The sequence below is a fragment of the Denticeps clupeoides genome, chromosome 2 (genome assembly GCF_900700375.1).
Source record: "Denticeps clupeoides chromosome 2, fDenClu1.1, whole genome shotgun sequence".
Taxonomy (NCBI): Eukaryota; Metazoa; Chordata; class Actinopteri; order Clupeiformes; family Denticipitidae; genus Denticeps; species Denticeps clupeoides.
In genome coordinates, this window is record NC_041708.1 from 28070819 (window position 1) to 28179741 (window position 108923).

At 42.8% G+C, this 108923-nt stretch overlaps 4 protein-coding genes and 1 long non-coding RNA gene across 7 annotated transcripts; 2 read left to right on the forward strand and 3 right to left on the reverse strand.

Moving 5' to 3' along the window:
• The first annotated feature begins 24005 nt into the window (after positions 1–24005).
• Positions 24006–34926, forward strand: LOC114784953 (uncharacterized). Of its 2 annotated transcripts, XR_003748971.1 has the most exons (5): positions 24006–24398; positions 29579–29834; positions 31149–31282; positions 34335–34526; positions 34667–34926. It is a non-coding gene; the product is annotated as an uncharacterized LOC114784953 (long non-coding RNA). The 2 variants fall into 2 exon arrangements; XR_003748970.1 differs by lacking the exon at positions 24006–24398 and having other exon boundaries at positions 25778–29834.
• On the reverse strand, positions 34880–39285 carry cavin4b (caveolae associated protein 4b). The gene is made up of 2 exons (XM_028970859.1): positions 38691–39285; positions 34880–36607 (listed from the first exon to the last, which is right to left on the reverse strand). The coding sequence occupies exons 1-2, from the start codon at positions 39048–39050 to the stop codon at positions 36032–36034; spliced, it is 936 nt and encodes a 311-aa protein (XP_028826692.1). The 5' UTR covers positions 39051–39285; the 3' UTR covers positions 34880–36031.
• Positions 39286–39438: 153 nt separating this feature from the next.
• LOC114784950 (V-type proton ATPase 116 kDa subunit a) lies at positions 39439–71260 on the forward strand. Of its 2 annotated transcripts, XM_028970857.1 has the most exons (22): positions 39439–39600; positions 44635–44703; positions 60236–60332; positions 60793–60871; positions 60977–61074; positions 61343–61471; positions 61565–61686; positions 64042–64168; positions 64629–64711; positions 64855–64948; positions 65380–65592; positions 65720–65870; positions 65956–66089; positions 66190–66350; positions 66851–66944; positions 67887–68005; positions 68092–68299; positions 68565–68663; positions 69107–69184; positions 70542–70659; positions 70750–70921; positions 71053–71260. In XM_028970857.1, exons 3-22 carry the CDS (start codon positions 60243–60245, stop codon positions 71138–71140), a joined length of 2457 nt encoding a protein of 818 aa, XP_028826690.1. In that variant the 5' UTR covers positions 39439–39600; positions 44635–44703; positions 60236–60242; the 3' UTR covers positions 71141–71260. The 2 variants fall into 2 exon arrangements, with proteins under 2 accessions (XP_028826690.1, XP_028826689.1); XM_028970856.1 differs by lacking the exons at positions 39439–39600; positions 44635–44703 and having other exon boundaries at positions 60138–60332.
• tmeff1b (transmembrane protein with EGF-like and two follistatin-like domains 1b) lies at positions 41573–57975 on the reverse strand. Its single transcript, XM_028970858.1, has 10 exons — positions 57349–57975; positions 49892–50001; positions 48127–48256; positions 47986–48012; positions 46655–46751; positions 45958–46106; positions 44723–44767; positions 44508–44640; positions 43394–43552; positions 41573–43302 (listed from the first exon to the last, which is right to left on the reverse strand). Exons 1-10 carry the CDS (start codon positions 57491–57493, stop codon positions 43218–43220), a joined length of 1080 nt encoding a protein of 359 aa, XP_028826691.1. The 5' UTR covers positions 57494–57975; the 3' UTR covers positions 41573–43217.
• A 492-nt stretch (positions 71261–71752) lies between the features above and the next one.
• On the reverse strand, positions 71753–104561 carry slco5a1 (solute carrier organic anion transporter family member 5A1). Its single transcript, XM_028970631.1, has 10 exons — positions 104517–104561; positions 102597–104094; positions 83145–83277; positions 82746–82957; positions 81575–81739; positions 79238–79436; positions 77309–77468; positions 75493–75734; positions 75325–75389; positions 71753–74610 (listed from the first exon to the last, which is right to left on the reverse strand). Exons 2-10 carry the CDS (start codon positions 103549–103551, stop codon positions 74162–74164), a joined length of 2580 nt encoding a protein of 859 aa, XP_028826464.1. The 5' UTR covers positions 103552–104094; positions 104517–104561; the 3' UTR covers positions 71753–74161.
• Between the last annotated feature and the right edge of the window lie 4362 nt (positions 104562–108923).

Consider the following 108923-nt stretch of genomic DNA (forward strand, 5'->3'; position numbering starts at 1 on the left):
CTTTGTAAACACTACTGATCTTAAAAGTTCCTTCTTATTGGTAGCATACTCTTGTTTACTCGAGGCTCTATTTGCATAATCCACTACTCTTTCCAAACGCTCTACCTCTTGTGACAAGACAGCACTGATGTCTACATCACTCGCATTGGTATCCAGAATGAATATTTTCTGTGGGTCCGGATATGCCAAGATGGGAACGGAGATAAGGCAAATTTTTAGGCCTTCTGACAGTTCTCATCCCACTGAAACTGTCTGCTTATGAAGCAGCTTGGCCCAGTCTGCAAAACCTTTCACAAAACCTCGATAAAATGATGCCAACCCACAAAATTCTGCATCACCCCTGTTGCAGAAATCTCATGTCTCACATAATGAACTTATGTGGAAAAATTGCACTTGGAGGGTTTAACTTTAAGGTCATGTTTAATGTGTTCTGCCACCTCTTCTTGCAAATGAAGAGGTATTCCACAAAGGGCCATTGTAATGGGCTTCGCATGTCCTATAACTATCAGATGGTGGATTAGGTGTGTCCAACCCAGATCAGCTCTTGAATAGATTGTAATTGCACTGTTGTGAGTCCTCTAGCCTCCAATCCCAATTGTGTCAACAACAACCTAGAGGTCCATGGCTGCCCTACAACTGTGTCCTCCCGAACGTCAGGGTCCTGCCACTACATCCGTGTACAAGGTACCTACAGTCATTTCCTTCCGCAGTGTCAATGCCTCCCAAGTTACACTAAAAACTCTCAAATGCAAAACCCCTAGGTTCACTTCACACAAAGCTCTTGCTATAAGGATTTCTGTATCTATGTAACACTCCAACTAAACTTGCTTTTACTATAGCAAGAATTTAGAGAACCCACCACCAGATTCACCTATGTATTACACAAGGGAGGAGTTTAAGTGGAAGTTATAAAGCATATTTAATTTGTCTAGGGTTATGATCTCGCACACTGTGTCGAAGAGGCTCAGGTTAGCCTGTTGGAATGGCTATAGCTGTATGCAATTCACCTCCCTCAATTCACTAATGTATAATTCAATTCTCATGTAACATTATATCTTAGGTCCCAGCCCCTATATCATAATATAGAAGTGAAATTCACAGTACGATTCACATAAAACAACAACACATGAAATCACAGGCACAATGGAACTATATTTCACCACTGAACGTTTATTTCCATCCCCAACAATTATACTGGGGGAAGACACACACCACATAAACATTAAAACAATAACACAAATAAAATAAAATACCCAAGTTTTAATGGTTCACACAGTCTAGGTACCTTTTCCAGAAAGTCGGAATGCATGAAAATATTTTAACTCTCGAATTAGTAAAACATATATACATGTGCATGAACTTGTTCTTTTAACTCAAAACGTGTAACTGAACTCCAGCTTCGCTAAATAAATCACGGGTAAACTAAGAAAAATGCCGCCGCCACACTGTCTCCTGTCTTTTCTCTCCGACTCCTTTTCCAACTCTCCCTGTCACATGCTCCGTATCCAGCTCTATGATAGGAAAGAGCAAAATAAATTCTGCGTACTATTGTAAGGTTTAAACAAAAAGGAATAGCATATTATAATGAAAATGATGAAACGAAAATACACTTATCTGCTGTACAAATAATAACAAAAATAATACAGACATATCAGTGCACATCTAAACCTAGAAAAGGCTCCAGCATTCCTTCAACAGATTTTACACTGCCAGAAATGTAATCATGCCAGATAATTAGCACCAGTTTTTCAATGCAGTGTCTGTAGCCTTACCTTCTACAGCTTGCAGCATGAAAGCTTGTGCTAGCAAGTAGAATAGCCTATACAGCGCATCTGGAAAGTATTCACATTATTCACATTTTTTGTTGTGGCATTATTCAAAAATGGATTAAACTTTTTCCTCAATTCAACACATAACATAACACCCCCCATAATGACAATGTGAAAAAGGTTACTTGAGATTTTGGCCAATTTCTTAAATATAAAAAAAACTACATAAAACCACATCTACATAAGTATTCACAGCCTTTGCTCAATACTTTGTCGATGCACCCTTGGCAGCAATTACACCTTCAAGTCTTTTTTTTTTAGATTAGATTCAACTTTATTGTCATTACACATGTACAAGTACAGGGCAACGAAATGTAGTTTAGGTCTAACCAGAAGTGCAATAAGCAGCAAGTGCAGGATACAGTTCAAATAAGTTAAGTTATATATATATACATAAAGTGATATGTGCTATACATAAAGTGATATGTGCAGTACAAAGTGATATGTGCAGTACAAAGTGATATGTGCAGTGCAGTGATTATCAAGAGTGTATGGGGGGGGCAGAGGAGTTCAGCAAGGAAACAGCTCTGGGAAAAAAGCTGTTCCTAAGTCTGCTGGTTCTTGTCCGTGGTAGCCTGAACCGTCTGCCTGAAGGCAGGAGAGAGAACAGTTCGTGGGCCGGGTGGGAGGAGTCCTTAAGAATACTGCGAGCTCGACGCAGACAGTGCTTCCTCTGGATTTCCTCAATGGATGGAAGTGGAGTCCCTGTGATGCGCTGGGCAGTTTTCACCACCCGCTGCATCGCCTTACGCTCAGCAACAGTGCAGCTTCCATACCACACTGTGAGACAGCTGGTAAGGATGCTCTCTATTGTAGAGCGGTAAAAGTTCAACAGGATGGTAGTGGGTAGCTGGTTCTTTTTTAATGTTCTCAAGAAGAAGAGGCGCTGGTGAGCCTTCTTGACCAGGCTGGAGGTGTTAATGCTCCAGGACAGGTCCTCTGAGATGTGGGTCCCCAGGAACTTGAAGGATGTAACAGGCTGCACAGTCATCCCATTGATGTGGATGGGATCATGCGAGCCTCTTCTCTCCCTCCTGAAGTCCACAATGAGCTCCTTGGTCTTGGTGGTGTTTAAAAGAAGGTTATTTTCTGTGCACCAAGTGGCCAGATGCTGGACCTCCTCCCTGTAGGCAGTCTCATCGTTGTTGTCGATGAGACCTATCACCGTGGTGTCATCTGCAAACTTAATAACGGAGTTTGATCCATACATAGGTCGGCAGTCATGGGTGAAGAGGGAGTAGAGGAAGGGGCTCAGCACACAGCCCTGTGGTACACCAGTGTTGAGCGTGACAGTAGTGGAGCGGATGTGGCCTGACCTTACATGCTGTGGTCTGCTGGTCAGAAAGTCCATAATCCAGTTGCAAAGTGAGGTGTTGATGTCCAGGGCTCTAAGTTTAGAGATTAGCTTAGAGGGGATGACAGTGTTAAATGCTGAGCTGAAATCAACAAACAGCATCCGTGCATATGTGTTTTGCTTGTCCAGGTGTGTGAGTACAGAGTGCAGCGCTATGGAGACTGCATCCTCTGTGCTCCTATTGCTACGGTACGCAAACTGGTGTGGGTCCAGAGTTGGTGGGAGGAAGTCCCTCAGATGTGCCAGGACTAACCGCTCGAAGCACTTCATGATTATGGGTGTGAGTGCTACAGGGCGGTAGTCCTTCAGGCATGTTGGGCTAGAATGTTTCGGCACTGGTACAATGGAGGTGGATTTGAGGCATGTTGGAACAGCTGCTTGGGCGAGAGACATGTTAAAAATGTCCGTGAATACGCCAGCGAGCTGCTCTGCACATGCTCTAAGAACGCGCCCCGGGATGCCGTCTGGTCCAGCAGCCCTGCGCGCGTTTATCCGACTCAGTGCAGTGCAAACATCTGAGGAGGTGAGTATGATGGGCGAGTGGTCGGTAGATGAGGGGATCTTGACAGCAGGTTGCTTGTTGTCTCTTTCAAAGCGAGCATAAAAGTCGTTGAGCTCATTCAGAAAGAGGACATTTGTGGTTGTGGGGGCTGAGTTGCTGGGTTTGTAGTCTGTAATGGCCTGAATGCCCTGCCACAAGCGTCGAGGATCAGCATTGGAGAAGTATTCCTCTAGCTTTAGTTTGTAGCAGTGCTTGGCCTTTTTGATGCCCCTCTTCAGGTTCGCCCTGGAAATGCCGTAGGCCTGTGCATCACCCGATCTGAAGGCATTGTTGCGTGCCTTCAGCAGGAGACGCACCTCCTTGTTCATCCAAGGCTTCTGATTAGGGTATGTGGTGATCTGTTTCTGAGTAGTAACCGTGTCTATGGTGGTGTTAATGTAGTTCAGAACAGAGGAGGTGTAGATGTCGATGTCCGTGTGAGAGCCACAGGTGGCCTGTGAAGCAAACATACTCCAGTCTGTGTGTTGGAACCTGTCCTGGAGTGTGATGTCAGCCCCCGCTGGCCACACTTTGATGGTCCTCACTGATGGCTTCACACGGTTGATGAGGGGGGAGTACTTGGGGGTGAGAAACAAAGAAAGGTGATCTGATTGTCCGAAGTGGGGGAGGGGGGTCACAGCATAGGCTTCAGCCATGTTTGTATAAACTTGATCCAGAGTTTTGTTTCCTCTGGTGTGACAGAGAATGTTTTTATGAAATTTAGGAAATACCGTCTTCAAATTGGAATGATTAAAATCGCCCGCCACAATGTATGCAGCCTCTGGGTGATCAGTCTGTTGTTTACTGATGGCCGCATGAAGTTCGTTCATAGCAAGCTTGGCATCAGCATCAGGAGGAATGTAAGTGGCAGTTATAATGGTGGATGTGAACTCCCGCGGCAGATAGAACGGTCTGCACTTAACCATGAGAAACTCTAGGTTAGCTGAGCAGTGTCTCCCAATGATAGTAGAGTTCGTGCACCAGGCTTTGTTAACATAGATGCACAATCCCCCACCTCTGGTCTTACCGGAGTCATCCGCCGTTCTGTCTGCCCGGAGAATGTGGTGCTCAGCTAGAGCAATAGCATTTTTGAATATGATGCCATAAGCTTGGCACACCTTGGCCAGTTTCACCCATTCCTCTTTGCAGCACCTTTTAAGCTCCATCTGGCTGGATGGGAAACATTGTTGCAGAGCCATTTTAAGATCTCTCCAGAGAGGTTCAATTGGATTCCAGCCCTGGCTCTAGCCGGCCCACTCAAGGACATTCACAGAGTTGTCCTGAAGCCACTTCTTTGATATCTTGACATTATGTTTAGGGTCATTGTCCAGCTGAAATATGAACCGTTGCCCCAGTTCAAGAGCACTCTGGAGCAGGTATTCGTCCAGGATATCTCGGAACATCCTGACTAGTCTCCCAGTTCCTGAAGATGCCACCACCATGCTTCACTGTAGGGATGGTATTGGCCTGGTTTCCGCCAATTTTGATGCCTGGCACTCACACCAAAGAGTTAAATTTTTGTCTCATCAAACCAGTAAAGTTTGTTTCTCATGGTCTGAGAATCCTTCAGGTGCCTTTTGGAAAACTCCAGGTGGGCTGCCTTGTGCATTTTACTAAGGAGTGGCTGCCATCTTGCCAGTCTACCATATATCCATGATTGGTGCATTGCTGCAGAAATGGTTGGAAGGTTCTGTCCACAGAGGACCTCTGGAGCTCTGACAGAGTGACCATCAGTTTAGGTCTCTGACCAGGCTCTCGGAAGAGTCCTGGTGGATTTGAACTGTGCTCCTTAGGATCTTTAATTGTATTTGCGTTTTGGGGCAGTGGTGGCCTAGCGGTTAAGGTAGCGGCCCCGTAATCAGAAGGTTGATGGTTTGAATCCCGATCCGCCAAGGTGCCACTGAGCAAAGCACCGTCCCCACACACTGCTCCCCAGACGCCTGTCAAGGCTGCTCACAAAGGGTGATGGGTTAAATGCAGAGGACAAATTTCACTGTGCATCGTGTGCTGTGCTGCTGTGTATCACAAGTGACAATCACTTCACTTCACATCTTCCACAGATTTGTGCCTAGAGACAATCCTGTCTCAGAGCTCTACAGACAATTGCTTCGCCTTCATGCTTGGTTTGTGCTCTGACATGAACTGTCAACCATAGGACCTTATATAGACAGGTGTGTGCCTTTCCAAATCCAAATTCCAGGCAGTGGTGGCCAAGTGAGTAAGACCTGTAATTGGAAGGTTGCCGGTTCGAATCCCAAACAGTCAAGGCGCCAGAGAACAACACTGCTCCCCACATGCTGCTCTCCAGGTGCCTGTCATGGCTGCCCACTGCTCACTAAAGTGATAGGTTAAATGCAGTTCTGTGCATTGTGTACTTTGATTGCTGTGAATACTACAGGGAGTGCAGAATTATTTGGCAAGTTGTATTTTTGAGGAATAATTTTATTATTTTTACCAGTGAAACCCATAAAACATCTCCACATTCACAAATATACATTTCTGACATTCAAAAACAAAACAAAAACAAATCAGCGACCAATATAGCCACCTTTCTTTGCAAGGACACTCAAAAGCCTGCCATCCATGGAATCTGTCAGTGTTTTGATCTGTTCACCATCAACATTGCGTGCAGCGCAACCACAGCCTCCCAGACACTGTTCAGAGAGGTGTACTGTTTTCCCTCCTTGTAAATCTCACATTTGATGATGGACCACAGGTTCTCAATGGGGTTCAGATCAGGTGAACAAGGAGGCCATGTCATTAGTTTTTCTTCTTTTATACACTTTCTTGTACTTGGACGTGTGTGATGGAGCATTGTCCTGCATGAAAATCATGTTTTTCTTGAAGGATGCAGACTTCTTCCTGTACCACTGCTTGAAGAAGGTGTCTTCCAGAAACTGGCAGTAGGACTGGGAGTTGAGCTTGACTCCATGCTCAACCCGAAAAGGCCCCACAACCTCATCTTTGATGATACCAGCCCAAACCAGTACTCCACCTCCACCTTGCTGGCGTCTGAGTCAGACTGGAGCTCTCTGCCCTTTACCAATCCAGCCACGGGCCGATCCATCTGGCCCATCAAGACTCACTCTCATTTCATCAGTCCATAAAACCTTCGAAAAATCAGTCTTGAGATATTTCTTGGCCCAGTCTTGACGTTTCAGCTTGTGTGTCTTGTTCAGTGGCCATGTCTCTGAGTATTGCACACCTTGTGCTTTTGGGCACTCCAGTGATGTTGCAGCTCTGAAATATGGCCAAACTGGTGGCAAGTGGCATCTTGGCAGCTGCACGCTTGACTTTTCTCAGTTCATGGGCAGTTATTTTGCACCTTGGTTTTTCCACACGCTTCTTGCGACCCTGTTGACTATTTTGAATGAAACGCTTGATTGTTCGATGATCACACTTCAGAAGCGTTTGCAATTTTAAGAGTGCTGCATCCCTCTGCAAGATATCTCACTATTTTTTACTTTTCTGAGCCTGTCAAGTTCTTCTTTTGACCCATTTTGCCAAAGGAAAGGAAGTTGCCTAATAATTATGCACACCTGATATAAGTGTGTTGATGTCATTAGACCACACCCCTTCTCATTACAGAGATGCACATCACCTAATATGCTTAATTGGTAGTAGGCTTTTGAGCCTATACAGCTTGGAGTAAGACAACATGCATGAAGAGGATGATGTGGACAAAATACTCATTTGCCTAATAATTCTGCGCTCCCTGTATGTACCTTTTCAGAATTTGGTACTTTTGTGGCCAACTGTGCTTAAAAATGTTTTATGGGTTGGTCTGTGTTCAGAACTGAACAAATTGATCAGTTCAAAACTGAACAGAACTTCATTTCTTCAGAGAAAGTGGTACCAACTTTTTTTCATTTTGTTTTGCTGGCTTATGATTGTTATCATTGACTTTATTGTATTGTATATAATTCCTACCTTTCACCTTTAAACCATTGTTATTCTTGCTGAATCTGTCTCAATCCATTTTATTCTGTCCTCGTAACACACCAGCAACTGGTCCATATTCTTGTCCATATATTACATATTTTACTAGTTTGAAACATATATGTTAAACTAGTAAAAATATAAATACACTACTTATACTAGTATATATAATTGGAATGTATTAACACTTAAGGCCTTATTTCCTGAGCGACTTCCATGTTACCTGTCATGGTACCAGCGTGGGATCAGAATGTGAGTGCATGTTTGAAAAAAACATTGGACGATTGGACACAAGGAGGCAGGTAAGTTTCCTCTGGTTTAATATGTGACCTAGAGCTGGCGGAAACATGTGACATTACCATCAATGAAGTGATCAATTCTGGTTCACTAAATTTACATTTACAGCATTTATCAGACGCCCTTATCCAGAGCAACTTACAATCAGTAGTTACAGGGACAGTCCCCCCCTGGAGCAACTTAGGGTTAACAACAACAACATTTATTTCTTATATAGCCCAAAATCACATTCAGAATGTCTCAATGGGCTTTGACAGGCCCTACAATTGACACCCCCCACACTTGACCCTTCTGCACACAAGGAAAAACTCCACACAAAAAAACTCTAGGAGAGAAAAAAAAAGAAAGGAAGAAACCTTGGGAAGGAGTGATACAGAGAGGGACCCCCTTCCAGGGTAGAGTGAGCCTGCAAATGGTGTCAGTGCAGGGTTGGGGATGATATAATAATAAGTCCTACCGTTGTAGGGTTGGAGAAGTCCAGAATGTAGTCCAGTGTCATGGTCTAGATTACGTGTCCATAATGATGTTACTGGTCCACTGAAGCTGTAGTTGTAACGGTGGTGGTGGCTGTGGTGACCCTCTGGTTCGTTTCATGGTATGTCCTTGTTTAGCAGTTGTCAGGAACCAGGATTTATTTGCTGGTCTCTTCACTGGGGTCTGCCAGTAGTCTGGGTGCTTGATTCCGTGTCTCGGAGAAAAACATACAGAAGCAGTGGCAGACGGTTGCACTGTACGACCAATACTGAAATATGTGGTTATAGTGGTATATTGGTGCTACAGTGGCCCGGTACCCTAACTAGGACAGCCTCACTAGGGTGAATTTAACTTTGACTGTGACTGTGTCTAACAGGGGGACTCTGTGATAAACTGGACTTTATAATTGACACTGCATCAAAGTGAAGTGAAATGAGTGTCTAGGGTTTTAACAAAAAGCCAGAGAAAACAGATAGGTTTTCAGATTGGATTTAAACACTGACACTGTGTCTGAATCCCGGACACTGACAGGCAAGCCGTTCCACAACTGAGGAGCTCTATAGGAGAAGGATCTGCTCCCAGCTGTGACCTTCTGTACTTTTGATACTTGTAGTGACCCCGCACCCATTGATCAAAGGGGGCGTGGCGGTTCGTAAAAGAACCAAAAGTTCACTCAGGTATTGCGGGACGAGACCATTTAGAGCTTTATAGGTCAAAAGTAGGATTTTGTAATCAATCCTAAATTTGATGGGTAACCAGTGCAGTGATTGTAAGACTGGGGTGATGTGGGCAAATTTCCTAGTTCTAGTTAGAACTCTGGCTGCAGCATTCTATACTAGCTGGAGTTTACTCATGCACTTACTAGAGCATCCAGACAGTAATGCATTGCAGTAATCTAACCTTGATGTAATAAATGCAACCACCTTTTCTGCATCATGCATTGAAATGATATTTCTTATTTTCGCAATATTTCTAAGGTGAAAGAATGCTATCCTAGTGACATTATCTACGTGCGAATTAAATGAGAGGCCTGCATCAATGATGACACCTAGATCCTTTACTTCAATACTCGGTGAGATAGAAAGGCTATCCAGGGTTATTGTGTAGTCAGCCAGCTTATGCCTGGATGCTTGAGGCCCAAGTACAAGCGCTTCTGTCTTGTCAGGGTTTAACAGGAGAAAGTTGGTGAGCATCCACTGTCTAATGTCCTTCAGACAATTCTCTATTTTGTTCAGCTGCTGCCTCTGATCTGGCATTGCTGACAGATACAGCTGTGTGTCGTCAGCGTAGCAATGAAAGTTAATACCATGTTTGCGGATGACGTCGCCTAAAGGTAACATGTATAGGGAAAAACGGACCTAGGTCAGAACCTTGTGGAACACCAAACTCTACTTTACTATGTGAACACCATTGATGTCCACAAACTGATATCGGTTGGTCAAATATGTTCTGAACCATTCAAGGGCTGTTCCCTTAATCCCAATAACATTCTCTAACCTGGCAAGGAGAATAGCGTGATCGATAGTGTCAAACGCTGCACTCAGATCAAGCAGGACAAGCAGCGAGATGTGTCCCTGATCAGAGGCCAACAGCAAGTCATTAACCACTTTAACCAGGGCTGTCTCAGTGCTATGATGAGATCTAAATCGCGATTGATATACTTCATGGATATTGTTACAGTCTAGGCATGCGCTCAGCTGCTGGGCTACGACTTTTTCTAAGATTTTTTATATAAACGGAAGGTTGGATATCAGTCTATAATTTGAAAGCTGACTGCGATCAAGATCAGGCTTTTTAATCAGAGGTCTAATGACTGCTACCTTGGTACGTGGCCGGTACTAAGCGGCGAGTTAACAATTTTGAGGATAGAATTTAGAATATCGGGTGCTATTTGCTTAAGGAACCTTGTTGGAATCGGATCCAAAGCGCAAGTACATTGATTTGACGACGATATTAATTTGATTAATTCATGCTCTTTAATAAGGTTGAATTATTTTTGTTTTTGTCTATTAACAAGGACAGATACGTTGATCGAGCCGCGCTAAGAGCCTTCTTATAGTTAAGTAGGCTCACCTTCCAAGCTGTTCGGAATACGTTTAATTTACTTTGACGCCATTTGCGTTCTAATTTCCGGACGGTCTTCTTAAGCGAGCGCATGTGATCATTATACCAAGGAATTAATTTTTTTATCTCTTACTATCTTCCTTTTGAGAAGAGCGACTATATCTAATGTACTACGCAGTGTTAATTCTAGACATTTGGTCGCTTGGTCGAGTTCAGCGGGGTCTGACGGTGAGTTTATTAGCGTTGATAAATCTGGTAAGGTATTAATAAACCTCTGTGCCGTACTTGATGTAATTGTCCGTTTGTCTCTATAACGAGGGGGGTTGAGTTTGTTGTGTCTGAGACATATTTTAAAAGCAATGAGGAAATGATCTGTGATCATTTCAGATTGCGGAAGAGTAACTATATCTTCTATATTTAAACCGAAGGTCAGAACAAGATCGAGTGTGTGACCACCTTCATGAGTAGGTCCTGTTATGTGTTGGTTAACTCCAACTGAGTCTAATAAAGACAGGAATGCTGTTCTTAGTGAGTCTTCTAATTTATCACAGTGGATGTTAAAGTCGCCGACAATTAGGGCTTTATCCACAGACACAACTAAGTTGGAGACAAAATCTGTAAATTCACTAAGAAACTCAGAATAAGGTCCAGGGGGTCTATAAATAATAATCAATGGAATGAATTTAGGATTTTTATTTTGTGAGACTACATGAGTTATATTGGTATGTAGAATCTCAAAAGAGTTAAATCCTTGACCGGGTTTATGAGTAATATTGAGGTTATCCTTATAAATTACTGCAATGCCACATCCTCTTCCAGTAAAGCGAGGTTGGTGTACATAGCTGTATCCAGGAGGACTAGACTCGTTCAGTGCTACAAATGTGTTTTGTTTTAACCAAGTTTCAGTCCGGCACAGTACATCGAACCCCTGATCTGTAATAATTTAATTGACAATGAACATTTTAGGTGTAAGGGATCTAACATTTAATAATCGTATTCTTATATCGGGGGTGCTGGTGGTACGTTCAGAGGGAATGATAGTAACGGGTAGTAAGTTGCTGAAACAGACACCCCATCCAGCCCGTGGAACAGACACAGTGTCAGCATATTTATGAGTTTTATTATTAATGTTTCTTTTATAATCTCTTGTTTTAATAGAGCGAGGTAAAGAAAAGCAGTTTTATTCGCTGGTGCCGGTATCCTCACGTTTCTAACTATAGAGTCGCCACTGACTAGAGCTGACTGTAGGACCCAGCGGATGCCTCGCTGAGGGGGGAGAAGCGGTTCTGAATGCAAACCGGTGTGTGGTGTCCAGGTAGTGGGGGAGCTTGGCAGGTCGCCACGGAAGCTCGCTTGCGTGATTTGCGCTGAGCCGTCACCCAACTGTCCTGCTGTCCGGAGGGCACTACTGGTACCGGCACCGGGGTAGACACACTCACCGGCTGACTGGGCTGGTGCGCGTCCGGGACTAGAAAAGAGTCAATTAAGACTTCTGTTTCCCTAATTAAATATACATTTCGGATGCGCTCCTCTAGCTTGGCTATTTTCTCCGTCATTTCAACTAGTCTCCTCAGTTCGTCAAGCTGTACATTTCACACACTGCACATGGGATTAGTGAGGGAGCCATAACTTACGTTTTTGGTGAATTTGTGTGATTAATTCAGAGGTCATTCGGGGAGTCCTTGGATGTAATACCAGCTCGCGCCAAACACACCAAACAGTGCAGCACCGGAAACCAGAACAGAATTAAGGTTAAGTGTCTTGCTCAGGGACACAATGTTAGTAAGTGGGATTTGAACCTGGGTCTTCTGGTTTATAAGCAAGTGTGTTAACCACTAGGCAACTACCACCCATGATTGACTTTGTAGGCCAGCATAAGTATTTTGAATCTGATGCGTGCAGCTACTGGGAGACATTGGAGGCAACGTAGCAGTGGGGTGGTGTGGGAGAATTTGGGAAGGTTGAAGATTAGTTGGGCTGCTGCATTTTGTATTAGTTGTAGAGGTCGGATGGTACATAGAGGTGGACCAGCTAGAAGGGAGTTACAATAATCCAGTCGTGAGATTACTAAGGACTGAACCAGTATCTGGGTGGCCTGTGTTGACAGATAGGGACGGATATATTGTAGAGAAGGAATCTACATGAGTAGGAAAGATTGTTGATGTGAGTCGAGAAGAGAGTTGGTTGTCTATTGTTAATCCAAGGTTGCCGGCTGTTGTAGAAGGAGAGAGCTGTGAGTTGTCAAGGTAAATAGCAAGATCCTGATGTGGTGAATATGTGGTGAATACTGAAATGAATATTAGTTCGGTTTTGGTGGGATTCAGTTTGAGGTGATGGGCTGCAATCCAAGATGAGATGTCAGTTAGACATGCAGAGATTTTGGAAGCAGCATGTAGATCTTAGGGAGGAAAAGAGACGATAAGTTGTGTCGTCGGCATAGCAGTGGTAGGATAATCCATGTGAGGAAATTATCTCACCAAGTAATCTTGTGTAGATGGAGAAATGGAAAGGACCTAGTACTGAGCCTTGAGGGACACCAGTGGAGAGTCTATGTGAGGCAGAGGTGGATCCTTTCCAAGTCACTTGGAAAGATAGCTCAAGGTAGGAAGCAAACCACTGCCATTCTGAGCACCAAATTCCAAGCCTCTTCAGGATATAAAAGAGAGTCTTGAGGTTAACAGTTTCTGAGAAGCTACATGTAGCTTCTCAGAAACAGCCAGAAGGGAAGTCTCAGTAGAATGAGCTGTTCTGAAGCCAGACTGGTTAGGATCCAGGAGGTTGTTCTGTGACAGATGAAGTGATAGCTGATGTAGACACAGCGCTCAAGGATTTTAGAAAGAAATGAGAGAAGAGAAATTGGTCAGTAATTGTTAATATCTGTAGGATAAGCGGTGGGTTTCTTTAGGATTGGAAGAACCCTGTGTTTTAAAGGCAAATGGTACAGGCTAGATGTGATTGAGCTGTTTATGATATAAGAAATGAAAGGGATGAGGTCAGGAGAGATTGTTTTTGTACATTGCGGAAGGGATTGGATCTAGTGGACAGGTGGATTTGCCTTTAGATATGATCAGAATGATTTCATCTGATGTGAGCTTAGAAAACGGATTTAGAGCAATTGTAGAATCTTCCATGTGAAGAAGTTAGCAAAATCATCAGCAGTTATGGTAGTGGTGTGGTAGTGTGGTGTGGCAGGTGTGGTAGTAGCGTAGTGGGTAACACTCTCGCCTATGAACGAGAAGACCCAGGTTCAAATCCCACTTACTATCATTGTGTCCCTGAGCAAGACTATTAACCACAGTTATAATAGTTTTGGATTTTTCATTAGTTTAGTTTTTTTTTTTCAAATTCAGTTAGTTTTAATTAGTTTTTAGAGGCAGATTTACTAGTTTTTATTAGTTTTGATATTTTGAAATTGCTTAGTTTTAGTTTAGTTTTTATTAGTTACAGTGTTAGTTTTAGTTTTTTTTTTTGTAAATTACGATATTTGTCAGGTGCATGAATCAAAATCACCAGAATAGCCTTATCCATCTTAGCCCCGATAAGGTTATTGACTCTTGCAGCTCCGGGTGTTTTTAATTTTGGTTCGAGTGAAGTGGTGAACTTTTTGAAGGTAATCGAGTCACACAGTCGTGTAGACATTCCAGTCTTAATAAACATATTTACCAATGCTTCTTCTCATTTGTGGTGTTCCTGCGTATTTACTAGCCAGCAGCTACTTGGTCGGCGGTGGAAGCAGTCCATTATGGATGCTGTAGTATCACGTTCCTTTCCCATGTTACCTGGCCTGGCTACCGCTTCTCTTTCGGGGGAGGGCGGGCGAGAGGCTAGCTTGTTCAGGTACTCTTGGTTCGCCTTTTTGTGTGAGCTTTTCAAATGGACTTTCAGATTCGTGGGGTTTTTCCCCTTGAGAAGTATTCCACATATTGTATCACCTGCTTCTTCAACAAGGCACTTACTTTTAGTTTTGCCACTCACATAATCAAAGAAATCCCAAATAGGACTTTCTTCCTCTTTCTTCCGACTTTCGGTGCTGACATCACGCTAGCCGGCGGCGTCACGGACAGACTATGGACACGTAACGTCACAGACCACGTGTTACCATAATGGTCAAAAACCTGGCTTAAAACTGGCAGCGTGAGGTAAATAGATTTTAATTCAACCCAAAAGGCTTATTACAAAGACGAAAACGAAGGACGTTTTTGCTATAATATTAGTTCGTTTAAGTTCGTTTTGTATACATACAAAACAGTTTCAGTTAGTTTTCGTATTTTTTTTTAACTCTTTATTTCAGTTAACGAAAATGCTTTTTCAATTCTAGTTTTAGTTTTATCGTTCGTTTTCGTTAACTATAATAACCTTGCTATTAACCCTAAGTTGCTCCAGGGGGGGACTGTCCCTGTAGCTACTGATTGTAAGTCGCTACAGGATGTCTGATAATATGGGGCAGGGGGAGTCAAGAGGGTTGAGCAGAGATAAGAATACGTTGTGGAATTGCTGAGGGTTGTGGGCAGAGGCTTCCAATTTTGCCTTGTAGAAAGCAGTTTTAGCAGCAGTAAGGTTTGAAGAAAATTTACGTAGAAAATTCAAGCTGTGATTTCTCTCCACTGTTCGAAGTACTCTTCGATTACTGCACAATGTATCAGAGAGCCAGGGCGCAGGGGGAGAAGTCCTTTTGGGTTTAGAAGATAGAAAACAGAGGTGATCCATAGAAAGGGAAAGTGAGGTGAGTGGTGAGTTAGTGGCTGTCTCTACTGGTAAGGAGAACAATGAGTTAGAGATTGGGAAATGTGAAAGAATGCAGGAAGATACAGATGAAGGTGAGACAGTATGAAGGATGGGGGAGAGTTGTGGATCCTGTAGGTAGAGAGAGTGTGAAGGTCAGGAAGTGGTGGAGGAATAGATCATTGCTACACACTTTCCAGGCACAACTCTTGCTCATTCTTCCGGGTTTCTGCCAAAATAATACATTTGTGGCTCAGTCAGTTCACCAATCAGGCACATTTTAGGACTGCTGTGTTTTGATGTCCAAATAAAATGCCACAGGTGGCTGTGGTCAGGAGATCATGCTGTCCAGCCAGTCCTCTAAGTCCTCCTCTGTCATGTTCTGCGCCGCAGGAACGTCCCTGGGCATGTATTTCTCCTCCTTTTTCATCTCCACTTCCTTCTGTTCCTTGTGTTGTGCTGTAGGCTCACTCTGATCTCCTGATTGGTCCAGAGACAACCCCTTTACAGGATCCTGCAAACCCAGACCCAAACCCAAAGAGAGAACAGACAGTTTGTAGGCATAATCACCACAGCTGCTGCATTCTGTATTAAAAGAATTTTGCTGCACCTCTTTGACTCTGGTTATTTGCAGACTTTTTAAATTACATTTTTGATAAAGACTTAGGTTCAAGAACTAGGATTGCAAGGAACAAAAATTTTAATAAAGAACTAAATTATAACCTGATTAGCCAATCAGATTATATTTTTCTTTCAATCAGATTTCAAAACATCATGCAAAAAGTATATAGGTAGAATATAAGTTATTAATATTAAATTTTGAGTATTAGCTACAATGTCCAAACATTATTCAATCTACTCAGCCTTCTCCTTCATGAAGGCCCTTGTAGAGAAAGCCTTGGGATGGAACAAATCCCAACCCATAGTGCCAGAAAGTGCATGTGTTCTTTCACCAGTGACCAGTCATGAAGTCACTGCACAACACAAGCATGACATCTTTTACGAAATGGAGAAAGACTTAAAACAGTGCAAGGATATGTTAGAGCAAAGCAAGGAGTACTTCCAACAGTTAGAGCGTGACTTCTACAAAAGGGAGGATGACTTAAAAAAGAGGGAGGACATGCTACAGAAAAGAGAAAAGGCCTACCAACAGTCAGAACGTGACTTCTACAAAAGGGAGGGTGACTTAAAAAAGAGGGAGGACATGCTACAGAAAAGAGAAAAGGCCTACCAACAGTCAGAACGTGACTTCTACAAAAGGGAGGCAGACTTAAAAATCAGGGAGGACATGCTACAGCAAAGAGATGAGGCCTACATACAGTCAGAACATGACTTATACAAAATGCAGGCCGACTTAAAAAAGAGGGAGGAAATACTACAGCAAAAAGAGGATACCTTCCAACAGTCATAAAGTGACTTCTACAAAAAGGAGGCAGACTTAAAAAACAGGGAGGAAATACTACAGCAAAAAGAGGAGGCCTACCAACAGTCAAAATTTGACTCACAAAATCTAACAAAGCAAAAGGTCACGTTGGATAAAACAGATGTGGAGGCCAATGAAAAGGAAGCACAGAAAGAGGAAAGAGAGTTGAAGGCCAACCAATGCGAGGAGGGCGTAAATCATGGGGAATTACCAATTGTACCAGGTTTCGAAAAAGACCCCACTAATGACTATCTTGAATATATAGTTTCAGTTTATAGTGATAACTGATCATTTATAATTTACTGCATTTGTAAAGTTCTTAGAATGTGGTCACTATTGGATTTGCTGCACTGTCCTTGGAAAATGTTCTTTTCTATTTTTTTTCCGAAGGTGCTTAAATTCTTAATTAAATTCAAATAAAAATAGCCATTTAAAAATAAAAGAAAAAGTACAAGAAATAACTTAATTTAACATTTACTTTAAGTAAGAGATACACCTTCTCATTCAATGTGTTCTCACTGAAGGCATCAAAACTATGAATGAACACATGTGGAGTTATATACTTAACAAAAAGTGGAGACCTGGCCTCCACAGTCACCAGACCTGAAACCAATTGAGATGGTTTGGGGTGAGCTGGACCGCAGAGTGAAGGCAAAGGGGCCAACAAGTGCTAAACACCTCTGGGAACTCCTTCAAGACTGTTGGAAAACCATTTTAGGTGACGACCTCTTGAAGCTCATCGAGAGAATGCCAAGAGTGTGCAAAGCAGTAATCAGAGGAAAGGTGGCTATTTTGAAGAAACTAGAATATAAAACATGTTTTCAGTTATTTCACCTTTTTTTGTTAAGTACATAACTCCACATGTGTTCATTCATAGTTTTGATGCCTTCGGTGAGAATCTACCAATATAAATGGTCATGAAAATCAGGAAAACACATTGAATGAGAAGGGTGTGTCCAAACTTTTGTACCAATATGGGAATATTCCCACCTCCATCACAAGGAGTTGCTGGTATTTTCTTCTCGGTTTGTTAATCACAAAAGTTACTACTCTAAAGCATGAAAGTGGACTAATGAAGAAACTTTCTAACCACTAGGTGGAGCAACAGACTGCCAAGGATTTTGGAGGTGATGGTATGGTTCAGATCCCTTGAGAAGCATCTGTCGGAGCACAAGGACATTACCAGCGCCACGATTTAACTCAGCTCTATTGTCTCCTCTCTCAAGGAGGAAGCTTTAGACATCCTTAGTAGACTGGCAGACCAGCTAGAAGGGAGTTGCAATAGTCCATTCTTGAGATTACTAAGGACTGAACCAGTAGTTGAGAGTTGGTTGTCTATTGTTACGCCAAGGTTACGGGCTGTTGTAGAAAAAGAGAACTGTGAGTTGTCCAGGTAAATAGCAAGATCCTGATGTGGCGAAGAATCTGCTGGAATGAATATTAGTTCAATTTTGGTGGGATTGAGTTTGAGGTGATGGGCTGCCATCCAAGAGGAGATGTCGGTTAGACATGCAGAGATTTTGGAAGCAGCATGTAGATCAGAGGGAGGAAAGGAGAAGAGGAGTTGTGTGTTATCAGCATAGCAGTGGTAGGATAATCTAAGTGATCTTGTGTGTCATTGTGATAGTGGGGAAGACTGGGCAATCCAGCCTCAATATAAGTGTAGACTGAGGATCCAGGTTTGTAATTTATATGTAAATGTCTAAGGCTAAAAGGGTCTTTGGAGGTGAAGGGTCATCTGTGATCCTAGGCAGACGCTACAAGTGTGAAGAATTTTCAGGGTACTGTGCAGGACTTCTTTGCCAATTATCACAAGAGGTATTGACTGGCACCCACCATAAATGTCACCCTTTTTTTAAATGCCCACCATAGCTTTAGATGTTATTGTATATACTGTATCCAGAATACTCCAGAATTACTTAACACTTATTATTATTTGATAATAGCAATTATGTTAATAAAGCTTCTTCTATTAAATTTTATTGGTACTAGAGTGGCAGGTCTACTCACTCGTGAAGCAAGTGATAGATTACAGGCTTTCCGGGCCCGGTTTGATGAATTGTGGAGGAGGTACACCACATTCTCAGGAAGAAGAGCTGTTTTGACTCAGAGTAAAAAGGTGACCTCTATTGTAATGTTTTGGTGACCTTGATCCATTGAGGGCTGGTGTGGGCCCAAGTTCCTGAGACAACCTTTCAATCAACCAGTAACAGAATGTCCTCCCATGAATCTAGATATCTTTATTATTGGCTCAGTGAGAGGCCATTCCCAAAATCCACTATGCTTACTATTATTTATGTAGTCGTGTATTTTATAAACAACAATATTTTATAATGAGAACACAACATTTTCTTCAAACATCACATATGCATATGTTGCTGCTGTTTGCTCAAGTCTGTGTTTTTTTTTTACTCTTTTGACAAGAGTGTCTGGACTTTAACGGAATCCAAAGGGAGCTTAGCTTTTTATCCAAGCTCTACAGCCTATATAATGCAGTCATTGACAATGTCACTGGTTACTATGACATTTGTTGCAGTGACCTCAGTATTGAAAATATCAATATTGAGCTGCTGGACTTTCAGAATCAGTGTGGCTTCTTTTCCCTGACACACACAATGTGTGTACTGTGTACAGAATACAGTGAATTGTGTTTTTTTCTAGAAACATATAGTCCTTTCTTGTTCATTGCCAAGAGTTTTTTTTACCATACAGCAACACACAAACTATTTATGCTTCCCTGGACAAATATTTTTTTTTATTTTCATTTCATTTTGTTTTTTTCATTTGTGTATATTTCAGAAGCTTCCTAAGCCTTTGAATGACTGGCAGGCTTTTTAAGACTCCAAGATAATTGATGACTTCAATGAAACTTGCCCACTTCTGTACATGATGGTAAACAAGGTGAGATGCTAGAAGAATGTCTAATGGTTTGTGTCACGTCTGCGCCAGTTTGGCCCCCCACGACACACTCTCCCTCTCCAGAGTACTAGGGTAAGAGGACCTGCATGTCGTGGTACATGTCTCTGCCCATTTTCCTCCGTCCTCCTCAGGTTAACCGGTATTGAGTGTGGTTAATTGAGGCTAATGGTTCCCCTATAAATACCCACCTGATCCGGAACTCTACAGAGTCATCCACCAACACGAATACTGGTGTTTATATCAAGTGCAGCGCAGAGGTTTATTAATACCCTACCAGATTTATCACCGCTGATCAACTCACCATCAGACCCCCGCTGAACTGAATCAACGTTAGATAATGTTGCACCCCTCAAAAGGAAGATAGTGAGAGATAAAAAATTTAATACCTTGGTATAACGTACACACGCACTCCCTTAAGAAGACTGCCCAGGAATTAGAACGTAAATGCTGTTGAAGTAAATTGATCATATTCAGAATAGCATGGAACTAAACTATAGGAAGGCTCTTAGTGTGGCTTGATCGATGTATCTCTCCTCTTTAACAGACAAGAACAAAAATAATCCCAGATTCCTGTTTAATACTGTAGCCAAACTAACCAGGAATAAGACAGACACGGATACTAACACTCAATATCATCATAGTAGCGAGGATTTTATGAACTTCTTTAATACTAAAATTGTTGCGAATAGAGATAAGATTAAAAGCATAACAAACAGCTTCGTCTGTCACAATTGGGTGCAGCTGGCACCAATCTGCATAAAAGCAGGGCAATTATAAAAAACTTCTGAGCAGCCATTCGGGGCTGCAACATTTTTATGTGGTCCATGCAACCCATGTGTAGTGTTTCCCCTTTTGTTTCCCCTGTTTTTGGCCCTCTCGCCGGTTTGGTTTTTGTTTAATAAATCATTGTTTACAGTATGTCCTGCATCTGTGCTTCATTCCCCTGTCAACTTGCGGACGTGACAAGCAGCGCTACGGGAAGAAATTGGAGTCACAACTCAAACAGAGTGACTCTAGGAGACTGTGGCGGGGACTAAGGACAATAACGGACTATAAAGCACCAACATCCGGTACGACAAACGTGGACGTGTCTCTGGCAGATGAGCTAAAGGCGTAAGCGATGCTGCGACTAGTGGCTCCAACAGCTGCAGACAGGAGGACACTGCCAGCACCGAGAACGCGTTCGTCATCACCGAGCATGACGTGAGGAGAACCTTCAAGAGAGTAAACACCAGGAAGGCAGCAGGACCAGACGGCATCTCGGGGAGAATCCTCAGAGCCTGCGCAGACCAGCTAGCACCTGTGTTCCATAGAGATATGCAACCTATCTCTATCTCAGTCGGTGATCCCCACATGCTTCAAGGAGTACATCATTGTTCCAGTCCCCAAGAAAACCCATTCTGCCTCGCTCAATGACTACCGCCCTGTAGCCCTCACCTCAGTAGTGATGAAAATTTTGGAACGACTGGTCAGAGACTTCATCATTTCTGCATTACCATACACTCGACCCACTACAGTTTGCATACCATCCCAACTGATCCACAGACGACACCATCTCATATCTCCTCAAAACAGCACTCACCCACCTGGACACTCGGAAGGGAAATTATGTTAAAATGCTTTTCATTGGTTGAAAGTAGATTTAGCAGAGGTGAGGTTAGTAGAGAAGTTGCATAGGATTTTCTGATAATGCAGAAGGTCCAAGTCAAGCTGTGATTTCTTATGTTTCCTCTCCGATTGCTGCACAATGTCTCAGATAGCCAGGGAGCAGAGGGAGAAGTCCTTTTGGGTTTGGAAGAGAGAGGACAGAGATGATCCATAGAAAGGGAAAGTGAGGAGAGAAGAGTGTTAGTGGCTGTTTCCAGAGGTAAGGAGAAGAATGAGGTTGAAAGATGTGAAAGAGTGCAGGAAGAGACAGATGAAAGTGAGTAAGAGTGAAGGTTATGTCGAATGAGTGATGGTTGTCAGAGATATGAAGTGGAGTGGAAGAAAGGTGGAGAGGGACGACTGAAGACCAGATTCAGGACCTTCACTGGAAGAACTGGATGGAAGAGCTGCTGCTGTTGGCCAAAGAGAAAGAGTGGAGATGGGGAAGAAGGCAAGACAATTCAAGTTTGTCAAGTGGAAGGCGGAAGTCACCTAGGAGAGTTAAAGGGATGTCAGATTGCTGAGCAGAGTGTTCAATTCATCAATAAAGGTTCCAAGTGACCCCGGAGGGCGATATATGATAATGATAAGGATGTTCACCGGAGAAGAAACTGAGACTGCATGGAACTTAAAAGAAGAAATTTCAAGATGCCTGAGGGGCAGTGGTGTGAAGGACCAATTCCGAGTTAGTAAGAGGTCAGTACCACCACCTCTCCCAGTTTTCCTAGGAGTGTGTGACAATAGGCAGAAGAGAGAGTAGCAGGTGTAGCTGTATTCTAAGGGGACATCCAAGTCTTGGTTAATGCCAATAAGTCCAAGAAGTGAAGAGTAGTAAGGGCAGCTTTATTAACAGCAGACTTGCAGTTCCAGAGGCCACCTCTGGAAATAGTTTTTGAGATAGGTTTTATAGATGTTAATAAGCATAAGCATGTCATGGGAACCTGTTTGTTACTGGTGACCTATCCTCGTAGGTTTGGCACCACAAATCTCTCTACGTCTACAGAATTTAGTCTGTAGCTGTTTATCATTAATGACATGTGCATACAGAATTGATCAGGGTGTGGACAGTCAGACATGGCCTGTGCTATGTCTGCAGCTGTCCAAGCCCTGTAGACCCATGTTATCTCGTCTTGATCATGCCCAAGAAATTTAATCATCGGAGCCTGTAATATTTCTGTTTTGTTTATGGAAATCATATGGTTTTCTTATGCTTGGTAAATTTTTTTAGTATTCCCCCTTCCACTGTGGTGTCCGGCAGGTGTGGATACAATAGTGTACATGCTGAGGACAAGCCCTGATAATTGGGCATTTTTTTTTTTTTCATTCGCGGTTCACCCACATTATAAATATATACACATACATATTCACTCTTTCATATGACAAAAGTACAGCGTGTTGTGTTTATATAGGAATGCTAAGCTAATGGTGGCAATGTGGGATGTGTAGTCAGTATAAGTGATGGGCAGTTGGCACCCTTGCAAAAAACAGACATAACATAACACATAATACATTTACAACGTGCACCACATACAGGGAGTGCAGAATTATTAGGCAAATGAGTATTTTGTCCACATCATCCTCTTCATGCATGTTGTCTTACTCCAAGCTGTATAGGCTCGAAAGCCTACTACCAATTAAGCAAATTAGGTGATGTGCATCTCTGTAATGAGAAGGGGTGTGGTTTAATGACATCAACACCCTATATCAGGTGTGCATAATTATTAGGCAACTTCCTTTCCTTTGGCAAAATGGGTCAAAAGAAGGACTTGACAGGCTCAGAAAAGTAAAAAATAGTGAGATATCTTGCAGAGGGATGCAGCACTCTTAAAATTGCAAAGCTTCTGAAGCGTGATCATCGAACAATCAAGCGTTTCATTCAAAATAGTCAACAGGGTCGCAAGAAGTGTGTGGAAAAACCAAGGCGCAAAATAACTGCCAATGAACTGAGAAAAGTCAAGCGTGCAGCTGCCAAGATGCCACTTGCCACCAGTTTGGCCATATTTCAGAGCTGCAACATCACTGGAGTGCCCAAAAGCACAAGGTGTGCAATACTCAGAGTCATGGCCAAGGTAAGAAAGGCTGAAAGACGACCACCACTGAACAAGACACACAAGCTGAAACGTCAAGACTGGGCCAAGAAATATCTCAAGACTGATTTTTCTAAGGTTTTATGGACTGAAGAAATGAGAGTGAGTCTTGATGGGCCAGATGGATGGGCCCGTGGCTGGATTGGTAAAGGGCAGAGAGCTCCAGTCCGACTCAGACGCCAGCAAGGTGGAGGTGGAGTACTGGTTTGGGCTGGTATCATCAAAGATGAGCTTGTGGGGCCTTTTCGGGTTGAGGATGGAGTCAAGCTCAACTCCCAGTCCTACAGGAAGAAGTCTGCATCCTTCAAGAAAAACATGATTTTCATGCAGGTCAATGCTCCATCACACACGTCCAAGTACTCCACAGCGTGGCTGGCAAGAAAGGGTATAAAAGAAGAAAAACTAATGACATGGCCTCCTTGTTCACCTGATCCGAACCCCATTGAGAACCTGTGGTCCATCATCAAATGTGAGATTTACAAGGAGGGAAAAGAGTACACCTCTCTGAACAGTGTCTGGGAGGCTGTGGTTGCTGCTGCACGCAATGTTGATGGTGAACAGATCAAAACACTGACAGAATCCATGGATGGTGGCTATATTGGTCGCTGATTTGTTTTTGTTTTGTTTTTGAATGTCAGAAATGTATATTTGTGAACGTGGAGATGTTATATTGGTTTCACTGGTAAAAATAAATAATTGAAATGGTTATATATTTGTTTTTTGTTAAATTGCCTAATAATTATGCACAGTAACAGTCACATGCACACACAGATAAAAAAAAATCTAGGAGACCTCATGAACTTTGTCAGCACTGCGGTCTATCCCAATTTGCAGGTAAATAACAGGGCCATATTGCTGGTTAAACCACAAACAAAAATACACAGAAAAACAGGATCCTAACCCTGTGTTTTACATTTTGTAGGGTTCCCTGCTAGCAGTTGAGGAGAAGAATGTGGATCGGGGTCATGTTTGACGGCTGTTTGTGTTTGCTCAGATGTGGTCAGTGGTTGCCTGGGCCAAGATGGAAGCTTTTGTCAAAAGCCACTCTGCTCGGCTGGATCTTGCCATGACTAAAGGAGATAAAACCATCATTCAGTGTGTGGTCAGTGATGCTGGCAATTTAAATCACTGATCAACAAATGTACTTCCTCAAATTACTGTGCTGCAATGAAATCGGGGGCATTGGTGGCCTAGTGGTTAAGGAAGTGGCCCCGTAATCAGAAGGTTGCCAGTTCAAAACCCGAGCCTCCAAGGTGCCACTGAGGTGCCACTGATTAAAGCACTGTCCCCACACACTGCTCCCCGGGCGACTGTCATAGCTTCCCGCTTCTCACCGGGGGTGATGGGTTGAAGGCAGAGGACACATTTCATTGTGTGCACCGTGGGGTGCTGCAGTGTATCATAATGACAATCACTTCACTTTGAAATGTGCAATTAATATAATGTTTTAATACATAGACATTGTATTCTGTCCATTGTTTTTTAAGTAGTTACTAAGTTACTATGTTTCATTTCTTTGGTCCTTAGGTTCCTGAGTACAGATATCCCACTGATGTTTTGCCTAATTGTGCCTCCATCCTTGTGCCCAATGTGGACGATGTCAGGTCTTATTTCCTGATGCGGACTCTTTTGTTATGTGTCGATCTGTAATTGACCGTGAAGAGAGGTGTTGAAGAGAATTATCTTTACTTCAGTTTATTTTTAAACCACAACTTATATTGCAAACCCCACTACTATTTCTGGGTCACCTGCAGTTGCATCTCTATCGTTACTCATTGTTGCTATTGTTACTATCGTTGATCATGTCATTACATCTCCCTTTCATTAAAGTATAAAAATCTTACATAACAAAGACATTCATGTCTAGTCAACTTGTTCAAGCAACATAATTTAATCTTCCAGCTTCAGCTGCCAAAATCCAGATGACTCAGCTAGCCTGCTGAAGTACTTTGTATTTGCGAACTGAGACATTATCTCTTCTCTAGAAGGAATTTCGAAATGCTTTTTCTTTATAGATCTATTCAAATGTCTTGGATCCATGCAGACTCTAAGCTTCCCATTTTTCTTATTGACTATGACTAGTGATCTTACCCAGTCAGTTGGTTCACTTATTCGTTTGATCACTTCCAGTCTTTCCATCCTTTCCAACCCTTCTTTCAGTGTTTTTTTTTGAAGAGCGAATGACACTTTCTGACACGGATTGATGACTGGTGGCAGGTTCTCATCCACTCTGATTGTGTGCTGTCCAGGAAGACATCCAAGACCTTGGAAAAGGTCACTGTACTCTCGCAGCAATCTATCATAATACAAATCTTCTACATTTTCCACCACTAGGACTTAACAGGTTCAGTCTCTCACAAGCAGATGAGCCCAATATAGCCTGCACATTTCCAGGTACTACTATGAACGCTAGTTCATTCACTCTGCCTTTGTGTGTCACTTTTGCAATGCATATTCCTTTAACAGGTATTGCTACCTGAGTAGCCACTTACTTTCACTTTTGTTGCTAGTAATTTTGGTCTGGGTTTAATTTAGTTGAACACAGCCTATGATATTCAGTTTGCCTGAGCTCCAGTGTACATTTTTGTTTCAATGTGTGTATCATTCAAAGTCATTATCCAGTCCTTTTCTTCTGACTCTTGATTTAGTACCACATCCACAAAGAATTCTTCAGTCACTCTCATTTATTGTGTGAAGTTTGCTCTGTTAAATCAGATTTTTACACTGCCGTGCATAATGGATCTTTTTGTTACAGTTTTTACAAGCCTTTCCATATGCAATACATTTTCTGGGAGGATGATGCATTCTACATCTACCACAGGTCTTCCCCTGCAGATCTCTGTGCATTGATTTCTTGCATCTTCACTGAAGATACAATGAAGTGAAGCAAAGCATGATGGGAACCATGGGAACCTTCCATTATCTTGTGGCAGAGACCTGCAATTAGTATTTCCAGTGATTTCCACAGCAGACCTTTGTGACCCTGAAATCTTATCTGTCTTCAGGAAGTCTCTGCATTTCAAATCTCTGAATGAATCAGGAGGATTCATCAGACCAATAATCAAATCCTGAACCGCCAACCTGTCACTGAGGTGCCACAGAGCAAAGCACCGTCCCCACACACTGTTACAGGGACAGTCCCCCTCTGGAGCAATTTAGTATTAAGTGCGGGTGTGTTACCCACTAGGCTACTACCACCCGATACCACCTGATGGAATGAATGAATGAATGAATGATGGTATATGGTTAGGGGGTGCATTTGCAGTCAAATGCAATTATATGCAAATGTTTACTAAACTAATTACAATAACAAGAATAAAATGTTAAATATTGGTACACAGTCAGTAAAATGGCAAATATCGACCCAACATCACAAAATCCACATTTCCCTTCATCTGTCCTTTGTGGGGTTTTTTTGTGTGTCAGATTATGAATACTGGTGACCTAGCTACAGTGAGGAAACTGGTGAAACACGTGCACCCAATCACGGCACCAATCATCGTGGATGCCATGTTGCTGCTGTTCTAGTGCAGGGTTGACCCTGTTACCATTGACCCAGAGAGACACTGTGTGCGGCCATCGTGGACCGAGGCTCATAAACGACCACGGTTTCTTACACATGCTTCTCGAATTTAACAAGCTAGCCACTATGAATAGGCACTCTTGCTAGTAATCATTAAGTACGCTGTAAGAAGAACAGCGTATCAGTATTTATTGCTGTGCCAATCTATGTGACAAATCTATCAGTCAAGGAGGCCCTTTATGGAATTTTGTCAAAGTTCTAACTCCTTTAAGCATGCACATGCTCAAGTGAGAGAGACCTTATCTTGAGACATTGAAGTCACTATTTCTGTATTCATCCTTGTGGGCACCTCTCAGTCATAAAAAGGCACCAAGGGTGTTCCAAAAGCCGCCCAACCTTTTGGCAGCCCGGTCTGCTGGAAACCCCCTGCATATCAAACAGGCTGAGATGTAAATCTCCTTTAGTATTCAGTGTTCATCAGTATGCAGTGACAGAACAGGGACTGCAGTTGTCAAAATACGCATTTGCGCACACACACACACACACACACACACACACACGCGCTCAGAATAACACAGATATACACACTCACACTGCGTCAGAGGATTACAGACCTGTCAGGAGTGAAATGTATATTCCTTTTCTGAGTAGTCTCATGTTCCAAAAGCCCATCAGGCTTTTAAATATGACAGACAATATCAACAATGAAATATTCACAAGGAATATTTTGGAATATCTGAACATGTGTATTTGTTTTTCAATACAGTATACGTAAATAATGTGTGCCTCAAATATGTTGTATATCATATGAAAATATATGAAGTTTTTCATGTATTTGCCTGCGCTTTAATAATTCTTCTTTGGACTATTCATTGTAGTCCTTGTATGACACACTTTATGTATTTGGTTTCTCTACATGGAAGATTACAACCTGGAATAAGCTAAGAGAATCTGTGGCAATATTGCAGGCTTGTGCTCCTGGACTGAAGCTATGGTGGATTTCTTTGCCATCAATAACAAAGTCTTACCATTAAACGTAACATCACCTGTTAACTTTTCCATTTTTGGATTGGAAATGTTAATCTTTTTTTGGTGGAGCACCAAGTCATCATGTTTATCACCAAGTTTCATTTTCACATTTCATATGAATGCTAACAAAAATGTAAAATGTATTGTGAAGCTCAGAATAACGACTAAAGTGTCCTCGGAAGAGCACAGCCACAGGCCCTTCAGAACTGAGATTGACACTTGACACAATTGTGCTCATTCCTGGCCCCATCCCGCTGCCAAGGCTGTGGGAGGTTGCAATCATATCAGCAAGTGACATCCAATATAGTGCAATGTCATTCTGGGAAACGGCCCTTCATAAAATGCCATTTACTGATGAAAAGAGGTTCGAGCTGACTGTAGGATCTTCATTTTCTACATTTGTGCTACTGCAGTTCAATGAGAAGTAAAGGTTTTACCTAGTGTACTTGTTAACATGGCTTTAAAGCACCCCTATGATGTGGCACACAATGACTGAAATAGTGTGAATTCTATTAAAATACTTTAGCACAGGTGTATACTATAAAATGCTTCCATGCACAAGTATATGTATTTTTTTAACTTGAAATTTTGATATCCTCCACATGAGTTTAATCTATACGCATATGAGAAGCAAGCATGCTGTTTTTTAGAGTTTAGCAACCAAAAGTAATTAAAACATTACTGAAATGAAAACACAACTGTTCCTACAGATTTTATCCTTGTGCTTGTGCTATATGTCTTAAAACACCAACCACTACACAAAATATCGGTTTGCTGAATTATTCAGAAGACAAAATAATTTGCACAAATTTTATTTCCATATTGTTTAATGTCAGACTCTGCAGGGTGTTTAATCAGATCATTTCTTTTTTATACTTGTCTCTGTTATTGTGTTAAATGTCCAAAAAACATTTAGTATAGCAAGCTTTACGCTTAAGAATGAATTGCAATTAAGTCATTGGGAAATGTGAAATGAATTAGTTACATTTCACAATCAATTGACAGTCTGATATTTATTCATGATATGAATTCATTAGCACTGCAGTACAACAAATGCATTTACTTATTCATGCAGTTGCAGTGCTTTTGTTACTTGAGCAGTGATCTCACAGCTTCTTCCAATCGGCCCCAAGAAACCGGATCATCTAACTGAGTCTGCTGACTCGAGCAGGGTCTATTTTAGCTGCATGATCCCACTGCAGACACCGGTGACACTTCTCCTGGGAAATGCAATGTGGAAATACATGGCCTATAACATCTCCTTTGTCTTTCACAGATTTATCCGTCATTTGTAGACGGAATTGCCATTATTTTAGTTACACTGCACGCGCAGTTTTAAAAAGGCGTGCTCTTTTGTAAAAAAAAAAAAAAACGTGCTCTTGTATTCTCATCTACATTTATGTAAAGATTTATGCTTCGATCTGTCAACATAACCAGTCGCAGTGTAGTTCTAGATGCAGCATTACAATCTCCGCATTTTTTTATCCTCCCCTGCATTCATTGACTTTTCTGGTGGGTGTTTAAGGTCAATGTGTTCATTTTTATTGTTAATCTGATAATGAATGGAACTGTTGAAAATCTAAAAATGCAAAGCTTCCATTAAGTAAAAGCAAAATAAAATCCCTAATCAGTCCCATATGCTTTTTGACACACCACACAATAATAATCCTTAAATATCTGTTTTGTGTCAAACCAATTATGTTTCAATATTTTTCATGTACATTGTTCAGGTGGTGCTTCTCCCGACCTGAACGCTGTGGATCTCGAGCCTCGACACAGGTTCCTGCACATGACATTGCTGAACCTGGTTCAGTGGTCATCTCTGCATCCCTTCACTGGCCTGCTGGCTCAGGTGGGCCACAGTGACTGTGCCTTGAAGGTCTGGTTTGATGATGCAGCCCCAGAGGAGGCCCCACCGCCTGATGGGTATAACAGCCTGCTGGACTCCTCATCCAGCACTGGTGTCCTGACCGCACCATCACTCAGGTTAGCCATCATTAAATATTGAGGTAGAATTGGGGCCATGCTGGGTGTTTCCAGAAACTATGTGTCCTCAGCCCAATTTTTTAGTGGTTCATTATTTTCTACCTCAGGGCAATCAATACACTCAGCATACACAATCACTAGGGAGTGTGTCTGAGTCACTCTCAGATGTCACTGAATCCAATTAAATTTTCAGTAGCTTATAAAGCTTGACAAATATTCAGAAAATATCATACCTATTGTTAGCCATCAGTCAAGCTGACTGTTTAATGTCAGCCACCATTGTGAATAGAGATTAATGTCGTATTCATTATATTTAATCATGTTTATATGAATCTGTTTTAATCAGTGTTGTAAAATGTTGTGCATTTACTTAGAAGGTCTTTGAATCTGTGCCTCATAAGCAAAATCGTGCATCTCCAGATACAATAAATGCACACCCCAGCTCTTTCTCTAATTAATGTCTAATTAGCAGTGCCTGAGGAATAAATGAAAGTGGTTTTGTCTGTGTGATTCAGCAGACTTAATTTAGTTACCACAACAACCAGGGACGATGGTCCACAGGTGGACAGCACCTCTAATTGTTTGTGAATTTGCAGCGGCACAGGCAAGCGTGTCCCTTTTCAGATTTGCCCGGGGCTATAAAAAGGTCCGGCAGAATGAATCCGAACAGCTGTCTGTTCACAGAGCCCAGAGATTACAAACCTAAATCCTGAAGACAAACTATCTTCGTGATCAGTGTCGTACTCACACACTGTTAAATCATGAAAGTTTCGGCTCACTTGAATATATAATGGCTCATATATAATTAATATAATAAGTTATAATAAGCTCTTTTTAATTCATTATATCTTGGAAGAGGGATTATCATCTTGCCATCACCATGTTAATAATTGCTTTTTAATGGCCCTAATAAAGAACATGTCTAGCGTACAGTCATTAGGTGCTCAACTGGGGTGAAATTTGACACCCCAAATCACAGGGTTTCTACAAGGTCACAAAGCAACTCCTTTCTGGACCCACAAGCTGCAAGGATTTCCATGTACTGTGGCTGCAGCTTCTATCAGCACACCTGTCTATTCCCCATCACTCATCACGCTGCATGCCTTGCTATTTTTAGGACTTTGCTCAGTAGTACAGTAGTGTGTGCTCTGTATGTGTATCCTGCATTGCCAGAATGTACCATTGCTACACATTTATTTCAAATGGACGTATAGGCACTGTGTACTGAAAGCGATAAAGACCCCTCTGATCTGATTGCTTTCTATCCAAAACCAAGGTATGATCAGAAACTGAACTGTGTGGTGATGTTTGCAGGTATGAAGGCTGGCCTGAAGCGGACATGCTGCAGCTTGACTCAGCAATGCCTTGAAATCACAGACCTGCTTCAGTGGAGACCACTGATGTATTCTGAGGCTTTCCTTCACATCACAGTGCAATTCATGCTGCAGGTACAAAAAAAACACAAGCATAATTTTATCTGACAAGGTTATTATGACACTACCTGTAGTGCCTTAAAACATTTATGAACTCGTGTTTAGTTACGTTTTCAGGCAGAGGCGCAAGTTTGGTCCATTCTGTATGAATTCAACCAGGCTGATTTTACCCCCAGCATGCATTTTGGACAACATGAAATGATTTGAATGAGGTGTTAACTGGAACTGATTGTGCTACATGCTTGAGGAGGTTCAGCATGGAGGCCGAGTGACTGATGACCTTGACAAACGTCTCCTAAAAACCTTTTGCATAGATCTGGTTTACAGAAAGCATGTTTTGGGGGAAAGTTCTGCTTCTACAAGGGTTTCACCATCCTAACAGTAAAGACAATACATGGGCTTACAACAGGTTTTATTTTATTTACTAAATGTATTTTGCCTTTATCAAAATGCTGACATCACCTACCAATCCAACCTGGCCAACAACACGCTGAGCACATTCATTAGCATCCAGCCAGTGCCAGTGGGGGAGGGGAGACTAGGGAGAGCACAGCGATGAGGCTTGCTAAAGAGATGCTGGACACACTACCTGCAGACTATGTGCCACACCTCGTCACATTTTTAGGAAAGGCTTTATTTATATATATGTGTGTGTGTGTGTGTGTGTGTGTGTGTGTGTGGCCATGGTGGATAATTTTGGGGTGGCATGCATGTTTCACAAAAAATACAGGGATATTTAACCCTTTAGTCTCAAAATCATATTTGAGACTTGCGTTGCTGAGACCCATTGAATTACCATGAGATATAAACCTTGCATAAAACCCTTTTGTATAGAACGACAACAATTTATTTCTTATATAGCCCAAAATCACGTACAGTACAGTCTCAATGGGCTTTGACAGGCCCTACAGTTGACACCCCCCACACTTGACCCTACTCATACTATCTGATGCTTGTCTTGTACCTTTTGCACTACTCTATAACAAATATATCTTTTATGTATATACTAACATATTCTTTATTTTTACAACTCACATTCACTGTTTTATTTTTTGTATTCTAAAACTATTTATTTGCTAATTTGATATTTTACAGTAAACATATTGTCTGTGCTGTTGTTTTTTGCTGATCTTATACTGTCCACTTCCTGCCTTGACAATGTAAATTTCCTACTTGTGGGACTAATAAAGTATCATATTACCTTATCTTATCTTTCCACAAGATTTAGTGGTAAATCCTTCAATGGTCATTTGTCATTTTTTGTCACTTTCCCCTCCAGCTCAGGTGATGAATGGAGGACACAGGTTGAAAAATGAGAATGGTGTATTTATTTTCAACTCAGGAAAAAATGAAACAACAGACAATGTCCTTTCTTGTAGTGCCACGCCTCTCCTCAAGAGGTCTTGTTGCAGGATCCTCAGCGAGGCCCTCAGCATGAGAGCCGAAGATCGCCCTTGTCCTTCACAGGCCTCGAACCGGTGTCTCCGTGAGCTGCGGCATGGCAGAGCAATAGTGAGACTAGAGGGGAGAGTTGAGTTCCTGTCCTACCGTGGGGTTCACAGTCACTGTCATTTAAGGACAGCATGCAGTGCAGCAAGGCACTCTGGTTGTGTGAAGTAGACCGAACGCAGGACTAGAGGGACCGGCTGGTTATAAAGAGGAGTGGACAGACCCATTACCGCTAAACTAACCAATCACTGATCAGAAGTCATTACCCCACTAAGCACCCGTGATTACCACCACTTACCTGTGATGAAGAACAGGTGGGAATAATCAGGGTGCTAGTGAGCCCCGGAAGAACACACACTAATACATGGGAGAGGTCGACCGCTGGGGGCGTGGCAGAGGTGGCACGAATGTTACAATGTTATATACATTTGTCTTCAGTAGTCTACAATACAGTGTTCTGATTAATCATTTACTCAATTTACAGATTTAAATGTATTGATAACAAATAATTAGACTTCATAAATATAATTCTAAATAATTAGAATTCATAAATATTTATAGATGGCTAAAAGGAAGCCCACTTGCTTGATGGCAATTTGAGTGACATAGAGGGCCTTGTAGATAGGAATTGCAGAGCATGATGATGTTTCAAAAAACATTGATACAAAAATACTTATTTTTGTCTTTTTTTTTTCTTTACTAAAGACTTTACTAAAGACTTTACTTTAGTAAGAATATTCTGTCCATTATTTATTGGTTCAGGCTTTAGAAATTCCTAAACCACACACCTCTACAGTATTTGGAATGCTGGTAGTGGTGGAAAAATTAATTAAGTGGTGCTGTTTGAGCGGAATAGCTCGGCCACTGCCACCCAGATCACTTATACATCTCTCACAAAATAAAGTTTTATATATATATCTTGCTAGTGTACGACCTGCATTAAGTGGCGTAAAACGTACTATAATAATAAATAATGAAGAAATAAATATTTTTACCCCATTAACATTTTTTTTGTAAGTCAGACTGACGCAAGCCATATGCCAAAACGTCAGTCTTGACAAGGTCTACGACTCAAATTTATCTTTATGCACCTAACTTCTATGTAAATTAGAATGTATAAATCACTATATTAGTGAATTAATTGAAAACCGTGGAAACCGTTGAGAATCAGATCGTAATAATTTTTCGAATAAAGTAATAAATTGAAACAGCCCTAGTCAGAGGATCTGAGGGATGCTGTGGACAGCATGTATGATGTCCGTGTTCCAAAACTGTGGCAGCAGTTTTCTTGGGAACCTAGGCTTCTGTTTCACCGAGCTTCTGGAGCGAAACCATGGACGTTCACTGGAAGACACCAATTCTGGCTTACTGGATTCTTTAGTCCTCAGGTTGGCAGTTACAGTTTGCTGTAGCTCTGCCTTTCTACTTATTTTGATTATTGCTATGGTTATGGTTCTTATCTTATACACTGTATAAACTCAGCCATGAAAAAAGTTGCCTCATGAGTTGAACTGGGTTTCACTCATTTAAATGGTTTAGCTCCATTCTTTTTTTTAAACATGGAAAGAGGTTCTGTTCTAACATGTCAAATTTTCATGGTGTTCTGGTTTTGTTCCAGGGATTATGTTTATGTTTTAGGAAACCCCATGAATTAACCTTTCCAAAGACTGGGCCCTTCAAATTGAAGTGACACGACCGCTAACCCTCCACCGTCAGACACAGGTGGTGTCTAGATCTATGTTTCTGGATGCAGCTGGGAGGGACAAGAGGAACATTAAACTCACAGAGTTTACCTTTGGAAGAGCCAAAGGTAAAATGTTCTCTACAATTGGCTTTCAGGTTTCTACTTCCCTATGCCTTGACTAAGTTACAGATGCTTTAAAGTGTGCAGTAACATAAACGATTGCTCCTCCAGGTCCTCTTCACTTCATTGCAGCGCTTCTCTTGCAGGTCACAAGATCTCGTCTTTGCTTAATCTTTACCCCGTGTCCCGTGTACAAGAAGCACAGACGCATAGACCTTACATAGTTTCACTCCTGTTGAGAAGAAGTCAGCCTACAGAACACTGGATCCTGAGATGTTTGGCACTGCTCTCTGACTGCAAATTAGTGTGTATGTTCAGTGTGTATGTCTACTTTCATAAGTTAATGTCAAAGTTCACAGTATTTGTTCACAGTTTATTATTGTTACAAGCATATAATATGAGAAAATAAAAACAATAAAAATATCACAATGTCAAATTTCTAATGCTGTTCTAATGCTATTTAAATACCTAATTACTGACCTCTAGCTATTACCCTAATTAGGAGCAACTATTTAAACATATCTCTTTAAATGTCTTGCAGATATAAATGCATCACCTTGTACTGCCTATATGAAAATAGCAAAAACAAGTTAATCTTTAAAGTAACCAACCATAAAATCTGTGACACAGAAAGATATCTCAATACTACTTAAACATAAATACATGATTAAACATAATAAATAATGCAATACAGTGTGCATTTCTTAGAATATTACATTTGGTTTACTATTCATATCAATAAAATAATATGTACATTCCAAAATCAGTCAGAAAAAAACACAACAAAGTCATGCATGAAGTACTCTTTTTGTTTTTGAAAAACTAATTGTGATTATTATTTAGAGTATTACTATTTTTACCTCATGACTCTTAGCATGGCTGAAGATTACAGGTATAATTGCTAAAAGTTTTCAGTTAATTGATTGTACTGAAATGAGCATTCCGGTTTAAGGTACTCCTCAGAAACCAGCTGACTGAGTTAAATTTTTTATTTATTTATGTAAAAATCCAAAAACATTGCTAAAATGTGAATCCTTTAACCATCATGAATGTTTGTACAGTTACGGTATGCATTTGTATTACATTATTGTTCACAAAATCATGAATCCACACATGAAAGACCCATATCATTAGCATTTATCAACTAATTCAACTTATACCATGTACTTTTCTTCAGAAATCCAACCAATTCTCAAAGATCCAACCAACACAGTTCATTTGATTAATTAACATTCATAATTCCTCTATATTCCAGAGTCCTTATAGTGTAAACAAGAAAACCAGCCTTCTCTAATTATGTAAATTCAGTACTTCCTCTATAATCCTGGAACTAAACCCACAGCACATGAGATATGTAAATACAATATCAATGTTGCTGTTATTAGAAAACATTTTACTGGATTTTATGACTGGCCCTCTTCTCACCATTTCTTTTCAAACTGCTACCAATCATCTCTTCATACGGGAACATAACTTCCAAAGAATCCATACATGCATCCTGGCCTCTGCCTTTAGGACAGCTGCTTCATGTCATATATTGGCACCTCTGTTTCCTCTCCCTTGCCCTCTGCTCCTTCCTCTTTGGCCACCTCTGTGTATGTAACATCAGTGGCGGTTTTACGCCCCTTGGGTGGGGGAACGGGCGCAGTGCCCTCCGTGGCCCCCTCAGCCCCCTCCTGACCCTCTGCCACAGTCCTTTCTTTCTTTAGGTTGAGCTTGGCAGGGACATTCTTTGTGATGGTCTCCTTGAGGCGCTCGCCCGACTGCTTAAGCCGTTCGCCCGACTGACGGATCTTCTCACGCCGCTCGGCCGTCACAATGCGCTCGCCGAGTTTGTTGACCTTTGTGCCGAGGCTTTCCCGGGTCTTTGTCATGTTCTCGCGGGAGAAGGTGGCCTTGAGGCTTTCAATACGCTTCAGGCCAGTCTTCTTAAGCCGAGCAGCTGTGGAAGAGTCAGCCTCCTCTACCACCATGTACTCCTCATCAGAGTCCACTTGGGGCTCACAAGTCTCCTCAGGGGCATCACCAGCCTTGGGTACGTTCGATGCAGGCTTTGGGGCTGGCACCGATGGGACCTCGTTATCTCCCTGAGGGAAGGGGAAAGGATTTATATTAGATGTGGAAAACTAAAAACTGATACAATTTTGGCTCCCTTTGTAAAAAAGGTCGGAAAACACGCAAAACTAAAAAATGGTTGAGCTGAAAATTGCCATTGTGAAACTTCAACTTGAATCGATGGGTGAAAACAGAAGGTAAAACCACCTTTCTGAAAACCATTTGAAGGATTGATATGATAGAAAACCATTGGATGTGTCCTTGATTGTCAGGGTGTCCATTAATAAAGATGAAGATTAGAATTTTGCATTGAATTGCTTTTGACATAATAACATTTTTGAAAAAAGGACTACTGAAGAGCAATTGAACCAATGAACCCTCTGACCATGAAACAATGTTGTCACTATTGTTTAAAATGAACAGATAAGGAGTGATCAGAAAAAAGAAAATATTTGGAAAGCTAACATTTTGCCATATTTCAAAATGAGCTATGTAGCCGAATTGGTACATTTCCTCATTGTTCTGCTGCAGTCATAGTCCTATTAAATATATCATTAATCTAAAGTTATTAGTAGAAAATTGTGAGCAGTACATATTTGCTTTATGTTAGATAATGCTAACATTTGTGTAGTTTGTATAGTTAACATCGGCCTTTCAAACTCGTAGCATGAGCAACAAATTTCAGTTCACTTTTCTTAAACTAACTACAGCCAAAGAAAGACAGAGAGGCGACATATTTTACACCAATAAGTCACCAATACATCACCAATCAACAGTACATTTTAATTTCTATTTGGTGTGTTACCAAATTTATAGCACAATGCAGGCACTGGAATTACAAGCAAATTAGCATATTATAGTTCAACACATTTTCTCGAAGAATATATAAACAATATATATTAATAATTGAAAATGATTTCAGAGATCATATGCACTGAGAAGTGTTTCATCAATATTGTGTAACTGTGACATTCTGATGTACTGTACAAATTTAATTAGTATAAGAAAATTGTATGCTAACCCAAAATCCTGTTTTATTTGATATTTTAAATTCTAGTTTTACATGTTTGGTTCATTTTGCAGATGGACCAAGACTGCTTGTACTGACATTCACAAATGTTAGCCTGCAGTAAACCACTCATTACAGACAGCATGACAACACTGCACTAATACTTATTCCTACCTACAACATGGTTCACTATTATTTTGTCATTGTTGTCGATATTATTATTATTTTGCTAAAATCTATATCCAACATTTACTGTGCTTTACATATTTCATGATTTCCCATCAGTCTAGGTGCCTTCTTCACATCTACATCTCGATCAATAAGCACTAATGGTCTTACATTAGTTACTGGAGTGAGGCTTTCTCGGGGGGATTTTGCTCTTTAGACCCCCTGTCCATCACGATAGCACTATATTAGGAAGTATGCATCTTCACAACATATGCTCTCAGAATAACTCTGAACAAATCTGTCAGCTGTTAGCTGCCTATTCTGCCCATGTTATGTGGACTTCATGACTCAAGCGCAGGTCAACCAAACTCAGCTGTCCGTCATGGATCATGATCATGGATCTTAATCTTTATAACACTGAGTCATGATTTAACCCAGTAATTACTGATATGATCAGACTTAATTCAGGTGTAATTCAAGAGGACTGGACATAAAGTAACTGACTTTTAATAATGCAGAATCAAAGGTAATGAAAGAAATAAAACCAATAAAATAAAGCTCCCTAGCTCCAAGTTTGTTGGTAATGAGTTGCTGTTTACTATGTGAGGTTCCTTGTCCCTGCTACTGGATCTAAGACACCTCCAGTCCAAAAGGGGGTTGAAGAAGAGCTGGAAGTCTCTCCCTGCTTGCTAGTCGCTGGCAAGGTTCCACATATTAACTTTCATGCAACCTTTTGGTTGGCAGCCATTTATCTTGTGTACAGCTCTGAAGTAATGTGCTGAACTGATCAGATCTGTAGTGGGCTGGCAAAATCTTATTTTCACATCCAAGAACGAAGAACGAAGAAAAATATATCACAGTTATTGAATGTTTAATTATTGACCTTGAGTAAGTAAGTGTAAACCACTATACAGATCTGTTGAACATGCTGGACCTACCTGGTAGATGACAACCCTGAACTTGTTCTTAGTGAGCAGCTCTCCTTGGGTCTCCTCCACTTTTTTGACGCGGCTGTTCTGCTTCTCCACACGTACCCGCACGTCCTTAATATGGCAGCTGACCTTGCGGGTCTTCTCCAGCAGCTTCTCCACGGTACTGTTGGTGGCGGTGTGGTCCTTGGTCAGCTTTAGCACATCTGTTTGGATGGTCTTCACAGTGTTCTCCAGCTCCAGCTGTCGCTCCTCCATCCGCTGCTGGCACACTTGGACGTTGTCAATGATGCCCGCTACCCGCTCCAGCAGGGACAGAATGTTAAGAGCCCCGGACTCCCCTTCTGAAAATTCAAGTTTTTCTGCCATGACCACTGGTGTTGAGGACTTTCTTCCAAATAATGTCTAAAGGGCTCTGGGTTAGGGAGGTTTGGAAGCTCTCAGGATCTTCTGGCCGGTGTTGTTGGGCGTTGGATCATCAGGCCGTGGGCAGTCCTGAGGAGGTGACACGAGGGCTTGACAGACTCTCCTTCTGATCTGTATCTTTGCTCAGGTCTGCTGCAAGAAGAACATGGAAGCTCCTCCTCACCCACATATAGGGCAACTCAAGGGATCAAAGGGCAAATGGCATCACATGATGCCCTAAAGTGAGACAGGGCTAGAGGGAGAGAAGGGACACCAACTCCACACAAATTTATCACAGTTAAAAATATCCTGGGTAAGGTGACACCTTGACATTTTTAGAAGATGAGTATGGAGCCAGGATAATGGAAAGCCCCTTCAGTTTGCTCTCTGGGACTTATTTTCTTTGCCATTGCGCCCATGCTTTGTTTTTATCCGCTCAGCCATTAGTGACTGACTAGGTGTTGATATCAATGAATTGCCCCGTGGAAGGAAGATGAAGTCTGCAATTGGAGGGGTAAGAGCCAGAGAGTTTAAAGTGACATTTCTGCAAAACGTTAAAGTGACCAACCATGATTAGCATACTGATTTAAATCTCTAGATAGATAAAATGATTTGGAATTCCAGTTTTCATGTCACTTTCAATACCTTTCTAAAGTTTAGGGTCACTTATAAATTATATTTTCATTTCCATGAAAATAACATAAAACAGATCAAAAATCCTGTCCAGACTATGTTCATTTTGTAAATGATCTTTGTAGCTGGAAATGATTGATTGGAATTTTGATTTGGGAATATTGATCTTCATTTGTTTTTGGGTGGATAGCTGCTCAAGTGTTTTTTTTTTTATTTAGTCATCTTACATTTTTATTAATTAATAATAATTTATTAATTATTATTAATTTAGTGATTATTTATTAACAAATAATTTATTAATTCGTTTTAATGCTGACTAGTTGCAGTCACTGTGCATGATCAATACTAAAGTGTCAAACACAAATAGGAGCCCCCCCATGGAGCCCATGTTGCTTTTTTCAAAGCCTCCCAAAAGGCCATGATTTGCAAATGTATGGTCGTCTGTCACTTAGCAACCATATGCTGCCCCAGGGATGAGCTAGCAGCACCTCAGGGGACATCAGAGGAGGGGGCAGTCAGATCCATAAACGATGCTACCAGCTGTTGTCTATAATTAAAGTTGGGACCCTTCTATAATTATCCTCCGACCCCGATTATACTCAGCGTGCAGTAAAATTTCCTCCTTTTCTAAAATGGCCAGACACACATTTGAAATGCTACACAGCAGCCGTGGCATTACTTCTGAAATCAGAGTCCAGTGGTGGTCCTTTGGTGGTCTCCACAACGTGATTGTGCTGAACAGATAAGGCTTGGCCTTTCTTTGTTCACTAACAGGTAATGCCTGTTTAAAACAATAATAATGCGTAAATAAAAAGCATTATGTTTGAGTCATTGTTTTCAAATATAATTGTTGATATAATTGTTTTTTACAAGTATTATCCATTTTAACAGGATATTCCGGTTTGTACGCCGTCCTGAGTATGGGGATGAGAGCAGTGCTCCTTCTGAACACTTGACCTTGCTGAGGTGTAATGTTGCTCTTTTCACTGCTTCGGGCACAATTCATTTGTGTCTCAATAGGAAATTAGCTATCAGGTTGCTTGCACCCATCCCCCCTGCCTTACTTTGTTTCTAATTAAAAATTCAAGCCAGCATGACAGCAAACACCCTAGTCAATTGTAACATTTGGAGCTCAAATTTTTTTTAAATAAATATCCTTGGCTGACCAAGGTTATTTTGAGGAATCTAATATAGGGAACATTTCTAGTATGTTTTATAAATCACAGTCGCTTCCGTTTATCTGCGTTGACTGCATGACTGCGTTGTACTGTAAGTAGCTTCATAAGATGATCATTAACAATGAAAGAAAAGCAACCAAAAAGCATCCGCCACAGCGTGGTAGTAGCCTAGGTGGTAACACACTCGCCTATAACCTAGAAGACCACAAGTCCCAGGTTCAAACCCCACTTACTACCATTGTGTCACTGTGCAAGACACGTAACCCTGAGTGTCTCCAGGGAGACTGTCCCTGTAACTACTGGTTCTAAGTCACTCTGGATAAGGGCGTCTGATAAATGCCATAAATCAAATTAAATTAACTCTTTCAGGACTGTTGGAAAACCATCCTCATTGTCTAACTTAAGTTGGCCAACAAAAGCCAAGTGCATGAAATGCTGTCATCACAGCAGTTCACTGCTTTAAAGAGCCTCTGGGACAAGACATGACCTCACTTCCATAACGTTGACACTTCAGTTTTATTCTAAAATGAATAAATAATCACAAAACAAAAAAAAAACCAAGTGAGTAGCTGTGTTTTGACTTTAGCCTGGCAGTGTGCATGATGTGTGCATGGACTTTAAATAAGTGGCTTTCACCAAAATTACAAGGTACTGAAGAATACTTACACATTAGAGCAATGTTGTTAACCAGTTTAATTCTCCATTCTGCATTCATGGAAATTAGTAAAGACTCAGTCCATTCTCCACAGTTCAGCTGACCAAAAAACATGGTTACTATGAAGCCGGTATATTTCAGCAAGGCATGTCATCTGTGTACGCCGGGAAAAAAAAAAGTACAGCTTTGCCGGCAGAGCGAAGCCATGCATTAAAAGTCCAGTGTGCTTTTGTCAACCTCTAGTGGAGCTTGCATCACTGCTGGGGGGGGAATGTTTACTGGGTGCAGTTGGAGGTAAAACATGAAACAGGAACACCGCATTTCAGATTTCTCATTTCCATGTGCTGGAAGCAGTCATGAACAATATCACTATGAGCCAGGCTAGAACTTTAGCCAAAGGGATTGGTTTAAGGCCTATAGGCCTTTTTTGTAAGGTCTTAACATGTCAAGTGTAAGTCAATGTTTTCTTCATGATGTTCTTCAGTCTTTATCTAAATAAATGTGAGTGAAGAAGAAAATGCTGATTTTAGAAGACAGACGTGGTTCAAAAGTTCAGGTTCAAAAGCGAGGGGAAACCCACAATACACACTCAATGTGTCACTCGAATGTGCCTGAGATAAGACTTGTTTGTCCAACGTTTTTCTTGTAATGCAGCCTTGCATCTTACCGACTTGAGTAAGTTTACTGAATATAAGTGTTTTTAGTGTGTCTGTGTTACTGATTAAAATAATCTTCCATTACACATTCACTTTAACCCAGTAACAGTTAGTTTGTTTACACCATAAATTCCTGAACCTTCCCTGCGGGTCTCATATTCAGCGCAGCAGGCCGAAATACAGACATGTCACTGAGGTCTTAAGCAACTAATACTCAGATGGAAGCAGCAAACTACTCATGAGACAGTTTTAATTCTATCAAATCTACAGCACTGGACACAGTTTCACAGGTCATGCGATATGCAGTGTCTAGAATTAAATTAATGTCAATAATAATGATAATTTCAACATTAACAACATTAACACCAATAACATTAGAACATTAAAATCTACAAACAACTGAACATAAAAAAAATGATTACCTAAGTCAAACACGTGCTCCAATACTGGCATGTGGAACACATGTTCTGCTGCTGGAATTGCTTTATTCCATTTTTTTTTTTTTCATTTTTTTTGTCAGGAGAGAAACTGTAAACGTTTTTTTCACATCATCGGCTCACATTTCATTCGTTTCCAACTGCATTTGGTGTTCAGCTGCTTTTGATTTTTTTCCAAAAAGAAATAAAAGGAGAGAAAAAAAATTGTTCAAGATACGAAAGACATTTCTGAGTGGTCCCGATGAGTTGCACATTCCAAGAGTCAGTTCATGTGGTGGTCAAAATATGTGAGCTACATTAAACAAAACAAGTACCAAAAAAAATGTAAAGAGACACGAAATAACTGGTTTTGCCCAGTTGAAAGTGTTTTGCATGGACGGACAAACAGGAAGTACCGCAGATGTTTAACAAAGCAAAAAAGAAAATTAAGGCCCCTTTAAAAAAAAAAAATCGAAAAGAAAAAAATTATTTCTCATCCAGAGTTAAAAAGCCTGAAAACAAAACTGTAACAATAAAAAAATGTCAATCCACTTTGTATGAAAAAAGTATCAAAAATTAAAACCAAAAACACACTACATCATCCTTGAAGACGTGTCTGAGGAAAAATGTCCCAGGTTCTGCTTTTGCCGTCGTCCCCTGTTGTTTTTGGGGCATTTCCTGTCAAAACAAAAGCCAAAAGGCGTTTGAAATCAAACCGCCGCGACCATCCTGAGAGCCGACAAGGCCCCGGGCTAGAAGCAGCACTCACCTGGTGATGCACATGACAACTGCCACAATAATCGCAATCTGCACAGCTCCGATGATGGCTGCGATCAGGACATAGTGGAGCTTCTGGCCGCTGGGCACCACGTACAGGATGCTGAAGTCTTGAACGTCGCACTGCGGACCCATGTACCCCGAGTCACACCTGCAGTGGCACACAGATCAGACAGAAAGAACAATATGATTCTGTTCCATTACCAAATAATCATGTGGTTGATACTGATAAAGATTTTTTTTTTAGGCTCTCAACTATGTTACAGTATTTTTGAAAACTGTTTGATGGCAGTGGTGGCCTATCGGGTAAGGAAGAGGACCCATAATCTGAATGTTGCCTGTATGAATCCCGAACACTGAGGTGCCACTGAGCAAAGCACCGTCCCCACACGCTGCTCCCCGGGCGCTTGTCATGGCTGCCCACTGCTCACCAAGGGTGATTGGTTAAAAGCAGAGGACACATTTGTGTCAACATGTGCTGTGCTGCAGTGTTTCACAATGACAATCACTTCACTTTCACTTCATGAATGAATTCAGCCATACAAATTTAAGATATTATCTCATGCAAACAATAAATCATTAATAACGTATTCATAGTATAAAGATAAATAGGGATGCAGATTGGGTAGTTGTTTAGCACCAGAGGTTCTTGTGTGCCCCCTTATGACAGGGAAGTGAAATATCGGTTTTAAATACCGGCAATTTTGCTGTTTGGCAAATAACCTTAAATCGGTGCATTCCTAGTTTGTCACATTTAAATGAGAGCACAAAGAATGAGGAAGTGAAATGATAGAAACAGAAAAGAAAAAAAAATATTAATCACACAATAATCGTATTAAAGTTCAAGATATTCAAGATAAGGAATTACGGATTTCTTATACCAGCCCAGGGAAGCCAATAAAATGCCCCAAAACAGACAATTCTGGGTGGGCCGGGCCTGTACAAATAAACCCACACAGATCACCTATAACCTTCCACAATACACTCATCTTATAGCTTCATATACAGAGCCTAAATGACACGTGCTCATTTGTTCCTGTCTGATCAGCAACACATTAGCCTGGAGAACAGAAGTGATTTGTTGACAGCAAATGAGCAGCAGTTACCTGCAGCTGGCCATGCCGTGCTTGATCTCGCACTGGCCGTGCACACACAGGTTGGCGTAATCGTTTGTGCATGCCACGGGCCAGCCGTATCCCCTTCCTTCACCAATCTCATCCGTTTCTTTGACAGCCGTTCCTGAGAGGCACACATCCATCATCATTTAAGGCAGGGATCTTCAGGAACTGCTAACCGCAGCAGGTGTGTAAAGCAAACTCACCAAACACGTCAGTCTTTCCATCATCTTTCTTCGCTTTATCCTTGTCTTCAGGGAGGTATAACAATGAATAGAGCAATTAATACGAAACAAAATAACAACCATATACAGATTCAGTAGCATATTCGATGTATGAATCATGTATAAAATCACACAAACCTACATATCAAGGATGCTAACATGTGTAACGTGCACTGCTCAAACAAATAAAGGGGAATCCTAGATCTGAAAGAATGAAATATTCTTATTAAATGAAAATTCTTAGTTGAATGTATTGACAACAAAACCACACAAAAATTATCGCTGGAAATCAAATTTATCAACCCATGGAGGTCTGGATTTGGAGTCACACTCAAAAATAAGGTGGAAAAAACACTCTACAGGCTAATCCTGTAATGTTCTTAAAACAAGTAAAAATGAGGCTCAGTAGTGTGTGTGGCCTCCACATGCCTGTATGATGTCCCTACAACGCCTGGACAGGCTCCTGATGATCCTTAAGGATCTCCTCCCAGACCTGGACTAAAGCATCCTAGACAGTCTGTGGTGTTGGACAAGATATCCCAGATATCTGGTCAACGGGCGGGCCAGTCCATAGCATCCAGTCTGCCAGTCTGTTACAGGAACTGCTGACACACTCCAGCCACGTTGTCTTGCATTAGGAGGAACCCAGGGCAGACCACACCAGCATATGGTCTCACAAGGGGTCTGAGGATCTCATCTCGGTACCTAATGGCAGTCAGGCTACCTCTGGTGAGCACATAGAGGGCTGTGCGGCCCCCCCAAAGAAATGCCACCTGACACCATTACTGACCTACTGCCAAACCGGTCATGCTGGAGGATGTTCAGGCAGCAGAACGTTCTCCACGGCTTTCATCTGTGAAGAGCTCCACCTACAAAGCACTCCTGTATTGGGCATGTCTTGCTATTTGCCTATTCCATTTGCACAACAGCATGCGAACTTGATTGTCAATCAGCGTTGCTTCCTAAGTGGACAGTTTGATTTCACAGACGTTTGATTGACTTGGAGTTACATTGTGTTGTTTAAGTGTTCCCTTTATTTTTTGAGCAGTGCATAATGACAGCATTAAGTATTTAGGCTATACTCACAACTGTCAAATTCACATATCATACATGACAACATTTTACTGTAAGTATTGACATTTTAAAGGGGTTGGAAGTTTCTGAAGCTCCAAAAGCTCATTTGGGTTTTTAAGCAGTAAGTTTTGTCTGTGACATACCTGGACACCGCCCAAGGTGTTTGACATCTATCTGCTCCTGTTTCATGCATGAGGCCTCCCTCACATGACACGGGTTGTTGTAGGAGTTGCCGTCTGTGCCACATACCGGGTTCTCATTGTGGCCACTGCAGTCAATGTTGCACATGCACCTACAGAGAAAATGAGGAATTGATGCAGTATGGCAGCAGCTCTGAGGAATTTATCATTGAAGGGTCTTCAGGACGAAACCGAACCCAGAACTATGAAATAAGACATGTGAGGTTATGCCACACTTAAAATAATGGTGAACACATCAAAATGTATCATATTTTATGCTCTTTAAAGCAGCAATCGTTTGCTATCATGACAGCATTTCACATTCCCGGCATCTCTTGGCCATTTTAAGATACCAACAGTCCAACACTTGTTGGCTGCTGTTCCTTCAGCCATATAAATGATCATGCTTATGATGATGACAAAGAAAAGAAAAACTGTCTGATACACTTTTTCACTGTGTTTACAGCATGTGTAATATGCTGTATGTAGACAAGATTATAGTTGTTTAGTGAAAACACAAAAATTGTAATTAATTAACAGGCTGCCCGGTCAGCAGATACTCTGGGCAGTACTGAATGCAGAGTGGTGTGTATTCTGCTAAGTATGAGAAAATAGGAAAGATGCAGGGCAGAGATAGGTGACCTGTGAAAATGGAGCTTACCAGACGTCCTCCGAGTCCTCGTCACATTCTGCCCCGTACTTGCAGTTGCCACATTTTGTAACCTTCTTTTCGGTGTCTGTGCCAGACCCCTCATAGTCTGCGAGTCAAAGGCAGTGACACAGAATGAAATGGGCAGATCAATAAAACATTTATAAACACTGTTTATAAGTCCTCGCACACACACGTACGCCCCACCCCCAAACAAACACAGGCCAGCAGATTCTATGAATGATCAAGTAGCCCCTCCCTCAATGTAACATCATGATTGCATTTTTGAGGTGCTGTGAAATGCCATGTAATGATACGATAGCAAAATTGCTTTCAAGGTTTAACAGCATCAGAATTAGCATTTTAATTTAAATGCACTTCTTCAGACCCCCCGTATCTGTGAAGCCCTTTAATAATTGTAGGTCTTGGAAGTGCAGTCCCAGCTTCACCGACTGCACATAATAAATGCATAAAACACCAAGTTGGTTCTTAGGAAACCATACATCATAAAACAGACAATCACCCTCTGTTTTTAATATTCTGCAGTATTGTTTTATATACTGTGTGTTACTGTATATGTATGTATGTCCACTATATATGTGTATATATATAGATATAGAATCTTCAAAGGACAAAAACCACAGCACATCGGTTCTAGGTTCACAGCCCTGTAATTTAGCTAAATGATAGCCTTTGGAAGAAAGCCTCAAAAGTGCTTCATCCCCCAAAACCTCACGGCTTTCAAATTAAACGCTGCATGGTCAGTTTCACGTCCTCCAGTTGGGTGCATTTAACGTCAGACGGCTCTAAAAATATGCTTCACAATCGCTTGGTCCTGCCCTTGCATTTCCAGGACTCGCATGGCTGCTTACAGTCCAGACCAGTTCAGTATGATTCGTCAACAGTAAAACTTTACTACCGTGCTGTTAACACTGCATTACGGAATATTTACATTTACATTTTACAGCATTTACCAGACGCCCTTATCCAGAGCGACTTACAATCAGTATTTACAGGGACAATCCCCCCCTGGAGCAACTTAGGGTTAAGTGTCTTGCTCAGGGACACAATGGTAGTAAGTGGGATTTGAACCTGGGTCTTCTGGTTCATAGGCGAGTTTGTTACCCACTAGGCTACTACCATCCCTTGCATATGACTTATGAAGGAGCCCTGAGCAGGAATTCTATTTTTCCTGTTGGCTTGCATTCCTTCTCTACAGCCAAATTTCTTGAACGAGCTGTTCGGTCGTGTCTATGATGCGTGTTGGCATGTTGCTGTTGGCTGAACAAATGGATACAGCGTGTTAGCAGAGACGGACAAAAAGATCCAACGCTTTTAAATACCTCCATCTCCAGATCCAGAGCTGCTGTCTGCAGGGGGGAAGAGGAACATACAGGATTAATCAAATTAAGCAGCACCATTTGGTGAAGAAAAAAAAACTCCAGTACGATGTTCTCCGTAAAAAAAAAGGAGTTCTGACTCACCGGGGTAACACGGTCCATCAGATGCCACTGATATGGACCTCTGCTGTTTGCAGGCCGCTTGTCTGAGAAAGCACTCATTCTGGTACGTGTCTCCGTTCGAGCCGCACACAGGGATGTAGTTCTTATGACACTGCAAAAAAAAATAAATACACATCTTCACAAGGTACATTCAGGCACAAAGTACCTTCACTAGAGTTTCTACTACACTGGATCTACTATTCCCGGGTCTTGTAGGGTTCCTTGCATGGGGGGTAAAATTTCGTTGCTGATCATAAGGACATAAACAATTCTTAGTTCAGAGCATTAAAATAAAACAGTAATGAAATCTGAGCCATATACGAATGAAGAAAGAGAATCATGCCAATCACCATCTGGAGGGAGGAGGAGATACAGAAAAAAAGAACGGTGTTCTAAAGAAGTGATTCCCAAACTCTTTCCCCGAAGCTCCCCCTGCCCCAGTGGTGGCCTAGCTGTTATTCTCCTTGTTTTAACCTGGGACCTTTCCTATAGTATTAGTGCCATTTGGTTTCCTGTATACATATAGAGTCTATATTAGAGCTGTAATTGTCCCGTAAAATATACCTGACTGAATTGTGACTGAACCCGACCAGAATCCACTGTTATGCTGTGTGGTGCGTAAATGACAGTCACACAGTCACAGGTACTGCAGCATTTCCATGAGCTCTTGCAATGTATAGCTTTTCAAAAGCCCAGCCACGGGTGCTAGACTAAGAGGGAAAGGATGTGCTGGTCTAAACTATAATCGCTTGCATCTGTTTTGCCTTCTCAGCATCTCTATCACGATTATTTAAACTAATCACCTGATGCTGGTGGCGGAGAATTGCAATTCAAATGAACATTTCATTAAAAATGATCAACAAAACAAATTTACAACATGGATAACATACAGGATTATACAGAATTTGCATGTATTATTGGAATTTTATACAGTTAAAACAGTTATACAGTTACCAATAGAATTTTTCCTTCATACATTAAAATTTTAAGTTGACAATTTTTACATGTCTGTATCTCTGCAATGGTAACATATGGTAACTCTGACTTTGTAAGACATGCTTTGTATTCTGGTTGCAATAAAATTATTACTATTCCCCCATGAATCAGGAGCAAAAGGAAAAAAAACACAAAAAAACAGCCAGGTACAGGAAAAGGAGGCAATAAAGATCTTACAGTATCACGTAAGGCCATACCAAAATGCATCATTTTGAGTTAACATTTTTGAAAATAATTTTTAGATTCAGAGTGTTCTTCTTGGGTATAAATGCAGTCACCAATATAGTGATCACTCAGTAACATAGATAATGCTCTATCATGGGATCCTTTGTAAGAGGTTACAAACCGAACCTAGAACTTTTGATGCAATGATAACGACAATATTTTTTAAGTTGGGTACAGGTTACAGAAGACTATAGAATCTAGCACAATGATTCATCATGGGCAATGATGAGATATGAGATATGCCAGAGGAATTCTATACCTGTAATACCGACCAGGGAAGGTGTGATGTGGGGTGGTAGCAGCCTGGTGAGTAACACACTCGACTCTGAACCAGAAGACCCAACTTATTACCATTGTGTCCCTGAGCAAGACACTTAACCCTGAGTGTCACCGGGGGAGCTGTCCCTGTAACTACTGATTGTAAGTCGCTCTGGATAAAGGCATCTGAAAAATGCTGTAAATGTAAATGTTGTGGTGCAAGTGAAAACCTGATCAGTGGGCAGATGAGTCGAGATCATGCGCTCACCTGAAACTGGCACACGCACTTCAAGTCTGCGCCGTCGTCACGGCACACTCCCCCGAAACGGCACGTGGTGGCATCACAGACGCGGAGGTCACTCTTTTTTTCTGACATGTCTGCATGGGGGGAAAAAAAGCTCCTTTAGTGAGAGGGACTCGTCTGTCATGCTGCTTTCACAGCTCCCCTTCCCGGACAAACCGTAACCCGACGCTCTGAACAAAACACTGTGCCACAGGACTAGACTTCTAGTGTCATGTTGGCTGTGTTTTTACAAGTCAAATAAAAGCACACGCTGGACCACAGTCCACAAGGGCAACACGAGAAAACCATGCAGGCTCATTATTCTGAAAATTCAAGTGGTGCGTCTGCCCGTAGAGAGATGGAGGCTGAGCCAAACAAGAACCATGAAACCATTTCAGGCGCCCAGGAGTCTGTAATTTAGAGATTTTCTGTAGACAGTGTATGATTTATTTATGCACGGAGGTGCATTCATGCATCCACGAGGATATTATAAATGGGAACAAGTTTTCTTTTCATGCACGATCATGAAATTCAGGAACAGTAATAAACGCATTTACCTATCATTAAAGAGCTTTTTATTAAAGATCAAGTCAATTATTCATAACTCTACAGATACAGAATGCCAGTTTCCATTTTAACAGAAAAGATTCATAATCTACCCAGAAACAAATTGTAACAACTAATGGATAATTCTGTGCTACTCTTTTAAAACATACCAATCATGTAGGGTCATTTAGAAAAAACATTAAATGAGAAAATATTACAAAAAACATACTAATTGACAAGGTTAGAAATAATGAGCTGAGCTCAAATTTGCATGAGATAATTGCAAAAGGGTTTTCTAATAATCAATAAACCTTTTAAGGTGAGAAGACTTGCATTAGTGAACACATCATCATTCCAAGACTAATTGATGCTGACTAAGTTCCTCTCTACCTGTATGCAGATATTCCATCATCCATCATTTTTCTTTTATCAATTCAGTGAGATTTTAATGGGCACAACTGTTGATTTGTAATAAAACTTACCCAAAACTTCTGAATGGTAGTGTACATTATACAAAAAACATTCACATTTCAACACTGCATTGAATTTCATATAAAAGCCCCCACATGACACATACGCCCCATAGTGTTATAATGTGATTGAAGGTAAAGTTCAGCATATGTATATATCCATTTGCTGTAGGTTGCCAAACTCCCAGCCCCCTCCCCAAAAAGGGTGGTCTGGCCTCCTTCGGATTTACTAGTAAAACAAGGGGATTAAAAGGGGTCTCGCAGAGTCATATTATATGAACAGCAAAACAGCACACGGGCAGCTGTAGGCTGTGGCCTCGGTCTTGTGGGACTTGTTTTCTGATGAAACCCTTGATTCCCTTTAGCTCAACGGGAACAGGCAACAGTTGGGGGGGGGCGCAGCATTTGGAGAACAGCTGCCTGCTGTCGCCTGACCACCTTCCCGCACGCCACGCTTCATCCTCGGCCTGTCGCTATCTAAACAAATTAAGGCTGAGCCTCTTCACCGAGTCGTCTGGAGCGCTGCAGGCACTGGACGCTTTACGGGTATGACAAATGTCATAACTGCACTTCTTTTTTTTAAATATACAGTGGATATTAGAAGAAAAACAGCAATCTGTGGCCTGGAACAACAGTGTAAATCAGCCAGTTCATCCAAGAGCTCCACCGAGTCAATACTTGGACAGGAACCCCCCAAGGGCTGTACAAGTCGATGCCTTGAGTCGAGGAATTATGCATGACCACATGTAGGCCACCTGACAAAGAGCATTTTCACATCTCGACAAAAACTGAAACAGCTACTGAAACAAAAACGGTCATTTTAATCTGGTAGACTCGATATTTTAAATGAACAGCGGCCAAAAGTATCTTTCGATGATGTTCAGTGTGATCTGCAGGTCCCGCGGACCCTCTTATTGAGAGGAAAAAATAACCATAGCAGAGAGGAAAAGACACAGCCAGGACATTAAATATTTAATGACCCGTGGCAGTGATTTGGTTTCCACGGCCACCGGTCTCCTGTTCTCCCTCTTCCCTACGCTAAATCATCATCAGTACAAAACACATTCTACCCGCTGTAAAAAAAAAAAAAAACACACGAAAATGAATAAGAATACCATCGCACCAGGAAGTTACAAGGCTTGTAGTCCTGTCAGCGAGACCCCCGGTCGTGTAGGCAGCATAAGAGAAGAAGCGTAAAAACGCAGCAGCAGCAGCAGGAGGGCCAGGCCGGGTTCAGAGGAGTCGGGACCGGTAATTAAAACAGACGCTGCAGGACGCGCTGTTAATCAGGAGCAGGCAGCGTCTTGGTGCATGGCCGCGCCGTACGTTTGGGACTGGGGGCGCAGATGAAATAAAGTGCCGTTGAATGGAGTGGACTCTCCGGGCGGGTCTCAGAAGTTTTGCGGGTCTCAGAAGTTTTTCTTCTTCTCGAAGGGCATATTTCAGTAAAATGTTCTCGCGGACGACAGAAGCGGTGTCCTGTTTAATGCCGCGGAGTACAAAGCCCTGCGCTGATTGGCCGGTTGAAAATGTCACTTCTCATTCGTCTGTCTGACCCATTTCCTAAGAACCAAATTCCAAAATGGACACCAGGCCCGGCGCGCTGATGAAAGTGGGACAGAGCGGGACCGGATCTCACACTGAGCCGTGATAATCAGAGCAGGGAGACAAATCAATGCTGCTGTGGGGAGGTGGGGGGTGTCAGTGGAGTAAAGGGCCCCCGGTCAGAGACGACTGGCCGCTGAACTTGGCTGCACCAGACATCAATACTTATCTCCAGAGCCGGGCCAGTGGTCCGGAGGACTGATCCGGGGGGAACTCGGGCCGTAACGATTTCTCATGACTACGGGTGTCAACACTGTACAGTAGAGATCTGGCAGAGGCGCTCTGTGGGCTGCGGAGTACATGATTCTCCATTAAATCGATATTATTCTCTCTACCGCACCACTATTTTAAAATCCAGAACCATGTTTAATGTACAGATAAAAAGCTCGATGTGGCATATGCAATATTACCTAATTAGTCCTGTCAATAAGTATATCTGAAGATTAATCACCTCGATTGAAAAACCGAGCAAAAGCAATCCAACAACAGTCAACCCCACAAATGTCCTCAGTCCTCAGCATCTAAAGCGGAAAGGATCCACTCTGGAGTTATGGGGGATGTTGAGATCAACGGGGCACAGGATTAGTTTCCAGGAATGTAGTAAAAGAATATAATATAGAAGTATTATAGAGTTATTACATTACATGTTATATCATTTGCCCTTTGTATTCATATTCCAAATATGCTTTTGGAACCTTCAGCATTTAAACATCTTTCCATTCTTATAAATGCGCAGATTTGTGCCGGTTCTATCAGGCTGCCCCACGGTGGAAGATGATAAAAGTTTTGATGACCTGGGCTGGATGCCAGTCTGGAGCATCCCCCGACCCCCTCTTTTTATTATAAACTTTCACTGTAGCGCTTTAATATGGTAAAATATGAAGCCATTTATAGGATAAGAAAACTGCTACAACTGAGCCCAGAAAAGGTTCCGTAGGGAACAAGTGTGCTTCTTCTCACGTGCTACCACACAAACAAATATTAAAGCAAATGTTGCTCGAATGCCCCCCCATTGGCTCCGATTGGAGGAAAGCCTTCTAATAAGAGCCAAGTGGCCATGAAGGGCCGCGCCTTTAACTGGGACCGGTGCCATGATGGGAGCCAAACAGGAGGGACTGTGGAGGTTTTTTTTTTTTCCACTAAGCTCATGCTGTGGGTGTTCCACGCTGTGGAGAAAAAAAAAATCCGCGTCGAGCCCAAACAACTCCATCTCGGCCTGCACTTCAGGGTGGGTGTACGACTGGGCTTTTTCTAACGGAACAGACGTTTTCTTTTTCAACTCCCACACACTTTCCGGGCATTTGCTTCATGTGGTTGAAAGCCGGTTAGCATCCCACCGCTAACGGCATCATGGCGAATTAGCGAGCAACAAGGTGGGTCTCGGCCGTAAATGTAATTAACGCACCACGGCCTGAGAATGCACAGGCAAATCTGTCATTAGAGCATAAGTGACACTTTGTTGTATCGCCGGCTCAGACGAGGAGTAAAAAAGACTCACTTCTATTAGCGAATGTAATACAACACATTACCTATTCATTTGTCTTTCATTGTGTTACAAAGTAACGGTGTGGCGGCAACAATACGCTGCTTTGCACTACACTGGAGAGCAGGCCCTTTGCTGCGAGGGTCTCTGAAAGGGCGGCCGTGGGGGGAGAAGCTTAATGAATGCCCGATGACGGGCCGCTGAAGGGCTCACTTCAAAGCCTGCTGGGATGGGCCGTCTTCTGGGGTTTCGCATGGGGAAACCGCTGATTGGTCTCCTTTACTTGTGTTAATTTTAGACTCGGAATCACTGCAAGTATTTGCCTTTTATTCTATTCGATAAATTACGTCAGTAAATTACCCTGGAGTAGCATAGGGCTGTAATGGCACAAAATCTCTGAGATGCATTTCCTCAAAGTCCTAAACTGTAGAACGTAGTTTTCACACAGACACACAAAAAAAAACTAGTAAAGCAAAACACCAACATTGTTAAAACCGGTCTTTTTTTTGTTGTTTTTTTACTTTTATACCATCCCCTCCCCCCTTCAAACAAAAATAATGTCTGCATCACCACCCCCCAATGACTTTGAAAAGTCTGAAACCAAAGTGCTAACAAACAGATTCAAATGGCGACTTTGTTGAAGGAAGTGAGGGCTGCCCGGAGTGGAGCGTTGCCAAACCCCATCAATCACGACCAAACACTTGTGCCCATTAATATAATTCACACAGCTGACCTCAAAACGACCAGGCTGTGTGGTACACAACCACTTCCTTCACAAAGGAAGCCAGCAGAACGTACTACGCCCCGCCACGCCACGCCACATACAACCACACAAACGTGAAACGTTCATGTTTGTCCTGGTGTAATTCATGTTTGTCCATCCTTGGGTTGGGGGGGGGGTGGCAAGGAGAATCAAATAAAAAAAAAATGCAACTACTCAATAGCCTAAATGCAGGAGCTACGACGTGTGCTGGGATAAGTACTATATGCAGAAAAAGTAACGTATGTACGTTCTTGCGAGAGAACAACATTTCTTAGGCAAAGTGGTCGTAGCTGCAGTGCCAAGAGGAGCCCCGGGGCCGCCATTGTTTTCTTACCATTTATAAAGCCGGCCTGTCCAAGAGCATCACTGATTAAGCTTCTCTTTCCAGGGCCCAGGGCCTTGTGCTTGTAACCAAACGTGCACAATGGCCACTATTGTCACCGCTTTCCCCCAGTGTCACAAAATGGAGGGGAGTAAAAAAAAAAACCATTGATCTGTCCTGAGGGAGGATGGCATTAGACCTAAACACGGCAACTATTACACATGGGGCTTCACGAAGACCAAGCCTCCAGTTTACACACATTATTTTGGGGATAATCTTTAAACTTACTTAGTATTAAAAAGAATTGTGATCGTCCTTATTGAGTAATCACTGATCCTGGTTGAATATTTGTTTTGTTCTCCGTAACATCAGTAAGGATGATCTGGAGTATAAAGTAATCTGATTTAACCAATAATTATTACAAGAAAAAAACTCCTCATAAAACTACATTCTGGGTCACTTTTACAGATATTTAGAGTCTAGGGTTCTGGTTACATTCGTACAGCTTTTGGGTTTTAATTTAAAACATTGACATGATTCTGTTCTTTTTATTACTATTAATGTACAACTAAATAATTATGGGACTATTAATCCTACTATTACATTATATTAAATACGATTTGATGAGTGTGTTCCTGGTAGGACTTTATCATTAGCCTGTGGTATATGCTTACAATCATCATACTGCTTCATTGTGCAATCATAATAAAAGATAAGATATAATAATTCATGTACAGAAGTATATTTACATGTCCATGTGTAACTTATCTACGCATTAAGCCCATTAAAATGAAAGTTCTCATCATATCAGTTTTGACAGAACATTTAAAATGTCTTCTGAAAGGCCACCTTGCAGCAAAGTTCGAATTTTGATTAAGCCCCACATAAAGAGAGGGAGCTCAGTACAGCACTGTTTGGATTTCTCTTTATTAAACCCTGTACGTGATACAGATATGGACGTATCCATTTTTGAAGTGACATTTAATTTTAAGAGGATAATGTGAAGCTTAAAGGCTAAAGGCTTGTGTTACACTGTTGTTATGATGTTTCAAACGTTGTGTTACTTGCTATTCAATGCAGTGGGGTTTTTTTTTGCGGAGATTTAAGAAACGATGTGTTGTATGTTGTTGATGCATATTTCAAAGCATGAAACCAGCATAAAGAGAAGCCCGGAAACCACTCATCAGATCCAGCTCCAAATGGCATTTTAATATTACACGCCAGCTGTCACTCGCCACACAGTCGGTCTGGACTGCTGCCTTCTGGTTGTCACCTCTCAATGACACCTCTTGTTCAGGAACACAGGAGCTTGAGGCACGAGCAGCCTTCGCCTCCCAGAGGTACGTTTGCCGGAATTTGGCTTTCGCGTCACTAAAAAGACGCTGCTACAAACCCCGACCAACAGCCACTCCGGGCATCTTCTCCCGGCGACAGTTAGTCTGAAAGCGATCGCTTATCTGGGAGTGTAGCAGCTCAGGCCTCCCAGGAAACCAACTGCAGCTCGCGCAACATAATGCTGTCCGGCCGGACGTTCTTGGAGGAAAGGAATGCCCACCATCTTCCCTCGCTCCGGACGAACGCTGCACTGATCACATTTGTTACCGATACTGTACTGCGACGGTTTTGCACAGCAGACTTTGGGGGTGGGGGGCAGGGGGGGGCATGGCAGAGCTCCCAGACATCCGAATAAGCAGAGGCCCGTCCAAGAGCTCCCACCACGTTCCTGACGGCTCCATCCGCCTGCCGAACGGGGGATCGGGGCGGCCGGGCATCGTTCTCCGAGGTGCATTTTAAATTTGAATTATTAAACGCACACTACCCTGCATTCAAACATGCATATAACGCATCTATATCTCTGCAGGAGCCTGTGCTACAGCATCCGAGCAGTGCTGCACGTCAACAGCCGACACACACACACACACACACACACACACAGGCCCCTTTTACAGGGTCCCGGGCGCTGGCATAATGGAAGGGTGGGGTTCAGGACTGCCATTCTTCCATCAGAGGCCACACCTGAGGACACCCCACTCGCACCCACGTAAACACAACAGGCCTCACGCATTTCTGGTTTTATATATATACATATATACATATATATAAACGAACACGAATAGTTCAGATTGTGCAACGCGCACGTGTTATCATGGAGAGTGAACCAGGCTTTGTTCGCGGCCGGTGGCCCGTCACCATGCTCATTATTCGGAGTATTCCGATGATGATGGTGGTGATGATGGTGATGATGAGACTCACCCAGGCACCCTTTGCCCTTGCCGGACGCGCAGTCGGCGCTCTGCGGGTGGGACGCGCGGACCCCCAGCAGCGAGGCCGCGGCCAGCAGCAGGCAGACGGACGCGAGCTGGAGCTGCCCGGGCGCCGCCGGTCCTCCGGCCGGCATGCTGCCTGAGAAGCGCTGACCAGAAGGAGGAGGAGATGAAGAAGAACGCTCCCTTTTCCCCCTCGACGTTCCTACTGCTGTTGTTCCGATGCGGACGCGCCGACTGGGGTCGTTTCCCGGGACGCTGATCGCGGCATCACTCCATGGTCCGCCCGGTAAACCCGACAGACGGACTAAAGGCGCATGGCTTTTCCGGACCTCGTTTCGGGTTTTTTTTGTTTTTTTGTGGTGACTGGCTGCGGAAGGATGAGCCTCGCCTGTGGTCTCATGCGTCCGAACGCGGGGCTCCGGAAAAGGGGGTGCGGGGGCTTCTCAGCGCGCCGAGCCGGGAACGTCCATGCAGCCGCCGAACTCGGGAGCTCCGTTGTGCGGCTCCAACAACAAAGGGTCGGCGGGGATGGTTTGAAGTCACGTGACGCCGGACCACCTCCCCCATTCCGCCTCCGAGCGGAATGCAGTTCGGTTCCCGGTCCGTCCCTGCTGGTCTGGATGCGGGACCGAAATTATGATTATGATGAAAATGTGGATTAAAAAGATCGTAACTGTGGTTCATAATGGGAAGTAAGATTAAACAAAGTGAGATCTGCCCAGGACTACGAGTATTCAAATAAATCTATTCAAACTGGGGACTTTGTGGGCTGGTTTGTGGCTTCTTTGACTTGCATATGGCTTGTACACTGTTTCCCGTCTATTGGCATTGTATATTATTGCTCTGTCCCTTTTAAACTTATTATGTCATTTTTTAGCCTGTACAGCACTTTAAATGTCCTTTACAAAAGAATAAAGGAAACCTGGAGCAAAAAAATAAAGAAAAGATTTTTTTTTTCTCCCCATATTATACCTGTGCAAATCATTATTATAATTGTTTATTTCATTGTTCCAAAAGTCATTTAATAGGCCAATAATAGAAACGCTCAACAACTTAACAAGATTTCGGAACACTGGGAAGGGCTCAGCAGTCAAAACAGGATGAGATTCTCAGCCTTTTCCTTGTTTGGTGAGATTTGGTCGATCTGATCATCGCATCAGCAAATATCAGGCGCCATGGAAACAGAAAGGCTCTGTTATTGTACTTAAGCCGCCTAATGTAAATAAAAAAAAAAGGTTTTTAATGTTAACATTGGAGGCATAAATGTATGGTTGTTAACAAGGACTGAATGACATTTAGGAATTTAGAATTAGTTGTTAATTGGTTTAATTGTCCCCCCTTCAACAAGATCCTGCGATAAGTCTTAAATGTATGTTAAGATGTGTTCTTTCTTCAGTGGCCAGGACATCATTAGCTGCCCCCATCATTTTTTTCTCCCTGCAGCAATGAACTGGTGAGTGAGTTTTAAATATCTGTTTAAACAACGTTCTTTCGCAAATCCCCCGGTGGGCCGAGCGCTTTGTAAAGTTAGCATCTGCTTCGGGGCATGCGCTCTTCGTCTCGAGCGCTCAGGGATTATCCCCGGCCTGAGTTGCTTATGCGATGGAATTATCCGCAAGGAACGTATTCTCCCCTGTTTGCGTGCCGCGCGGCCAACTGGGCCTGCTTTCCAAATTACCTCGCCATCTGTGCCACACGACTCTTTCCCCGCCGATTCCGCACAGCCCCAGCAGTGCGTCCACTTAATCCTCGCCTCGCCCGGCCAATGTAAACGACCCGCTTCCCCGTATCAGCGACAAGGATGAGCAGGCCTGCTGAAAGCCTCGCCCTGAACGTTGCGTGCCGGCCTTTTAGCTCCAAGGTCAATACGTTAACATTTGTTATCTAATGAAACGTATCGTCTTAAAACCGCACGTTGTGCAGATGCTGAAGGAGGACGTCGCTTATTAGTAAGCCGGGTCAGGACAGTCCAACAAAGCGCCTCCATTGCGGCGCCGTGTGTGAATTCAGACGTGAGCGATGACCTGGGGTCACACACTTGACTGAGCAGCGCGGTGCGCACCGAACTGGTGTGCGGGCGAAATCGGGTCAACTTGTCAGGACTGCAGTGGAGGGGGCGGGGCCGGCCAATTATACGGTGTGTTTTATTATTCACAAAATGACTTTATTCGCCATTTCGGGAGGCATCCATGTGTCCCAGTTAAGGGAATCCCAGTGGTTCTGACCCAGCCCTTCAGTCGTCTGCATTTCTGAAGAAGGGAGGTTCTGAGCCAAGATTCCTGCTTTGACGGAGGTGGCACTACAGCGCAAAGCCAACTTTTTACATCATTAACATTTTTTGGACATCTTGAATGTAAACGAGTGCTGTCTGAGTGCCCCCATGTGTCCCCATGCAAATGTTGGCATTTCAAACTTGTCATTAATCATGATTATTCACAAACTGTTATTGTGACCGCAAAAAGGTGAATTAGATGAAAATAATGACCATTTGTGAGATCTTCCCCTTTTTGCATAGTTACTAGACTGTCAGTAATCGTTTTTATGGTTATCTAATTTTTATCGAGTAACATAGCATCAAGCAAAAATCCATGATTCCACTGACCATTGCCATAGATGGCGTTTGTGACTTCAGTGACCTCACTTACACAAAGTTTGGTTCCAGAGGTGGAACTGGCAGGGGCCACAGTTGCGGTGGCCACATTGATCACGTTCGCTCTCAAGCACTCAATTGATTTCCCTGTCTGTCGGACATCTAATAGAGCGGCTGATGAAAAGCGTGGGCGCGCAGTCGGGCTGGGACTCGGGTTTGTGTGCACTGCTGCTTTACTGCTTACTCACGTTGCGCGTGGTGAAATGGGCTCGTTTTTTCGCAGCGAGGAGATGTGTCTGGTGCAGCTCTTTTTCCAGACTGAATCAGCACATCATTGCATCAATGAGCTTGGAAACCTTGGCTTGGTGCAATTCAGAGATGTAAGTACCTCCAACTGATGCCTTCATTCAGTCGCATGTGATGATTTATGAAGAGTTTGTTCATTAAAATGTCAAAAACAGCGTGCTAGTTTTCAATAAAATAGTATGACCATTGCTAATCGTGTAATTATATAAAGTTGTGGGCAATGTATCTTATTTAGATCAAGCTTTGTGTGGTAATGAAAGTTGTATGAACATGTCAAAGTTATGTAATTGTGTAAATATACAACGTCGTGGGTAATTCATCTTATTTAAATGTCATCAAAGTCGCAGGAGTCCACGTATATGGGACCTGTGTCTCTCATTTCGTTTCGTATTGATCCCCATGGCATGCAAACACATACAGGCAATCATGGAGCACAAATGCACAGTATTGACGGAATTTGCTGCGGCGAGAATCCAGAAACAAATTAGCGACTTGCCATCTTTTTTTTTTTTTTTGGGGGGGGGGGGGGTTCAGCTGAACCCTGGCGTCGCAGCTTTTCAGAGGAGATTCGTGAAAGAGGTGGAGAAATTCAAGGAGATGGAGAGGATCCTCAGTGAGTACTGGATCCCAGTGACCATTTTATAATGTAGACCTGTGTCTACCACATTTTTGAAATGTGTTTATGCTCCATGGATAGTTCAACTTGGATCTTTCGCAGGTTTTTTGGATAGTGAGATTGCAAGGAGCGGGGTGGCCACTGCCGAGGGCTCCAACATCAAAGGCATCCCCTGCCAGAGAGACGTGCTGGAGTTAGAGGTAGGCTGTTTGTTTCATGCTCCTTGTTGTGTGAAGTTTTTTTTTAAGAGTAAAAAGAGCGGGTTCGCATGGGGGTATGCAGGCACAGGCAGAATCTCAGCAAACCTCAGGGAGCTCAGACATCCAACTACATCTCCAAGAGAAGATGGTGTTGATAAGGCCTGTGTGCATTCAGGACCTTCATTCCTAACTCTCTTGGAAACCTAGCTGTCAGGCAGGATTACACTAATGACTTCACTAGCATTCACTGCCATGCCTTAAAATCTAGACGAACTTTGAAAAGCTGGAGTGGGAGCTGAAGGAGATCAACTTCAACCGCGAGACCCTGAAGCAGAACTTCACCGAGCTGAAGGAGATGAACTACCTCCTGCACATGACCGAGGACTTCTTTCAGGAGGTACGGCACGCCTGCATGTAAAGCCATTCATCAGCATCCGCAACAAAGCCACCGCCAGGCAGTGTGTTTGTAAAGCCTGTTATTTTGCCCCAGGCCGAGCCTCAGCTGCTGTGCGCAGAGCTTCCCTCTGAGGAATCTGTATCTGCAGCCACCTCATCGTGGATGACGAGCCGCAGGGCCAGCATCACCAGCGCCGGCGGCCCTCAGAAACTGGGGTAAGCCAATAAACAGTCCGCAAAATATTCTGTTTGTTGTGTTCAAGCATGAATGGAGGTGTTGTTGAAATAAAAAAACAACCTGTTAGACAATGCTGGTGTGACGAGGCCTAATGCCGTATTGAGCTTACTGACTGGTGTGGTCTAATGCTGGTATAATCACATGACCAGCTGCCGTAGGTGGCTGTGTACTTACTGTGTAATTACCAGCCTCATGTGGACACACGTCCATAATAAATGGAATTGCCTCATGCAGTCACACATATTCAATATATGGGCAAAAGTATTGGGACGCATGACCATTAAATGCCAGGGACTTTAATGACATTGACTTACATAGACTCACTCACTCACTCCCTATCCATAACCACTTAGTCAGGGTGGTCAGACACTGACGCTTGATGAGGTTGAGGTGAGGTCTCTGTGTGGGCGCGTCTTTCACACCAAACACATCCATCCAGTGGACCCGTAATCGGAAGGTTGCCGCTTTGAATCCCAAGCCACCAAGGTGCCACTGAGGTGCCCCTAAGCACAGTACCGTCCCCACACACTGCTCACTGCACAAAAAGCATTTAAAAACTATTTGTCTTATTTATCTTATCTTATAAGATCAATAAGATCTATAAGATGTTACTGTTAACAATACACTTATGTCATTTGATATGCTGCAAGCCAATAATAAGATCCCAAGAACCCTTTTTTTTAGATATTTACAAGCAGAAAGTTCTATTATGAAGTTTTGTTTTTTTCTTCACAAACTCTTAGATGTACAATCGATGATGTTTTGATGATGCTATGGGAAGAATCTCCGTGATACATAACCTCATACACAACATCTCCGTGATACATAACCTCATACACAACATCAACGTCTCAAAACTTTTTCCAGCATCTGCTGTACAGTACTTCAACCTGATCCTATGGTAGCTGTTGGTGTAATCTCACAAGATAAGACATTTAATGCCTCACAGGCCAGCATGGTGGCCTTTTCTTCTTTGCTGGCTCAGAAAATAATTCTTTTGCACTGGAAATCCCCAGCACTCCCCTACCTTCAAGCTTTGGGTCAGGCCTGTGCTTGCCATTCTGCCCCTTGAGAAACTATGATAAAGTAGGGGCAAACACAGGAGGGACGTTTCAAGATACCTGGTCCGTCTTCATTGGACATGTAAAAAACATATCACTAATTTGACTCACTTGTGACTGTTCCAGCAAGGTCTGCATGGTCATATGATTTTCTATCATACCTGTATATGTGTATATTTTTTCATGTAGTCCGGGGTGGGGTGGAGGGTTGTTCTGTTATTGTTAAAAAATGTCAACATTTTTTTAAATAACCTTGTTTTATCTCATTGCTAGATTGTTGTAATTTAATAGACTCAAGGATAAATACAATACTCTAAATACATTCCAGTGGCCATATCTCCCCGTGTTTTTTGACCACACATTCTCTTTTCTTTTCCACTTCATTGTAAAGACAGTGTGTCCTTCTTCTATTTCTCCCAGCCATCTGCTCACCCACCACAATATGACCCACATCAAGCATTCTGAAATCTAAATAACGGGAATTGAGGAAGTGATCTGCGCAACCGAATGGAAGACACACGAAACAGAAATACTAATACATAATAATAATAATGCAATTAAACAAAAGGGAATATCATCTTGTCTTGTTTTCATCAACAACAATAGACATTTTAGTATCATTTTTATTTTGCAAACCACGTTTATTTTAGTTTTTATTTGTCAACAAAATTACATAACATATTTGGTTATAGTTATCACATGACCAATTTTTACGTCACCATTATCTCACACCATGTTTCCGATTGGGGTGTGCTATACACCACTATCGTCCGAGGATTGGCATTAAACTTGGTGATGGGAGGCTTGTGTGCAGCTGCTCGGCTGTGGAATCCCATTCCATTCCATTCCATTAATGCCTGTGGGACCTCTTCAGCTGTGGGCCTTTGCATTCATTGTGACTTTATGTGAGTTTCAGCTTTGTGACTGAGTTGCTGTTGTTCCTAAAAACTTCCACTTGCCCATGACACAGTAGACCATGGAATATCATCTCACAAACCGTCTTATTGCAAAGGTGGCATCCTATCACAGTGCCATGCTTGAAGCCACTGAGCTCCCATACAACCCATTTTGTTTTACAATTGTTTGTAATTGTAGAATTATTGTTGTTTAAGAATAATTAAGAGTTGTGTCGCAACACTTATGTCCACAATTGTGCTCAATATTTCAAATTAACCGTAATATTTGTAACATAGGTGCCTTGGTGAATGTTCTTGATTATCCCTATATAATTATGGTTAAACAGACTGCTGATTGAAGTTTGTGCACCGGCAGGTTTGTTGCAGGAGTGATTAATCACGAGCGCTTCCAGTCCTTTGAAAAGATCCTGTGGCGTGTCTTCCATGGCAATTTTTTTCTTCGCCACACCGAAATCCAGCCCCTGGAAGATGACAACTTAACCGTGAGACTTGGCTTACCTCCTTTTCAGCATATGTACTGTCTTGATTTATTCAATTTAACTAGAGCAATGCAAAAATACACTCCTGCTGGTCTTTTTTTTCTTGTGACGCATGCAGAGATGTTTCATCAGTGGTCAGTTTCTAAACCAGTCAGTTTCATAGGCCCATCACCACCCATACCAACACAATTCTCCAACATTCCACGTCCATATCAGGGTCACTGCAGTATTTAAAAATGTGCCCCTCAAAATAACAAAACCTGCGGTTTCAAAATAACAGTGGTGGGTCTTTCAGACTGATGAATGGCCTAGTGGCCTTTCACTGTACATCTTTAAACTGTCAAAAACAATGTCTACATAATAAAGCAGCCAGACAGTGCATTTCTTGTGCCATTCTTGTAAACCTGTCTGATGTTTGCAGTAATCGTGCAATTCTAGAGCCACTCTGCAACTGATCTTGCAGGAATGGTCTGTGAAGAAAGACGTGTTTATCATATTTATTCAAGGGGAACAGGTCCGTGGAAAGATCCGGAAGATATGTGAAGGGTATGTTATAGTTTTGATGCCTTCAGTGAGAATCTACCAATGTAAATGGTCATGAAAATAAAGAAAACACATTGAATGAGAAGGTGTGTCCAAACTTTTGGCCTGTACTGTATGTACACACTGACTTTATTCTTCCCATTTAGCTTCCATGCCAGTTTGTACCCATGTCCTGACATAACGCATGCAAGAGAAGAGATGAGGACTAGCATCAACACACGCATTGCAGACCTTCGAGTGGTAGGTCACCTCAAATTTGTCTTGGTATTTAAGCTTCAAGTTTTTGTCTTAGGATTCTTACTTTCCATAATTACAGCTTATAACAAGAATGAGGATGTACTCTTCTGACTGGTTAGCCAGTTAATCATGACAAGGCTACTTAGGTTAATTGGTAGTAGTTCACTGACCCTTGTAATTACGAGCATTAATGTTGCCTGCTTGCTTCTGTGTTTGCATTTACATCACGGTGACACGGTTGGCAGAAAAATGGAAAAACTCAGAACCCATGAGATCTGCAGCAACAGTATTTTAATTTTTTCAGAATCAGATCAGAAGCTTGTTGAAATAAGTTTTGTTGTGAAATAGCTTGCACTTCACATGTTTTCATCTTGTCAGTGAGGTAGAAATTTGGATTAGCACTTTGCACCGCATAAACCACATGGGCCTTACAGATTCTGAAAAAAACGGAGGAGTACCGCATGAATGTCCTGAAATCGGCAGCAGCCAACCTTCAAGAGTGGACCACCAAAGTGAAGAGGATGAAGGCGATATACTTCACTCTCAACCTCTGTAACATAGACATCACTCAGAAGCTCATTGTCGCTGAAGTCTGGTGCCCTGTTGCGGATCTCAGCACCGTACGCCATGCCCTGGTAAAGGGCTCTGTGAGTAAATCATTCCAAACGCTTCGCCTCCACTTGCTCACTCACTCACTTATTGTCTTCAACATTCTTACAAATGTGAGGTTTGAGATGTGGCCGATGCGCATTTGAAATATTGTTGTGTGTTCAGGAGCAAAGTGGTTGCACCCTGAGCCCGGTCCTAAACCGCATCGAAACAAGCAGGACGCCACCAACCTTCAACAGGACCAACGTCTTCACGAGTGGATTTCAGAACATTGTTGACGCCTACGGAATAGGCGAATACCAAGAAATGAATCCAGGTGACACACCAGCCCGCCGTGTTTTATTTTGTTGTTGAATAATGTTACTCTGAGCTCTTACACCTATTTTTTTCTGTCTTCTTAGCTCCATACACCATTGTGACATTCCCGTTCCTATTCGCTGTCATGTTCGGGGACTGTGGCCATGGTCTCATCATGACTGCCTTTGCCGCCTGGCTGATCTTGAAGGAGGAACATTTTCGCAAAATGAAGAGCGAGGTGGATCTATTGACATGCATTAATGAAGGCAAACATTACATGCCATCTCATCTATGCATTTATTTGCTTAACCATTAAAATGAAATGGCTCCCTGCACAGCTGACCAGCATCCTCTTTGGGGGACGTTACATTATCCTCCTCATGGGCATCTTCTCTGTATACACGGGCCTCATTTACAACGACTGCTTTTCCAAGTCCTTCAACCTTTTTGGCTCATCTTGGAGTGTTAGGGCAATGCTGCAGCCCCATGGGCCATGGAGGTAACTAACGAAGAAGCACCCAGCATTAACGCGGATAACAGGCCTGTTATAAAATGACTATTAAAACCATTTCACGCCTTAAAATTTAGCAGGAAGGAGTACGGTGCTCCAATTTAATGCTGTGACTGAAATACAACAATGTGTCAGCCTCTGTGCTTTCAGTTTGTTGCATCATGCAGGGAATTATTTGTTGGTCTTTGGCTTTTTGTCTTGGTTGTTGATGTGGAAAACAGTATACTCCATATACGCCTTCCAGTTAGACAATGTAAAAGAATAATAGATCAGAACTGTCACACTTTGCCAACTCATTCAGGTCCAGGAGGTCAGATCTAATTGCCGGTTTGGTGACCCAGTCCAATTCCCATTTAAATGTTGCACTGAATGTGTTGTATAGATTTTTCTTTTTACAGCGCAAGGTTTTTCAGTGTCATGATACGTTCACTGGGACATTATGAAAAGTGCATTCATTCCTGTTTCATGTTTCTGGTCTTGCCTTTTAGCAACGAGACACTGCAGAGAACACATCAGCTCCAACTGGATCCAGCAATGTTTGAAGTCTTCTCAGGAAGCCCTTACATCTTTGGCATTGATCCGGTCAGTAGGGAAGCCTACGCGTCTGCATGAGGGGCATCCTACACATAAAGCATCAATAGACTGATGTGTGTGGAAACAAATTAAGTGAAAGAAAAGTAAAGAAAATATTTTTTTGTGTCCACTTGGTGGAATGTTCTCACAGGTTCACTTACAAGGGCCAGCTCTAGAGGGGGCTGAATATGGAAAAATAAGGACAATTACAAAAATGTGCATTTCATTCACTTTACATACAGTTTAATGTAATACAAATGCTTCACTGCTTCACAAATTAAAAGGACTATGCATTTTTTTGCTAAAATATTTAAATCACACACCATAAAAACAAAATGCTGCTTCACTACTGTATGTAAATCTGTATGGCAGCACTAGTCATGAAGTGCCTTAAAACCAATAAAAGGACAAGAGCCTGTCATTGATTTTAGTCTGAAAACAGTTGCCCATCTTCACAGTTTTGGCATTGCAATTGTCCAGACATGAAATGTCCAGCATTCACATGTGTCATAAACAAAGGCTAATTTTGTTCACGATTAAACCTTAGGTACAATTACATTTACAGAATTAATTAAGCACCCTTAAGTAGTGACAGGGACAGTCCTCCAGGAGACACTCAGGGTCTTACAGCCCAAAATCACATACAGCATGTTTCATTGGGCTTTGACAGGCCCTACAGTTGACACACTGTGTAGGGCTCTGTTAACAAGTCACTCATGTTATCAGGGACCAGTCTATGTTGAGCTTTGCATGTTAATAAAATAATTTTATAGTCTATGCAAAATTTGACCGGTAGCCGGTAATGGTACTAAGTGGGGTTTGAACCTGTGATTTCTGGTTCATACGCAAGAGTGTTCACAGGCAAGGTACATGTGAATATATACTGTAGAACTGCACAGACCCTTTTTGAGATGAGTGTGAGATTTTTGTTACGTTTTTCCTTATCTCCAGATCTGGAGTGTTGCTTTAAATAAGCTGACGTTCCTGAACTCGTACAAGATGAAGATGTCGGTTATACTGGGTGTGACACACATGGTATTTGGGGTCGTGCTCAGTCTGATGAACTTCATGTATGTACGCATGTTTGGATGTTCAGAGAAATGCATGCTCTCTTCGGAAAGAGCCTGTTCAATCAGCCCATTCTCTTCTGTGGCAGATTCTTCAGAGACTTCAGCAAAATCTTCTTGCAGTTTGTGCCCGAGCTGATCTTCATGCTCTTCATTTTTGGGTACCTCGTCTTCCTCATACTTTTCAAATGGTGCGTGGCTCTCAAGTCTGACAAGGCCCCAAGTATCCTGCTCCTCTTCATCAACATGATGCTGTTTGATTATGGATCTGAGGAGTCGCTGTTGTTCACGTGCCAGGTAGGGGGACACTGGCCTACATTTTAAAAGCAGTTGAATGGCTGCATAGTATTTTTATTCATTTATTTATTTTATTCATTCATTATTTTCAGTAGAATGGGCTTTTTAAAGGCAATGAATAAAATAGTGTTTGGTTTTGTCCATGTACTGGCATTACTAGCAAATAACCAAGTAACTGATGTTCCAATTTATAGGAGCGCCCAGCGTGAATGAATGGGATGAGTTAATACTGGTGCAACTGTTTGTTTGATTGTTTTTTCAACAGAAACCCTTGCAGATATTCTTAGTAGTGGTTGCTTTCCTTATGGTCCCCTGGCTTTTGATGGCCAAGCCTTTACTAATCTACAGACGTCACAAAAAACAGGTGAACCCAAATTATGGATGCTGCACTCATGATGAAGATATATACATACATGCATATTTTCATGTGTAGTCTGCTGAATTTGGCCTGCAGCAAAGCCCATACCCCAGGCCATATGGCATTTTAACTCCTTTCAGTGGTGTAGGGGAGAGAATGACCACTGGGTGTGATGCTGTCTGTTAGCCTGTTAGCCCTTGGGCTATATATATATATATATATGTTGCACTATATATGTTCTAATGCTGTACATATGCGTTTTCTGTTCATATCCTGTTATGGTTACATACTTTATATTTCATAATACCTGCAGGATTCAGTGCCTGCACTGAGGTCCCTGTTCTTTTGCTCTATTCCCATTTGTGTCCTTTTACAGCAACCTTGATCTATATGGGTCTACTGTGTATTGTGTACATGGCCAACTCACCTTTGCACACTGTTAACTGCAGGTTTTTGAAAACTCCAGTGACCAGAATCATCTGCACATGGTCAACGCCGAGTCTTCATCTGACTGTGAAGCGGAAATGGTAACAGCCTGGATGTCCCTGGGGGGGGCATTATCCCTTAAAAATGTGTTTTGATGCCTGGTAGGGTGTGGGTTAATATATAGGATACACGTGCTGGACTTCGTTCTTCCTGACTGATGGCAGGAGATCGTGCTATGGTCCTAACATTAACAAGGACCAATAAATAATAAATTATACAGAGCACCACCAACCTAGACCCTACCATTATTGTAGTACTGACTAATGAACATGTAGAAATATCTATTCATACACATATTCATGTACAACATTAACTTCATGTACAACATACAACGATTATCCTACCACTGCTATGTCAACGACACACAACTCATCTTCTCTTTTCCTCCCTCTGATCTACATGCGGCTTCCAAAATCTCTGCATGTCTAACCGACATCTCATCTTGGAGGGCAGCCCATCACCTCAAACTCAATCCCACCAAAACTGAACTAATATTCATTCCAGCAGATTCTTCACCACATCAGGATCTTGCTATTTATATGGACAACTCGCAGCTCTCTCCTTCTGCAACAGCCCGCAAACTTGGCGTAACAATAGACAACCAACTCTCCTTCTCAACTCACATCAGCAACCTTTCCCGCTCATGTAGATTCCTTCTCTACAATATCAGACGAATCCGCCCTTATCTGTCAACCCAGGCCACCCAACTACTCGTTCAGTCTTTAGTAATCTCACGACTGGATTACTGCAACTCCCTTCTAGCTGGTCTACCTCTATGCACCATCCGACCTCTACAACAAATACAAAATGCAGCAGCACGACTGATCTTCAACCTTCCCAAATTCTCCCACACCACCCCTCTGCTACGCTCCCTCCACTGGCTCCCAGTAGCTGCACGCATCAGGTTCAAAATACTGATGCTGGCCTACAAAGCCAAACATGGAGTAGCACCATCCTACCTCACAGCCCTTATTACACCTCACACTGCACCTCGTATACTCCGAGCCTCCAGTACTGCTCGCCTGGTCCCTCCATCTCTGAAGGTAAAAGGAAGGAAGATCTAGACTCTTCTCCGTCTTGGCCCCTCGGTGGTGGAATGAACTTCCCCTCGAGGTCAGAACAGCTCAATCACTGAGTATTTTCAAACGGCAGCTCTTCCTCTTTAGAGAATATTTAGATTAACTTGTAACCTTCTTATTGTCTGACTTATGTATAGAAACTATAACAGAGTGAATAAAAAGATTGTATTCATAATTGGGATCCCAGTGAACCAGAACTGATCGCTTCATCGATGGTAACTTGAAAGCACGTTGTAAGTCGCTCTGGATAAGGGCGTCTGCCAAATGCCTTAAATGTAAATGTAACTCAGACCCTGTAACTGTATGTACATGCTTGCAGGTCAGCATGGGGGACGTTTTTGTGTATCAGGCCATTCACACGATTGAGTACTGCCTGGGCTGCATCTCCAACACGGCATCTTATCTTCGCCTGTGGGCCCTCAGCCTAGCTCACGCTGGTAAGACTTTCTCTCCTTCTGCCGATTTGCAGAGTGTTAAAGATGGCCATGATAGTCTTGATATGCCGATTCTTTTCCTTGTGCACTCAGAGCTGTCCGAGGTGCTGTGGAAGATGGTCCTGCAGCCGGCACTGAGGGTCACATCAGACATGGGCTTTCTCCTGGTGGTTGTGGCCTTTGCGGCCTTTGCTGTCCTCACTGTCACCGTCCTGCTGCTTATGGAGGGGCTGTCTGCATTTCTGCATGCCCTCCGGCTGCACTGGTGAGCCCCGGCACAAGCCGGGCTGTTGTCAAAGTCTTTCAGAGAGTCATATTACTGATTATCCTTCAGGCCATTACTAAGTAATATTGTTAAATAGCAAGGAAAATTTACATGTTGTTATTTCTTTCTAGGGTGGAGTTTCAGAACAAGTTCTATAAGGGTTCTGGCTACAAATTCACACCTTTAGTGTTTGACAATATATTTAATCTGCAGCAATAAGAGGAACCAAAAGAAGCATCCCAAATCTTCAATTTTGGTAACTGTCTCTAACCAATTATCTAAACTGTGCTTAAAGATAACCAACTAACAATATTGTTTAATAAATATTATTGAAATATATATTTGTTTCGATCTGTTCTTGTGAAAAATCACATGCTCACAAAGAATAATTCTATAAGGCTTTTGTCAGGCTTTAAGTATACACAGTAAATAGTGTAGTTTTAATTTTACACACTGAATAAATTTCATACTTGAGTGGGATGAAAATGTTTTCATCCCACTCAAGTATGAAGTAATGTTTCAAATGAATAGCATGATCAAAGTAAAACTGTAAATGGGTTCTGCATGTTAATAGTATGTCATTCTTTCTCAAGAGAGAAAATGCATTTTTAAACGCTGTAAAGTGTAAATGTGAATGAAAACACAACCATTGCCATGAGTCTTTGTTTACTTCTTTTAATGACAAATATCAAGTATTCAAGGTATTTGCAAACTAACTGTTCACAAACGATGTGTTGGCTTCTGTTCCTGAGGAACACAAAGCAAGCGTTTTAACTTTAGAATTCATTTTTCTTTAAATAAATACATAAAATATTCATTAAAAATGGCAGGGGGGGGGGGTTACACTACCGTCTATCTGAAGTAAATCCACATGAAGGAACCCTGGACAAATGAATCATTGTATATGGGACGGCAGGTTCACGCACAGAGAAGGGGGCTCTTTCGTCACTAAACCGTGCAAAGGCTCAGACACCGACATTTAATCCTGATGTTTTCCCGATGTCGAGGCGTAGTCGGTGTGCCAAACGCTTTTCGGGACAGGTGTGTTTAGCAGAGGGGCAATCAAACGACCCCTTCATACACAGGTCCTGCACTACAAAATAAACCGACACTTGTAATGCAACAACTGAAATTCACCACTTAATACTGTAGGTAACTCAGGCACAGAAACGTAAATATACTGTCTTGTTTGTGTTTTTTTTTCTTTTTAGATTTTAATTATTACTATGGTTACCGTATAAATAGCTATTTAGATAGTATGGTGTCTTAAGACTTTATTTACATCATTGGGTTTGGGAACAAGGGTTTTAACTGAAATATTATTAACATTATTTGAAGGAGTATGCTTGGAGTGCACAGATCAGCCACAACAATAAAACCACCCATCTAATGTGGTTCAAATGTGGGCTTCAAAAGACCTCTGAAGGTGCCATGTGCCATCTGGTACCATTAGGGTAGCAGCCGATCCTTCAAGTTCTGAGGTGGGGCCTTCATGGATTGGAACTTTTTTTTTTTTTTTTTTAATGTTCTTAAAACTATTCCTGACCATTTTTTTTTGCAGAGGTGCAGGGCACACTATGCTCTGGAAAGTACCCTCCACAGACTCCCCCAGAGCACCATGGTCCAGTTCTGAAGCTCACATGCCTATTGCAGGAGCCTCTGGTGGTGGACCGAGGTCAGAAGAAACATCTAAATACAGTCCTCGCAAAAATTGATCAGGTCAATCTAATAAATGTCGCCCTGGACAGTGTTACTACTTTGTTGTGGCTGATCAGTGCATCTGCTCCTCCTTCCTCACCACACATAAAGTTTCCATCTTGGTCTAATTGCAACAGTCCCTTAAAGACAATGTTTTTGGAGGTTCTTCTGAACAATGCCTGAGATAGTCAGGTTCCAGTAGTGCTTTCAGATCAGACCATGAGGAATTTCCCTTCACAAAATGTCAGAGGATCTGTCAGTACTGTCATAGTAATACTGCTGATACTCTTGTTCAGACAAGGACACTGAGCACAGGCGCAGGAGAATCGGTGGGTAACGTTATTTACACGTTTCTTTAGCGGTATCCCGTATTTCTTTGACTGGGCATTGCGATGCGCATGCTTATTGCACCTCATATGCAAGTCCTGTGGACTTTTTGCATTACAGCTTAACAGAGTGCCAAGCCAAATCAACGCCGGATAATATAATTTACCTCATCCCGACAAGAGAGTTGGCCAGTAGTATATACTCTTAAGGCCAAGCATTGATACAGAAACAAGAACCCAGTCAGATTGTTCGGATCTTTAAATGTATTTTGCAGTTGCATGGCTTGCAAGTGTTGCATCTCTTAGGTCACGCTGCGTTATAGAGAGAAGTGGTGGAAAAGCACAGTCGCAGCAGCACATGCACAAGTGACGTCTACCATTTCAACCCCCTGCATCTGCATATGAGCTTGCCTTTCTTGAGGGTCATGGGTGGAGAGGGTGGATGGTTGCTACGCTCGGAGGGACCGGCCAGCACTGCTCTTCGGCTCCCTCTATGGGCAAATGTGAAAAGGGCTGGTTTTGTATGACCTTGGGCTCAATCAGGTCAGATTAATTGCATGAACACAGGCTCGCATGGAGGACGTGGCATCAGTACTAGCCGTCACCGGGGTGAAGCCTCATGATGAACGTGTTGGTGACACTTTCAGCGATCAGCTTGAGGCACAGTTTAGCTGCGGTAGGTGCTGTTGTGAAGATCCTCAGCCACGCTGGCCTCTTAGGAGTCCCCAGTCCTGCAGTCCTTACAGAGGATTTCATGCACTCAGCAACATTCCCCATAAGCAAACACCGTTTGTTTGTTCCGTGAAAGTGTCTCAGAGTCGCACTATGAAGCAATATGCTGAGGGGGCATGGAAAATATGACCGTTTGCATAGTACAGGTTTCCATTTTGTGCTTGTGATGCATCTTTGAGAAGTCACCTTAACATACAGTACACAATATAATGCAGACAAGGGTATCCTCCCCAACTTAGCACCATGGAGTTTAAATACATTTGTACAGTATACATGGTCCTAGAAGCTGTAGGTGCTTGTGATATGCAGTAAAAATAACAATATGGATGCAACCAGCCTAAAAAAGCAATGTATGAGTTGGGGGGACGTATCAGTCTGTCTGTCTGTCTGTCTGTCAGTGTCACTCAGCGGCTGGCGGCTGTGAAAGAGGTGCGCAACAGGAAGGCACATGGCGGATGACAGACCAAAAGAGTGGGTCCAGCCCTTAAACGTGGGCGGAGACCTCCTGCAGCGAACGGGCAGGTGGGGTTATTGCTTTGAGGGCGTTTCCGGGGCAACTGTGGCTGCTGTGCCCGTGGTGGAGCCCGGGGGGGTCATGTAGGTCCGGCCGCGGCGTGAAAGCGGGGCAGGAGTGAGTTCGGGCGTGGCTCTTGTGGCCTCCGGCATGGCAGACGTGCTCGCTGATGGTGCCCAGCGGAGGCAGCCACTGGCGCCAGCGCTCCAGCCGTTCCTCCTTGTACTTGATGGAGTACCAGGTGAGAAAGATGAATATGAAGCCGACAAACTTAAGGCTGGCAGCCAGGCCAAAGTAGACGAAACGGAAGGAGGTGACATCGTATTCCCAGCAGGAGCCATGCACGCCGCAGTCCTGCTGCCACAACATGCAGGTGGTGTCAATAACAGCACCGAAGTAGATGGGTGTAGGAATATAGGCTGAAGGAGAAACAAAAAGGTTTTCAACATTTAATAACAGTTTTCAAGTATCTGTGACTGTGAGTATCTGTGAGTATTGCCACCATTCAATTCTCACAAGCAAGATCTGCAATTCTCTGACACAACCACTAGATGATGCCATTATGTTGAAGTGTGGCTCTAGTTCATAACTATAACACCCCACAGGAGTGGCAAACCAATGTGGAATAGACCCTGACGATACATTCTACCCTCCTGAAATCTGTATTTTTTCCCCACTTCCTGCAGATGTAAAAATGAAAGCACAACTGCCACTGTCATCCAGGGTGAGCTTCAAATATCCTCCCCTGAGATGTAACTCAATAACATAAAGCATACGCAAAAAAGCATAAGAACTCTGCAGGACAAAAAAAGTCTGAGCGTAATCCATTGCTGCTCACAATGACAGGTATGTTCAGACCTGTTTACAGACGACTATGTCTGACACTAATGATGAACTCAGAAGAGTCAGAGCACACTTTCATTCAATATGCATGAAAGCAATTTGCTGTCCTGCATCCAAATCGACCTCCTCAATTCGAACTCCTCAACTGATGAATGAGAATGGATGGTATGTTATCTGATAAATGTTTAAAGATTTGGGGAAAAAAAAAAACATGGGTAAGAGTGCAGTTTGTGACCCAGGCAACCATCAGATTTACATGAGCAAATGAGCAGAAAAAGAAAAGAACATACCCAGAGTTCGCAATAGGACAAACTGCATCCCCAGGGCAAAAGGCCTCTCCTGCTCTTCCACAGACCTACATAAAACCATAAAAGAAACGACGGTGAATGCAAACACCACTAATATCATGTGAAAGTAAAAAATATATAACATAATGAAAACATCACATTCAAACACACCTGAGAGTGACAATGATCGCAGACGGCTGGGCGCAGGCAGTGATGAGGGTGACTATGAAGAGGAAGATAAGGAAAGGGATGAGGGTGTTGCAGGTGCGGTCGCACTTCCCCGACACTGCAAAGCCGTTCTCGTTGAGGTACGTCTTGACGATGACCAGCTGCAGCTGGTTACCCTGACCAGCAGAGTGCGGCGTTATCACCTGCCGGCTCTGGACACACGCGCAGTCTGTGTAGTTCCTGATCTGAGGACAGAGAGAACACACACACAGAGTCATAAACACTCACAGACGTATATGAGGATAGGGACAAATGAAAGGAACGAGTGAAATGAAGGACAGAATTCATACATAGATTCACCAGTCTCTGTTACTCTATGACTCTTCCAAAGGAGTTGAGGAGAAATCTGAGGACTCTAGGTCAACTTTCATAAGATTTATGATGATCTACATTCCAGTGAGTGACACTCGTATCCTACAGAAAATGTCATATTGGAAGAGTCCATTCAGGATAAGACTGTATCACCATAAGGTAAAGATGATCACTCACAATCAATCTGATCTGCAGTGGCTTGAGAAGCCAAGCTGCATTGGGTAAATATCGCTGGCTACAACAGTGACATACTTGGCCAACTCCACATGGCATCTCAAGTGGAAGAGAATGAAAGGGGTGGGCACCAGGAATTCTATCCTTTTGTTTATCTTAACATGCGTACTCTTATCTAGGTTCTGCAAGTGATTGCAAGAATTTCCTCACTTACTTCCACTTTGTCAGAATTTCCTTTCTAATAATGCCAGGGAAGCTATGATTTCCTGTGCCGTAACAGTAACACAGCTCAATGTCTGATTTGGACTCAAAGGTCATAAAGGTCATGTACAGACATAGAGCAAACATATCCAGGAGATTTTCAGAATAATATACACAAAAAAAAAAAAAAAAAAAAGTGTCCCTTTCATGAACATAATAGAAAATATATTGTCTACACAGAACATGGCGGTTTGTTTGAATGATGTCGTATACTGTGAAATTCTGCCATATAAGCCGGTACTTTTTTTCACACTTTCACACTTTTACAATGAAGCAGCCAATTTATGGACTTTTATAGGCTAACTAGCTCCCTGCCTCCAACACATTTAAGAACAGAGAAAATATCAAAATTAGCAAATTCGCCACTGGTGCCTTTTGATCTCCACAGATAAAAGCAGGTTCACACTGAGCACATGTGACAGACGTGACAGTCTGGAGACGCCATGGAGAAAGTTCTGCTGCCTGCAACATCCTCCAGCATGTTTGGCAGTGGGTCAGTAATGGTGTGGAGTAGCAGAGGTACCAAGATGAGATCCTCAGACCCCTTGTGAGACATACACTCCTTAGCTTCATTTTGACTGGTTTTAAGGACATTACATCAAAGTTGCTTCAGTCTTTAGTGTGTTTTTCCACTTTAATTTTGAGTGTGACTCCAATACCAGACCCCCATGGGTGGATAAATTTGATTTCCACCAACAATTCCTATTGTCAGCACATTCAGCTATGTCTTATTAAATAAGAATATTTCATTCATTCAGATCTAGGATTTGTTCCGTTTATTTTTTGAGCAGTGTAGTTGTGGATATTACCCACATTTGTTTAATGAGAATTAAAAAAAACATTTCCTATACCTACATTTACTGTAATCTTGCTCCATTAATATATCTATATTCTGCCCTCTATATTCTGGAATATACAGTAGATGAAAGTTGAATATCTGTAGTTCATTAGTTCCGTTCACCCTTTATTAACACTGTCGTATTAATAAAGGGTGGGACTGCGGGACTCTCACCCCCGTGCTGTCATTGCCCACGGTGCTGCAGCCTGCCAGGCAGGGGTTGAAGTAGGTGATGCCATCTGAGCCGCAGACTGGGGCGTACTCATGGATCTTACAGCCGCAGTTGACGTTACAGCTGCCTGTCAGGTTTCTGTGAGTCATAGTGAGCGTTGGGCTGGTGAAAGAAAGGAAGGGGGGGGGGGGGGGGGGGGGGGGGGGGGAGAGACTGAATCAACAGCGGCTTCTCGATTCGGTGGGAACCGCAGGCAACACCAAACAACCGGCTATTTGGCTTCGGACACAGAGCAATCAGCTGTCCCCTGTTGACTTAGGATCAGCCACAATTATCTTAAGCAGAATAGGCAGATCAGCTTGGACCCAGAGTGGACAGGAAAGCAGATGGGACATCTGTCCCTATATTGCTCAAGTTGGTTTTGATATGATAGAACTCATTTGGTACCAAGCCCTGTGCAAACGGCAGCTGCTCGTGTTCCAGCGACAGCAGCAAAAGCTCAGGGGAAACTTGGATGAAAAAGCATATGTATTCCAATCCAGGAAATTTCAAGGATATCTTTCAAAGTCTTCTCATAAGCATTCAGGTACAGTAACAACAACTAGATAATGGACGGAACTATCTTTTGTGTCTTTAGTGCTGTGAAATTTAATCATAAATTCCTCAACTGTATGCTCTCAAGGCCCTTTCAGGAATGTCTTTTCATAAGTCCCATCTGTTAAGTCTTAATAGATTTTAATAGGTTTTGCATGATATTCAAGTTTTTCAGTATTTAACTGTACTGAACTGTACTTATTGTATCAATGAGTGAACGGTTTATCTTCAAAATAGACTCAACTCTACATAGACCCAAACCAGCTATTCATTTATTCTTAATGCACATACTAATTTAATTCTTATGAAATAGGATGTGGTCTTAAGCTTTAGGTCTTAAACGTAGCACATACTTCATAGCCTTCCACCTAATACTAATACTGAAACAGGGCCCTCAGTCTAACATCGCCTTTGAAAATGCCCCTGAAACAAGTGCTGATTTTAAAATGCCCTCTGTAAAATTTCTTGCTAGAACTAACAACAGCGTATCCAGATGCCCTCTTGTCCTAGAGAAACATTTATCTCGGGGTAAAGCCATCTAAACAGTGACCTATGGCAGTTAGAACCACCTTGAGAAATGGATCTTCAAGCTTCAGCACACAAAGGAGGCCATTATAGACATGAATACCAAGCAGCGTTTCAGAGACCCGGGTCAATGCTGACTTTCCACGAACACGTCCAGTGCAGCTTCCGACAAAGTCCACTCGTGGCTTTGTGTCATGTCCTGGACAAACACTAACATCATGAGGGCGAAGTGAGACTCAATATGTGGTTTCTGTGTGGCATGGCTGTGCAAGATATCCATACCCAGAGAGATGTTTACCCTTGCATACTGTATGCTGATACTGTTCAGATACAATTTCATCTGCCTTTCAGATGCATGCAAACTGGCAGAATTGTTTGTTCCACAATACTGTGCTTCAATTCTTTGGTATGAATGTACAATAAATTGGATTTTTTTTAAATGCAAAATATGACATATTAGCATATTGCTATATATATAAAACCCTTGCAGGGTGAGGTTACACGTGCATCGTATGCTAAAATTTCATTTAGGTGAGGATTGAAACCAATTTTAAACGGATTCAACAGCTGGTTGAATATGAATGCAGATTCTATGTCCTGGTGGGCACTGGAAATGTAGTTTTACTCTCTTGCCCACTGTGGAATATACAGACCAGGGCTTTTTACCTTGAAATAAGCCTAGGGCCTTACACATTGCTGCTGAGTGGCAAGACTTGCCTATAAGAACTTTAAAGATGGATAGTTACTGCCTGCTCACGTGCATTGCTCATCAGACAAAGTGCTGCAGTATTGATTACCGCAGACACACATACCCGGTGGTGTAGGGGATGTTGATGCCGCCCAGGTTGATGCTCTCACAGCCGACTATGAAGAGGGTGGAGAAGCACAGGAGCGAGACGCCGCTGCAGATCATGGCCAGTTTGGCCGACTCACGCGCCCCCAGCTTCAGCTTCTTTATGATGTATCCCCCCAGCACAATGCCCACGCCGGCACTGGGCACGATGATCACGCCTAGGGGGACAAGCAGACATGTCCACACCAGGATAAACACAGCGCTGTGACTGCATGCAAACCACAGAAAAATTGAGATTGTCGTCAGGCAAGCACGGGTGGAGAACAGTCTGCTGAGGGATTAGCAAGACCAGGCACGGCTGAGCGACTATGAGTCTGCTCCATAAGGGCTGCACACGTGCTAGCGGGCCGCCGTGGCTAATTGTCAGGATTTTGAAGTCAAAGCTGACTGCTGGCACCGGCAGGGTGACTCCAAATCCACTGGCCGTGTACGAGAGAGGCGGCCAAACACATGCTAGCCTCTCAGGGATCAGCCTCCCTGCGTGCTCTCAGAAAACACACACTCCCACGTACACACACACACACACACACGCACACAGAAAAAAAAAAAAAAAAAAAAACAAAGGACAGCACACATTCAAGAGTGTGCCCTCCTCAAATACATTTTAATTCCACTTTATTTAGAACTTCACTAATGCAACGGACACAAAGCAGCTTTAGAAGGCAACAAGATTCGGAACCCCAGAGGTGGAAGCCCTGGGTGACGAGTGTCCTGCTTAGAAGAGACCAGAGCCTGACTCAGAGTGGGAACCCATCTGTCTCCGACTGGCCGGGTAAACAGATAGAAAATATGGTGCTCCAAGAAGAAACTGAATGAAATAAAATGCTCAATAATGCATGAGCCGGTAAGTGAGCCCTGTTATACACTAAGAAAATAAAAATAGACCCATATTCATATCAGACTCAGCGGGAAGCATTCGTCCTGTTTATGATTCAGGCAAATCATGCTTTGCAGCAAAAAAATAAGGTTTCAAGGAGCTGTATATGCATAATAGAGGGAAAAACAGCTGAACAACACAATCTTTTCGACAAGACCTTAATGGCCTGGGACAAGAAAAATCTGTACCACATCCCCACACAGTTCTTATTTCATACTGATCTTTCATACTGAATGACTCAACAATTAAAAAAAATGTTGATTTCAGCCTCAACAATATGATAGTTATCATATTTTTAGCATCTATAAAAGTATAAATGTTTTGGTGGTAGAATACATTTGCAAAAATGCCTTCGTCAGCAGTGCAACTGCAAATTTGAGTGTAAACCTGTGGTACCTGGTATGCACTATATAATAATAAAAAGTGTGCAGAGGCTTGTGACATTGATTCATGGGCAGAAATATAATTAGCATCTTTTCAAAATCAATGTGGGCAAAGGAAAAAAAAAAGAGCTAATATACTTGTCCATTCTGATGAGCAGGAAAAAAAAAAGTTATTGCAGACAGGCTTGGTGGTGCGTCGTTCTAACATCAGCTTGTTAAATATTCAAGGTTTAATGCATAGGCGTTGCCAACTGAACAGTCCATTTTAATTAGAATCTAAACAAATCATCTGTGGAATCTGACTCAGGTCAGGTACTGCTAAGAAACGCAGTATCGTTGTTTAAACAAGATGTCAGTAGTCGGGTAGTCATAGTAACCATAGTATAAGGTTACATGTAACCTGGCAACAAGACGTGATGATGCACCAAAACCTGCTGGTGGTCAGTGTTACAGTGTAATCCACAAAGACAAACACACACACACACACACATTTTGTTGTTGCCTGGTATGTGCTTACTCATATTTTTATGAGCTCCTGAAATTGCATGTGTCTTTGGTTTTAACTAAGTGCTTTTTAAAGATTCTGTTATACTGTAGGACCTTAATTCAATATATATTTTTTTTTACCTGCAGAGCTTACTTCTAGGATGATCTGACTGTCTATCAGATGTATATCAAGAGAGAGGTAGAGCTATATTGTTTTTTTTTTTAAATCTATGCACTTTCCCGGTTATTATAGATATATTTTTCAGACAAATAAATAGATGTGACCCAAAGAACCTCAATGATCCCAGTTGCAAAGCCGTATCTCTGTTCCATGTCATAACCGTTTGCCCACATGCCCTGATTCATGGACACCATGATTTCTTTGATTGGCAGTATCCTTGGATCACTTCTAGTGTGAGGATTGGTGATGTTTCTGATAATGAGGCTGTTTGGTTGCATTTGTTGTAAAAAGTGGGCTGTCTGCTAGGGGCAAGAACATTAACCCCAATGTGCTAACCTGTTTTTCTGCTTTCAAGAAAGAAACGCTTACCAGTGTAGATGCTAGCATTGGAGGCAGGAATACCAAACTGAGACTCAATGAACTTGGGGATGAAGGTGATGAAGGCTGTGACGATGGCACTCTCTGCTGTGTAGGACAGGCTCACAAACAGGAATGTCATGTTGCTCAGGATCCTGACAGCTGCCTTAGGGAGATCTGCATAGCAACAGGAAAAAAAGCCATCATGAGCCACTCAGCAAAACAAGGACAGTCACTCCCCCCAGCACCGGATTTAGTAGGGGTCATCAGGATGGCCGTCCATATGATGCAAATATGAAAAGCAAACACAGCACATGCTAAGATACTGAAATACTGAATAGTATCCTTTTGCAAAGCAATGAACACCATAATCCAGACTCTTCATTGTCTTTATTTAAACACTTTTAATGTCTTTCAAAGCAGATCCAAGTCTAGGGATATGTTCAGTACTGTATATAATATACACAGGTATATTTTAGGTGAATTTAACCCAATACTATAAATTCACATTTAATACATGATTCATATTTTTGAGGGCCTAATTTTCAAAATATTTTTTGCATGGAAACCTGTCAGGGCCTTGGTTAAGCATGTTACCAAGGTGTAGATCAAACGCAGCTCTCCACAAAAGTGAATGAGAAGGCTGTGGTGAGTTTGTGCATGGTAATCCCTTGTATTCAGACATCAAGTTTGCTCCTAAACACAAAACTCTTAAGCTTTCGTGCAAGGTGCCTGTTTGGAGGACAAAGTCACAATAACGACAGCAAGTTGTGATCCAGATCCAAGCAGACAAAATTAAACCTGGTACCACCAAACGCTGAAGAATGATAATGTAAAAAGAAACACCCAGTCCTTTAAAGGACGTTTGATTGATAACTGTATTTTTATTTAGGATTATAATAAGATTATAGTCTAATGGATAGCTGAATAGTGGTAATGAAAATAATTGGGAAAATTAAAACACCAAAACAATTATACAAAATAATTTGGGAGAATTTAAGAATTTGATTGGCAAATCACTGACAATCAATACCTTTATGGCAGAGCAAACAGTACACTTTTCTTAATTAAGACAATTACCTAAAAGTCTGAAAAGCTTGTTCTCCTAATATGTCAGCAAGTGTTTGTTTTTGATATTTTTATCTATTTCGGCTATTGGGTCCATAGGTTGTAAAAGCACTACCTTTAATATCCTTGCCAAATCCCATGGAGGAGCTGACCGTTTGACCTTTGCTGCTGGACTTCTCCTTCATGACCTCATCATCACTCGACACATCATCAGCACTCAGCTTTTTCTTCTTCTTTTTGTGCCGTGGTGGGAGCTTCTTGGGGAAGGTGAACATCGGGAAGATAATGAGCAGCATTGCTACTGCACAGAGCAGAAAACCGCTCCACCTGACAAGAGAGAAACAACCAATCAAAAACCTTGCCATAATGCTAATGCTGAAGCAAACAATATAAGTGAGCATTCATCAAATCAAATCAATCTTTATTTATATAGCACATTTAAAATGTGCGTCACAGAATTAATAATCAGTGGGACTGGGGTTGTGACTGAGTCTGTCAAGCAACATGGACTTACCAGTTTCCAACAAAGCGTGGGTCACTCTGGTCGATGTTGACAATGGTTTTGGGATCAACATAGAACCCAATCAACACCCCTCCCAGCAGATAGCCAGCAGCAGGTCCCAGGGCCCCCATCACGTACATGATGGCTGCGGAAAAAAAAAAAAACAACAAAAAAAAAAACAGAGCCCATCAGAGATGCCTCGATTACCACATGCAAAAATTGGAGAAAGTACCTACTTTCAGGCACAAGGTTTCCATTAAAACCTGTTAATGGCAGATCACACAACTGGCCACATGAGGAGAGAAACTCTGGCCTTTGCATCCCCGCCTCAGTCTACATTAAAATCAACAACCAATGGGAAATGTTGTTCCTTCAAAAGAAGGGGAAATGCAACTCTATACACTACCCTATACCCTTACGAGTCCTACATGAGTGTCCTACACAATCAGGGAAACAATAAGTCAAATGAGCAGAGGAGCTCTTTAATATCTGAGTATTTTAAAGTTTCCTAACAGACATGGATTTGGTAGCCACCATAAGTGTACAGCCTAAAAATGTTAGTGAAATTTATGTTTAGGTTATGTAACAAACCCCCTCCTAATATCCACAATGCCACAGAGAAGGTGTGTTTGAACTTTTGACTGTCATTGTATGTTTCCCTTCGATATGATAGATGAAGCATTGGCTGGCTCAGCTGTACTCATGGGGAGGTCACTGTGAGCCCATCTGTTTCAGCCTGTGCTGTGTCTGCCTGTGCCCCCCTCCTAGGCTCCATAAGTTGCCAGATGTAGCCAGTGCCATCTGAACCAGGCCCAAGACCCCCGTGACAGGTGCACCGCATCCAGGCAGAGGTCTAATCTCCAATCTGGCTGCCCAGGGTGGAAGGCCCAGCACTTCCAAGTTACATAACACATGCACACACTCGGACACACACTGTTACCATGCCTGAGGGAGAGATCAGTGTGTTTGTCATGGCTAGTTTTCATCAATAGTACACAAAAAAAAAATTCTCAAGGACAGGCAGCATCAGAGCGTTGGCGGTGAAATGCAGTTTATTTGAACAAAACCCCTATTATACATGACACAAAAATTCCTCTTTTGGTTTAGGAATTACAGAAGAGATACAGTCGTGCGCAGCACGAAAACACTGGAGACATCATCTTTAATGAAGACTAATGAGTCATGGGCTAGTTGAGCCTCTGGTGCTGCTGCTTCAATAAGGCAGCAGCCTGAGTCACATGACCAGGTTTCCCTCAGTGCAATCTGGCCTTAGTAGATGCCACTAGGGGAAAGCTTGAAAACACCCTCTCGTGTTTTCTTTGGGTTTTTTTGGACACCTTTGCAGTAATTTGTGACCAATTTGCTTCAAAGCAAATTTTCTGCATGCAAAATCGCCCAAAACTGTGCATGTTTACGTAAATTCGCATGGACATCTGTTCTTGTGAGATATGGGAAAGGGACACCAGACCAATCTAGCTCTGACTGTTCAAAATATAAAATGCAGGCTGGATCTACTGGCTAATTAAATAACTTGCCTCTCTTCAATGGTCTTCAGGGGGGCTGGGGGATGGGGAGAAGATGTAATTCTCCAAACCACAAAATCCTCTTATCAGCCAATGAGCACCGCAAGAACAAAGACTATTTACAAAGTTCCCATCCAAAACTCCACGCTATTATATTTTGAGCTGCCAGAGCCGCTCAAATTGTATAAAACAAAATTGTATAAAAACAAAATCACTATTAGTGTTGCATTTTTTAATTCAAATATATGAATTTATTAGTGTGATAAAACCAAATATCAAGTATGCACAGGTGGTTCTGCTCATCACAATTCACATTTATGTTGTCATAAAATCCAAAAAAAGCTTTAGTGGCATGCTGGATGCTTCTGGAAAAACATATTTTATTTCCATAATGATAAAAACCATTTAAAAAATGTAACGTTGCATTTTTTTGGTAGTGACCATGTGACCATGGTATAAGCAAGATAATTCATAACAAGGACAGGTGTTAAAATCCTTCCTAGGACACATTGTCATGGATTACCCATGGCAATGAACACCTCAGTTTAAACATTAGCAGCTTTTTACTGCACAAGATGCCCTTTTGTGTAGTGAACATTTGTCGCAAATACCCATTTCTATTCAACTACATTTAAAATAAAACTCAGAATGTTGTGCAAGCATTAAATAGCTTTATTTTTCAATCTGCTGATGATCTTGTGCAAATCACAGCACAAAATTGCGACGGGCAATGGGAATGTGAATGGGAATGCGACTGGGGCTGCAAGGCTATTCTGGCACTTTCATTTACTGAAGTGGCTCATCTAAATTCAAACACTGATGACTGTCCATGCTAATGACACATCTATTCATATGAAGTGAACAGAGACAAAAAAAATATCTAGCTGTAGCTCATACACTTTCAAATTATTAAATCAAAATTTCCCTCAAAAGTTCACAAGAAGGTACATCAGAATGTGCATCTGTGGGTGCCTATGCTGGGCATCGAGCGCATATTTCTTTCAGCCGGCGTTGTTTAACACCACGCCATCCTGACTCATTCATCATATTTACGGTGTGAGTTGGACCAAGGTGGAGAGTCTTCAATGTGTCTTTATGCCTGGCTGGTATCCAGACCCGACCCATCGGTGAAGGGCGGAGGACGCGTTGGGCTGAGGAATATGCTGGCTCTGCAGCGAGGCGCTGTCACAGTCAGGCACACGCGTCACAACAGGACATACTGAGAATCCCAATAAGCACTTCATGCCATAATGGAATCATCTACACATGAAGGACATGCAACGGAAAGTAAAACCGCATCCGGTAGATAATAGCAATAACAACAAAAAAAAAAGCCACAAGGACATTATAACATGGAGGTGACACTCAAAAGCAGCCATGGGCCAAATAAAGGCCAGTCGACGGCAATCTGTAGAGACAACACCGAGGTGAGGACAGAGGCATTGTAGGCTCCTCAGCAGAGCACACTGTTCCCCAAGGTCGCCCTCCCCCTTTCCCCACCCCCTCCAACGGGCCATGTGTCTGACTCAAGAAGGGTAGGGAGGAGGATGGATGTGGGGGTTGGTGTTAATTTGATGGCACCACGCTCTCCCCTGGCTGCTGCATCTCCAGCTGTGTGATGGATCCGGCCGCTGGCCTGTCATAGCAACCAGACCACGGCAAGGACACCGAGGCCGAGATTTATGAAAACCAGGCTTTTCCGCTTTGGTCCGTAGCCTACGAGCCCGAGCTGTTGCCTGAGGGAGCGTTCGGGGGGTTACTCAGCTCCAAGCTGGAGTAACATTGGCACTGATGAGTGTGAGTTCTACGGCTAATGGACCTACTCCCCAGTGATCAAAAAGTAATGGAGATGAATTATTTTATTTAACTGTAGTGATAGAAATCAGGTTCATTGCCATGAAAAGCTGTAAATGATTCATTGCTAGTAAGAGGTATTACTGTCAAAAGAAGTAATTGTGGCCAACAGCTCCTGCACTCTGTAAAATATTTTTCCACCACCCCATTTTACTGTTTCTGTATTCAAATGAGGCTGGAAAGTATTGCTTAAATGTGGTAATAACACATTTGTTTCGGCATGCCCCCGTATTACAATACAATAAAAAGCAATGCAATACAGAATGAAGAATATGAAACTTGCAGCCCAAAGCAGTGCTGCAAAACAACGTGCACCGTGAATACGGTGGTTGTTTCTAAGGTAACAGACCTATGTTTACAGCCAAAGTAGACAGTGATCAACGTGGACAAATACGTAATTCCAATCAAAACAGCAGCCTAAACTACCACCAGGTTCTTTACCTGATGGCCAATGTGGAGTGGCTCCCACACATGATATACTACAGTAAGAAGCGAGGGCAGGATCAATTCAGCCATGTGACCTTGTGGGAGAGCGAGGGGGCAAAAGACAATGAAATGGGGAATGACGGCATTGCCATGGCAACTTGCTGACACAGCAGTGTCTTCTTACAAGTTCTAACATTATATCTTTCCCAGTGCAAACCGAGGACAGAGCCTGACACCGTTGCCCCAAAGCATGGACGGATGTCATATGGATTTTGTCACAGCTAGAAAGTTTACACATCTGCCGACAGGCCAGATGTGAAAATGTGACGATTAAACGTAAATGTATATTAATATATACCAATACACTACATACAAATTAACCACAGTATATGGCAACTTTGTGAAATTTCATTGTACAGTGCAACCTAAATTAAAACAGTTATACATGGGGAAATTTTACTTATTATACGTACTATAGTGTGTTTTTTTAAATTACCTTTAAAACAATACAATTACAAATGACAAAAATATTGTTATTACATTACTAATATATTAGTGTAATATTTTGTATGTTATATACAGTACAAGCCAAAAGTTTGGACACACCTTCTCATTTAATGTGTTCTCTTTATTTTCATGACCATTTACATTGGTAGAAAACTATGAATGAACACTTGTGGAGTTATGTACTTAACAAAAAGTGGAGTCCTGGCCTCCACAGTCACTGGACCTGAACCCATTCAAGATGGTTTGGGGTGAGCCGGACCGCTAATAAAGGCAAAGGGTCCAACAAGTGCTAAACACCTCTGGGAACTCCTTCAAGACTGTTGGAAAACCATTTCAGGTGACGACCTCTTGAAGCTCATCGAGAGAATGCAAAGAGTGTGCAAAGCAGTAATCAGAGCAAAGGGCGGCTATTTTGAAGAAACTAGAATATAAAACATGTTTTCAGTTATTTCACCTTTTTTAAGTACATAACTCCACATGTGTTCATTTATAGTTTTGATGCCATCAGTGAGAATCTACCAATGTAAATGATCATGGAAATAAAGAAAACCCATTGAATGAGGTGTGTCCAAACCTTTGGCCTGTACTGTATGTAGTTAGCAACACATTCTGCATCCAGAAATGATCCCCATCAAAGTTTTCCTTTTTTTAAATTCAAGCCACATGTACAACCAAGTGAGAAATGAGTCAGAGGAAGTGTAAATTGGTGTGAGTCACTACTATGATAATGAATAAATCACATGCTCACATCATAGCACACAAACCAGAGCCAGAGAAAAATATCAGGAAGACCAAATGGAAAAGCAACAAATTAGGTGACATTTGCAATTCAATAGACCTTCAAAGCTTTTTTTCAGAATAAAAAAGGGATGTTCCATGTGGAAACCCACAAACGAAGGACTTGAGGTATCTGCAGTGGAGGACGTCCCCAGGTTAGAATTTAGGGCTGATGAGAAGCAGGGGGGGTACACGGGCCTCTCAGAACACAGAGCAACAGTGATTCATTGAACAACACAGAGTAGCTGACAAAGAGAGGGGAATGATGGATGCACAAAGAGACAAAGACAGATGCAGACAGAGCGCGAGAGAGAGAAATAGTAGGTAACTTCACTACTCAACACTGCTCACTTGGACCTCCCACACAATGGTGTGACTGCCAGAACTTATAAATTGGGTCCATTTTTCCTTCATATCAGAACATGGGTCTGGGCAGTAAGGCCAACAGCTCTCCTTTGATGGTCTTCCTGGCAGTGCGGCACAGTGTACAGCTGGCAGCAGAACTACGAACTACTCTCCTCATCCCGAAAGCGTGAGTGCAGTCGACTTGCACAAGACCACACACACTCACAGTAAGGAGGAGGAGTGGGAGAAAACAGAAGAAGGGTGAGGGCAAAGACTTGACTAAAAGCGAGTGTCCAGGCCCGAGGTCAGAAGGGTTCTGCATGCTTGAGTCAGCAACTTCTCTTTAAGCCCAGCAGCTCTCTCCTCTGCAAGACACGTTTACACAGGAGCAGTTGGCCCCATTTCCTCCCTGCAGCCAAGCAATGATCGATCACACACCAGGTCTAGAGGTGCACTTAACCCAGAATCAGCAGACCTTTACATGCTATTCCGGTTTCAGCGGTCCTTAAAGAACAACTGAAGCAAGTGTGTATTTCCTGCCAAAGAGTGAATATGTGGCTACAGAGGATCACATATGGCTTCAATACCGCACCCAAAGACAACTTTACAGTTAGTCTCGGCACAGCAGATCGCTAGAAACCATACATGCTTCAGGCATAGAGGGGAGGGGGATCTGTGACTTGTGCTGGACAGTGATTATTCCATTTATGCCTTGCAGCCCGTCCTTATCGGTCACTTACATGGCCTGAGAGAGCATTTAGTTAGTTTAGTTTATTTTCGATCCTGTGTTCGAAGAGTGTGGGGTCACTGCAGGTACCCAAAGTACAAAAGGTCACGCTGGGAGCAGATCTTTCACTTATAGAGCTCTGCGGTTGTGGAACGGCCTGCCAGTCAGTGTTTGGGATTCAGATACAGTCTCAGTGTTTAAATCTAAACTGAAGACAAATCTGCCCACTCTGGCGTTCTGTTAAAATCCCAGACACAGAGTCAATAACTGAAGTCCATTTTAATACATAGTCACCTAGTCAAGCAAAGGGTGATAGTAGCCTAGTGGGTAACACACTCGCCTATGAACCAGAAGACCCAGGAACAAACTCCACTTACTACCATTGTGTCCCTGAGCAAGACACTTAACCCTAAATTGCTCGAGGGGGGGACTGTCCCTGTAACTACTGATTGGAAGTCGCTCTGGATAAGGGCATCTGATAAATGCTGTAAATGTAATGAAGCAGAGACACTGTTCAACTCACCTCAGTTAGCCTGTCCTAGTTAGGTAAGACGCCTGCACTAGTATATCACCAGAACCACGTATTTTTGTACCAGTTGTACACGCCTCCGTCTGCCGCTCTTTCAGTTTTTTTTCTCTGTGGCACCGAATCAAGCGGCCAGACCACCTCCAGAGTCCAACCAAGAGAGCACCAGAGCGGCACAAATGTGGACATGGACTACTGGCCGCACCACGACCAAAGATGGACTAATGACTGAGCATCATCGGCATGGGCAATGTTAGAAATAATGGACTTCTTACATTCGTGACTCTTGTTAACTCAGTGTTAACAGACGCCCGCTCCACACACTTTCTACCCTGGAACGGCATCCACTCTGAATGACTCCTTCCCAACTTTTCTTCCATTTTCCCCTCCATGTGAGTTAAGGAAGTTGCTCCTTATATCCAGAGAGATGGTCTTAGCATGAGGGGGTGTCAACTGTAGTGGTTGTTAAGCCCATTGAGACATACTGCTTGTGATTTTGGGCTAAACAAAAATAAATTGATGTGGTGTTGTTGCTGTGACAGGGGTGTTCACAAGTTGACAAGCTACGGGACGATGAAAACACATTTATGTCATGTTTTGTTCAGAGCAGGCTCACATCATCCAACTACATCATTTAAACAACATATCAGATAAACAATCAGACATACAGACTATTAGACTCACCCATGAATAAAAAATATAGAAATTATAATGACCTGTTTCTGACAGCAGACCTGTTTCAGACCAAGCATCCTAGTATGATAGAACTGTGTTGAAGCTGTACTTCTAAGAATGTAGCGTATTAAAGTGGCCAAACAAAATGAAACTGCCTGTCCATGAAGCTGCCTGTCCAGAGAAACTTTGGCAAGCTCTGTGAACAGTAAAAATAGAATGCAATTAAAAACTGTAAAGATGCAAAGAACATGGTTTAATTTGCCATGTAAATTGAATTTTTCTCACTTTTCCAGGCGTGACAACAAAGCCTGCTGAGGGAGGTAATAACAGAAAAACCAGGAAGACCCAACCTGAACTGTGACGGAAATGCCAGTTCCAGACCTCAATCAACCCAGTTTCTTTGGACATGATAAAATGGGTGAAAACGGCAAATAACACTGGATCCCATTTTCACTGTGTCACTTCTCAAAAAAAGAAGGCAGCTGAAATAGTTCCTCCTCCCCTAGCTACAGACAAGTAGTGTCCATATCTTGTTTGTACTTATTTATTTAAAAAAAACCCAGGAGATGTTTTTGAGATGATGATGAACATTAACTAATATGACAAATGGAATTTTGTGTGAGGCTGCAGTGATGTTAAGAGTAATGGTTGTCAGGGTTGTAAATTGCAAGTGGCATAACAAAGTAAAATCAATCTCTTTATATTCCTGACAGATCAGTTTTAATAAAGAGAAAATGTAGAATTTAAGTAAAAAAAACAAGGTCTGCTGAAACTTGTCGGTAACGGTAACTGATAACGCTAACTTTTAACAGACTAAGAAAAAAAATAAATAAAAATTTCTCCATCCACTATCAATGGACCCATTTGGCAACTTCTGCTGAGGACAACGGTGCATGTCAAGGGTTCTGCGACTGAACCGCTGACTCTATTCAGCAATTGTGCTGAGTACAGTGCTAGCTTATGGCACCGGTGCCCACGCTGTCGGCAAACACCGCTACAAATCTAAAAGCTACTGCTGACATCCAAATTCACTTCAGGACCGAGCACTGTTGGCTCAGCCAGCCTCAACAAAAGAGCTACAGCTGGCCCCGCTGACCGCATCTGTGCCTTTCGGACTCTCCATCACAGGTAAACCGGGAAGGGGGTGGTCATTTCTCTGGAGGAAGAGAACGGCTTATTCCAGACCGCAGTTCGACATTAGCTGCTGCCCCCGGGAAAGTTCATTTCTTCTGGGGTCTGCAGCTCAATGTAAAACCCGACGATGATCCGTCCGGGCCTTTTCATCTTACGTGTCAATTTAGCACAGGCTATGTAGGAATCAATAGTTGTTCCCAGGCAATGCTGGCACTCCAATTCATTTCTCGCTGTTATGTATAAATAGGGAAGCTGTTATATTAAGTGAAGAAGCAAAATATGTAGAGGACTAGACAAACATGATCCTGTGATTTGAGCAGATGAAGATGATTTATTTGTAGGAAATTGCTACAAACAGTAAACTGAACTCGGATCACTAAGGCCTCGTCCACACGAGAACGCTTTTCTGAGATTCTACAGCTGCTGCAGCAGCACAGCCACGAACATGTTATCCGCCCTTGTTGTATATATGACGCATTTGGGGTTATAGGTCAGATTGGAGGTTGGGCTAAGACATTTACATTTACAGCATTTACCAGACGCCCTTATCCAGAGCGACTTACAATCAGTAGTTACAGGGACAGTCCCCCCCTAGGGCACCTTAGGGTTAAGTGTCTTGCTCAGGGAAACAATGGTAGTAAGTGGGATTTGAACCTGGGTCTTCTGCTTCATAGGCGAGTGTGTTACCCACTAGGCTAATACGTAAGCGTTTTCACCAAAAAGCCACTTTGCCATCCACACTGATAGGCGGAAAAGAGAAATTCACTCTGGAACCAGTGTCCCCTGAAATGCCGTGTCAGATATATTAGACAGAAAAACGTGTGTGTAGTCTGGGCAAAAGTCACACTTCAGACGTAAATCCTGGGATTTCACACTCTTCTAACGTCTGGATTTCTCCAGAAACCCAGGGACTTACTCTACTTTCCCTCATGAGCTCTGGCCTGACCCAGCTTTGCAGAAACCCCTCTCATTCCTGGTGTGAGGGAATGAAACGGTCACCCCTGTACAGCCCGCCCCCAGTGCACCTTGCATAGAGCTGGAAAACCATTCCGCAAGCGTTAAGAGGGTTTTCCTCCTCAACAATCCCGGGGTGCCTCTAAATCTGCTGACCTGCTTCTCCTGACTTTCTGCTGTTTTTTTTCCACCCTTCTGCTGTGTTTGCTGCCCTTGTGTTTTAAGCACTGCCCAGTGAATTTTAGTGCAAGCGAAGGGGGAAAACCACAAAACCATGAACTTTTGCTTTTTGAAAGGGACGTCTGTCCTCTGCAGTTAATGCATTCCTGGTTATTTCTGAGAAGCGGATTCTGTGGGAGTGGAAATGTATCGTTCATTTCATTTCTGCGAGGAGGGTATTTTTAAAGGTATAGGTAGTCACAGCAAGGACACCAGCAAGATATCACGCAGATAAACCTAAAAGGACATTTTAGGACAACCTCGATCATGTTTTCGTCTTGGCCAATCCTACTGGCAAAAACGGGTCGAAATACATAAGCACAGGAAAAATCAACCCAGATATTTTTCACACACCCTACAGGCATATTATGGCTTTTTCTTGCAGAATGAACCACATATCTTAAGAGGTTATTCTTGCTGGATTGTCTCGAGACTGGTGTAGTCTCCAGGAAGGGCTACAGCCGGATAGTGACATTTGCCACGTCCATGTGACCGCCTGATCAAAAGGCAGCTCTCCACCCACTAACTGGATTAAGGCTGGAATGCCATTAAAAAGCACAGGCCTAAGAAAAATGTGTTAATCCCTGTGTACCTCTGACTGATGGACGACTAGCCTGCCAGGTCAGTGACCTCTCTCCTTAATTCACTAATCCTCTCATTCACCTCTTCAAGTTAACTTACTCACTCTCCCGCTCTCTCTCTCTCTCTTTTTCTGTGTTCAGAATCACCTGACCACACAGCCAAGTACGGCATGTTGAACCCTACGACTGTGACCATGCGACTTTGTCCAATAACTGCGACCTTTCTGCAAAGTTCTACCGCTTGCTGAAAATGTTCTTCCACTAGTTATGCACACGCGCACACATACAACAGAAAGGAAGGGACCGGTTACCCACTCCCATTTTCAGCCTGATGGCTATTTTGATTTAGTATTAAAAATGTCATCTACATTTAGATACATGCTAATGCCCATCGAGCGATGTCTACCACTGTGAGCATGTGCACGTCAAATAAATGCCTCATGCTTATTATCATTCTTATTCAAATTTTTTTTAACTATCCTCATTATACAATTTCACGGCAGCCATGCACTGCAATTGAGAGAGAGGAAGACAAGTCAGCATGACAGAAAAAGGTCAAGGTGTAGATACTAAGGAGAGATGGTGTTTGCAGAGGGTGGTAGTAGCCTAGTGGGTAACACACTCGCCTATGAACCAGAAGACCCGGGTTCGAATCCCACTTACTACCATTGTGTCCCTGAGCAAGACACTTAACCCTAAATTGCTCCAGGGAGACTGTCCCTGTAATACTGATTGTAAGTCGCTCTGGATAAGGGCGTCTGATAAATGCTGTAAATGTAAATGTAAATGCAGTAAAACAGGGAAGCTCTGAGCCATTTTATCTCTGCCGCAGTGATGACCCGAGTGAAGATGGCAAGCCTTGGACAATTTGCTGTCTAAGGACAGGACACACGGTCATGAAAATACTGCAGGGAGAGGAGACATGGCGGTTCACACATTACTGGTTCACCCTGGTAAATGAAGCCAGCATCGTCTCATCAAACCATAATGGATTCACACCCGTAATCAGAAGGTAGCCGGTTCGAATCCCAAACCGCCATGGTGCCACTGAGCACTGTCCCCACACACTGCTCCCCGGGAGCCTGTCATGGCTGCTCACTTCACACCAAAGGTGATTGGTAAATGCAGAGGACACATTTCATTGTGTCACCATGTGCTGTACTGTGTTTCACAATGAGAATCACTTCACTTTCTCTTTAGAATTAATTTACCAGTATAATGAATCATTTGATATCATTATCCCTTCTTTCTGCAGGCAAGACGCTACAAAAAAAATTCAAACAAGAAGAGTACTCTACTTACCCTACTTATTCTACTGTATTTACATCTGGCTCTGCCTAATGACCTGAAAAAGAATCTCACACCAACCCACTTGTAGACAGACTCTACATAAATTAGCATATAAATACTCAAAAAAAGCAGTGCACCCTCTGGCACTGGGTGCAAATGTGCAGTAAAATAACAAGTGCAGTCAAGATCGGGGACTTCAAAAACAGGTCTCAGTTCTGGATCCAGAGACGTGATTTATCTGTCCAGGTTCCTGCGTACTTCCTATTGTGTAAAGAGTGCGTTGAAAGCATGCAACGCTTGACTCCTGCGAACGAGCAACAATGCATCAGAACTGTGCAATAATCTTAATCACAGTGGCCGGAGCGACTTTAGCCACAATCTGTGAGCATCAAACTTTACCTCCATTAAAATACACAGCCTCTGGCTGTCACCCAAGACATTTACCATTAAGGCATTTGGCAGACGCCCTTATCTAGAGCGACTTACAACGTGCTTCGCTTCATCGATGGTAACATGGGTCAGTTCTGGTTCACTAGGACCCCCAATTATGAATACAATCTTTTTATTCACTATGTTGTAGTTTCTATACATAAATCAGACAATAAGAAGGTTACAAGTTAATCTAAATATTCTCTAAAGAGGAAGGTCTTGAGCTGCCATTTGAAAATACTCAGTGACTGTGCTGTTCTGACCTCAAGGGCCTCACCCACCCCAGTTTTCCACTGATCCAGCTCCTACTAAGTAAAAAAAAAAAAATGGTATAGCAGCCTCCTGGCATACAACTCAAGAACAACTTTTTTCCCCCAATCACTCTAACTTTACTGAACTCTGACATATGTTTTTAAGCATTTTTACTAACGCTTTTTAATTTTACTGACGCTTTGTGAACCGCCACTTTACTGATAATACGCTCACTTTTTTATTGCTGTATATAGCATTGACTACATATAGTGCTGCCGTGAGTGACGTTGTACTGACCATGCATGGTATAATGACAATTTACTCAACTGAACTATCTTTAAGCAGTGTTTCACAGGACCATCTCCTCATCGCAGGCTGACCAAGAAAGATGCCTGCTGTGATGATTGTAAAAATTGTAAAAACTGAGTGAGGATATATTTGCAAATGACTTTAGAACTTTGTTCTTTGAACATTTGTGAAACATCAAGCATCTGTCATCTACATAAAGTGAAAGTGACGTGATTGTCATTGTGAAACACTGCAGCCCAGCACACAGTGACAACGAAATGTGTCCTCTGCTTTTAACCATCTCCCTTGGTGAGCAGTGGGCAGCCATGACAGGCGACCGGGGACCAGTGTGTGGGGATGTTGCTTTTGTGCTCAGTGGCACCTTGGCGGATCGGCAATGGCAACTTTCTGATTACGGGGCCGCTTCCTTAACTGCAGTGGTGCCCAAAAGTGTTCTCAATGGAAGTGATAACAGAATGACACATCCACTCATCACATATTTTTTTTCCAGATGGAAATGAAATGGAACTGTTGGCTTATCCTCTCCGTGGTCATTACACAGGCAACCTAAGGCAAAATTCGTTCCATCAGAGCAGAAACTGGTCTGCTCAGTGGAGGGTCACACATAGGTTCCAAATGCCTTCACCATGACCCAGTGAGCCACAGATGAACCCTGGCCCAGGATGAACACCCATCTGGAGGGCACTGCGTATTCATTTCAACTGAGCCGCACGCGGTGAGCAGCTAATGCAGACGGGGACTAAACGAGCTTGCCTGGGGACAGGGGTCACCTCGGTACGGGTTCTGTTACCCATGACAACGAGGGAAGAACTGGGAGCTGACTGGAGAGCTGGTGACAGTCTATGTGACAGCTGGTCTGTGTCCATCAAGGATAAAAACCAAAAACGGGGACTCAGGGGTTAGCCCGGGGCAACAAAACCTATAGATGTTCACACTATCTATATTTATCATAGTGTATATCTAGATTTGTCGCACTGTTCATAATATGAAAGATTATACCTAAATATGATGATTAAATAACAATAATGTGTATGTGAGAGGTATAATGATACACTTTGACAACAAGACTCATGTATTTAGCTAAATGGGGCATAATTGTGTGAATGTATTTGCAAATGCCTTGTCACAATATTATATTTTGGGTATGTTCCCCATTCCACAGAGTCAACAGTAAAACTGCCAAAGGAGCAGCCGAATCACAAGGAAACCCCGGACTACAGTCAAAATACCAAGCTGCACTGCCAGCTCACACACTGCTCCCTCAAAGAGCAAAAGAAAGATCTTCATAGTCTGTGTTGCACGCACACTGCAAGCACAAGCACTCGGCTCAACAGCTGCCTTCAGGTGCAGTGTGTGAGGACCTTGGCGGATCGGGATTCGAAATGGCAACCTTCAGATTACGGGGGCCGCTTCCTTAACCACTAGGCCACCACTTCCTAAAAGTGCCTTCAGCGCACTCTTCAAGAGGGCAGCCCCGTTTGCCGGAAAACCGGACCAGGTATGAGGCGGTTTTGGAATGCTGGAAGCATACAACCCTAGTGTAATGTTTGCACAGACCCACCGGTTTTCCCATATTGTGGACTGAGAGTCATCCTTACGAAGACAATATATCAAAAGGCTGATAAAAGAAGAACGTTATTGGCCAAAGCCCATGAAAGAAACAATGGAACAGAACAATGGACATGGAAACGGTCAAGAACAGGACAAGGCAGTGAAAATGCCAACTGGTCCTCCTCCTTTTTCCTTCTCTACATTTTTTTGGTTGTTCTGCTCCCTTTGGCTCCATATGGTGCCATCCATCCATCTACTGCCGCTTGCAAAGCCCCATATGCCAGGGCTCTCTCCAGAGAACCAGGGGATAACAACGGAGGTCCTTCACTAACAGGCAAGAACACGTTCTCCATGGCGCAATAACGCACACGTGTCTCCTTGGTGGGCTATGTGCTGACGCAAGCTCCAGATGACTCAGGCCAGGCCGTTTCAGCGCTGCGAGCTGTTTACCGAGATAAAGTCACTTAAGGTGTCGTTCATCACAGTCCCTCAATTTTCAGAAAAACTAAGCTTTTTCCCCTGATGCAAGAGGAGCAAACAGAAAAAAAAACAACACAATGGGAAGCTGAGATCAGAAAATCGCTGACATTAATGAACAATAATTTGGTGAATTATTTGCCCAAATTGACATCCATTGCGCACAATCAGTCCAAAGGGTAACTAGGATGAACGCGCAGGTCTCAAATCAAGTGGAGGCTGACATCTGTCAAAGCCAATTCAGGCCTACACCGACCAATCAGACGCAAAAGGCCTTTTTCTGAGACATGAAAATGTCCTTTGGTGCAATCAATGTCATGTAAAATGGAGGCATTAATCACACTGCCCAAGTAGCCACGGGCGTCAGGCATAATTTACAGTTTACGTGATCATGTCTAATGGAATGAAACCGACTATAAATGATACTCTGGATCTCCAAGGGCACTAAGTTAGCACTGTAATAATGGCTACTAGAACCGTGGCGTCGTGTTTAGTCTGACCCAGCATTATTGTACTATGCCGGTTAATTAACTACTAATGTTTTCATTAACCCTGAAACATTTACATTTACATTCTCTTTTAGCGTAGGACTGGGCAGGAAACTGACTCCTTGTGTTCTAGTCTATTTACATTTACAGCATTTACCAGACGCCCTTATCCAGAGTGACTTACAATCAGTAGTTACAGGGACAGTCCCCCCCTGGAGCAACATAGGGTTAAGTGTCTTGCTCAGGGACACAATGGTAGTAAGTGGGGTTTAATCGTGTGTTACCCACTAGTCTACTACCACAATTCTGCACAACACAATCTATGCTTATGCAGAAGTTTTAACACTATGCGTATGAGATGATATTTCAGGTTATTAAAAACAGGAATATCGTGCAACGCAAACTGCTAAAGGTCACAAAGATTGCTTTTGAAACTCAGTAATTTCACAATTGTATCACCATTTGGTAAATATAACATTAGTTTTGCACAATGCAGCTGCAGTAAAACAAAAAAGGAGAAGACTTTGACAATAAACTGTATGCAAAGGGGGGGAAATCCTGTCATCATGTTTTCTGATTTTCCGGTTGGAGGGGCAGTAGAAGGCAGTAATTTCTGGCCTGTGGCATGTTTAGAAATGTGAGGGGCTACTGAATGTCCTGTGTCGCATTTCTGCAGTTCTGTGGGGTGTGTGTGCAAGTGGACAGATGAGAGCGGCAGGCTTTTGTAAGTGTATGCCCCCCAGAAAGGCAATCTTTTCCCCCAGCTCTGGAAACACAGTACTCAGAAATTTTAAACCTGATCAAAGTGCCTGCCACTGTGTGTGTGTGTGTGTGTGTGCACGCACATTTGGGTAACAGTGGGAAGGGCAGAAAGAGAAAAGCAAGAGAGACCATGCAGAGATCCCTTTCTGCGATTGCAACACTACATGTGCATCTCTTTATTCCCCGTCTTCCACCCCGCACACACAAAAGAGACGCAAACGTGGAAAGAAGCAGATGTTCCCCGACTACATTTAACGGAGCTGAAGCAACCAGCGTGCAAGGCGGCGTGACCGCAGCGGTTGTAAAAGCCCAAAATCTGGTGTTCAGTAAGTAAACGGCTCTTACAACCACAGGCATGGGATCGGTCGCCATCAGTGTGCAGGGGATGAATATTAACCAAATAAATAACGCGGGCCTTTGACAGCACACAGCTTTTACTGTACTCAGAGGCAGGTTGAAAAAAGAAGATGATGGCTGTAAGTGATTTTACACACACACACACACACACACACACACACACAATGCCAGCCAATCCAATCAAGATTAGGCTCTCAGCACCAACAAAGCTCTGAGAGCTGTGAAGCACTGGCTTGTAAATCCGACACATAAACCTTTTGGATAACAAAACGTGTGCCTCAGATTGCGAGCACATGACGGTTGCACGTTGTGCAATTAAAGGAGGATCGCTTCACGCGGTGACACTGCGACTCCCGAGACGTGCCGAGTGACGGACGCGCTTCATTTTTAAAAAGTGTCCCCACTGTCGAGTGACGACGGCCCCTCGTGTGGATAATGTCTGACCTATTGATCTCCCTTCAGAAGGGGGTCGGGGAATACGCCTTTTCAAACTTGCACTGAGCCTGGGGCTGGTCTCACAATTAGATGTCCATTATCAATGCCTCGATTATCGACGCATCCAATTATTTTTTTTACATTACTTCACATTCTGTGCGTCAGTGAAATGAGAGTTAAGGCCTTGTTAACATGGACGTCAGGCATTTGTGGAGTCAGGGGAGCGTGACAGTTTTTTGTACTCATTAGAGCTAAAGTTAAAGCTTCCACAAGATTAATTTAAACACCCCTAGTACACAGACACAGACAGAACAAGAAAGAAACCCAATCTTTACTGATGTTTGGGTGGCAGAAGATTCTGGAGGAACACCAGAAAACAAGCCCCATGCTTAGCGCGTAGTGCCAGCTTGAAAACGGAGCCCTGGGCATTCAGACCTTGCATTTCCCATATAAGAAATAAAAGTGAAGAGAAGCACAGCATTTAACCCATCAGTGGGCAGCCATGAAAGGTGTGGGGACGGTACTTTGCTCAGTGGCACCTCAGTGGCACCTTGGCATCTCGAGCCTTCCGAATGCGGGTCCGCTTCCACACCCCCTAGGCCACCACTGTCCTTGAAGTGAAGCCGAACATGGACAGGGAATCCGCAGTATTCCCAGCAGAAGCAGCAGGTGCATATCCTGTCTCCTGCGGTGATTAAATAAATTGCCGAAAACGTACCCGAAAAAAGGTGTAAGGCCGCTTTAACTACTGGCATGGATAACATGCCCAATACGCAGCTTTAAGTAAAAAAAAAAAAAAAAAAAAAAAAAAAAAAAAACTGCACTCCATCATACAGACTAGCTCATGAAACCCCGAGCGGGATTTCATTCGTCCTGTCCAGGCTTTTGTCCAGCAATGCTTCCCATCACAGGAGAGGCCCGGGGGAGGTGACGGGGACAGATGTGCTTTGTTGCTGCAGTCCCAGTGGTCCGCTGGCGAGCCCCTACAAGCCCACAGTACAGGGTCTGTGTGCGCTGCCCACATACAGTGGAAGGGGAGGAGCCTGTTTCATTTCATCAGATAACGGTGCTGGGGTACTGAGATGGGATATCGGATACCCACGGCAGCACTCACTGTGGCACTTTATATCACAATAGGCACTTTATAACACAGAAAATAAGTGAAAACATTGGGAAATTAGAAACTCTCCGCTCTCAGATCAGAAAAATCGGGATACTGGGCTAATGACACAGGGTGGTAGTAGACACTCGCCTATGAACCAGAAGACCCAGGTTCAAACCCCACTTACTACCATTGTGTCCCTGAGCAAGACACTTAACCCTAAATTGCTCCAGGGGGGGACTGTCCCTGTAACTACTGATTGTAAGTCGCTCTGGATAAGGGCGTCTGGTAAATGACATAAATGGAAATGTAAATGTTCAATATATAACATTGAGCAAAACCCCCATTGACTTGTTTCTATAAGCCTGAAGATGTCCATTGAGTATTCAGGGTATTACTTCAAGGGATGTTTTTCATGACTTTTAACTACACATAACATGTATCGTCTGAAATTGTGTTAAATCGAACTACTACACACAGGTTCATGGTCTAAAGAGTTAACCATAGCGTGCAAAATCACTGAGGAACATATCAGGTCAAGTTCAATCAGTGGTGAGAGATCAGTAACTGTGAAGCCCACATCGCTTGTTCTGATGCCATTCTGAGATGTATGAGAAAATGTTAAGGTTAAATGTGCCCACCACGGCTAATGTTGATCGCTCTGTACAGCTCGATGCTCAGCCAAGGCTTGTGCCTCGCCAAGCCACACAGAAGCATAGAACCCATGATGCTGCGGGAATAGATTCCAGTTGAAATGCAGGCCATGTAAAACGTCATGTTTTTTTTTCTGGACAGCGACCTCTAGATGTGCTCAGGCAGCCTAATGCTTGGCGGATGCTAATTTGTTGGCCTGGTGTCTGCATCGTCCCATGAGATCCTTGGGACATGCCCTCCACGTCACCCGCCAAAAGGGACACCAGCAGATTCTTTACTCTGACTCAACATTCACATTCCAAAATCAATAAATGGTTCAATTAGAAAACAGTGCCACAAGGGCCTTGCTGTACAAGTGTTTAATTTATTTCATGTTTCAGTTTATTTCATTTTAATAAAAAAGCTTCCGTTTTAATTCTGAATTAATTTACCCTCTTGTTTATGCATCAATACACGTCTTAATGGCCAATCTGCATAAAGATATGTAATTGTATTGTACAGTGCAATATTTACCAATACACAAATAACACGATCGAAAAGCAGGAACTAAATTAATTTGGAGTTGAATCAAGCGCCGAACATGAGTTTCAGTTAGTTCAGTTCTAAACTGTCAATAAAGAATGTTATTTATTGCTCCAATTAACTTTATTATTGAGTTTTTCTGACAGCAGACCCCCTGTTCCTGAATTATTTCTAGCCGTCCTTACCTTTCAAATATATATAGGACGATTATACAGTTTTTCATGTCTGTCGCTGTTGCACTGTACGGATGAATGATGTGAAGGCTGCATCATGTCACAAAACGGTTCTCTTATTCTGAGGTCAAGGGCTGAGTGCCGTGCACCAGTGCCGATAACATGGTATTGTACGACCTTAGCGTGTTTAACCATCAATATTTCTTGTGACATTAGGACCTTTAGCTTCCAAGGTTAAAGGAATACCCCACAGGAAGCCGCCAATTATTTACAGTATTTACAGTAAAATATGGAAACATTTATATATCTGTAAAAAAAAAAAAAAAAAAAAGTGCATAGTTTTCACCACATCAACATCATCCATCTTAGAGCTGATGTGAAGAACATCAGGTGATACCAATGAGAAACCCCTTACCAAGGTAGAGGGAGGCATTCTCCTTCTTCACGTTATCATCCAGGTAGGTTGGTCCCAGCGTGTAGATGGGTGTGGAGCCCATTCCCACCAGGATCTGGGCACAGATGAAGAGAGCCACATAGACAGAGTGCTCGTTGCCCTCCAGGTCCCTCGGGCAAGAGGACACGTCCAGGCCGTCCCTGCTGCTGCTGTTGTCGATCATGCACAGGCCTTCGTTGCCTGTGGATGAATTGACTTCCTGGATCTGGTATGGCGGCGAGATAAAATGAGGTAGGGAGAACAGGGCGGCGCCCACAGCAATAAACACCCCGCCCACTGCCAGCCATCTCGGCCTTTGGCCGCGACCGCCGAAGTAGCTGATGAAGACGACCACGAGCAAGCTGCCAATGTCAAAGCAGCTGACCAGCAGTCCCGACTCGGAGCTCCTCAGGCTGTAGCGCTTCTCGATGGTGGTGATGACGCTGCTTAGATACCCCGACACCATCAGCGACTGAATGAACGTCAAGTAGCACATGCAGAAGAGGAAGCAGCGGGAGTCGGCCAAAATCACCCTCACATACTTCCTGGTCGGGAAGCGGATAAACCTGGCGAAGGAGAAGCCCAGTTTCTTGCCTGCCGCCCGGTTGGCATCCACTCGAAGGGAGCTGCTCAAGCCCACCATGCTGGACATGGAGGGGGAGAGGTCAGTCCTGGTGGGCGAGTCCAACTGGGTAGAGTCGGTTTTCTGCTGGAGCTGGCTGAAGACGGACGGGTAGTCGAGGTTTATGGACGTCTGCGTCGTGCTGACCAGCCTGGGGTCCGCGGCCTCGGCGGCTGGCGGACAGCCCCCATTCAGGATGGGCAGGCTCTTCGATTTGTAATAGTTGGCGCCGTCCCCGTAGTGACCCGGGACCTTGTGCACCTCCAGAGACTTGGACGCGTCGCTCCCAGTCTCGTCATCGTCCGACAACGTCATGGTGGCTCGGACTGATGCTCGTCCTAACGCGGAACTTTAGTGGACACTTTGTTTAGACTCTGTTATTACTGCCACCCCCGACTTCGCTCCGGGGCTGAGGACTAAATTGCCGCCCTGTCACCACAGCCAGTACAGTGTGGGTCGCCACAGCTGACACCATGTTCTAACTGCACTGCTATTTGCACCTCCGGAGGCTCGATGTTCTGCAGTTGGCCTGGACTAACGTCATGACTCCAGTGTTGGGACAGATTGAACTAAATAAAATGGGACCACGCACGCAGGATCTTTCTCGGGCCGAAATCACGGAAAACACTTTGGGCGCTGCATTAAGACTAAAAACAGCCACCGCTCACGATGCATAGACGACCAAAGATACCGCTGTCTCCGATGTGATGGTTGGGAGATACAGGACGTTGGGGGTGCGTCTCCTCGTCTGCAGCAACGTTCATGGTTTTGTGATGAATTTGATGGCTCTTTGTTACTTTGTCACTGCGCGAAGGTTGGATGCTCTGCTCGATTTCGTCCCAGCAATCGCCCAGGATCCTAAAATGAGTATATAAAAATAAACAAAACACAACAGCGCAAGTTATTATTACGCAGAAGCGTGGCTTCGCGCTGTACGTGTTTGCGTCTACGGGCGATGACGGCTGGCGTGTTGATAACAGCCACCGCGCATAACAAAGAAAACGGCATTTAAGGGCAAAGCAGAGCGACTGCAAAAATGAGAACTAACACAACGACAAATGAAATAAAAAACCAGCAACGACATGCAGGTTAAGAGCCAGCGAGCCGACCGCAGTAATCACGACTTGGGACAAAATGACATTAACACAAACAAAAACTACGGGAAGGAAAATGTGAGTAGAGTATTTTGTTCATGAGAACTGAATAGAAGCCGCGTAAACAAAGATGAGAAAACGAAATGACAGAGGTGTAGAGTAGTGTCTGAGCTCTCCGCTACTCACACGGGACGGGGCAGGTCGGCTGTTGTTGTCCCCGGAGCAGGCGCTCGCTGAATGAGACCGAGCGCGGCTGAAGAGTGCGGGTAGGAGTCGGTGGGAGCCGCGTGGAATTATGGGATTTGTAGTCTGTCTCTACAACAATAAACAGGACTTTTGCGGGCGAGGCAGGTATTTTAGGATTGAACAGCGGGATGAAAGACGCTTCAGGTTGATTACACTAGAATTATTCTCAAATCGCGCGGGTTTTGGTTTGTCGCAGGCGTGGATTTTGCACGAGTCGTGCCTCTTGATGTACTACAAGTACCAAGATGTTCTGCAAATCCTAGACAGAGCGACAGATGAGACCCCTGGCGACCTGATTGGTGATGACCAAGGCATTGCCGAGACCAGAGGGTATCAAGACAGTGGTGACCTAGTGGTTAAGGAAGTGACCCTGTAATCAGAAGGTTGCCGGTTCGAATCCCGATAAACCAAGGTGCCACTGAGGTGCCACTGAGCAAAGCACCGTCCCTACACACTGGTCACCGGGCGCCTGTCATGGCTGCCCACTGCTGGGTTAAAGCACACAACACCTTACGTTGTGTGCACAGTGTGCTGTGCAAGGAAAATCACTTCACTTGAGGGTACCGAGACACACTCAGGTGAAAACAAAACAGACTAGGGCTAGAATCGTTCAACTGTAGAGATAAAGGGCCTTGCTGTAAAGTGTCTTTACTTGAATAGCAATGCTTTGCTTTGAATTGAAGACAATGGACATTTGGCTATCTAATGTTCACTAAAACACACACACATATATAAACACACACAAACTATATATATATAAAACCAGAAGACCCAGGTTGAAACCCCACTTAATACCATTGTGTCCCTGAGCAAGACACTTAACCCTAAGTTGCTCCGGGGGGGGGGCTGTCCCTGTAACTACTGATTGTAAAAGGGCATCTGCTAAATGCTGTAAACGTAAATGTAGATGTCATTCTCTTTTTCTATCTGTCTTCCATTTATCTCTCTGTCTCTGTGTCTGCAGGAGTTTAAAACAGGAACAGCGCTGAATTTGTTCTGTGAGTGAAGGTCAGATCCTGCTTTGGTCTTTGGCATTGCAGCTGCTCACATGGCGGCTTAACCAGCGGCAGTGCCACACAACATTACTGTGGCAAATTCCTGGGCGTGAGCGCCACCATCCAGTGCCGGCGATCAGGTCAACCAATCACCAGCTTTTCAGTCAGTACAGGCCTGCTTGTGTGTGAGCATCTTACCCAAAAGGTGAGTAAAATGTCACGGTAATATACTTTCATTTTGTTGCTTTTAATTCAGTCAATTCCCTGCTCTTGAAATAATCATTTCTTCACTAATTGAGAAAGAAAATCACAGAAAAAAAGGGATGCGCCAAGATAAGCCTTGTTTAGAACAGTGTGTTCCTGAGGCTAAAAGACATTTTCAACAGCATGGAACAGTCGCCACACGCTCACTCCTATCTGAAGGATGATTATTGTGGATTCCTTCCCACAAAGCGCCTCCCATTCGCATGCAGGAAACACGGCCGTGACCTCAGATGTGGGTCTGCTCCAAATTAGGGGGTTAATCAAGGGACAAACAATTTCCTGCAGCATTGATTTTTTTATAATGACCATATATGTAAGACAAACAAACCATTTACACAGGCAAAATTAATACATTTTGCACAAATTACACCATTCAAGGAACATTCAAGTCTAAACTTTTTTAAATATTTTGCAAGGGTCTTCTGGTTCATATACGACTGTGTTACCAACCAAGCTACTACCTGCCACAATAGCTATCATTGATAAAAAGTTAGTAAGAACTTACTGACACATACTTACTCTACAAGAATGTGCTTGTATCTGTTGTGATCTCCACGCAGAGTTTATCTCACTCCACATCACAAGGTGGGCCACGGCGCCACCTGCTGCTCACTTTACTTCACTGCAGATGTTTTCTCAGTCTCAGGTTTTTAAGATCTGGCTCTTGCAGTTTTTTTTCCCTTTACCCATTTGGGATGACAAAACCTGGCAACTACCTGGCAGAGTTGGATTCACAGTCCAGATTTAGTGGACCAGTGTTGAAGATCACGGTCGGCGAAATTGTCTTAATGATGACAGTTGAACACTTAACATTAACATTAATTAACATTAAACATACTCTACCATATGCTATGAGGGCTTTATTTAATACATTCAGTAATATCACTGTGCAAATCAGTTAACTTAGACGCAATACAGAAACTTGCTATTCAAAGGTTACACTTATAACATATAAATATGAACATTATTGGTTGCATTCAAGATGGGAAAAAAACTCTCTATACTACAGTTTAGAAAAAGTGAGTACACAGCAAACTTTTATTTCTAAATTGTTAAAAAAAAGATATATACATACACAATTATACAAATAAAATAGAAATATACAATTATGCTCCAATAATGCTAAATAACTAAATAAACAGGTTTCTTCCCTCTGTTAAATCCTTTAATTGTGACACTTTAACAAATGAAAAGCTCTGTTTGGTGACTCAGCTCATCATGTTGACAGAAAAAATTATAATAATATTAACAATATCTAGTTGGCGAAGCATTTGTTGTTTCTGTGCATTTCACGGTCTTAGTGTGGCAGCCTTGAATGTAACACGTCCATTGCCACATGTCCTTTTTTTGACATATGTCAGATCGTAGGACTCGATTTTCGGGTTGCTAGCTTCAACGGTTACCCTCAGGGAGCCATGTGGCTTTTTTTCTTATTTGTTTTTCGGGAACTCTATAACTGGGCCTTTGCCTCTATGTCATTTCTAATCTTAGGTGTCTGGTTAGATCCGGTTAAATATTTCAAAGGGAACGATTAACTTGAACCACTAGATGGCGCTACACTGACAATACAGGTTTGAAACAACAGTGAAGTCCACCAGTTCTCAGCATCTTGATCCAGGGATGATGAAATATTAATTTATAATGCACATCTGGATTTCCCTAATAATCTTTGTGTAACTGTGCCGTTTAATTATTTTTGTTTGTCTGTGTGGACACTTGAAGGACTGGAGCTTCAGTTTTTTATTGCACTGCTTTATTTTTATTATTAAATATTCAAAAATGTAATGGGCAGATACTGACAGACAGACAAAAGTTGTGCTTATAAAACAACAGGTTTCATTTAATACACTATCAAACTGCAAAAGAGCCTGAAGAGCCTAGATATACAGTACAGGCCAAAAGTTTGGACACACCTTCTCTTTCAATGTGTTTTTTTTTTTTTTTTTTTCATGAGCATTTACATTGGTAGATTCTCAACGAAAAACTATGAATGAACACATGTGGAGTTATGTGCTTAACATAAAAGGTGAAATAACTGAAAACATGTTTTACATTCTAGTTTCTTCAAAATATCCACCCTTTGCTCTGATTACTGCTTTACACACTCTTGGCATTCTCTCGATGAGCTTCAAAAGGTCGTCACCTGAAATGGTTTTCCAACAGTCTTGAAGGAGTTCCCAGAGGTGTTTAGCACTTGTTGGTCCCTTTGCCTTCACTCTGCGGTCCAGCTCACCCCAAACCATCTCGACTGGGTTCAGGTCCGGTGTCTGTGGAGGTCAGGTCTCCCCTTTTGTTAAGTACATAACTCCACATGTGTTCATTCATAGTTTTGATGCCTTCAGTGAGAATCTACCAACGTAAATGGTCATGAAAATAAAGAAAACACATTGAATTTTTGGCCTGTACAGTAGTTTGTTGTGTTATACGATGCATTGAACAAAAAGGAGGATATGATGTGGGATATAAATCTTTATATAGTCTACACAAAAAACTCAAAATTTGGATTACATTTTTCTTGCAAAAAAAATCCAACTTATCTGAAATGGATTCAGTCATAATTGGTGGCCCGTGGAGAAGCCGGCGGATGAAAAGTGTGATCGGTGTCTAGGAGAGACAAGGACTTAAGCGAGCAGCACTCGCTCTTTCTGTCTGATCAGAGGTTTGCGATGGCCTTGGATAGCCGCCGGGCCTCTCTGGACACACGCACTTCCTGTTAACATCCCGACATTATTGACATTACAGGAATCATTAATGAAGCATCGTCTGGGCCCGAATGTGAAGTCTCTGTCCATTTAACTGTAAGAGGAAGTCATGTGTGTTTACAGCACCAGCCTTTCCCTGAACACGGGCTGGGACCCACCAGCGCCAAAAGTGTGTCTCTCACCATGGAAACAGTCTGACACACAGGGCCATCTCTTGTGATTGGGTGCTGATGCTTACGGTCTCATCAGCAAATGGGCTTCCAGGCTGCCTCGGGCTTTCAGGGATACCTGTCGATCGAAGGACGACTCTCTTTAGCGTTGCACTGGGTGCTGCTGTAAGGAAAGGCACCCACTCTAATTAGTTTTGGTCTTTAAAGTCACTCCAG

Bases quoted from the DNA above. Each gene is read 5' to 3' on its own strand.
- tmeff1b (XM_028970858.1), bottom strand. From the start codon at position 57,493: ATGCCGGCCGGAGGACCGGCGGCGCCCGGGCAGCTCCAGCTCGCGTCC. The intron at 46,107-46,654 runs GTAAGCTCCATT...TTTTCTCTGTAG, and splicing joins GAGGACTCGGAGGACGTCTG to GTGCATGTGCAACATTGACT. The intron at 43,553-44,507 runs GTAACTGCTGCT...GTGCCACTGCAG, and splicing joins CACGGCATGGCCAGCTGCAG to GTGTGACTCGGGGTACATGG.
- LOC114784950 (XM_028970856.1), top strand. From the start codon at position 60,216: ATGGGCTCGTTTTTTCGCAGCGAGGAGATGTGTCTGGTGCAGCTCTTT. The intron at 60,333-60,792 runs GTAAGTACCTCC...GGGGGGGTTCAG, and splicing joins GCTTGGTGCAATTCAGAGAT to CTGAACCCTGGCGTCGCAGC. The intron at 70,922-71,052 runs GTGAGCCCCGGC...ATTTCTTTCTAG, and splicing joins CATGCCCTCCGGCTGCACTG to GGTGGAGTTTCAGAACAAGT.
- slco5a1 (XM_028970631.1), bottom strand. From the start codon at position 103,551: ATGACGTTGTCGGACGATGACGAGACTGGGAGCGACGCGTCCAAGTCT. The intron at 82,958-83,144 runs GTAAGTCCATGT...CTCTCTTGTCAG, and splicing joins CCACGCTTTGTTGGAAACTG to GTGGAGCGGTTTTCTGCTCT. The intron at 81,740-82,745 runs GTAGTGCTTTTA...GTTGCTATGCAG, and splicing joins ATTTGGCAAGGATATTAAAG to ATCTCCCTAAGGCAGCTGTC.
- cavin4b (XM_028970859.1), bottom strand. From the start codon at position 39,050: ATGGCAGAAAAACTTGAATTTTCAGAAGGGGAGTCCGGGGCTCTTAAC. The intron at 36,608-38,690 runs GTAGGTCCAGCA...CCCTTCCCTCAG, and splicing joins TCAGGGTTGTCATCTACCAG to GGAGATAACGAGGTCCCATC.